A 142,311-nucleotide genomic window follows, 5' to 3' on the forward strand; every position below is an offset into this window, starting at 1 on the left:
AAATGGCCAAGAGAGCAGAGTGCGGAAGCGCGGTCTCTATGAAGGAAGCTGATGCGAGTTTGTAAACAACGCCTCAGACGACCTTCACTGCACCTCGAACGGAAAGCTGGCGGCAGTTAAAAGTGGCGACAAGCTTTCTCCTTCCTGTGGTACGTGTGTCTGCGAAGCTTTAAATACACAACAGCAACGATGGCTAGCTCATCGCAGCGTTTGACAAGATTGGATTCTGTGGTGCATGCGGACGAAAGGACAACTATGCCGGTAGAAAGTGGCATGCACTTTGCATAACGTAAGATGGTTCCACGATATCCACCTTCAGGTGTCTTTATCTTAACTGAAACGTGTTGACTGGATTCCTCGACATTTCTACCCGGTTTTTATGCATTTTGATGTCTATTAAACCCAGAAAAGAGCAGAGCTTAGTGAAAAGTGAAGAGAGAGTCCACTGGCTCTTCATTGTCGTGCTTAAGATTTGATTGCTTACTCCGCGCTTCTGTGCATGGCTACCGTGTTTTCTCAGCCCCGTAGCTTACAAAAGACGTACTTTGACAAAGGGACCGTTTCTACAGAGAGACACACACACGCTGCGTATCTAGCTTGGCGTTATACAGCCTTTACTGTTTGTGCAAGTTTGATATGACCAAGGATAATTAATGGAAGAAGCGTGTGCTCGCAGCATGTAGCGAAAACTGTCTGGTGCAGCAAGTTCTTTGTTAGCAAATGGTTTTTAACAAAGTAACAGGAATAAAAAAAATAAATTGGGCGTGATATTGCTATATATATATATATATATATATATATATATATATATATATATATATATATATATATATATATATATATATATATATATATATATATATATATATATATATATATATATATATATATATATATATATATATATATATATGTTAAGGAAAATGAGGGGCTCGTTTGACAAACTTATGAAGGGAGCCAACCTTGGTTTCGGTGACTGTTGGCTCCCTTCATAAGTATATATATATATATATATATATATATATATATATATATATATATATATATATATATATATATATATATATATATATATATATATATACATACACACTTAACTTTAACGTAGCTTTACAAACAAGGGGGATTACAAGTTGGAGAAGGCGAAGTTGAACTGTCCGTGTTCAGCATGCAGAGATCTCACTGTATCAGTTGAGGAACAACACCCAGGACTTCACCGCATGCATCGCCTGAGCAGTGAGAACGAGCTATACGCTAGTACCCTGACAGGGGAAGGACCCCTAGGTGAGCATAGGACGCCAAAGCTACGGAGGCGCGATAGGTGTCTGTGCTATTGGGTTGAAGGCTGGCCGAGGAGTGTACATGCACTGTACATACAGGGTGCTGTATATTCTCTCTCCAGTTTCCACGGAGAACCACAGGTCTGTTATCCAGGCTGAGTTCGCTTGATTCGCATCGCGTTCTTATGCGTTTACAGATTGTGGACAGTGACATAGTTTGAATGCTGTCAAATGTTAGTAACTGCCTAGGAAACATGGTTTACGTACGCTTCTAAACATCACATATATAGTTAGGTCCTTCACCTGCACTGGTAAAGGAAAAGAAGTGTTGACATGACTGTGAAAAAGAAACGAAAACGGTATGGTACACCACGTTTAAATTTTTATGGGCGAGATCTGCCCCATCTTTTTTTGGCAGGCTAGAAACATTCGCTTTGTATAAAAACGTAAATTTGGCGTATCGTTTCTGCCTTTCTCTTTACCCGGCTAAGGTTACCAGAAGTGTACTGTCATTCGGGCAATCACAAGCATGTGTTATCTTAAGCTGTAACAGTGGCCCTTCAGTCTCTGATGTGACCTTCTGAGACCGCTCGCTTGGTTAAATGTGAACGTCTGGTAAGTGCGAGCGATTTATGCGATTTGACACCGCTAGAGAGTATATAAAAAGATGAATACTTTTTGACACACCATGCCCTTGCTGATGACGGTTGTGGTTAGCGCGTGGCGAGCGGTAAGCACTACGTATCAACAACGCGAACTCAGAGCTCTTATGGCGTGGACGACGGAGTCAAAGTTACAGCTATGTGAAGACGGTTTTGAATACTGTGACACGAAAAACGCGGTCCTACCTGGACTGAGGTAATGCAGAGAGGTGTTATATCGGCGATGATATCTCGCTCGCTGCCCCGTGATTTGAGGCAATACCTGTGCGGCTTGTCCGCAGTAAGCGGTAGCCTGATTCCGCTTTAGTGCACTGCAATAGCTCGAGCTTACCCGATAATCCGAGTAGAGCCGTTTCGGCTAAGTGCGCTTTCCGGCAGGCCCGGTGCTGTTGTTTGTACTCTGTCAATCACGTAAGCTCGGCTCTCTCGTCGTTTTGGCTTAATGATGAAAACTGAAGACGGATAATACTATGCACAACTTTCGCTGCCGGTGCCGGGACACGTTTTTAAACGTCATGCAATTCCACGACGAAGTTGCAGCCACCTCAACTTGCTCAAAAGATATCGTATTTTCCTGACTATATTCCGCATCCGGTGTATAGTCCGCAGGGACGAATTTCGGCTGAATATAAGGTTTTTAGATTGTCAGCTGATGTGTCAGAGAATTCGCCCCGGATTTTCTTCGGATTTTTATGGGAAGCAGAGGACACATCCGTGCACGCTTCTGTCGCCATAAAACTCTTTCTTCCCTGCTCGGTTAGTCTTTGCTGCATGCTCACGCTCCATTACATTAAGCTCGAATGCTGCCGCCGGAAGGCTCCTCATCTTTTCGTAGGCATCGCAACCGTTCTTCAAGAAGGACCGCGACGCCTGTGAGGTTATTCATCGAAGGCCTTCGCTTCTGTGCACAAATCCAAGCACTGAAAAGCAGCCATTCTAAGTACTTCCAGCAGCATTTGCTTGCATATCGGAGCTGATTTTGCTTTGTGACTTAGCACGGCAAAAAGTCGCAGCCGCAGTCGGGTTCGGTTTCTTTTTTTTTGTTTCATCAGCCATGCTAGCCTTCTTCGGATATGACAAACGGTCTTTAAAAAAATTAAATCATGTATAGGGCGCACCCATAGATAGTCGGCACAATGTGAAATATTAGCTTTTAAACATTATAGTCCGTGGACTATAGTCCGGAAAAGCCATGGTAATTGTAATCTCTGAACAACTGACTAGTAAACAGAGCAAATATATTTCTATGGTATACTTCTATAGTTGTGTTGCTTCGGGTATGTCAAATGAAACAAGCTTTTGCTTGGAGTGAGCGTGCACCGCGTGCCTTTTGGTTGCTTTAACTCTGGATAGTAACTGACTTTAGCATGCAGCCTTGCCGCAGTGCGTTGCAGATGTCAAAAAGACCAGTTAGGCTACCCTTCGTCTTTATTTTTTCCTTTCGCGTTGTAACACATGCGTCCGAACCGAAATTCTTGTGTTTTTATGGGGTACTCCCTTGAAGTCGAGAATATGCTAACTGCGTAAAGGTATCTGGCGTTGCAAAAGAGTGGCTCAAGCACCGTTGGCGGCGTTGCATTTCCTCGTGCGAGAGAAATGCCTGCGCACTGTGTACCAGCGGACTTCCGCGGACCCCTTGGTTGAATTTAGTTGGGTTCCAGTCAGAACGCCCCCGCTTGCAATATAACCGCTCACCCCGCTCCCCCCGCTCCCCCCTCTTCTTTTTTTACGCAGCAAAAGCTGAGGCGTTGAGTTTTTCAGGCTGTACATGCATACTCCCTGTACGACGTATGGACTCCACGGTCTGCCATTTGTGCCATAGATTATTACTATAAGTCTTCTGTCTGTCCCCAAAGCGTGCTCTCTTGAACGGGAGAAGTTTGTCACTGCGCTGCTGGCCCATCGAGAGAATAGCCCGTGGGAAGTGGGTCACATTTGACGGCAAACACACATCTGCTTGCCAGGATTTGCTTTTCAGGCAGTACGGGGCCTGACTATGGTCTATGGATAGGTCAATTAGTGGTCAGCTCGTGTATATACTCGCACCCACGCCACTTCTACCGTAATCGTTGCTCATAAATAAACTCCTCTCTCTCTCTCTCCACCTCTCCCCCCCCCCCCCCCCCGCCCCATCCCCGTTCCTCAACTTCAGCGCCATGTAGCAGGATAGAGCAAAATGCTTCATGCAACTCTGCCTGCCTTTCCTTCCATGAATTCGCACTCGCTCTCTAAAAATATGTTCTACAAAAGCTGCAACCAGCTGGGTTTATTTCGCGCCCTCAGCTAAAGCGTGCGTCATAGACCACAGTGTTTTCTTTGGCACGCCAGAATCCATTAACATAAATCAAACGTGTTGGCAGGAACGAGCAGAATAAACTCACGCTAGCTTTGCCTGTTATCGCGAACTTACAATGCATTTTTGGTCAGAAAGCAAAACCTGCATGCAAGAAGCCCGAAATGTCCTCCACTGGAGAACATAACGCTTCGGGGAGTGAGGAATGTGCGTGTCAGGTGGCTGTTATTGTCGCTATATAGGGGCCCGGACTGGGCTGTGGTTAGATACTGAAACGCCTGGTCCGGCGGCCAACGTCCTTACCCCGTCCGTGCTAACGGTGGAGTGAAAAATTCAGCTCGTGCAGTGCTTTAGTCTGTGCTAAGCGGTAGGATGCGGATGCGCGTGACCCCCTGTCATCGTCCACAGTTTTTTTCTGTCGCAATAGCTACATTACGGTAGCATTTCGAGCCTTCACCGTGGCGGCGCCGTCACGCTGTCACGTGGTTGGTCACGTGACCAAGTTGCACCCGGCCAGCTGTAGCTATCGCGTCACTCTGTGTTTAACCAGAGCGAAACCAACGCCAATTTTTTCGCTGTCACACCTCAAGCTTCATCGTCAGACACCAGTGGCATACAGAACAGGTAAGCGCAGTGTTACACAAACTGGGCGTTGTAAAAAATTCAAGCCGAGCGGAAACAACGCTTGAAGTGAGCGTTATCGTTAGCAGATACTTAGGCAGACAGAAGAAGAAATCCCTGTCAAAAGACGTCTTTGAGAGTTAACGTGCCCTGCCTACTACATGAACCGCTACCTATCAGAGCATCGCTGCGTTCACTGGGTCAGGCGATGTATTGGAGAGAAAAAAACACGACCTTCAAAATTCGTGCGCGGTTACGAAGCATGTAAAAATGTCGAAGAAAATAAAAAAGACGCTGTGCTGTTCTTGTCTTGGAGAGCGCGCAAGGCGCAGCTCCCCGGCCGGCAGCACCATTTCTTGATTCCCCGAGAAGCGTCGCCACACTCTGGATCCTCGTGGCCCCAGTACGACACGCTCGCAGTCCTCGGAGGCGCATCACACGCGGCGCGTCTCGCCCACAGTCTCAGACGCGGCAGTCGTTGTTGGAGGTGAGCTCCGTGTCATTGCTGAGTCCGCTGATGTCGCGCTTCACGTGGTTCCTGGCGGGCTGGTCAGCCGGTGGCGACGGCCGCAGGCTGTGCTCCCGGCTCACCCGGGCGCCGCGCGTGTACTCGTGGGTGAAGCCAGCCATGAGGCCGCCCAGCATAGGGCCCGCCCAGTAGACCTGCGAGACCACGTCGGCTGAGTGGGCGCCAAGGCCGCTGCAGCCATGCTCTGCACAGCGAGTGACGCATGCACAAAGAAACGCATTACGACGCTCTAGAGGTGGCTGTAACAGCGGCAGAACAGGCTGCTGCTGCGATTTATGGGAAAAAGGGATCATGCATCACAACAAGGAGTACCGGGGCTCTTCTCTGGGCGGATCAACACCGGTGCCAAGAAACCCGTCATTGTGGCGAGGAGCGCCGGCATCACTGCAGCACGTGAGAACCGAATGAGTTTCTATAACTGGGGGCGTCCACTCACCTCCGGCAGTGTGAAAAACCACAACTATGATCCTTACGGGGCTGACGCCCACGTTCTTAATACGCTGATACGCTTTGCAGCGCAAAAAACACCGCATTAAACAGCCCTTCACTTTGTACCCAACCACACCTCTTTGAAATGGTACAGTGTTTGCTCAAATAGCGCGAAGAATCCTTCTGACAACGCGACAGTTGCTGCGCTGTTTTCACTGGCACCGTATGACACGCGCAGCAAAAGGCAGGCGACCCGCGTTCGAACGGAAACCCTCGAAAGCTACGCCGAGCAGCCACAGGATGTATCGGCGCTTCGCGACCAGTGCGTACTGCGATGAGTGCGCCAAGCCAGGCCGATCTTTGATTGAAGTACTTGACTGAAGCGCAGAAACATCGTCACTGGCCTTGGCGCCGTCTGCACATGTTCGCTGGCAGGACCGGCTCATCCCGCATGTTCTGTACGTCGTAGTCACTACATTTGAAACCGTTTTCGCGGCGCTCGGGCGATCGTAAAGCGCCAACTCGATGGACACTTCCTACGCGTACGCACGGAGCGCCTACGCACACGGGCGTACGCGGGATTCGGTCTGCGCATGAGCAAGGCGCGATGCTCGAACAGGCTCGAGGGCAGCGCAGATATCTGCGGTACATGTCGGATATCGGCGCCTGCGCTCTGGCGCTTGCGCTCGCGTCGGAAGCGGGGTGGTGTTTACAACAATCGGAGGACCGCGGGGCTTTCGGAGACTCTTTTATTCATGGCTTGAAGCTCGTTCAGGTTCCCCCAGCTTTTCTTCACGGTTTAAGTGGTTTAAATTTCCCTCCCGGGCTCTTTTCTTCACGGCTTGACATTCTTTCAGTCGGCTCGAGAAAGGGAGCGAGCCAGCACCAGGAGCATGGAGACGCATGCCGCTTATCGTCGCCCGTCGCGGCGCTGGGCGCACAGGCGTTACGCGCGTATGCTTAGGGAGTGTTTATCGAGCTGCCGCTTCAGAATCGCCGTGCGTTCAAGAGCGCTTTTGAAGTTAGCGAAAATTAACTTTGCGAGAGCCGAGTTTGCTAAGTGAAGTGGGCTTTACTTAATGATCCATTGCCCAATGTTCTAACGACGCTTCTGTCATAAAAAGGCAAATGGTATATGCGTGTGTTTTTTGTGTGTTGGCGTGTGCGTGTGTGCGTGTGTGCATGTGTGTGTGCGTGAGCGCGCGCGCGCGTACCAACATTTTGAACTCATAACTATGACCTTTCTGCGACATCGAGACATCGAGATAGGTGTATTGAGCTGGACTGAGGCATGGTTATTCTTTTACCGCAAACGTACAGTGTTACTAAATAAAGAGATTTAATTAGTGCAGCGGAGACGTACTACCCCGGACGTATACCTGACTACCGGACGCAGGCTGCACAGGCGCAGTGGCCTCCCCTGCCCTTGCCACTGGGCGTGCGTTGGAGGCATCTGGTAATTCGCTATACGGCTGCGCTAGTACGTCTAGGCTGCACCAAGTCTCTCCGATGAGAGAATATACGGTGGCGAATTCTTTTACGCAGTAAGACGCACAAAGCAGCCCGAGCTCACATCAACCATCGACAAAATCGTGGTTGCTCCTAAATGTAAAATAAGGAAGTAGGAAAACGGAAAGGAAAGTGGGAGAAATAATAACACAGAGGTAAAGAGCAAGGCGACGCCCTGCGCCAAACCATGTTCCAGGGAAGCAGCTGAAAAAGGTAAGACAGATAGACGCGTACAAGACGCAGCGGGGATAGATTGTATCCAATAAGGTAGGATGGGGGTGGGGGCTGGGGTGCATTGAGGAGAGGCTCGATTTCAAGCCAGGGCCACACAGGGCGACGGTGGCTTCTTTTGCGCTCCGGATAGCCCCAAAGTTGTCGCTCGCACGTTCCCCAAGGGCTCTGTGTCTTCCTTCCTGCGCGCGCGAGCGCGAGCCGTGCTTTGTCCCGCGGGGGTCGGCGCTGATTGGACGGGCCGGAGTCGGACGACTCCCAGGGACGCGAACGCCATTAGCGGGGCCTGCCTCCGGCCCCTGCGGCCTTTGTTCGCGGTGGGACGTCGCCGGTGCGGCCTGCAGTCACTTGTGACCCCGGTCGCAGCGCCTACACGCCGCCGGCCTAATCGGCGAAAGCGGCCGGCCATTTGGCAGAGAACGACGAAATGAAAAGTTTCAAAGGAAAAAAAAATAAACCTCTCGTTAATTCCCTTTTCTCGACAGACGCGCAGAGAGACAGAAAAAAAACGGCGATGGTCCTCTTTTTTAAACATCAAACAAAGAGTGTTTTCGCTTCTGTTTCTGAGGGCAATGATTTTTGGCCACTTGGGCTTGGGCGCAAAAATGCCAATAAAAAAAGCAAAATTATAAAGAGACGCAGTATTGTCGCTTTCCTGTAAATGCATTTTAAATATATACAAGATGTTTAACCTCCTTTCTGCCTTTTTTGCTGCCACTTAAAGCCCTCAGTAGCCTACCTTGCCTCCTCAAACACAAGCAATTTGCACTTCACTGAATCCGCGGATATTTATTTTCCTACACGGCTTTCAATTATGCCGTCGACGAATAATTTTTTGAACCTACAGTCGTAAAAGAATAAACATCTTGATAGAGGGATGGGGAAGCTAGCCCGGAACTTCCAACAGCGATTTATTATCATGGTTAGCCGAATATTTATTTTTTGTTCACTCCTTGCTCTTCAGCATCGCAAGTAAAATAAAAAAAAGGATAATAGAAAAGGAAAGATAAGCTGCCTTGCGGTCTTCATCGAACGGTCGTGGTTAGTTGGTCGTAAATCACAGGCCCCTGCTGCCTCTGCTCTTCTCTTTTCGTTCGAATGACCACAACGTCGATTAATGACTTATAAACGACTCTCCGTGCGGCGTGTACCGATATTTGACTCCGCCGCTTCTTTTCCGCGGCCGGGCGCCCGCATTGTTGGCGCAGCTCTCCCTCCCTCCCTTCTCTTCCTCTCACCTAATTTTCCCCCCAGATCTTGCGTTTAGTACCACGGGCCTGTTTTCTTTTTTTGGCCAGTGAAATTGCGACAGTGCAGGCTACGCAGCCGAGTGACGTCACAGGCAGCCCACGTCCGGGGCGTGAAGCGTGCACCAAGCATCGTTGGCATGGCAACAGCGCTGACGCTCCCGCAGGGCTTTCGAACGCCAACAGAGCTGTTCGATTAAACGCGGAAAGGAGAGACACGCAACTGGCCGGCTGGAACGGAGCCGAGCTCGCCCTCGGAAAAGAAAAGCAAGAGCTGTCCCACAAGTGTGGCCACGCGCAGGAGGGCGAGGGAAGGTAGGCACATCTCTCGCCCCAAGAAGCGGGAGCACCGTGGAAAAAGGTAGCAGCGGGGCCACAGACGGTGGCATATGTACCGCGCAGCAGCAACGGCGAGCAGCGAGCAAGGGCGTCCTAACAAGCTGCCAAGAGAAAACAGCGGCCCGTGATCTCATCCCTGGGCAGTCCTCGAACAATGGGCTTGTTTCGGAGAGCCGGGCCCGCTTTGTCTCGCTCGTTGTTCCGCCGGGACGGGGAGGAGTGCGCGCGGCAATAGACGGGCCCATTTGCCGCTATTCCACGGGTGGCTTCTCCTCGCTCAGCGCAGCAAAGCAGCAGAGCACGCTTGTCAGGGGCTAGTGTGGCTCCTTTCTCCGCGCCGTACAGACGGAGGGAGCCTCGCTCGCCTCCCTTTCCCCGCGATTACTTTTTCTCCCGGAGAAGGAAGAACAAGGCCCCGATCATTGTCTCTTAGCCGTGCAGAAAAAGCACAGAGGGAGGAATTCGTGCGAATGAAGACAACGTTTTTTTTTATTATTCTTGAATATGAGTGCTGCTAAGGAGGCAAGCGGTACGCATTTGGTACCTGAGGATAAAAATAGTGACATTTCATTCTCACTATCATTCCTAGTTTCATTTAGCTCTCAGTCTTTTTCTCAGGGGAGATATGAAGAAATTAATTTCACGTTTTCATATTTCCTAGGGGAACTTTTACAGGAACTTTTCCCTCAAACAATGGGGGAGAAGGAGGGGAGAGAGAGAGAGAGGCAGTCGTTCAGAAGGGGTGCCTAGTTGTGGTGCAAGGCGTCTTTCTTTGTTGTCCGCCTTTATTGAACGGACAGTACTTTGCGCGTTTACGGTTTCTGTCTAGATGACCTGCATTGTTTTTGTTAGCAAGGACGATTGATTTCGGAATCAGTTCAAAATTATTCGGCAGGCTGCTGCTGTCCGGCTAAGCTCGCGCTTGCCACTACCGTTGGAACATTGCAATTTACCGCCTCTTGTGTAAAGATGCCCTGCGAAACTTTTTTTTTTTGCTCCAAGCGGTTCCTCATGCGGACCGATACCAATAAAGAAGGATGAAAAGATTGTCAGAAATCTTATTTCACTGTTTAATTGATGAAACTGGTCGCTATCGGTCACTATTACGCCTTGCGCACGCGTAGCGGAAGACTGCATTCCTTAGTTTTGCAGCCTCCTTGCTGCAGCTGCGCTTTTTGGCGGCATTTTTGCTGCAAAGATGAGGCGTACAGGCGCCGCGGGCAAGGCAGGTGCGAACACAGCGTTGCTCCTAAATCCCTGCTTGCAATTCTTTGGGTAAGCTCAAAAAGGCCCTCTGCTCTCCCCTCACTCTTTGCTTTCCTTGTTTTTTTTTTTGGCGTACTGTTGGTAAATTTGTTGTTTTTTTCTCCCGTCCAAGTATGTGAGGCTAACAGATTCGACTGACATAGCTAACAAATTTAATGCCTGCTTTTCCCAAGCTGATGATAAGTCGCTCTAGCATTCCCCATATTAGCTGCCACAGACTCCACTTATTTTATTTTTACCCTGTGGACCCTAATCAGATCATTGATGTCATAACTAGGCTCAGAACAACTGGGCCTGCATTAGATGGCATTCTTCTTTCGATTGTGAAAATAACATCTTCATTTATACACCTTTCATTCGCACTTATTATTAATTTGATGTTTTCGTCTGCCACCAATCGTGACAACCTGAAAAGTGGCAAGATCGCCCCAGTATTTAAGAGGGGTGATTCACAAGATATATCAAATTAGAGACCTATTTGCATACTACCATTTTCTAGCAAAGTAGCTGAAACGTTTTTGGTAACTTGTCTAACACGCTATATAACAAATTCAACTTGTTGTCTCCGCATTAGTACGGATTTCGTTCAGGCTACTTAACCGAATTAGCACTACTGTGTTTCACAGATCAAATTGAACACGTTTTAGATAATGGACTTATTGTGTATATATTTATAGACTTTAATAAGGCATTTGATACAATTAATAATGACTTTCTTGTTCTCAAACTTGACTCTTTTGGTATACGCGGTCCGGCATTATCTCTCATTTGCAGCTATTTATCTAACAGAAATCAGGTAGTTGATATTAACTGTACTCTCTTACAACTAAACTTGTAACCAGGGGTGCACCACAAAGTTCAATCCTACGGCCCCTATTATTTTTTTTATTTACATTAATGTACTAACTAACTGTCTTTGTTTTTACATGGCGTTGTTAGCCGCCGCGGTGGCAGAGTGGTTATGGCGCTCGGCTGCTGACCCGAAAGACGCGGGTTCAGTCCCGGCCGCAGCGGTCGAATTTCGATGGGGGCGAAATTCTAGACGACCGTGTACTTTGCGATGTCAGTGCACGTTAAAGAGCCCCAGGTGGTCGAAATTCCCGGAGGCCTTCACTACGGCGTTTCGCATAGCCTTAGTCGCTTTGGGAGGTTAAACCCCATAAACCATAAACCAAACCATTGTGTTGTTGTACGCAGACGACACATCAATATATACTAAAAAACGATGCCTAGACACATTAATCAATCACCTAAATTTGAATTTAATGAATTTATCTGCTTAATTCTCGCGCGCAGTCACCTTCGTATTATTAATCCTACAAAGACCAAATGCATGCGATTTCACAGCCCTCAACGAATAACTGACAGAAAGGGGGCGTTTGAATCGCGAATGAAATTAAAACTCTGTCTTACTTTCCACAACACACAATGATAACTCTCTAGAACGCGTAAATTCACTGTCAACTACAGCACTGTCTTTCATTATGGGGTAATACTTACGCTAATAACCTTCAACATCTCCAACAGTTAAAAATTCAAGCACTAAAACTCATTACCTTTAACCACTTCAGTACAAATGCTGTACCGCCACCGCGGTGGCTCAGTGGTTATGTCGCTCGGCTCCTGACCCGAAAGATGCAGGTTCCATCCCGGCAGCGGCGGTCGCATTTCGATGGAGGCTTTCGCCTCCATCTTGAGACCCGTGTACTTTGCGATGTCAGTGCACGTTAAAGAACCCCAGGTGGTAGAAATTTCCGGAGCCCTTCACTACGGCACCCCTGTAGTTTGAGTCGCTTTGGGATGTTAAACCTCCATAAAGCATAAACCAAACAAAATGCGGCACCTATCTTTATTGATTTGTGCATACTACCACTACGGTACATTTTCCAGCAAACGTTATCACTAATAATTTTTAAGGTCATAAGAAATTGAATTATTTTCACTTCATGAGCGCCACTTCTTTAGTTAATTACAACAATACAAGTTTCGCTGCTAATGCAAACATTCTTTTGCCTAAGATTAAAACCAATTACGGGAAATTTTCAGCGACGTTTATGTGTGTGACATTCTGGAATCAGTTGCCCAATGAAATGAATCATGAGGAACATCTACAGTATTAAAAAAAATTGAACAATATATGCTAATTCCACTAGCCTAGTGACATGTGACATTATACATTTTTTCGTAGCGATAGCTACATTACGGTAGCATTTCGAGCCTTCAGCGTGGCGGCGCCGCCACGCTGTCACGTGGTGCATAGCAGTTGCCGGCGGCGCGGCGCCGTGGCTGATCACGTGGTTCGTCACGTAGTTGGTCACGTGACCAAGCTCCACTCAGCCAGCTGTAGCTATCGCGTCACTCCAGGTTTAACCAGAGCTAAACCACAGCCAATTTTTCTATTCTAATCCGATTCCTGTTCTGTAATTAATTGCATTTGATGTTGTGTACTGCATTTTTCCTGTTCTAACACAAACCCTGTATTTTTACTGTTCCCATTGTTACTGTATTTGTTCAAACACATATTTTGCATCGGTATTCATAGTTATTAACTTCAGAACAATGATCCTGTTATTGCTTTTAATCAGGGTCGCCGTGTTTTGATTATTCGCGTACTTTATATGTTTGACAAATTGTTGTTGCTTCGTTTTATGCATAGTCTGTTTAGGTGGTCCCCCTGACTGTTCTGTAATCTTGGTACCTCCTCCTGTATTTTTCGAATAAATAAATTGAGACTGAAATAGCCGGAGCAGAAAGCAACGCCCGGACCATTATTCGTGTCCTTTATTATTTGGTTTGACACCTATAAAACTTAGAGGCACTGTTTTTTGGATTCATTTGCCGAGCACAGAGGAAAAGAAGTAGAATCCGGACGCCCAAGCAGTCGCCATGGCAGGGGCTAGTTGGTATCTCATATTAATTGAAAACTGCGCTTGAAGATACACGGCATTACAAACGCAGACCTTGAAAAACGAGCACCGAGACGGTGTGCAGAGACGTACGCTGGGCTCCGTATCGGTGTTTGTGGTCGTGCCGTGCGCCTTTTGAGCACAGTTTCAGTAAAGGCGGAAACTGACGCAATGGTTTGACACTATCGGCCTGAAAAGAGTGTTTATGGAGCACAGTATTAAATACATTGCGAGTGCGCTCAGAGACATCGCCAAGTCCTACGCTGTGTAGCGAAGAATGCAGCCGCACATGCCTGGTTTCAGTCTCAGGACACCTTTAAGGCCAGTGGAGCGCGGCCACTCCGTCTTTGGGCCACTTGACGCTCCGCAGAAGCTGTTCAGCAATTGTTCTTTGATCTTGACATCACTGTGTCTCTTGCGCTATCCCGCGGCCTGGCTCTCACAATGCGTACCGTGTTTCGCTGCCCTTCGATCGCATAGCTGAGGAGCCGACAGTTTTTTTTTTAATTTTGTGTTTACAAACAATTTTCTTCCGTAGACCTGCCCAACACGTCCACGCTCCCAAGAGTAGCCGCCAACTTGCGCAGCGGGTATTCCAAGCAACGTGAGCCACATCATTTTTTTTGTATTGCGAACAAAAGCTGTCTGTTGTACCGTAACGTCTGTTTTCTGCTTCTGCTGAAGGCCGCATTGTGCTTGCTTTTCGAAAAACAAAATAAAACAAAAAAGAACTGCCGCTCTAGGCCATTCTTTTTATCAAATGAATGATAAATAGTCCATACAAAATTGTGCCAAGAAAGCTTCGTCTTCGTCTTGAAAGCCACACACCCGCAGCTCTGCACCAAACTGCCCGCGCACCTAGGGACAAGCGTCAGGCCGTGACGTCAAAGAGATGCGCCGGCGCTGGCGTCAGCAGCGACTTTCGTTGTCTAGGCAAAAAGGGGGACCTTCCGCATTGGGTGCGGCACGCTTGCTTGTTTTTGGGCACAATTCACGGCGTGTCGACAAATTTTGGCGCGGTTGGTTGACCCGAAATGCAGAAGAAAGGAAGCGGCATAAGTTTCTACGAGTTCATTGCAGTCAGAGAGGCGCGAAAGCGACGGGAAGGGGCCAAGGAGCAAGACAAGTTCGGCAAAGAATCGGCTTTGCGGCTAATTATTACCGCCGAGCTCGTGGGTTATTACGCCGAGCTCGGTTCGCCCCTGGAGTTATTATATTGCGTTTCTGCATTCAAATCTATTAAGCTGGTTCGTGTCTCTGACTTCGCATCGTTGCTGTTTGGTCGCATGGCAAACAGTGCAAAAATCAAGTAACGCCTGCAACTCGTTCTCATTCTATCGCACTCTCAGCATGAATTTAGGCGTAATATTCCGTGTGCTTGTGGTCGCAAGTTGAACGCAGGGGGCCATTTTCAAATGCTGACCACCCGGATATCGCCCCGAGCAACACTTCGCGCAAAAAAAAAGGACAAAAAGTTGCCGCCAGTCGCCTTCAGCGTTCACACCGTGCCGCGCTTGAATCAGCACCGGACTCGGGTTGTAGCACGCACAACGGTTTTTTCTGTTTTCTTTTTCGCGAATTTCAACAAGTGTGTCGTTTTAACACAGTACAACGACGCTATAGGATCTCGACAAAGTCGCGTAGTGTAATTTTCCAAATTATTTGCATTTTCACATTGTAGGTCGATAAGACCCCGTCGAACAAAGCGAATTCTACGCCAAAAGCCACTCCGATCAAGCAGAATGCGCACACATAAATAAATTCTAAAATAAGAAGCAAAATTTTATAGCTTAGCAGAGTGAGCGTAAACTTCGTTTGGAGCTCGAGGAAAACGTCCGTGCATGCGCTCGTGAAGCTCTGAGATCGCATTTGCCTTATTCAAAGCAGCTGTAGTGTTCATTAATTTCCAAGGTCTCCGGAGTGATGCGGCTCGGTGATAATAGATAGGAAACACATTACAAGGTTCGTCGAGTGAGAAAGCTGATTCGCCTCGTGCATCACGTCGTCCTATCTTGCACTAGCAATCGGATATGCTTTATCGGCCCATAGGTTGGGAAGTATGGACGACTAGTTCCTCCCCATACCTCGCGCTATCACCCGCCGTAACGCTGCGCTGTTAATTGTCGCCAACTAGGAGCGGAGAAGCACCCGAATCAGCGCTCCGCCTACTAATTCCTTCTGGCGAACAGACTGAAAAAGTGAAGAACTACTCTCTGAGCACCAAAATGTATGCTTCTAACCACAAGTGACTCGCACGCTTTGAAATATTCACATACGCGAGTTGGTTTCGAAGGCACCGTCGCTTGACGCAGTGTAGGCGTGCGCTGCGTTTTGCCTACACCCCGTGTCGCTGCCGACTGCAGAGCCACCTTTGTTTACAAACATGACTTGTCTATAAGAACACGGCAAGGACATGGGGGGCTAAATGGACCTGCGCGCGTCTGCCGACGGCTGCAGTGTAAAAGCGGCGCCCGACGTCCTTGCGAAAACCTCCCGCGGCCCCGGTGCTCCGCGCATGTCATCTGTTTCGCCTTTCGACGTGGCACGCCACGTGATCGTCCGCACAGCTGCAACACAGGGCCACACTACGCAGTAACTGGGCTCCCTGCCCTTTATGCCCTGGATTACTTGAAGGCAGAGCATTTTCTCGCGCAGTCCCCGAGTTTTGTGAGCTTCTCGATAGGGACAGAGGGCAGATAAGACCGGATGGAAAGACCTAGTCTCTGAAGGCGATACGGACAGCCTCAATGCCATCCACGTAAAACGTTGTGTATATTTCAGTAAAAAAACACACTATGACGATGCAAAATCAGTGTTTATACAGTAAAACGAGCTCTTGGGCGAGTTGGTTACTTGTCTTAGGCATAGTAGCAGCGCAAAAAAAACACACACACAAGAGGAGAATAGACACCGAGAGTCACGCACAGACGCTGCAGAGAGACACGCAGCAGCGTCTGTGCGTGTCTCTCGGTGTCTCTTCTTCTCTTGTGTGTGTGTTTTTGCGCTGCTACTATGCTTAAGACTGTTTCTACAGTCTGCACCGGAAAGTTTTTTTTTTCCTTGCTGAGAGCTACACTGGAGCGTATCCTGAATTATATGCACGTAATGGGCTGCAGTGTTGTGTCAACTGTTTCTCTGTTGTTGTTGCTTTTTACCATGGACGCTCTCTTGGGAATAAATAGGTCTCAACGGAACGCACGCACATTCGCAATTCTTGCGGCTACTAAAAAAAAAAGAAATCATTTACCAAAAGTGGCGTGTGCTGAACTAGCTGGCACAATGTGCGAAAGCGCTTGGCACTCATTCAGGCGCATCTATAGTATTTCACAAATCACGGAAAGTCGAAGGCAGTTCGAGGCAGAAGGAAAAGTATGCAGAACAAAGCGGAGCGTGACATTTGTCTGTCGCTGCTGTTTCGTGTAAGTCATAATATCAAGTCTGGTACCTTGGCAGGTGTACATGCACATTCTGCGTTAGGGCGTTTATTTTTCTGTACAAGCTAGATCGGCTGCGAAAAAAAAAACAACTAAGAAAGCATGTATCAATATCCTTATTCACAAACTGCGTCGTTGAGCGCAGCAGTTCAGGTGCTTTGTAATTGTTCTACAACTGGCTTTTGGGAAGCAAAAACAGTGGAAATCAGGGATGCTCGCACTGTTTACGATGTTCGCTAACTTTCAGGCTATAGATAACAAAACGGCGTGTGAGACGCACAGGGCGCTATAACCCACCCGCAATTTGTCCGCTTCTACTGCACTGAGAAGATGCGTTTTTCTTTGCATCTTGCATTGTTTTCGTTTTCTTTTATCATAACCAGGACGGTAGAGGAAGGGGACTTGGCACCATGGTTTTAAGGACGCGCAGATTGCACAATGAACGTATGGTTGATAGACAAGGTAACGCTGCTGGTCTGCCAATTTTAATCTGCTGCCAATGTATGCTTTGGGAGCTGGGTGCCACACATTTATCACGGCGCCGATACTGAGAGCTTTAAAAGCGACATTAAAGAACGCATTATTACAGAGAGAAACTGCCTGGCGTTTTGGGGCAGAATTTTGGGAAACTTAGCATTCTGGATGCATCCGAATCTAACATGAATGCATTCCGAAGAGGAAAACTGTATGTTCCAGCGTAGCATGATTTCAGCCTTCAAGCCGTCGTTTGTCCTATTGTCGGCGAACCTTGGTCGCCGCTGTTTGTGAAACGTCTCCAATGCATTCAGCGGGCACCACAGTTATTTAAACACCGCTAGAACTAGCCATACGTTATTAAATTCAGCCGTTAATTTCATTGCATCACGGAATAATGTTATGCAACTCGGGTCTCAGTGGTCCACCTAATGAAAGGTCACTGCAAAACAATAGCAGGAAAAAGACACGCACGAATACGGACGCTAAACAAGTTGTCTCCATACGTTTAACACCTATGGTTTTGCGCGGATTGCATGGAGTGACACGTGATCTCCACGAATGCAACACCTGTAGTACAGACTACAAATTATTACTAGTCACACGTCTCAGCATCAAGGTAGGCTCACATATTATACTATTGTGTAAGCGCAGAGCACTCCTCTCGATAAGTTATTCCTTTCGTGCTAACAACTACTCAGTCACCCCAGAGCATACCGTCTCAATAGCACTGAAAACCAGGGAAAAGACAAAGTTCTCTTTTGTGCGGTCGGCTTTTCGATCCAAATGCAGCACGTGTACTGCCATGGATAAATGATGTCCTAAATTACGCAATAACTTGAGCACGATAACTTTAGGATTTTTCTGAACATTTTTTTTTCTCGCGCAAGCTAAAATGAACACGAATTAAGAAACGGACACAACACCGCCGACGTTGTTTCCGTTTTCTTTTTTGTGTTCGTCATAGCTTACGGTAAAAATGTTTTGTAGCTAATAATACCTCGTCCGTCCAACAGCAAGTTCTCAAAAATTTTATTCGGCACTGAGATCTCCTGGTACAGTGATGAAAGTTCGCTGGTGAAAAGCTGTCATTTGAGGTCGTATAAGCAAAAACAAAAAGGATTCATTATGCTTAACCCCGCGCGTGCAGAATTGTTCTTACCCTCGCGTTCGCGTCTACATTGCCGCATCGGCTTTCATCTGTGGACCCCCGTGAGTGCAAAGTGCGAGGCCACGGGAAGGCGTGTTTCTGGCGTGACCGCCCTTGGCCAGAGGTGGCATTTACAGGACACTGTCTGCAGCACAATGATGAACGGGGGACGGCAGGGTCCCCGTGTGAAGGGCACGTACCCAATGGTGGCTCCATGTGTTCGTGATGAGCGCGGGCCCCAGAGAGCGCGCCGGGTTGAGGCCAGCTCCCGTGAAGCGGTACTGCGTCAGGGAAAGAAAACTGCGTGGCTGTTTTGGCCCGCCACCTCACCAACACGGGGTAGCAGGGAATCGAACCCATGCCAAGCAGGCTACACTCCATCACAACGTCTTTTTTTATTTTTATTCACTAGGGCTGAAGCTACGAGTGCGAGGTTACAGCTTCCAGACGTGTGCGATGCGCTCGTGAGTGCGTTAGAATAGTTCAGTTGTCGAAGCTGCTGTAACCTCCCGGTCATCGCTTCTGCTTCACCCAGAAATTGAAATTAGGGGGGGGGGGTCTCAATTTCTATGAGGCGGCGGGGGAAAGAGGGGTAGAAGAGAAGCAGTAGTCATTTTTTAAATTTTTAGTAGTTTGTATTTAGGTAGTCATTTTCCATAGCAACGTTTCACTCCAACACTCAGGACAAATATTGCGAACAATTACCTCGCTTTGCGCACAAGGTCTAAAGCCGTATTTATGAACAGACAATAACTAAAGAACAAGGACTACATAAAATGTGTAGAGAAACTACGCGGCATTCACACTACTAGCAATAAAGCTTGTAAAAAAAACCAGTTCATTACCACTCGCGTAACGCAGACGTGGAAAACGCTGTAAAACGTGTGGAAGTTCGTGTGGAGGTCATCGTTTCTTCCGCCACGAGCCAGCTATGGTCGATGTTTTCCTTCGCGTACATGCCCTTCTTCCTCCTCGTCGTGAGTAAAGAAGAAAGAAAAGTTACGAATTAAGTGGATGCGTTCAGAAAAAGTAAGGGCAAATCACTGGCTTCACTCTACTGATAGAAGCAATGAGATGGAGCTATCATTTCTGGCCACCGCCGCAACGTATTGTTGAACTTTATTTATTGGTCGAGGCTCCTTCTGTGGCACTATTTCTGGGCCAGTTTAAGCCGATCGCACGAAAAGAGTGTAAGCTCGCACTTTTATACTGCGGTTATGCTGGAGACGATGCAAGCGCAACACAACGGCATGCGGACCTGCATGGCTGCGTTTACCGAAACCGTCGCCTCGCACTCGAAGCTTCTACTATAGTGCCACGCAGTGTTGCCCCCAAAACAGTTTCACAGTGCTGCGACATGCTTACTAGTGCGAGAAGCACAAAGGACAAGGAAAAGCAACTCGTGGAACACAGCTTAGAGAACTCACGAATAAATGAAAATTCGGTCGTTCTGTTCTGCGAGTTCCTTTTCGCTGCCCCTTTTGTTTCTTTCGCGCTAATAACCATGTCGCAGCTGTTCACCGAGCACCAACTATCCCGACTTTCGTCTTTAATAGTTGCAATGTGGTTGTTTTCTGTTCTATATCTTTTAAATAGCCATGGCACAATGATTTAATACCTATTACAGTACTGGTTGCGAAAGACAACATAAATATTTGTGCGCTGTTCTGTTTTCTTGAATGAATTGGAAAACTCGATAGCACTTTAAACAACCGGTGTACTAGGAACACTTACGGAATAATCGCGAGAAATCGGGAGAATGAGGCGAAAACCGCAAACTACTGATTTAGCTGTTCTTTTTGTTCTACTCTTGAGCTATGTTGAGTAGCTTGGCTAATGAAACATAGTTTCGTAGTATACTTATCGAATCACAATCTTACATGAACTGTCTTGCAGGGAAGCAACTGTGGCGACATGTCACGGTTGTCACCGCGGCGTCCTTCACCCCGTGCTGTGCTTGTTATCCGTCTCTTTGTACACGCATATTGCAACGCATATCGGCTGGGGGTCCTCACCATGTCTTAAGATACGCAGCCACCTTGTAGCTGCATCATTCGTTTCAGAAAAGTTTATAATAATAGCGAGTGACCATTTGTCTCGTGGATTTACTTCTAGAGACCTCTTTAAGAACGCGGGCCCCATATGCTGCGTTTCGTCTTGAGTCGTGCTCAAGGCATTGAAAAGAAGATGCCAATTTGTTCTGTTTAAAGTTAGGCACTGATGCATCAATATCGGCGCCGCCAGAGCACAGAAGCGAAGCCAAGGTGAACGGCATGATGATGATGGATTTTTATGGCGCAAGGGCGTCTATGGCCAAAGAGCGCCATGGCACAAGGTATTTTTCGATTACTCAAGGTGGGGTTAAAGACCCATTTTCCAAGCATTTCAGCCCTTACTAGCCGAGCAACAGGCCAGGGGAAAGCTTGTACCCATTGTATCACCGGTGGCTACCCGGCGGCACTGGGGATCGAACCCCGCACCTCCCGCATGCGAGGCGGATGCTCAACCACTCGGCCACCGCTGCGGTAGTATATAGTGCACGGCATGCATATAAGAGTGTAAGATATGACTGCGCCGATGCGCTACCGTGGCGAATACATTGTTGTTGTCGTAGTCCAGGTGTCCAATAACACTTACGGACACTGCTGTCGGCCGAGAATCGGGACGCGTGTAGAGGGTAGGAAACCATGGTTCGGAGCTTGAGGCGCAATGCACGCCTCCATATCTCCACTGGTTCGCGCGTTGCTGCTGTTGTACTTTAGTGAACCGTTTCGTTTGCTTTTCGCTCCGCTTTCGAAGAGTGATCTTTTATATGCGAGATTGTCACGACGGTCTCTACGTGTATGCGCCGCAGTTCACCAAGGGGCATTTGTGACGCTCCTTTTATCGTCTCGTACTGTAGCCAAAGCTCTGCGTTTGTAACGACGATGAAAAAATAGATACAGCCGAAGAGGTGCCGGTGCAACGCACGCTGATGCAGAGGCTGGGTTATTGACGTGTCCCATCAGCCCCCATGCTACGCAGCAACCTTTGACACCTACGCAGCAACCATTGACACCGCTTCCTTTTTCTGGACAATTGGAAGTGTCGAAAGCCAGGCGATCTCGTGCCTTTGCGTGGGCAGGATGGGCCGTGGACGGTGCAGTTCGGTCGACAATTGTGTTTCCTTTTTTTTTCTTCTGTCCCTCCTTCAGACTGACCGCAAATAGATTCCAGTAGGACCGGCAGGGCCGGAGAAGTTTATATATATATACTCCCACGGGCCACAAGGAGCCGGCGCTGTCCAGATGCTGCCGTCGATTCTGGCCGCAATTCGTTCCCGACCAGCGACAGCCGTCGGCCGCCCCCTGACAGCTTCCCATTGAGAGGCGATAGACGTCGCGGCCGCCGCCGCCGGTTTCCGCGAAAGGTCCTCCCGCACGCGCCCCGTTTCGACACCGCCGAAGCGGACATTTCCGCCTCTCGTGGGGGTGATAAATGGCCGGCGGGCCTATACCGTCCGCACACGCGCCCGACAGGATAATGGGCGTGCGACGCAGCGCACGTATATATAACGCACAGGCGCGCGGAGCCGCGATGGCCGCAACGGAGCTCACTGCGCTGTGGACTCCGTGGGGTGGAATGCACGCTGCATGCTGAGCGCGCACCATGGCACAGTGGGCGCAGTCTAGCCTCGCACATTCCGTAAGTTAAGAACGGTCAAGCTAAGCAATACGGGACTCTATTATAAAAACGAGAACGGAAAAGCGAAAATTTTTTGAGAGCTGGAATAGAGCGCCGCCGGCCGCATGGTGTCTCTGTTTTTGTCCTCGTCTTTTAGCGTCACACTCTTGGCTTTCGCTTTATTCCCGGGCGACAACAGTACGAGGTTAACCTTTGAACGACTCCTCGCGTATGGGAGGAAATGTTTGCAAGCCGAGTGCTTTTTCAGTTCTCGGCAAATTCATGGTTTTCGCAAAGGGTGCGGGTGAAGTCCGTCTGTATTTCACAGCCGAGCTTCCAGGTGCAGAGATGGGCATCCTCAGAGAGGGCAAGCCCTCATGAGGGCGTCCTCACCCTCATCTCATGAGGATTTCACTCGGTGAGGTGAGGGTGAGAGAGGATGGGCACAAAAAAATTCGTGAGCACGAGGGTGAGGGAGGAAAGACATGGTGAGGTGAGGGCGAGGGAGGGAACACATGATGAGGTGAGGGTGAGGGAGGGCAAGATGTACTGTCTGAGGGCGAGGATGGTGGTCCGAACTATACCCCTGGCTAACGTTTTTTGTCTGCGCAGCACGTTATGAATTCCCGTTCTAAAGCACTAGTTCTTGGGTTCCCGGGGAAGACGTAGTTTCTGCAGACTGGAGGTACACGAGGTGAACACGAAAGGCGGGGAGTCGAATGCCTTCTCCGTCGCCGCGGTGTACTACAGCGCGGACAATGCTATGCCGAAAAAAAAGCGCTCTTCTAACTCAAAAAGCCTACTCTTTAAAATTGTGTAAAGTCTTAGATGAAACACCCTGTATAGTGCGCTAACAAGGGGGCACTTGTCGGGCCTTGCGGGTGGCCGCCAGTCCAACAGGAACCGTGGTACCGTAGTCAGCATTTTTATTAACAGCCCCGGCTATGCCAGATGATCTGAGCGGGGAGTAAAACATGTAGAAATTATGCCTCGTAAGGCTGTTGAATTCTAAGTTTTAAGCCTTGTTTCCCGGAACGAAGCCCGATTTCAGTTTAGTGAGTTTTCAAAGAACTGGCTGCGGCGCAAAAAATGCTTCTACGAAATTCCACTGTCAAATCAAAGCGTGTTGGCGGCGTTGCTGTGGAATTTGTCCATTCACACTGTGAGTAGTTCAGTACAGTCATATCATCCGTCTATTTTCGCTGGAATTGCAGTATAGGAAAGTGGTGCCACAATGTGTTGAGCAAGGGTGACCACTGTAGCCTTACCATGAAAATAAAGCAGCACCTTAATCACCTTGGTCTGAATCATTGCTCGCTCCGCCTTGCATTGTACGGTGTGCTAAAAAAAGAAAAAGTTGCACTGCTCTCTAAATAAGAGGAGCATCTCTTGGGTTATTTCTCTCGCTGGTAAGGGCTGTAGCCACGTAATCGCGCGCCTGATTATATGAACCAAATTTCTTGCAGGCATTGTAGAAAATTGACACTCAGGGTTTGGATGATGCGTAGACGGGGAAGCAAAAAAATCACGGGCGTTTTAGCTTGGGATTAACTACGAATTATCGTGCTCTGGCACCATTAGCCCCTGGTTTGCATGGTTTATCCTCACTTTCTATGCTTTTGCTTGACCTGAACGGGCTTACATAGGTTGATATGTCATATGATGTAAGTTTGCGTGATATTGCATCATTTTGGACTTGTACTGCGGTAGAATTGGTCAGTCCCTACATTCACAGATCCCTGCGAGTCCTGATTCCGCTCCCGGCGCAGAGGTGCAACAGTTAAGCTATGGGCCACTGCCCTGTGATAGCAGTTGCTGCCATCGGTGGGGCTTGTGATACCCACATTGTTCCTGAGTAACTTCTCGCGACTAATCACTAATTGAACTGCCACGGTGGGCAGTTTGCTCACAATCCGGCACGGCTTGTAATGACCTCACAACGTCACGTGACCAAGGTGGCCTACGTACTATATGCAGGCTTCGGACAGACAGACAACCGCTTTTCGGCAGAGTGGAAGCGCTAGGGCACTAAAATAGCAACCACAGGATTTGTTCATTCAAGACTCGTGGAGTTAGTTATTACCATTATTCAGCCCAATTGCTGCATTTAACGACCCATTTGGTTTTGAAGTGGCCTGAATAAAGTTTTACTTTAAGCGACAGCGTAAGAGCCTCTCTACAGCGGAAAGCCGACATCACACTGGGAAAATGCACTAAAGAAATAAATAAACGTCATAGCTGGGGGAGTGGGATGCTAAACCGCGGCAGCGCTAAAAAATCAGTTCCGCTGGCCGCTGCTTCAGACCACTACGCCGTCGCCACAGCTTCTCTTTAGTATGATATTTATAAGGTTGAAAATATATTCTGTTTACATTAACTAAACTATTTACAAAGCTTTTAGGATACGCCACGAAACACACCGCAAATAAGAGAGCAAAAGACCACTAGACGCGAGGTAAGGCTGAGAAAATCACCAAGAGGGAGTGCCACTCCTGTTTAAAGTAAGTTGGTTCATACACTTCCCTTAATTGAATAATCAGTTGGGAGAAATGTTAACATTCTGCCTGAACAAACTCCCAAAATCTCAAGCTGTGCTTGCGATGCCGTGTCTTTGTCACGTACCCGCGTTCACGCGCGTTAAACTGCCAGTCTCTCATGCTGTAGTTTGAAAGTGTCGTCTTCATCCCATTTCATCAGCGCGCGTGGAAGCGTCGTCAGACGAACATGCCATTGTTGCCGGGAAGACGTTGTTCGATCTACTGTCGTCTCAGCTCTGTTTATTTACCTAATTTTGCCCAATTAACCTAGTTTTATTTGAATATTCGAGGACGGCAGCATCTTCAAGGCGGTACTGTCCCTATGGGAAGAGTACGGCTATTTCGACGCCGGCAAGCCTAAAGGGACCACGCTAATCAAAGGAGGCTAGCTCGGAAGAGGCGGCCATAGCTTCCCAGGCTGTGGAGCGACCAGAACATGGACTCGACCACCCGTCCAGCGAGACCTCATCGCTTAGTGGGGCTGAGTCAACGATCGTGGACGGTGACGAGTCAGTGGCCGATATGGCTGACGTGGACAACGAGGGCTTCAAGTTGGTGAGTCATCGCAAGCAACGAATGGTAGGGATCCCGGTAATGGTTGAGCCTACAGAAAAAGGGGTTGATTTAAGAGAGAAGAATCCCATCTTACTTTTCGCGGCCATTCAATCACTGCTGGAATCAGCTCCGATTCGTAGTCGGTTCACCATGCACGGGGCTCTTCAGCTGGATGTCTCGACGGAAGAGCAGGTTGACAAGCTCCTGCAGAGCTCTCAGATTTTTGGCATCAAAGTTAGCGTGCGGTTGCCCCATTCCTATATGAAGAACACCTGTGTTGTTAACGGTGTACCAAAGTGGCATTCAGAACGCGACCTACTTGATTATCTGAAACCACAAGGTGTGCTGCACGTAAAACGACTTGTGCGTCGTGTGGAGTCTCCAGGAAAAGAATTGGCTGCGAAACCTACGAACTCTATCGTGTTGACATTCGCTCCCAACTCAGAGCGCCCCGAAAAAATTGATCTGGGATTCACAAAACACGCAGTTGCAGATTTCACTGAAGCTCCTCCACGGTGTTTTAGATGCCAACGGTTTGGGCACGTGGCCAAAGTTTGCACAAAGGATCGACGCTGTAAGCGGTGCGGAGGCGACCACGACTTTAAAACCTGCAGGGCAGATTTTGCTTGCGCCAATTGCGGTGGCGATCATCCAGCGAGTTTCGGAGGCTGCCCTTTCCGTGTGAGCGCTCTGCACCGTCGCATATCCTTTATTGCTGATCCAAAAACCCAACCGACTGAGACGCCTGTACCAGGATTAGACGAGTTCCCAGTGTTGGAGTCTGATGTTGTTGCGTTACCCAACAATGTCCCTAAGAGACCTGAGTCCAGCAAGACGCCAAGGTCCAGTGCGCGCGAGTCGGCTGTTCGACCTCCAGCAAAAAGTGTCCATGTTCCTGAGCGGCCGGATCACAGCCAGACTCCATGGCAAGGGCGACCCTCATATGCACAAGTGACAAAAAAACGAGCTACTGCGGCCAATAGTATGTCCCCGTCGGCATCTTTTGTCGATGTTTTAAGTGAGTGCGTTGCGCAAAATAAGGAGCTCAAAAATAAAAGTATGTCTGACCTTCTTCATGTTTTGTTTGGGCCCCTGCGTTCACATGTTCCAGCGATGGCGCCTGGTAACCTCAAGAACTTCCTACAGCTGGTGCTTTCTTTTGAGTCTCTAATTACTATCTTCGCAGCGAATTTCCTTGGGATCTAATATGAATGGGGTTAAACCTCGTGGATGTCATATGCACCGAAAAGTGCCGTTTATATTGCAGTGAAACTGCGCTGGGATTTTAAGTCGGTTAGCCGAACTAAAACTGTTCTTGAAAGATACTTGTGTTCCAGTATTGGCCCTGTCAGAAGCTGGCCTGCCAAGCGGGAGATGTTCGACTGGATATGTCGCCCATAAAAACTGCAGCATGAAGTCATTTCCTGCAGGAAGTGCTGCGCTTTACATAAGAAGAAAAATTCCACATGTTTCTCTAAGCGTTGCCGATCTTTGCACGGATGTCATTGAGGTAGCGGCTGTGAGAATACAGCTCGGCTCTCGAACACTTTCTATTGCATCCGTGTACGTGTCTCCGCGGAAGAAGGTAGCATTGGATTTGTTTCGTTTCTACAGCAGCTCTGCGACCGCTGCTCAGCACCTCGAATCATCTGCGGTGATTTCAACGCCCATCATGCCGTTTGGGGTGACAGGAACACGGATTCCCGTGGACGAAAACTCGTAAAGGTTATTGACAGTTTGGACCTGTGTGTTGACAATGACGGAAGACCCACTTTTTTCCGGCCTCCAGACTCAGCGACAGCTATAGACCTGACACTGCATTCACTTGACGTCCGCGTGAGTTGGTCAACAGCGCTTGACCGCATGGGAAGTACCGCATGGGAAGTGACCACTATCCCATTTTTGTGTTTGCTGCCGACTTTCGTATGCATGGTACTAAAATTAGCAATGTGGTCAACTGGAACAAGTACAGAGAGAACCTAGAACGTGTTTCTGGTGATGTTGTTGACAAAATGATTTCTAGTAAGCTAGCAGCAACTACGGCGGTCAAGTTACCTGATCATTTTCCGGCCCCGGATTTAAAACTCAGGAACCTTTGCGCAGCGAGAAGAAGGGTGGAGCGCCAACTCGTGCGGAAGAAGGAAGACAGGCAACTGAAGACGATCTTCAATAGGCTGAATTCTGCTATTAGACGGCACACAAACAAGCTGTACAGGTCGCAACGGGCCTCATTCTTCGCTAGTTTGTGTTCTCACCGATGACGAGCATATGGCGAGTTATTGGCAGCCTTGCTGGAGACTCTCGCCCTTCGAAGCCTTTTGAAGCTCTTGTAATACGCAAGGGAAAACCTATTGTGTGCTTGGCAGAGGAATTTGCAGACGCACTCGTACGCCTCGTACGCGCTAATTCTGGAATATATATATATATATATATATATATATATATATATATATATATATATATATATATATATATATATATATATATATATATATATATATATATATATATATATATATATATACATATACATCACCTGCTTCCTCCACGTCTATCATGGACGTCCCGTTCACGCTTCGGGAGCTTCAGACTGCGCTCAGTGGCCTGCGGCGCCGGTGTGCACCAGGTCCCGACGGCATCACCAATAAAATGCTGAATAATCTGCCCTTGCAACTCAGGAAGCAGTTCCTTAACTTCATCAATCGAGTATGGGAGACTGGCGACGTTCCTTCGTCATGGAAGGTGGCACATGTAGTTCCAGTACTGAAGCGTGGCAAAGACATGACAGACCTTGCCTTGTATCGCCCTGTGTCATTGGCCTCCTGTGTAGCTAAGTTGATGGAGAAGCTGGTAAATGATCGCTTATCGTGGTGGCTTGAGGACAGCAAGGCACTGCCAACATGTATGGCAGGATTCCGTCGAGGTCTTAGTGCCCAAGATAGCGTCTTAGACTTGGTGAGTCACATTGAACACCAGAGAGCTTTCGGCCTTTCCACCTTAGCCATTTTTCTTGACGTTGCGAAAGCTTAAGACAACGTGCTTCAACAGCTTCAGAGCTCAATTCTAAACAGTTTGCAAGGCACGGGCATACAGGGTCTTATGTTAAGATTCATTTACAAGTTTATAAGTGATCGCGCGGTTCGTGTACGGTTAGGGAGTACGTTAAGCACCGAAAGGGTTCTATCACGAGTTGTGCCTCAAGGAAGTGTTCTTTCCCCCACGCTCTTTAACGTCGTAATGGCTGGCCTTCCAGATTCGTTGAAAAAAAATTGCAAGCAAGTGCGTACATCAATATATGCTGACGACATCTGTATTTGGATTACTGGCTACTAACACAAGCGATTAGCCCTGATAGCTCGACAGGCTCTACTTTCGGCACAGGCTTACCTTCAAGGTGTGGGATTGTGTCTGTCAGTGGAAAAACCCGGCATTGTTCTGTTTCCAGGTGTAGGAAGACGTCAAGCGCGGTTGAAGATAGACTTCGGACACTCTTGCATTCATCAATTCAACCACACGCGTTTCCTGGGCGTCACTATTGACTCCCGTCTACAGTGGCGAAAAGCTGTTGACGCGATTCTTTCATCTGTATCTTCGCGTATCAATGTGATTCGTAGAATTGCACATTAGCAATGGGGAAACCATCCTTCTTCAATGGTCAAACTTCATGAAGCGCTGGTGGTTAGTCGCATGATGTATCAATTACCTTTAATTTCCCCATCGGCATCACAACTTGAACGTCTCGAAGTTGTCCACAGAAAGGGCCTAAGAAGAGCGATTGGAGTTCCTCAGGCGGCTGCGAATAAGGCAGTACTTCATGAGTCTCTATCGAAACCTCTTAGCCTTATCGCTTCTCAGAGACTACTAATGCATCTTGACCGCCTAGGAGAGACGGTAGCTGGGCGATCCCTTCTCCAGCGGCTCTGCAAGAGATATGAGTCGAAGGCTTACTTGGCACTCAATACTCTTAGTTCTTTAGGCCTTAATGTCCGAAGGCAAAGGAAACGGTTGAAACCCCCTGGTTTTTTCCGACCCTCGACTGTAAGGTCACAATTCCCCATGTGAGCGCAAAGCGCAGCTTTCCTTTGGCAGCAACGCGTTCGCTTGTACTTGAACACTTGGAAACAGAGTATGCCCGCCATCTTCAAATTTTCACGGATGGTTCTGTGGACAAGGTCAAACAAGCTAGCGCAGCGGCTTTTTACATTCCTTCTTTGGACTGTAAGTGGCCCGTACGCTTTACTGCTGTCGTATCCTCCACAACGGCTGAAAGTGTTGCTATTGAGGCGGCTTTACGCATGTTAGGGTCTTGTCCGGCTCAACCTGTTGTCATCCTAACTAATTCAAAATCTGCCCTTCAGAGGTTACAGCGCGGATTCCCTACTGACGCCTTGTCTATAAGCTCTCTGCGCTTGGTGCACAATCTGCACAGCAGAGGCTTTACTATACATTTCCAATGGGTGCCCTCTCACATAGGAGTCAACGGTAATGAGGTGGCAGACAGTCTCGCCCATAAAGCTCTCTCAAGGGTTTCATCAAAAAAAGTACCTCAAGATGGAAAAAGTCTCTGCAGGAAAACGGTGCTCGATCACTTCAGTACCCTGTGCAGTGCGTCTCACAAGCCATGTGTGACCAAGGGACTGAGAAGATCTCAGACGACCCTACTACATCGAATTCGCATGGCCTCTGCTCGCACTCCTGCATGGATGCATAAGACCGGCATAGCATCGTCTCCGCTCTGCTCTTTATGTGGTGTGTGCGGGGATATCGAACATTATATTATGTACTGCCCAGAGTACAACGCGGAAAGGTATGTGATGTTCGCTTCCTTCAAGAAGACAGGAACCCGTCACAGTACAGTTCAGGACATTGTCTACCCGGGTGGAAACCAGACATGCAGAAGCGAGGCTGCAAGCCTTATTTTAACATTTCTACAGGACACGGATCTTGTTTCTAAATGGTGACAGCAGGAACTGACTATGGCCTACTGTGATTGAATGTGTGCGTAGATGGTGTCATCCGGAGTGGACTACGTTATACTGTAAGTGAATGTGCGTATGGATTGTGGCACTACAATGGCCTATGTTCTATTGTGACTGAATATGTGCATAGATGGTGACTTCTGGAGTGGACTGTGATGTGGACTGATGGTGTGCATAGATGGTGACTGCAGGAGAGAATGTGTGCTATATTATAAGTGACTGTGCGCATAGCGGGGTAGATGCGACAGGCTTTAGGACATTATTAACATAGAAGGGACGCTATGGTGGAGCAATTGCCGGCAGAATAAGCAAGGCTAACCCCACCTGTAGCATTCAACACCTCAACTCAACTCACTCGAGCGTGCCGCAAACCGTGCGAAATGGCGGGAGGTTAGGAGCAGTGAAATTTAGAAGACCCAGTGCTACCGCAATGTCATCGTGTAAGGGTAATTAAGCGACCTAAAAACTTTCCTTGTTGTGAGTCTACTATTCTGTATTTAGCACTTATTGTAATTGTCTTGGTAAACGCTACTGCATTGTTTTCTAAATATTCTTGGCGTACATTACTTTCTGTACACAGACACAACAACGCGCTGTCTCATTTGAGCAGTGCATATAGATAACAATGAAATTTTACAAGTTCAGGGCACATGTATGCATGCAGTGCGTTCCAGTAGTAAATACAGAGTGATATTTTGGGGCTCAACTCGTAACTATCTCGGTTTTGTCTACGTATTAGCTCAAACAACACTACAAACACGTACAGGTGAGATGGAAAGAAATGCGAACAGAGCGGGGACTAGGCGCTCCACTGTTCGCATTTCTTTTCATCGCGGTTTTACTTCGGTGGCAGGAAGAAGACGCTAGAGTCGTCCGTCAGTCATTCTAAGAGGACTCTGACATATCGTTTTCGTGCCACCCAGGTAAAAGCGCGGTCAAAAGAAATTCAAACAGTGGAGCGCCTAGGCTCCGCTCTGTTCGCATTTCTTTCCATCGCGATAGTACACGCACAACAATATAAGCATGTAGGCTTTCCGTCCAGTAGTGCCTTGAGGGCTTGTCTTATATGTTTGCTACTTAGTAATAACGCAAGAAGTCGCTGACATAAAAAATAACTCGAAATTTAAAACGACTGATAGTGACGAACTGCCGATGATGTGAGTGCAAGAGAGGGCAAGCAAATTTTTGGAAATAAGGATGATGGTTAGAGAGGACCATGGACTCAAAATTGACGGTGAGTGATGAAAAGTAAAAATGAGGGCATTTGCCCACCTCTGCTTAGCGCACACGGCCACAGAACAGCACGGAGTGATACACCTCTCTTTAAATATTTATTTTTGCGGGCTACATCCGCACTTTGTCGAAGAAGCAGACAAGCGTGTGCTTTACTGTAAACCCCAAAGACGCCGTCATACCAGCAGTTTTGTACGGAATATCTTAGTACTCAGCGCTAAAAAGTCTGCTGATTTAGCTAACATATTTAGGTGGCGCGTCCTTGAAATCCACAACGAAGGATCGGGCACTGCAATCAGAATCGCTGCCTCAAGGAGCTGCCCTAAACTGCTAATTGAAGTAAACAGTAATGTAAAATGTAAATACAAACAAGTGCATATTTTCTCCAGCTTTTGTTTTTACTTGCTGGGCCGAGTGGCCCGACGCTGCCCTGCTGGCTGTGCTTTTATTTCTCGCCGCTGTATACGGCGATGCTACACCGGCTATCCTTTCCCTCACGGCGCGGTTGAGGTGTGCATTGAGAAGTGAGAGAGTTACTGTGCCATTTACTTTCCTCAAAAACAGCTTTTTTTATCTCTTATGCTGCCCCGATAGAGCATCCTTTTGGTAGGGTGGCGACACTGATCGTTCGATCGGGAGGCGCCATACTGAATCACAAGGATTACGCCAATTCCAATAATGAAGACTCTTCTAAATTTAATCGGAAATAATATTTTCATGTCTGGAAGAAGTACTGGACGCTTTGGTGAGTAAAAAAAATTGGAGGATGCTTAAGCTTCGCCTTTAAGAGCAGGATACGACAGCGTGTAGCAGCATTGCCAAGGAATCCACGGAAACGCCATTGTCCTTCGGTGCCAGCCCTTGTCCGGATAATTTAAAGAAAGGAAACATATCTCGGTGGACACCCTAACCGCGCCGTAAGGCAACGAAAATGAAAATAAAATTTTCTATGGAAAGGAAAGGACGCATGTCTCACATACCTCGGTGGACACCCGAACCGGACCGTAAGGAAAGGAAATTGAAATGAAAATTGGTTTTAAGGAGCGGAAATGATGTCTGTCTCACAATTCTGGCTGGACACCCGTACCGCGCCGTAAGGGAAGGAAAATTCATTCCCTTACGGCGCGGTCCAGGTGTCCACTGAGACGCGCCATTTTTCGCTTACGGCCAAAGACGCCGACGACACCGGCTTTTCTGCGACACGAGCTCCTTAACGCTGTCGCGTTAAAAGTTGGAGAGGATACTTAAGCTCCGCGTTAAGGGTATGACGCTATAGCTTAGTGGGTTAGGCTTTCCATCCTGACCAGTTTGGCACCTTTGAACGCATTTTTCATTTCTTAAAATTGTTTTAGTTAATTAATCGATGAATTGCACACACTAAATTTTCTTAATTAGCCTCATCAAGCATTGGCTTTTCATTTTGACCATATTGATACCTTTGAAATACCTTTTTTTAATTTTGCCATTTTTATTTCCTTAATTAATCAAGAAATTACAATAATTTTATTAACTCGTCATCGCCTATCAAACCACAAATTACCATGCTACGATTTTTTTACGCAGCACCTGATTATTTCCGACACGCTGTGCCGACTATTACTAATACTAAGCCGACGGCTTTTCGACCGGACGAGCTGTATACGCTATCGCGTAATGCGCGACAATGCTGTTAGGCTCACAGCCTCGAGGGTGTAGGGGAGTGCAAGGCACGGCGAAAGGAGAGACATAGGAAAGCGAAGTGAAATTCTACATTGTTGAGTTGAAAGCACCGAAACGACACTAAGTTCCCAAGCCGAGACATGCATCTGTCGCTTCGGAAGTTACTCATATATATAAAATTACTTATCTTTCCCATGTGGTACCCATGTGGAAAGACAGAGCGAGGAAAGGTGAATGCAGCCGCAATCACCTCCATTATTCTTAGAAATACGAGGCATTGTGCTTTCGACCCTAAGATGTGGCGTTTCTGCTCTCGTCGCAAGGTAAAGGGGATGAGCACGCGGGCAGTGTGCCTCTTCAGTTTTATATATTAAGTCGCTGATATATTGGCAGAGCATGGTTGGTAATAGGGACAGCGTAGAGGGAATGCGCGTACGGGGTAAACGGAGTCTCATACATCGAGAACAATACGGTCATGCCACTCCTTCCAGCGACTGCATTGCAAGGAAATTACATCATTGAAATGTTCTTGCGGTATCGTTCAGTCTGTGTATATATAGTTATAGCATTTACCACCTAAGAGTGTAGCACTTTATCAGCAAATGGATATTGGTCAGAGTGTAAAGAGAATTTATTCCAGATCATGAAACAATAGGAGACGCTGTGAAACGATGATGACAGGTTGTTGATGTAGCACAGAGTACACAAAAACATAGACACAGTTTCAAGACATTGCACACAATGTGCAGGATTAAGGTCTGCTTCAGTACTGCTGGTCCTGTGAGGTTTGTAAGACGGCAATGTTTGTCCTCCGGCTACTGAAATCCCACAACACTGGCCTAGCATAGAACTTGTGTCAGTTTGCCTTCTTAACGAAACGAAGGACGATGGACATTATTACTAATGAAAGAATCCAGTTGCATATCCCCAATAGCACAAAGTTTGTGAGATGTGGGCAGAGCTTATCATGTAATATGGGCCTGCCAGAAAAATTCGCAAATAAAGAGAGTAAATCAACCAACGAGAGAAGGCTGGGAGCCGACCTTGTCCGGCTGCTTGGACCTGGAGTCCCAGAGGGCTCTGGTTCAAAGAGTGCGGGCAGCGGCTACCGCTGGCCGTGGTACGTGGCCGTGTTGAGAGAGAGATGTGGGCTGCGTGCATTACCGCTGACAACGTTGTGGAAGACACGCGGCACTGCAGCAATAGGCCGCAGCATTTATTGGGTGACCAAGCTCTCGCGATCAATCATTAATTTAACTGCCACTTTCCAAAGTGGCAGGATGGGCGCACTGCCTATCCAGTGTGCGGAACGCACTCAGCGTTAGAGACGCCAAGCCTTGTCTAGCCGTGTTACATCACAACTTTCCGCCGCCTATGCAGTCCCTCGTGCGGCCAGGAAACAACCGATCGCTCGGTCTCCTGCAGGTGGTTTGGCAGTAGTTGTGAGCCTTCGGCCGCTTGGCAGCAGAGGTGGGCAAATGCCCTCATTTTTACTTTTCCTCCCTCAGCCTCACTTTTGAATCCATGGCTCTCCCTCACCCTCGCCCTCATTTTGATAAGTTATCCGGCCCTCCCTCGCCCTCACCCTCACATCGTCGGCCCTCTCTCACCCTCACACTCACTAACGGTCATTTTAAAATTCGAGTTATATTCTTTAGTCTGCAACTTGTGGCGATATTACTCAGCAATAAACATACAAGACAAGCCTTCAAGGCTCTATTGAACCAGAGGCTTGATGCTTGTACTGTTGTCTGTGTGCGGGTACGTGTGTGTGAGCTGTTTGATCTAATACGTGAGACAAAACCAAAACCAAGACAGTTACGAGTTTGGCCCTAAGACATCACTCTGCCTTTACTTATGCCACGCACGGCATGCATACATGTGCCCTGCACTTATAACATTTAATTGTTGTCCATATTTATTTTGCTTATACTGCAATCCCCACTGGTGAGTTTAGAAGGATGGGATACAGATAAGTAAACACGACGTAATAACGCAGTCAATAAACACATGAACAAAGTAGAATATCGTAGCTTGAAATTGTAAGAAAATAAGCATGCACAACAGATTTTAAACAATACTGGAAATAAATGTCGACATAGATGATTTCGAAACGTGGTCATTGGTTAAGAGTTTCCCTTCAATTACTGTTCGTGGAAAGAATGCTTTAAACGGTTATTACGCATGGTAAATGGCCTTACTGTGTGTCTTTGCCTAGTGGCGTAACCAGATGAAAATATAAATTATTCTCGTAAGATCTGCTTTATATGGCCGTTAATAAATTCAAAAGACCAATTCTAGTCGTGACACACGGTTTCTTTGCGTTGATGGGGGCAAGTTCGCTTTGGTTAACAGTTCTGTCACTTACGTACGTCCAAATCTATTTTAAATGAAGCGAGCTGCTTTCCTTGGCACCAATTCTATCTTATTAGTGTAAGTTTTAGTGAAAGTGTCCCACATAACGCATGCATACTCTGGTATCGGCAGAATTATGTTTTTGTAAGTGAGCAGTCGGACAGAAGGAGTAGGAAGTCTCGAAGCTCCCTTCAGAAATTACAACTTGCGCTTAACATTAGCCATTATGTAGTCAATGTGCTTAGTCCAAGTGAAGTCATTAGTGATCAAGAGTCCAAGATACGTATAATGTATCTCGAGAAAAACTCGAGAAAAGTTTAGATAGGATGAATGTTTAGGTTTCTTATGTAAAGCGGCGTCTGCAGTAGTGAGCAGTACAGCTTTGTGGTCCGATAATCTATCTACTATCCGGCTAGTTGTTTTGACAGTAATTGATCCGCTAACAAAAAAGAGGTCGAACATTTATTGAGAATTTCCCTGAAATATGATATTTTCTTCTACAATCTGTAATAGGCCGAAGCCAAAAGCAATGCCCAACATAGCTTCACCATGGGGGCCGTGCTTTTTAACTGAAATAATTGACCAGTCTACTGCAGACAAATTAATATATCCTGAAAGTATAATACGATTATTAGGTTTAACATTCGTGCACAAATATTGTTTCACTTCCTATAACACGGCAATGGTAGAGTTGGGGGCCTGCAGATTGTTGCAATAATATATCTAACGTTTCCATAGTGCGTTGTGCAAAAAATGCACTCTACATTGGGTACATCAGTCATTGGTAAAATTCACAGGGGTGATTTAAACCGAATGCTGACATCTCCACCTCTACCATCACGATCCTTTCAGTACGAACTGTAGCCAGTGGTAACTAACTCACTGTCAAACAATCTATTGTTAAGCCAAGTTTCTGTCAAAACCGCTATTTCAGGGTCGTGAAAAAGCAGGAGGGCCTCCAACTCAGTTGTCTTGCTATGACACTTCTTCAATTAGCATTTAGTATTTTCAGGGTCTGAAGACTCTTAGTCCGGAGACAGTTTTATTTCTTTCTAAGCCTAAAGTGAAGAGCTCTTGTTTCATCCCAACCATACAGTACGCGATTAACGCTTAGCTTATCATAGATTAGGTTTAAAGCTTGGCGCCCTCTTCCCCCTCTTTTTCAGAGCTTTTCCACTGCTTTCGTATTTCCCTAACTTCTTTATAAAAGACATCAGCTAATGATTTTGAGATTTTTTGGTGTTTGGATTTTGAGCTGATTTTGGTGTTTTTGAGTTATTAGTATGATCGTAATGTTGAAATTTTTTCACAGAAGTCGAGGATTTCAAAACGACTGGGCGCACCTTATTTATTTCTTTTTTACCAACCCTGTGGCATCTTTCGACACCACTCACTGTTAAACCTTGTTCTAGGAAAAAACACCATCAATTACTTCCTTTGCCAGTTCCTTGGTAGTCTCCTCGCTAAACTCTTTCATTCCGTGAATTCTCAGGTTATTTCTCCTGCCTCTGCTTTCTAAATCGTCTAGCCGGTTTCTAACTGTACTAAGCTGCTCCTGAAGTTCCGATATTGCCGATTTCATGTCTTTTTACCTCCGTGGCTACGACATTTAGGCCCGACAGCTGTTTATCAGTGCCATCAATTCGCTGAGTTAAACCGGAGAGTTTATTCTCAGTTATGTTTTGAGACTCCTGCAGACCCCCCTTGTTGAATTAGCCTTTCTCTGGCCTTCTAGTAATTCCGATCGCATTTGCTTTTCAATCGGGCCAGGATTTTTTTCAACACCGCCACAAGACAACAGATCTTTTGATAATGCGATGACGCAAGAAAGGAAACGCTGAACACACACAGTGGGCAGGTCAGCAGCCCTAGAAAGCGATCGTCACTCCTGCAGCAATGTGCAGATTTGGAATCACCAGCCTGGATGGCAAAGCAAAAGCAAAAGCTTATCATGCTGCTTCGTTTGCTGCTGCCATGCTCACTGTGCTAAAATGGACTGCTAGAATCAGTCAGCTCGTTGTTGTGCATGTGTACAAAAACTAATGTACGTTAAGAGTATTTAGAAAACAATTCAGTAGCGTTTACCACGATAATTACAATGAGTGCTAGGCACAGAATAGACTCAGAACGAGGAAATTTTGTAGGTCGCTTATTTACCATAACCCGATGACACTGTGATTGCACTGGGTCTTTTCAATTTCTCTGTTTCTCATCTGCCGCCATTTCGTGCGGTTTGCTCCATGTTCGTCTGATGATGCTTCCACGCGCACGGACGGAAAATGGTGAAGACCACGCTTTCAAACTACAGCGTGAGAGACCATGACACTTTCAACAACAACTCTTGTGAACGCGGCTACGTGACGAAGACGACAACATTGCAAGCACAGCACGAGTGCTTGGCAGTTCGTACAGGCACGATGTTAGGATTTCTCCCAACTGATTGTTCTAATTAGGGAAGTGTATGAACCGACCGGCTTAAAACCGGAGTGGAAATCCTTCTTGGTGATGCGCCTCGCGTCTACTGCTCTGTTGCTGTCTTTTTGCGACGTGTTTCGTGGCGTATCCTAAAAGCTTTGTAAATAATTTAGTTAATGTAGGTAGAATATATTTTCAATCTTATAATTGGCATACTTAAAGAAAAGCCGTGGCGACGGCGTAACTGATTTTTTAGGGCCACCGCGAGTTCGGATCCCGCTCCGCCAGTTTAATTTTTTTTTATTTCTTTAGTGTCTTCCCCCGGTGCGGTGTCGGCTTTCCGCTGCAGTGAGTCCCTTATGCGGTCACTTAAAATAAAACGTTATTGAGGCCACTTGAAAATCAAACGGCTCACTAAAATGCAGCATTTGGGCTGAATAATAGTAATCACTGACTCCTCGAGTCTGGAGTGGAAGATTCCTGTGGTTGCAATTTTAGTGCTCTATTGCTTCCAATCCGCTGAAAAGGGGTTGTCTGTCTGTCCGAAGCCTGCTTCTAGCACGTGGGCCACCTTGGTCACGTGACTTTGTGACGTCATCACAAGCTGCCCATCGGATTGTGAGCAAACTGCCCACCGTGGCAGTTCAGTTCAATGATCAGTCGCGACAGATTCCTCAGGAACAACACAGGTCTCACAAGCCCCACCGCTGGCAGCAGCTGCCATAGCAGGGCAGTGGCGCGTAGCTTAACTGCTGCACCTCTGCGCCTGGAGCGGAGTCAGGACACTCAGGTATCGGTGAATGTAAAGAATGAACAATTCTTCCGCAGTACAAGTCTAAAATGATGCAATAACACGCAAACTTACATCATATGACATATCCACCAAAGTAAGCAAGTTCAGGCCAAGCAACGGCATAGAAAGTGAGGATAAACCATGCGAAATAGGACTAACGGTGCTAGCGCACGATAATTCATGGTTAACCCCAAGCGAAACCGCCCGTGATTTTTTTGCTTGCACAATACGCCTTACTCAAACACTGAGGGTCAATTACCTACCATGTCTCCTAGACATTTGGTTCATAAAATCAGGCGCTTGATTACGCGGTCACAGGTCTTACCAGGGACAGAATTAAACCTAGAGATGTTGATGTTATTTGCAAAGCTGTACAACTTTTTCTCTTTAGCACATCGTACAATGCAAGGTGGAGCGAGCGATGATTCAGACCAAGGTTTTTAAGGTGCTGCTTTATTTTTATGGTAAGACTACAGTACAATGGTCGCCCTTGCCCACCACATTGAGGCACCGCTTTCTCATCCCTCAGTTCCAGAGAAAACAGACTACAGAAAGAAGATATGAATGTACTGAACTACTCACAGCATGAATAAGAAAATTCGACACCAACGCCGCCGACAGGCTTTGATTTGACAGTAGAATTTCGCAAAAGCATTTTTTTTTTGCGCTGCGGCCAATTCTGTGCAACCTCACTGAGCTGAAATCTGACTTCGTTCCGGCAAAGAAAGCCTAGAACTTGGGAATTCAACAGTCTTACTATAGTAGAATTTCTACGTGTTTTACTCGACACTCTGACCATCCGACAGATTGGGGGCTGATAATGAAAAAGTTGACTGCGGTACCGTGGTTCCCGTAGGACTGGCAGTCACCCCCACGGCCCTGTCAGTGGCCCCTTGTTAGCGCAATATACAGAGTGTTTCACCGAATACTTAATGCAACTTAAAAAAAAAGGTTTCTGAGTTAGAAGAGCGCTTTTTTCTGCGGTGTAGTACATCACGACGACGGAGAAGGTGTGCTGCACCCGCGTTTCGTGTTCACCTCGTGTACCTCCAGAGTGCAGAAACTACGTCTTCCCCGGGATCTTGACCCTAATAAGTTGCGCTTTGAAATGAGAATTCATAACAGACGGCACAGGCAAAAGCGTTAGCCCGGAGTACGGTTTGGGCCGCCACCCTCGCCCTCGAATAGTGAATTCTGCCCTCCCTCACCTCATGATGTCTTCCCTCCATCGCCCTCGCCCCTACATGTCTTTCCTCCCTCACCCTCGTCCTCACGTATTTTCATCCGCCCATCCTCCCTCACCTTCACCTCACCGAATGAAATCCTCACGAGGTGAGTTTGAGGACGCCGTCGTGAGGACGCCCCTCTCTGTCCAGGTGTATACGGGCTGTTTGTAGGCGCTTCCAGATTTTCATATACTGCCTCTCTGAAACTGTCTTTGGGCTGGGGACGAGATAGCACGGAAACCACGCACTCTTTGAGCTTAAAGGGACCCTGAGGAGAACTCTATCAAATTTTTTTTTTGTTAGCAAAATCTGATAGTTCGGCATTTCATGGCTTTGTTGCCGCTTGTCCGGGAGCGAACCGGGAGCTTGTTTGGGAGCTTGTTTGGGGCCAACGGATTGTGATTCCTTGAACGGCGCAGTTGCACAGTGCAGCAGGCGGCGTCGAGGTCTGCCACGGTTGCAAGGGCCAAGTTATTTGTTTATTTTTCTGCCACAAAAAAAAAACGGATGGGTGCTCAAGGGCGGTCGCGTTTAAAGTTGGCGGCTTGAAACTAAAGCCGACGCATGACGCTTCAACGGCTTCCGCTAGGTCCAACGGGTCCATTGGATCGTCCGGGCTCTCTCCCACTTGCATGTACCTTCAGATATGTACTGTGAATGGATTAAATTAGCTGAGAGCTCGAAAAGAACAGCTCCGCCCAACTTCCGAAGCTATTGAATTACGTCACAACGCGCACTTCGCCGCGGAGCCGAATCAGTCTGGCCGGGCCGACGGCGGCTGGCGCATTCGGCGCGAAATGGAGACATCCCCCGAGTCTCCGCCAGTGCAGTCAGAGTACGCCGAAGCCGCCGAACGCGTCGGCGGTCAAGCGCAGTTGGAGTATAAGGGTCTCGCTTTGGCGGATGTGACATCGCCGTGCAGTGCGCGCGCGCGCGTTACGTCGGAGCCTAAACGCACCTTAACAGAGCCTGCGCTTAACCGCTAACCAACGTATTCGGTGGCTGCATCTATGGGAGCCACTGAAACCCCCCGCCCACTCACTGAATAAAAAAGGTCCTGTGTCGACGCTCAGAATCGAACCAGGGCCTTTGGCGTTTGAGGCGGAGACGCTACCACTCCGCCACGACGGCTCAAGATTTAACCATGAATAAAGGCGCATATAGAGAATGCACTCTTCCGATGCAGAAGTCTCCGCGCTTTCGGTACGTATATCCTGGCCTAACAGAGCTAGGCCATCAGCAATTTTTCTGAACTGCCTTGTACCTTGTCTCCCGTCCCTAATAAACGATTTCCGTTAAGTAGTTTGAAGTTGACTGGCACAGCCGGGAATGTTTCGCCGGGCAAGCGTGCGAATACACAAGTGCTGCCTTGTACAATCACCGACCATCGTGCCATCATAGTTTTTCATCGACCGTGGCGATCATCTGACCAGCCTTAAAAGGCTCCTTCAAAGTTTAACTAGCACTTGAAGCGGCACTTGGAGTTCCTCTGCTGTTCGGCGCTTGTATGTCGAGGTGCGTCAAAAACAAAACCACGGGGCACGCAAAGCTCATAGACGCGAAGCGCCATTAAAAATCGAAACTCTTCTGACCGCCTGTGGCGCCGCCAAGCATCAGTTTTCTTTGCTTCCAGCATTCACGTTGTCTTTTGTCTGCCTTCCTTGTGTGATGAAAGTGCATTATCGGTTTTAAAACAAAGCTTACTTCAATATTTAACCGCGCAACCTTCCTTTGTCAGCCTGAGAGATTCGCGGCCCCATGTAGGAAGGAAATTTCCTCCAAGGTGGAGCCTCTTGTCCCATGACGTCGCCACGGTTGTACTTGCGAGATTGGCCTGTGGCGGCGATACCTGTATTTTGTTTCTAGCTTTTTTCTACCTTACAAGAGCTTTGTTTTCAGTAAGAGCGGCGTTTTTGTTATCGGGAGCTGGTATTCTATCGGTACAAGCCAACTTCAATTTCTCCTCAGTGTCCCTTTAACTCACGCGCTCGTCGGGAACATAGTCGGCACGCAGTGAAGCAGAGTTCAGAGTTGCTGTGCATAAATAAGGGGACATCTCTCGCGTATGCTAATGGCTAATCTTTATTGCAACTAAGCTGAACTAACTGCAAAATGCTCTTTACTGAATTCGCCTTGAAATTCACCTGTCCCGACGCATACGTTTTCGTGCTAGTGAACCACATCGATCTCTCCTGACCTGCTTTCTCAACGATAATAAATTCGAAGTGCGCAAAATGAACGGAGCACAGCGCAGAGTTGGCTTCCAAGGATAGCAGTTTGATAGATATGGCGCTCTATTAATGTAGCGCCTCGCAGATATGAAGACCCAGAAACAGCCCCGCCACGACGTATTCATTATCGGCGATATTGCAAGCAGGCGCCGTGTTGTCAGGCAGGACTTTCAGTGACAACGCGTGGGGGCCAAATCAAATGTTCACAATGGGGTGGCCGTCTACTGCAGCCCTGTTGAAAAACGCTTCTGTGCCGCACTCGGAAGGGTGCGCTAGACGGTGAAGTTTATGAAAGTTGAGAAAGTGGTGCACATGGAACGCATAACGTAATACGCATATGGTTTCCGGCTGACGAAAGACTGTCAGTTTGAAGTAGGTCAGGGCAGCTTGTCAGCAGCTGTTGTGATTCGCAAACATGGAAATGCGATATTATCTGTGGGCACGTTAAAAAGCTGTACACTATGCACATAAAGCCCCGAAAAGAAACGCTAGCTTCGGCCTTGCACATGCTGGAAGCGGATCTTTTGCCGTCGTCTCTTTGCGCTGTTTTCGTGTAAGAAGCGGTATCAACCAGCTCAGTTGTCTCTTATATTTCAGTTGGAAGAGGGTTAGTACAGGTTCCATCAGTACTAGCGCTTTTCTGTCTCGAAGTTAGGCTCCTGACCCAAGAGAAGCTGCTCGCTGAGCGCGGGCCATTTGTCAAGCGATGCATGAGACGCTACCGGTTCAGTGTGACACGCGCCAACAATTATACTAATTGTGCCAGTGTGCCAGAAGCAACAAACAAACAAAAACAAACGCAGTGACCCTTAACCAACGGCGTGGATAGACGCCCGGTAAAGGAAGTAATTGTTAATGCTTCTGGAAAAAAAATGTATGTCCGTTTTTCTGTCTTCATTTAGGGCATCAGATGCAGCTCATGAATAAAAAAAAAGACACGGTGTTATTGTTAGTTTGCTTTCTCAGCTCGTTCTTGTTTGTGCACAGCTCGAACGCGTAGACACTCAATCCTCACTACTTAGTGCTTGCGAACAATATACAGCTTGATGTCACATTTACCGAAGGAAACATAGAACATTCATTGGTCTTCATGTTGCGTGAATCAATTCATGGTTTATGCATTTAAAGACTGGTTTCGGCTGTCAGGGACGCACAGTACAAGCCAAGGTGACTCGGTATCATTCTCTGCTTCCAGTCCGACCCTAGGCGTTTTTCAGAGCGTATCTTAACGTCAGCCCGCGAGAGAATTCGTGCGGCAGTCAGCGCACTCTGCAGCTTTGACAGCGAGTTGCCTTTGCGCACGCGGTTGCACGTTGAACAGGCCCCCGTCTGTTGCCCATCGTTTCCCGTTTCTAAAGTCGTCAGACGCGCTGCGCTGGGCAACTGGAGCGCGTCGTCCGCGAGACTCACCGCGAACAGCGCCGCGGCCGCGTAGGCGACTCCCAGGGGCCCCGAGGCCGCGCGGTCGGCAGCCAGGGCGCTCAGGGCCACCAGCACGGTGCCCAGGAACTCGACGCCGAACGCCTGGCTGGCGTGCAGGCCCTGCGCCAGCTGCTGTGGTGGCTGCTGCGCGGGCCGCTGGTCGCGTGGCGCCAGGCCGTAGAGCGCCGCGGCGCCCAGGCAGGCGCCCGAGCACTGGGCAGCCACGCACAGCAACGCCCGCACCACGCTCAGCCGGCGGCCGACGAGCCGCGACAGCGTCACCGCCGGGTTCAGGTCTCCGGCGAGGCAGTGTGCGAGCGCCGCCGCGCTGGCGCCCATGGCCACGCTGCACTGCAGGGGCGCACTGTCGACGGGCTGGCCACCCCGACGCGGCTGCAGTGGCACCGTGAACACGGTGAACAGCAGGCTGCCCAGCAGCTCGACGAACACGCGCCGCCACAGGGGCCCGCTGGCCAACTCGCGCCGGCACGGTGGGGGCTCCTCGGGCAGCGAGTCCATGAGGCGCCGCATGCGCCGCAGCGGCGAGCACGGGGCGCTGGCCATGGCCGCCGCCGGCTGCCGCAATCGATGCGCGGCGCGGCCTTTTATAGGGGCCCCGACTCCGGGCTGCGAGCTTGGCTTCGGACGGCGCAGTGAGCGCGCATTTGGAACTGCCTCCTTGCGTGTCCACTTCGCGCGGACAGCAAATCACATAAGAGCGACCCTCATGCTCGTGAAGTTTAACATCCCGAATATGTGCATGGGCTATAAGAGTGGAGGGCTCCGGGTTAATTTGACCACCTGGGGTTCTTTAACGTGCGCTGACATCGGCACCGCACGCCGGCGCTCCTGTATTAATTTAGGTTGTCGTTTGACAAAAAAAAAAAGTGACTGTCGATTTGCGTTGTTAGGCCAAATGCGAATTATTTGCGCTAGCAGTTTTGTTTTCACTTCGGTTCCGGCATTCAGATCCAGTGTTCACGGATGGAAGTTGTTCGGATAGTGATAATGGGTTGATGTCCATATATGGGGAATTGAGTAATACAGCGCGAATTGAAAAAGGGACGAAGGAAGACACACAAGCACGAGCTCAATAGATTGCTCAATGAATTACCAACTGCCTCAGTTTTACGCGGAATTGGTCATCCTCTACATTCATGGATCCCTGGGAGCACTGCTGCGATTGGGCAGATTTCAAAAGGAGCCACAACTCAAGCCAAAAGTAGCGATGCCAATAAACCTTAGCGCTAAATTTGCATCTAAATAGAACAGAAGAGATATTGTGAATACAACCTTTATTAATGAACAATAAATAACGGAATTTTGAATCAACACAAGAAACAGAATGAAGAGCACAAGTTCACCCTTTTGCTTGGTATCCAAGCCACAGAAAGGTTGCAGATAAACAAATAAATTATTAAAAGTTCAGTGCACGTGCACATAGCTTATCCACAATAGATAGTGTTAGTCCAATGTTTAGAGGAAGCCCCGAAGGTAGAGCAGATTTGCAGTAAGAGAGTAATTACTCATTCAAATCCACCCAAGTGCTGCAAAACGGCTACAATGAAAGGCCATAGAGCTTTCACAGACACTTTCTTTGGAAGAAAAATTCGCTCTGGTCCGGGGTTGGAACCCGGGACCACCTCTTGTCCTGGCCAGCTGTTCTATCAACAGCGCTAACCAGGATGGCTGGCAGATGGTGAAGTGAGAATTAATTGATCAACAACTCGAAGTGGAAGCGTTGTTGGTCCAGTTTTTAGCGGAATCCCACAAAGTGGAGTGGATTTACAATAAGGAAGTAATTACTCATGAGAACTTCTTGTTGGGCTAGTTGGTAATTGATCATTGTACTTAAAAGGCGCCAAAACCAAACCCACACAGCACGAGTGTCTGTCCCGTTCTCTTCTCTCGTGCGTGTGTGTGTCTGGTTTTGGCGCCTTTAAAGTACAATGAAGTAATTGTTCAATACCTTCCAACCGGAAACAGGCAACGGCTACCTTAGCATCCATCCAGGTTTCTTGTCCTTTCTTCATTTTATCTCGGAACGTACGTTTTGCACTCTTTTTTATTGCGACAGTGTGCCTGATGGCATAAATTATAATTAACAAATATAGGCACACATTGGACTCTCGAAGGAAGTCCAGTAGTGCGTTTTGTACTTGCGTGCTTTCCCTTGGCAGGCGCCGGTCTCGGCACGCTGAAGTCGTAAAACAGGAGCTCTGTCTCCTTGCAATGCAGAAGCGACTTCTCGCTGGTATTTCGCTTCTAGTGTTCCAGCGTTACGTAGTGGTACGCCATCCACATGGCTGCACCCATAGCTGCACTTTCGCACATGGCTTCGTAGGTGCCTCGATGCTCAGCATTCCCGCCGGCGGGAAGGATGCGCGCGCGCATCGGCCACCATGACAGCAAAGCTAGGAAACAATCGGTAGCATTTGTGCTTGCTTTATATTGGCTATGCACTTATTAAAAAAAAAGAAATGGTTAGTAAATGCGCCAAAATAAAAATTCGAAGTAGCCAGAAAGTACCCAGGTAGCCAACGTGAAATTTTCATCGCCAGGCGGGGTCGTAAAGCAGCCAATTTGTCGCAAAGTAGCCACCAACGGCAACCCTGCCGGGGAGTCTTCCTACCACTCCTGGCGCAGTGGTGCAGCGGTCAAGTTAAGATGCGCCACAGCCCTTCTATGACAGGTGCTGCCATCGGTGGCACTTTTAGCGATGAGAGAAGCGGCACCGTGGTTGCCTAAAGGCGAGGAAGCGTCTTGCGTGTCTCGCGGGCTTCCATTAATCGACGCATTAGCTTACAGGCGTGAGTGTTGTCAGCAGAAATCTACGCAGGTGGCAGGAATCGTTTGATGCAGATGAAGTATGCATGGTTGCAGTATCGGGCGCTGCACTAGTGAGCAGAAAATAATACTGATGATACACTGCCCACAGCAAGAGGAGAGAGCATGCCGGCGTGCCCTCACTATATATGCACTTACTCGGCCAGCGGCGTGTAAATTGGCAGTGCGTACAACATCGAAGGGGAAGATGGCAGACGGCGTTCTATGCCTAGTTGCCTTGTGTCGTACACACGTGGTAGTAGTGCGGCTCTGCAGATTCCAGGCTATGGACTATAGACCCCGGGCTGCCGCGCTATAGCGGTACGTGCCATATCGAAGCGCATCAAAACTGCGGCGCGGTGGTTTGTGAGAATACGCAGAGTGTGAGCAAGGCCGTACTGGATGGCCCCAGAATAACGGAGGTTTTTTTAGATACCTGTACGGTAAATACGCTATCTTCTGCAACTGCGACCGCACAGCAGTAGTGGCTAGGCAAGCACGACAACGGCTATAGGAACGGAATTGCGTTACCGTATTGGTCGTATCAGCCATACGCCCGTCCTAAAACTCTCTAACTTCAACCGCATGGGCTTCATTAATGCGCACCGACAACATGAGATGTGTTATCGTATTTCGCCCAAATCTAAATGCGGCGAGATTCGACCCGAAAGCTTGGTATCAGCAGTCTGGCGCCAAAGCAAACACCATGGAAAGGGAAAAGAAAAAAAGTAACAGAAAGGAATGACCATCCCACACGGCGAAGCAAGCAGAGCGAGCTGAGGACGCACAATATGAAGACTCAAAAGAAGAAAAAAAACACGAAGCGCATTTTAGGGTTGCACCACTATTTCTCAGGGGAGAGGACATGATAGTAAAAGTTATTGGAAAGTGGTCACTAGATTTACTTGAGTTCTCTGTTGGCCATGTAGATACCCCAACTCCACGAGCTGCTAACATTAAATCGATGGCTCATCGAGAAGCTCCTCGCATAAAGGTTAACGTTCCGTACTTGCAACAGCGCACGGCATTCACAGACATCCATGATCGGAGAAGCTGGCCGCAGGAGTCTAAGCAGCCACCCCAGACACTGTGGTGCGAATAGAAGACCCCTGCGCGAACAATACCGCTTTCGCCGCTCAGTAAGCTATCCAAACAGTCAGTCTTGTGCACGCATATAGGGAAGTAGACATTTGCAATAGTTATTTTGGCACGCTGTGGAAGGGAGATATCGACTGCCAACAGTCCACTGTCAGGAAGCATAATTTCCTGTGAGATAAAGGCCCGGTGACATATTTTTGTAGAGATCACAGTTACTAATCCGCCGCCCCTGCCGTTAATATCTGTTCTGAAAACGCGAAATTTTTTCATTGAAAATGATTTAAGAGGAGATAGCGACGTTTCTTGCAAAAACACTGATATTATTATTGACTGATGAAAGAGGCAGCAACATCCTCTTTCATCGCATCAGCCTGGGAAAAATCTTTCAGTGGTCATTTCTTGGTTTTTACTTGCGGAATAACTGACTTTGAGGGTGAAGAAGGAGCTCGACGCTTATGGGAAGGGCACCGCCTTTCGGCGTCCGTGGTACAGATATCTGCGGGAGAGACACAGCCAGGAGCTCTGATGGCAGGCGGCAGCTGGGATGCATAAGTAGGCGACATGGAGTGGCTAGTACTAGCAGTAAAATCTGGGACAGATGAAGACGCCGCAGCCGGAGCAGATGAATGAGAAGACACAGATTGGCCTGCAACAAGTTGCGAAAAAAACCTCGGTAAAACTACACAGCATTCGCTCGACCACCGCAGAAAGAGCCTGGTCTACTCTGGAAACTATCGAAGCAGTCAAACTGGACCCAAGGTCACCAAAGAAGAACGCACACGGCTGGCGTATGAATTATTCTTCCGGTCAAGAAGAGCGTACGCATCTGCTCTCGGGCATCGCTTCGCTTGGATTATCTTTAACAGGTTCTGTTCATCAGCTCGTTTTGAGCAGGTGGCATCACCAGCCGAGTGGCTGCAGTTGCAGAGACAACACTGGGCCTGATCAGAGACGCAGCTGTCAGCCGAATGACCTTCTCCAAAAACATGGCAGCGGAGAGCCTATTTGCACGCTTTGCCACTTTGACCGAACCGCCAGCAGTTGCTGCATTGTAGAGGCTGCAGAGGGTCCACGCGGTACACTATCGGCCAGACCTTGAATTCGGGAGGACAGGAGGAGCCAGAAAAGGCTATGACTGATTCTGTCGCTACAAGCAAACCATTCAGTTCTCTGTACTGCACCGGTAGACTGAAAGAACCCCCAACACCTGCATCTTGAAATTATTCCCGTATTTCCTGCGGCAGGATGCTGGGTCGACACCACGCACATTACCCTCGTTGCATGCGAGCTGTTCCGGACCGAAGGCTTACATCAGCAGTGATTCGAAAATTTTGCACTGAAGCAAGTCTGTGACACAAGCAATGTCAGAGGACTTGCAGACAGTGCTTCGACGGCCAAACGGTTGCACCTCAGAGATCTGTAGTGTTTGGTTAGAGACCTTAGTTAGTTCCTGCTGAACAACTTTCGAACCTTTCGTTTTAATCATGCCCCCACCGGGCAGCACGAGAGCCGCAGAGGTGACGTCGATTCCATTTTTCTGAAAAGAGTGTAGCGGCAAGCTTTGGGCTGGCAAGCTGGCAAACCAGGCTGCCGGCCCTCCACCCGGGGAGGTCACCGACATAGCGGAGCCAAACGCGCCCTCAAATGCGCATTAACCGCGCCTACACACTTAACCTAAGACCTGGCCGAAGCCCCGACGTAGAGCGGCTTCACCACTGGTGAGCACGCAGGCACTACCAAGACACCACAGTTGATCCCTCAGCCAAGCACCAGCACAGCACAGTGTGTGAACCTATGCCTTCAGTAAATATTTTTGTGACGAGCTGGTGACCAAACACAGATTCCTCTGTATATGTGAGGCTGACCTTAATCAAAGGAGTAGTGTTTGGGTTGTGACAACGTGCTTACACCAGATCAGGAATTCAACTCGGGGGAAAGTACCTAACTGTCCAGTCGTTCAAGGGATGATTCGCAGTGGAGCTGAAACCAGTTATAATAAACGGTAATTGTCCTTTAACCGCTTACAAGAATGATTCGTCGCAATTAAGACACAAATATTGCACAGCGCACAATTCCCTAATGTGTGTCAACTCATGTATCTAATTTTCATAAGCATTTCCCTTGATGTGATGCAAAAAAAAAAATAGCGTAAGCAGAAGGTCACACTTTTCGAAGTGAGCAACTCATATGCTACACATGAAATTATGGTTAATTGCAGTTCTGATGATGTGACAAGCAACCAATCTCTGTTATTTGACTACATGACTCAAGAAGTAAATTAATCTCTGCAAAGTATCTCTGCAATAATAAAGAAGTAATTACTCATTGCGTCCGCCTGAGCGTAGACATATGGCTACAAAGGAAAGCTACATACAGCGTTCTCAGAAGCTTCGCAGTTCAAGGAAAATTATCCTGTTTCAGGGATCGAACCCACAGGACCACTCAAGAGCAGACATTTGTTTGCCTTATTACGCATGCACCCATTCTAGCATGGTTCAAATTTATAGAGATCTTGTAAAAATCTATAGATTTATAAAGATCTTGAAGCTGCTTGTCTTTGGCTTTATAGGGTTTAACTTCCCAAAGCGACTGAGGCTCTGAGGGACGTCGTAGTGGAAGGCTCCAGCTAATTTCGACCACCTGGGGTTCTTTAACGTCCACTGACATCGCACAGTACACGGGCCTCTAGAATTTCGCCTCCATCGAAATTCGACCACCGCGGGCGGGATCGAACCCGCGTCTTTCGGGCTAGCAGCCGAGCGCCATAACCACTGTGTCATAGCGGCGGCTTGAAGCTGCTTGTGGAGCAATTCAAGTTAAAAATAGGGAGTAATTTTGACGCAAGTACGCCTAACGAGAACTGGCGTACAAAAAGTAATAACAAAGAACCTGCAAAGCAAATAAGCAGTTAGCAACCATTTGACCTTCCTTGAAACAGCATTGTCATCATTTGCTTCTCACCGCGAAGAAAGTAGCAGAGAATGTGTTATATAGGCAAGGCTGCAGCATTGTTTTATTCAATAACGGTGTAGGCTAATAAACGTAAGTCAATCAAGACTGTGGAAGGCATTTGTCTTAGTGAATAAAATTCCGTACTCTTGGAGTGACAGCATGCAGCAGGGTCACACAGACTACGCATGCTCCTTTTTACGTTTTTCAAAGGAAGATGAAGTCACTCATGATAGAACTCCCTATGCTTTTACGTGCAGTCCAGATTATGTTATGTCTGATGGCACTATGGGCTTACAGACAGTGGCCAAGTCAAACATAGGTGTCTTCAAGTAATTACTACAATTTCCAAATAAACACACATGAAGATGAGACTAAAGGCAAGCATAGCTTGATAAAACCTGGGTACTCAGAGATATTGACAACATGGCCACGCTAATATGACAACATGTCCACGCTAACGCAACATGGCCACGCTAACATGGCCATGCGCTCTTTCCGTCTTCTTGGCCTTTTCCTGTGTTTGTCTCTTTTAAATGCGCAACGTGGTTCTTCAAAGCTAAGATATGCCGGCAAGTGCATAGCAGCGATAGATTAGAAACATCCCAAGATCCCGGTTGTTTATAATATACTTCTATGCTTGTAATAAGGTGTAAAATAACAGGAAAAAAAGGTGTATGCCGTAAAATGAAGACAATATGGAAAAAAAATCTACCTGCTTGTTTGAATGTGCATAATTCTAACTACTAATCAAATAATTTGTTACATGCTAGTCAGAAACATGTATTTGGCCTTTTAGATGGATCATTCCGCTTAACTGTTTTGTTACGTTAAAGTTTTCAGCATCTCGATGTAAGAGTGATTGCCATAATTTCTCCTTTCTAGGTGGCCTTTTGCTGTCATTCTGTAACCAGTTTTTCAAACCTTTCCAACCAACTTTACTGTGAATGTCTGCGATGCAGACATACAGCATGCCTGAGTTTCAACAACTAGCCTGCTGTGCAATAAGCACGTTTCACGAACTGTTCTTTGTTGTGCTAATCAAATATGCAGCGTAATCTAATTGTTAGAGAGTTGCACAGCATTTATGTTGTGTCGTGGCATTTGCACGCTTGCTTGAAAATAAAGAAGCTGCAGATGCCCCTATTGTGCTTCTTGAGCACTCATAGCAGGCTTTTTTTTTTAATTGAGCAAATATGCCCTTCGTAATATATGCTGCTCTGGCGCCTGTGGTCGGGGCCTCCTGAACATGGCAGACTCCTCTTCCGATCTGCCCACTATGCCCCGCTCCCGCTGCAGAAGCGACGGCAGACCACTTCTGGCTAACTTACCCCGGACTTCGGACGGCACACAAGCTCCACCTCGGCAGCCAGGACCACCACCCCAGCCGACCACCAGAAACAAGAATCCGGACGTATGGTCCCCAACACCGGCCCTTGTTGGGGCCCATACGTCCAAACGGGCATTTATAGCCGACACAGACATGCATATGCGCATATCCATTTTTTCAGATCATTAATTCATTGCAGGTTCACTGAGGGCTTCTTGAAAGGAATGTATGATACGACATACTCAAGAGACTATGGAAAATTGAATGCGGCCAGTGTCGCGATAAGTACGTCCCTCTTACTTTGCTCGTGCAGTTTATACACTATCGCGAAGGCCTCGAACCACTCAAGATAGATAGCCATGTTACCTGCCGAGGGGCATAATTCCGACAGGCCCCCGATGAATGGTTGGTTGCCGGGGGACGGGGCTGCTACTTCGGCGCTGTTCATGATGCCTGCCACTGTTTGATGCTCGAGTCGTCGTCGGCAGGTTCGTGGCTTCCTAGTCGCCGTTGTTAAAGAGACGACTGCTGGGTGAACGGGTTTATTGTTAACGGTTTGCTGCTCAACCAACATAAGAAGAACACGCTTCGTCCCTGTTTGTTTATACTTTCTATATGTACCCGTGTGTTGGCGCTCAAGCGTAAGGTGCCAGGCACCCTACTCAAGTGCACATGAGAGCGGCCCTGCTGGTGCACATGAGAGCGGCCCGCAACAGTGAGTAGTGAGAGAAGACTCACTCAGCCACTGCGGCGGGTGAGAACGCCCTTAGCTTGAGTTGTCGCAAGAGGACGCAGCGTTCTCTGTGCAGCAGGGCGAGCAGTGTGGGAAAGCCACGCTTAAAAGAAGGCGTTGACTTTAGACTGTAACAAAACCGCTTGTAGACATTTTCGTGTAAGGCAGTAGGTTTAGAACGGGCAGCGTGAATTCTAAAGGCTATTTGTCACGTATAGCTCCGCCACAACGTAGCCTTCTGTATACCAAGTGGCCAGGAAGCTTTAAAAGCCAGTTGCAATAGCTCGTCGAAGGTACAAACGTGTTTGTTTATTATCGTACCTCAGTGCTGATTATTAGGTATTACATGAGGGGTAATTGCCGCGAGACTCTACAATGCTCGGGCATGCTTCAAGCTAGGCGGGTGTGACGAAGTGCTCCGTCTTCTCCCCGTCCTCTAAGGAAAGCGGCGGCCTCCTAGCGCGGCAGCTTCCTCTCCATTTGGCCCAGCATGTGTACCAGGCCTGCGACCATGGAGGCGCTCAGGTCCAGATCCCCGCTCTGGATGCCGGACACGGTGTCGGCCTCCGAGTGGCGCATGTCGTCGTGGAAGTACCAGGCCGTGTTGAAGCCGGCTACGGGGACGCCCGCCTCGCGCCAGAGGCGCAGCTCAGGCGCGCCGCCGCCGCGTGTCAGCCCGTTGGCGTCGATGGCCTCGAACTCCTTGAGCATCTCGCGCACGATGCAGACGGTGTCGTTGTTGCGCACGTTGGACAGCGCCAGGCCCGTGGGGGCGAAGGCCGCTAGGTCCAGCTCCAGCGCCATGGTGGTGTTGCCGCTGTCGGCCGCGTAGCGCCGGAAGAACTCGGTGGCGCCCTCCATGCCCTGCTCGCGCGCCGTCCACACAACGAAGCGCACGGTGCGCTTGGGCTGCAGCCCGAGCCGCTTGAGCACCGACAGGGCGCGCCACACGATGAACACCGCGGCGGCGTTGTCCGCCGCGCCCTGGCCGATGTCCCAGCTGTCGATGTGCGCGCCGACCAGCACGTACTGCGAGCGCGACAGCAGCAGCACACTGATGGATTCCAAGCGGTATACCACTAGTAACAAGAGACAGAGTGATGATCACTAGCCAAAACTAGCCCCAGTCGACACTGCAGCGACACAGCTTGTAGAAACTAGAGACTCTCTGTCTCCTCCCTCTTCTTTTTAAAAGAGTGGTATAGCCAGCTGCGCAGAGGTCTTTCCCCGGGATAGGCGGAGTAAGCGTTGTAACATGTCGCAGCCGGAATCGTGCGCACACTGGGCGAAGGAAATCATGATGCCATACGGTGTACATGTGCCCCAGGGTGTGGGCCCTCATTAATGCTACATCAGTGATGACATAGCCCTCGTAGGCCTGGCAACGTGAGCATTTAAAAGGGCTGTCACTTCTTCACTTTAAGGGGAGGGCTACATGTCTGGCGGGTTATTTTTTTCGCGACACAATTGAAAAGGCCCGCGGCAGGTACTCGCAATGGCGGTCACTGCTTACTCGCTGCGGGGGGTCGAAATTGGTAACCAGGGCGCAATAGCTTTACTCGTGTTGGCAGCTGATGGCTCTCTGATTCCTGATTCGTTCACGTGGTTTTTTAGCGCTGTCTGGTCCTGAGGGTGTGCTGGCTATTCATCAGAGTATAAATATATTTCGTTGGCTCGTGACACAAGTAAACGTTTCACGCCGGTCGACATGCACCGCTTAGCCTCTGCCCTAATGTCCTGATCCAACATTTCGTTCGCTACTTGGCTTTTTCGCCCAGTACAGAAAATGTAGGTGAGGCCAATCTCTTCGTGATGTTTGTTCTCAATGTTTTTCCACACCGAAAACCTTCGACCGCTTACCACCAGGATACAAGAGCGCACTTCAAAAGAGGCCCCCTAGCCAAAGGCGCCAACCGACTTCATGGCCCGCAGTTAATCCCTTAGCGCCTTCCAGACCCCTGCGATGTTACGCTATGAGGCGCAAGAGAATTAAGCGTGACGTCATGACAATCGGTCGGGCCGCCGCGATGGCTCAGTGGTCATGGCGTTCGGCTGTTCGATCCCGGCCGCGGCGATCGAATTTCGATGGAGGCGAAATTCTAGAGGCCCGTGTACTGTGCGATGCCAGTACACGTTAAAGAACTCCAGGTGGTCGAAATTTATAGAGCCGTTCATTACGGCGTCTCACGTAGCCTGAGCAACTTTGGGACGTTAAACCCCAATAAACCAAACCAAACCATGACAATCCGTCGGCGCCATTGGCTGGAGGGCCCCCTTTGAAGAGTTTCTGCCGCTTCTTTATTGAGTTGTATCCGACTATATACACCTATAGACATATATCTGGTTCGCGAAACGATTGACACAGTGATGGCGCTACGCATGACCGCCACTGAATAAACACAGATTATTAGACCATGAACGATTGGATGGACACGTGGCTGAGGGGAAGTGTACGCTGTATCTTGGTCCAGGTAGGTGCCTCGAGTTCGAATTCGCTGGCACAAGATGGCCGGAATCCAGCTGCCCCTCCCTCCAATCTTTCTAGTTGAGCACGCACCGCCAAGACCCCGCCCCATTACAAAAAACTGCCTTGAGCCCCACCTGAAAAAAAAAAATTTATGGGCTACGTGGCTGCACACAAGCATGTTTTTTTCTTTCCTAAGGCCCAGCCAGTGCTAGAGCAAAAACATAGACATTATTTAACAAAACTTGCTGCTGGACTATTTGGGAAAGATAGTGTTGAAGCATGCTGGTGCATATAAAGACGAGATACACAGAAATGATAAGACAGAAAGGGTACGGCGCCAACAGATGACTGTTAACTTAGGACTTAGCAAAACGAACATTAAACGGACCCTGAAATGATTTCGATTGCCATATTCTAATGTGACACATCTGTAGAGGTGGCCTTTGTGAGTATTTTGAGTCAAATTTAAAAGTTTTGTGTGGACCTCATGTTTATGAATAATTTTTTTTTTAATGCGGCTTGCTGCCGATTAAGGCGGCTACTCACCACGCGTTCCTAGCCGCCCCTCCTCCCTCTGACGTAAAGCGAGGAATCCTGGCGAGCCTTCTCATTGGCCGCGCCCAAGTAGGGGGGGGGGGGAGAACGGGGTGCGCGGACCTGTCCTGTTCTTTTATTTTATTTTTTTCTGGCGAGTCGGCAAGCATGACTTGAGGGGAGAGAATAGGAGCATTATTTTTAATTGCGGCTGCGGATATCCTGGATGTTAAAGCGTAACTGAAGAGATTTTAGAATTCGATTAGCTTAAAGGGGTGGCACGCTTGAAAAGATCAGATAAAGCATGCGAGGCCTTTTGTGCTAGCGTTTAAAAAGGCGTAATCTCTGAATACAGCTGCGGTAGTACAGGCTTCTCCGCAGAACACAGTGCCGGGTAAAGAGCCTGGTGATGAAGTCATCTAGAGCGACGATACAATTCCAACGCAGAAACATCGCCTCAGAGGAGGAAAACCAATGCCACCGAAGGTAAATGCCGCAAAGCGTTCTATAGCAGCATCGGGCGACGCATGGCAGTATGTGGGCGAGGGCGGCACAAATCTGAAACGTCACATTTACGTAATCATCTAGTTTCTCTGCACTTTTTTTGTGCTATGAGGAGAAGCCTGAATATCGTCATGGCTTTAATCGGCGATTACGTAATCACTTTAAATGCACAACAACTTGACATGCCTAACCTACAAGCTTCACACATGCGAAACCTTCAATCCTGACGAATTATCAATAATGCGTTAGAGCTTCCCTTTAATGATTCTAACTTATTTGACATTTTTGCGGAGCGAAATACCGATCGCTTGTGCACTTTTCTTAACCTTAGTAAATATCTTTCCATGGCCCTCGATCAGACAGCGCAAAACGCACGTGGTGTTCTCTTCGTTTTGTCCTGTCTGATCGAGGGCTACTTTTCTTCACGATACACCAACTCGGCCAAACAGCTACCCTCGCCACGGACCCTAATTGTCTCGTCTTGTCTTGATCATTTCCGTGTCCGTGGAGCTGATTTTTGGGCCAGTTGGTTGCAGGTTGTGGCGCAGCTCGATAAGACAAATACGTCAGAAAGACACCAACACAGCCCTGCTGTTATCGTTGCCTTTTCTCCTTCGCACTTCATTGTCTTTTTGCGCCATAGCTTCTCGCCACTGTGTCTGTCGTCGTCAGCATCGCTTTTATCATATCCGCGCTGCAGGCAGCAACGACGATATTGCTCGCTGCCAGGTAGCCAGTTCTCAAAGCAAAATTCTCGCGCCTTGGACCCCTCCGCTGTCTTCTGGACACAGCGCGAAAATACAACGAACAAACAAAGAATGCCAGACGACACCGTCCAAAAACACGAGCTCTTTTGTCGTCTAGCGTCTCGCTTTGCCCGTTGTTTTTTTGCGCTGCGTGAGCATGAACACGTATCAACTCGCCCACAGTTCTCTTCTCGACGTCCTCTGAGCGGTCGCGTTCGAATGCTGAGCCAGATTATCTAGCAAAAAGGTTGAGGTCACCTCCTTGGGGTACTTGCTGCCCTTCCACTCGACGAGAATGTTTCTCGAAACGACTTGTTGCGGCTCGCCAGGGTCCATGCGCATGTGGACGACCACCTCCTGCCCTGCAACCAAACGACACCTTTAAAGCAGGGCACGCACCACAACGTAGGAAAATAGGAGGGACAACTCTCGCACCAAACAATGATTGGTGTCACAGCAGACCGCGTCCGCGAAAGCTGAAACGCTCGGAGACCTGTCATATTGGTAGGAAAGAAATTGTGAAAAGACACGGATCATGCTCATCAACTTTTTTGTGGAGGATTTTTAGTTTTCAGACATGACCGAAATAGGGTTCTAAAAGAAGCCTTTGTTCCACAATGCGATGAAGCTTTACCCTGGAAAAGCCGCATGAGTTGCCTGTATGCACCGTTCACATCAGAAAGGGAAAAAGAATAAGCTTTTACTGACTTCGAGAATTAGGCGGGATCAGGAACTGTGGTGACATTTTATCTCTCCGTGTGCGGGCTGTACATTCTCATGCCGGACCACTGTGCAATTTTTCCTGCACTGCCAACTTTCGGCGGCCGATCAGATGCAGCTGAACCCTCGGGTAACGTCCAGTAATTTCAGCTCCTAAATAAATTCTGAGGTTTTATCTTCCACTCTGTGGTGGCCGCCGCTACTGCAGTGACTAAAGGGGAGACGGAGCTGACCTTTCGCTATTTTCGCTTCGTTGCACAACGTTGGGGCTAAATGCCGGCTGCGATACGTGTGTTCTTCCTTGTAGTTCATGTGCGCGGCCGTCCACTCTAAAGTTTGAACACGGGAGCTCGTGATCAAGTTATACCCCAGCTTCGTAGAGCGTTACATGAGAGTGATATCCTCATGATTTCACACGCGCAAAAAGAGGGGAACCATGGCAGGTACCCATGCTGCGGTGCACTTGCTGGCTAGTTTGCAAGTCTCTGCCACCTGGCGGGCTCCCGTTCACATTAACGGTGAATGACTCTGTGCGTAGATACTGTGTTTCAAGGGCACACCTGTAAATCGCGCGTTATAAAGACTGTACACCTACTTTGAAATCCCGGCAATATAAACGACTTTGCGACTCCTGTGTTACAACTCAGCTGAGGCGCTGACCTACCATGAGCGCCAAATAAAACGCGAACAGGACGACTGAAACGAGACACACGAAAAGAAAAATCGTAGCGGCTGGAAGCAAACACAGGAAGGAACAATTAACATCTCCGCGTTCTGCTCTTCGAGCTATTCAAGTGGAAGTCAACTGCTCTCGTATTCAGTGTCCTTCGACTTTAAGTGTCTTGAAGGACATCCCCCGACAAAGATATCCTTTTCTTTTCACATTAAAATTAATCTTGTTCGCGTTTCATATGATCCTTATGGTACTTTAAACATGCAAGCAAAGCAATTGTCATCGTTGCATGAACTGCGACTGCATAGGGTGACTTTCGTCCGCTTCCGTTCCGCTCGTACCACCCGCAACAAAGAAGACAACTTAGCACCGTTTTGAATTGACTTAGCCGAACGAGACACTAGGCGTCAGCCCAGTCAAGCGCTTCAGCGCCGGCGCCTATTGCTCTCTCTGCGGGGCCTTTGAAAAGTGCACAGAACACAACTCCCCTCGTGCGACCACAGTTTTCTGATTAGCCAAGCGTAATCTGCAGCAGCGAGGCGGCGCTCAAAAATCAGCATTTGGGGCAATCTTATCCTCGAGGCATCGTCGAAATTACACTTCGTTTTCTCCAAATTGTCGTTGATTGGCTACAGGCACCGCGAGATTCATCAAAACTCGGACCGGTTGTCTCTAACGCCAACCGTCTACAAAGACTAATCGCTATTTCAGTGCTGCAGCTTAAGACCGCCCTGTCGCTTTTGGGCCGCAGCAAAGAGAAGCATAGCGGGGCAAATAAAAGTGCATACTTCGGTCGACCATGCGCGCAAGCAGGTCGGCATCTTGCTTGGTGAGCACAGCGGCGGCGATGCGCGGTGCGTCTTTCTCGTAGCCGGTGAGTCCCGCGAAGAGCGCGGTTCCGGTTAGCGGCTCGGGGGCGCGGAACAGCGCCCCCAGAGCCCCCAGCCGCGCAGCTTTCGAAGTCCCCTTCAGCAAGTAGCTGGCGTAGCTGCCGTGGCCCTTCCACTCCGGCATGTACAGCACGATGTGGCCGCTCACCTGCGGGACGACAGCCGCGGGCTCTGGTGTATCTCGTTACAAGGCACTGTCAAACAAGCTACTACTTGCAGCACCAACTCGGCGCAGGTAAGTTTTTGTACCGATCCAATGCGCACCCTCGCGGTGCGTGCGGGCAAGCTCCTCTAGCATTCAGCTTTGCCCTGTGGCAGTCATCGATGCGCGAGCATAAAACCGGCTGGGCTTGAATTGGGTACGGTTGGCAGGTGGTGGCGTACGTGTTCGATTGCGCCTCGTGAAATTGATGTTGCGTGTACAGTCAATTGTTCCTGCGTGCTACGACAACGTAAGCGGCTAAAAGCCACCAAGTAATCTGTTTCGGCAATCACTGCTTGTTTGATTAACGTCGCATTTCCTACCAGTGATCAGAGTGAATTTAAAACGCGGTTTAGCGCAGTTCTTTTTGCCCCTTACTTTCACAAGCGCGAAGTTATACGGAGCCGGAAGTGTGTGACAACTGAATTGCCGTGGAGGAACTGATGAGACATTTTCAAAAAACATGCGATAAGCGTTCAACGTTCAAAGACATATAATTCTGAATCTCCTCCGGCAGGAATTTGTGGAGGCAGAGTAATCGGGAATCTAAATTTACCTTTCGCACCTTTGCTTCTCTCGAGAACACTGAAAGCTAGGCGCATTTCCACCGGCCCCACCCAGTGAGACGTCATCTGTGACGTAAACATGCCGTCGCTTGATTTTCTGATTTACCTAGAGACGCAGCTACTTCTATACTCCTTGCGCGCGTGATTGGCGAGCCTGGCGATGTTCGTGACAATACGATCTGACGACTTTGTGAGTTCATTTACCCTGATCAGAAAGTGTCGCAGTGCCCCGTTAACGGCGGGGTGAAAGGTGACGACGCCAACCCCCCTGGACAACACAAGAAAGAAAAATACAGCACATGCGCACAACATGTTGTCTTTTTCTTTCTTGTGTCCACATGCATACACTGTCCGCATTCTTGCTAACCGTGGCGGCAGTCATTATCAGGTAAGACCTTGTTATAACCAGCCATTAACTCGGTGGACCAAATACAAGGCGCACTAATATGGCTATCAGATCACATGTTTTTAACCAGCATCATGATGGCCGCTATTATGCATGGAACTGAAACTGGCAGGCAACATTCTTGTGTCACTTTTAAGGCCAGGGTGCTTAGAACCGGCAGGACACCGGTGGTCTCGGGCGCGCGGTCTTACTGAATTCATTTGTCACTCGCCGATCGCTTAACTGGCGCCGGCTTGCCACGCGTCGTTCCTGATTTCGGGGCGCCCTGCCGTGTATGCGAGAGGCCAAAGCTTTGCAGACACGAGGAGCAGAGACGCATTTTAGGAAAAGCAATTTCGAAAATGATTAAATTTGCTGCAAAGTTAGTTGTTACTAAGTAATTCATTACATTCCGAAATTACCGCGAAGAGTAATTAAGTTACTGTGACTTCACTGCAGTAATGCAATTACTGCCACGTCTGCTATCGAGGGTATTTATGTCGTATGTAAGCTAACCTTGAAGGTGTTCACCAGCCCCACCCTCGACTGTAGCGGCGGACTCAGGAACGTCCTGCTACGCCTCAAGTGCCATGTAGAACGTGACTGAAAGGTCACGGAGCTGTGCGAGTGCGAGAGCCCTCTTATACTTCCTATGGCATCACGAGTGCCAAGACTGAGTGTATATGTGTGTGTATATATATATATATATATATATATATATATATATATATATATATATATATATATATATATATATATATATATATATATATATATATATATATATATATATATATATATATATATATATACTTATGAAGGAAGCCAACAGTCACCGAAACCAAGGTGCACAGGGGAATTTTTTTTTGTATGTAGTGCTGATGAGTGGGATAATAATACTTCGATTAATCTATCGCGTAAAGAAAATTGCTTATATAAAGCAGCAGAAAAAACAAACCATGCCGCCGGTGGGATCCGAACCCACGACCTCCATATATATATATATATATATATATATATATATAGAAGGATAAACGTATTTGGTTGCTAGAGGCAAAAATTCAAAGTTGAAAACGCTTCATTTAGCCATATATTTATTTTGAGTCGACGTTTCGGACAGAGCCTACACAGGCTCTATATATATATACATATATATATATATATATATATATATATATATATATATATATATATATATATATATATATATATATATATATATATATATATATATATATATAAAATATCAGGGAGTGAAGATTGGATGGATCCAGTACAACATAAACGCAACAGAGTGGGCACACGGTGGAAAAAGTAACAATCTTTATTCTGACGTTTCGATTGTTACTTTTTCCACCGTGTGAACACTCTCAAGGTTAGCTTACAAGCAAAAAATATAAATACCCACGAAAGCAGCAGATTAGACAGCCGTCGCCGTAGCTCAGTTGGTAAGAGCACCGGACGCGATATTCGGAGGTCGTGGGTTCGGATCCCACCGGCGGCATGGTTGTTTTTTCTGCTGCTTTATAACTAATTTTCTTTAAGCGATAGATTAATCTTAGTATCATTATCCCACTGATTAGCACCACACATTGAAAAAAAAAATTAAACATTCCCTTATGCACCTTGGTTTCGGTGACTGTTGGCTCCCTTCATAAGTATATATATATATATATATATATATATATATATATATATATATATATATATATATATATATTACATATTCAGAGGTCGTGGTTTCGGATCCCACCGGCAGCACAGTTGTTTTTTCTGCTGCTTTATAAGTAATTTTCTTTAAGCGATAGATTAATCTATGAATTATTATCCCACTGATCCGCACAACACATTAAAAAAAATCAAACATTCCCCTATGCACCTTGGCTTCGGTGACTGTTGGCTCCCTTCATATATATATATATATATATATATATATATATATATATATATATATATATATATATATATATATATATATATATATATATATATATATGTGTGTGTGTGTGTGTGTGTGTGTGTGTGTGTGTGTGTGTGTGGAGCCAACAGTCATATATATATATATATATATATATATATATATATTGTAGGGGTGTGTTTATTCGGTGAACCCAGATGATTCCAGCCGCTCAGGGGAGACTCGCAGCGAAGCGTCAGGCGTGGCGAAAGAGCAAGGCAGCGAACAACTTCTTCGTCCTTGAGAGCGGCAGCACGCGACGCATGTCAGTGGTTATATCGATGAAGATTACCACACTACAGTTTCCCCCCCGGGCAGAGAAGGAGCCATCCTGGCGACTCATGGTGCCGAAAGGACAGACGGATCGTAGTAGGGCTTGATTCGGTCCACATGAACTATTTCGCGTCCACGGCGACGCAAGTCCGCAGATGGCGTAACGGGCTCAACTACGTAGTTCACAGGAGATGTTTTTTGAAGCACTCGGTATGGACCGTGATACCGAGCAAGAAGCTTCTTTGACAGGCCGGCGGTTGTGGCAGGAACCCAGAGCCACACCAGGGAGTTGGGCGTATATGAAGGCGCCTCACCAGTGTCACGATGGTGTTTTTGTTGCCATTGATTTTCCTTTGTGAGCGAACGAGCGAGCTGACGGCATTCTTCTGCATACTGGGCGGCGTCCGAGAGTGGCGTCGATTCAGAAACATCAGGGCGGTAGGGAAAAAGCGCGTCCATTGTGCAGGTTGGCTCGCGCCCGTAAAGAAGAAAAAAAGGAGAGAATCCAGTGGTGGTCTGTATCGCAGTGTTGTACGCGTAGGTTACGAAGGGAAGAACGTGGTCCCAGTTGGAATGAGCGTCGTTGACGTACATGGCCAGCATGTCACTCAGAGTACGGTTGAAGCGTTCTGTCAGGCCATTCGTCTGAGGGTGGTAAGAAGTAGCGGTGCGATGAATGATGCGACATTCTTTCAGTAGGGCCTCGAGAGCGTCGCTCAAGAAAACGCGTCCGCGGTCACTGAGCAGTTCCTTCGGAGTCCCGTGGCGAAGAATCAAGTTGTTGAGAATGAACAAAGCAACGTCTCTTGCAGAGGCAGAGGGTAACGGTGATGTTTCAGTGTAGCGAGTCAGATGGTCTACTGCCACAATAATCCACCGAGTTCCAGCAGGAGTAGTCGGAAGAGGGCCATAGAGATCTATGCCAACGCGGTCAAACGGACGAGCAGGGCAGGGTAACGGCTGCAACGAAACAGAGGACTTCTGAGGAGTTTTTCGGCGTTGACAAGATTCGCAAGCGCGCACGAAATGTCTTACGAAGCGGTACATTCCACGCCAGTAAAATCGCAGACGTAGGCGTGTGTAGGTTTTCAATACGCCACCGTGAGCACATTGTGGGTCACCATGGTACGCAGCACAAATGTCGGCGCGGAGATGACGCGGGATGACTAGAAGCCACTTCCGTCCATCAAGCAAATAATTGCGGCGATAGAGAAGACCGTCACGAATGGAGAAGTGGTGTGCTTGGCGGACGAGCGCTTTGGAGGAATGACCGGGAGTAGGACTTGAGAGAAAATTCAAAAGTGCATTGATCCAGGGGTCATTCCGCTGCTCGGTAGCCATGTCGATAGTTGTAAGAGTCGACATATCGTAGGCACAGACGTGGTCAGACGAATTATCTCTAGGCAATGGCGAGCGGGAAAGAGCATCCGCGTCCGTATGCTTCAGCCCTGATCGATAAATGACATGAATGTCAAACTCCTGGAGACGAAGAGCCCAGCGAGCAAGGCGACCGGATGGGTCTTTCAGAGAGGCAAGCCAGCACAAAGCGTGGTGATCGGTCACAACGTAAAACGGTCGACCATACACATAAGGACGAAATTTTCCGATAGCCCAAATAATGGCCAAACATTCCCTTTCTGTGACTGAATAATTAGATTCTGCCTTTGTCAATGTTCGGCTGGCGTATGCCACAACATACTCGCTGTAACCAGGCTTACGTTGGGTAAGGACGGCACCAAGCCCAATACCGCTGGCATCAGTGTGGATCTCCGTAGGCGCAGCCGGATCAAAGTGGCGTAGAATGGGCGGCGAAACCAAAAGGCGGCGTAAAGTGTCAAAGGCTTTATCGCAGGCTGGAGTCCAGGCGGAAAGGTCGGAGCTGCCGGCAAGGAGCTGGGTCAGAGGAGCGATGATAGAGGCGAAGTTCAAGATGAAACGTCGAAAGTAGGAGCAGAGGCCGATAAAGCTCCGAAGCTGCTTCAGGGAGGTTGGCTTCGGGAACTCTGCAACTGCGCGAAGTTTGGTGGGGTCGGGAAGAATGCCGTCCTTAGAAACTACGTGGCCTAAAATTGTGAGTTTTCGAGCGGCAAAGTGGCACTTCTTCAAATTCAACTGAAGCCCAGCGCCGGCGAGACACGTGAGGACATCCTTTAGGCGGAGAAGGTGAGAAGAAAAGTCGGCAGAAAAAACTACGATGTCGTCCAGATAACAAAGACAGGTCTGCCACTTGAGTCCACGAAGAACAGTGTCCATCAGGCGCTCGAAAGTAGCCGGGGCATTGCAGAGGCCAAAGGGCATAACGTTGAACTCGTATAATCCATCCGGTGTTATAAAGGCAGTTTTCGAGCGGTCATTATCAGCCATCGGTACCTGCCAGTAGCCGGAGCGCAAATCCAAAGAGGAGAAATACTCGGCTCCCTGTAAACAGTCCAAGGCGTCGTCGATTCGCGGCAAAGGATAGACATCTTTGCGCGTGATTTTGTTAAGCCTACGGTAATCGACGCAAAACCGGATGGAACCATCTTTCTTGGTGACCAAAACAACCGGAGAAGCCCATGGACTGTTAGATGGCTGTATGACGCCCCGGCGAAGCATGTCGTCCACGTTGTCAGCAATGACTTGGCGCTCAGAGGCCGACACGCGATAAGGACGCTGGCGTAAAGGTGCGTTTGTACCAGTGTCGATTGCGTGCGTAACGACAGACGTGCGACCCAGAGCAGTGTGAGGAAGGTCGAAGGCAGAAGTGAAGTTCTGTAGAAGAGCAGCGAGTTGATCGCGTTGTGCGGGTGGGAGATCTGCGTCAATAGCTTGTTGAAGAACATCGGGTGGTGTCGAAGCGGTCGCTGTATCGCAAGAGCTGAGCACATTAACGTCTAATGAAGTAGGCGTTGCAGGAAGAGTATTTACAAGCGCGGGATCAAGTTCTTCAATACGACCGAGACACTCGCCGCGTAGCAGGACGGACGGGCACGAAAATGGATTTGAGACGTACATTGCACTAAGGCCATCTTCGATCTTGAGGACCGCAAATGGAAGCAGGAGGCAGGGATGGCGTGAAGCGGCGTCGGAAGGTGTGAAGAAGACAGTCGAACTAATAACGCTTTCACAGGAGAGTGGAACGAGGGCAGCAGAAAATGGAGGAATGTCTGTGTCACTGGCGACGAGGAGTTTTGCAGGCCGGGTAGGGACGTCACACAAGACGGTATCACAAAGAGGTAAAAAGGAAACTTCCGCGCGGGCGCAGTCAATAACGGCATGATGAGTGGAAAGGAAATCGTAGCCCAGGATGATGTCGTGTGAGCAGCGAGACAGTACAATAAACTCGATGGTGTATAAGACGTCTTCGATGAGAACACGGGCCGTGCACGCCGCTGAGGGATGAATGCGCTGTGATGAGGCGGTGCGAAGCGAAAAGTCGGAAAGTGCGGTGGTCACCTTACGAAGACGACGGCAAAGAGCTTCACTGATGACTGATACGGCAGCGCCCGTGTCGACTAGAGCGAGTACTGCGACGCCGTCGACAAACACTTGAATTACGTTAGTGGGAGAACACCGAGGACTTGAAGAGTTCGAACCAAGCGCAGTTCTTGCCCCGGGAACTGCGACTGTTAGTTTCCCTCAACGGTGCCGGTAGAACGTCGGAGTGGGGACGGGGAACGGCGACGAGGGGAAGGTGATCGGCGAGCTGTGTACGTTTGATTGTCACGAGATACAAATTCGGAACTGGGCGGATTTCGCGGCGAGGGCTGGTCTGTATTGTAGGAGTAGTTCCATAGTTCAGGTCGAGAAGGTGGAAGGCGTTGGCGGCAAAGGCGTGCGACATGGCCCGGCAGCCCGCAAGAGTAGCAGATTGGTCGGTTGTCCGCGGTACGCCAAGGGTTCGTAGGGCGTTGGCGTACCCTTGGAATAGGGACATGGAATGCAGACCCAGGCAAAGGCGAAGGAAGGTTGGAAGGAGCGGCCTGGTAGGAAAGAGATGCTGATGGCATGAGCGGCCTGGCCGCAACTTGGGCGTAAGTCAGTGGTGCCGTTACTTGCGCTGGCACGGGGCTGGGCGGCAGCACAGGGCTGGGCGGGAGCATGGAGCTGGGAGGAAGAACGTCAGCGATGTGATCTTGAACGGCACGCCGTATGGTAGGGGCCAAAGACGGAGCCATGTCAGGAACAAGGCGGCCACTATCCTGTAACTGAGGGACCAGCGATAGCTGGCGGGCGACCTCTTCTCGAACGAAGGCTTTGATTTGCTGAAGTAAAGGGCTGTCCTCTGATGGGGTAGAACCGCCCAGCGCAAGTGTAGAGATGGCGTCGTCTCTAACACCGGACCGCCGGGTAGAAGCGCGCTTCTTACGAAGCACGTCGTAGCTCTGGCAAAGCTTGATCACGTCACTCACCGTGGCAGGATTTTTTACCCAGAGCATTTGGCACGCGTCGTCAGAGATGCCTTTCATGATGTTCTCGATCTTATCCGCTTCAGTCATTAGCGGATCGACACGCTTGCATAGGTCCACGATGTCCTCTATATAACTAGTGAACGACTCATCGACTTGCTGAGTGCGCTCACGCAAGCGTTGTTCTGCCCGGAGCTTGCGAACTGCAGGGCGGCCGAACACTTCTGCAAAATTCTTTTTAAATGCAGACCAAGATGGCAGGTCTGCCTCATGGTTGCGAAACCAGAGGTTCGCCACGTCAGTCAGATAAAAGATTACATTGCTTAGCTTGATAGCGTCGTCCCATCTGTTGTAGCTACTGACGCGCTCATATGCCGCCAACCAATCGTCGACGTCCTGGTCGGCTGTGCCACTGAAGAAGCACGGATCACGCTGCCGTAGAGCTCCAGAACACAGCACGGTGGTTGGGAGGGGCGACGATGTCGTGGCAGTGTCATCCGGCATGCTGGAAGCAGAGGGTAACGTGCGGCTTCTTAGTTCCAGGGTGGACGGGAACGTACCCAGCAGCACCTGCACCAATTGTAGGGGTGTGTTTATTCGGTGAACCCAGATGATTCCAGCCGCTCAGGGGAGACTCGCAGCGAAGCGTCAGGCGTGGCGAAAGAGCAAGGCAGCGAACAACTTCTTCGTCCTTGAGAGCGGCAGCACGCGACGCATGTCAGTGGTTATATCGATGAAGATTACCACACTACAATATATATATATATATATATATATATATATATATATATATATATATATATATATATATATATATATATATATATATATATATATATATATATATATATAATGTTTCAGGGAAGCCGCCCACTGATTTTAAAAATAGGGTTTTTGAGTGAAAGATGTAAGAGCAATTTTTTGCAGCATAGGAATATCAGTGCTGCGGACGTCTAAAAAGTGGCGAATCATGTTAACTAGTAAAGTGAATAAGTAACTAAATTTTAATAGTTAACTTTATAACTATTACCGATAGGCACCTGACTGCAATTAGAGATTTGCAGCCGGCCGTTAGTAATAACTGTGTAAGTTATTAGAATTTCGGAAACGCGATTACCCATTCCGCTGTGGCTCAACTAATTTGGGCCATTTCACGCGCTATTCATAAAGCGCTTGCGGTAGGGTGCAAGGCGACGTCCACCAAATCGCGACACTCCGTGGCGCAAGTATCACGTGACATTCTCTGCCCCGCCCGCGCTGGAGCGGCGAAGTGGCGAGGAGCGGGGAGCACTGCAGCACGGGCGGGGCTGAGATTGTCGCGTGCTACGTCTATGCCTATGCCTAAAAAAGCGCTCGTCTAACTTTAAAAAAGCCTATTTTTACAAATTGTGCATTCTTAGGTGAAACTCCCTACATACAAGGTGTTTCACCTTAGACTTAATATAATTTTGAAAAATGGGCTTTTTAATTTAGAAGTGAGCTTTTGTTTTCGGCTAACATTGTCAGCGGTGTACTATATCAGAATGTAGCAATGAGGTGCTAACTGGCAGGCTGGTTAACTAATACTGAATAGTTAATCTTTTAACTATTACCGTTAGGCCCCTTAGTTATTGAGGGGCGTGTAGTCCACCGTAACTAATAAACATATCAGTTTTATAAATTGCGAAAGGCGTTCACCCTCGACGCTGTGGCCCAACAAATTTTGGCCTTTTCGACGAGTTACGTGCACTGAAGAGGTTGCTTTGCCTGCAAGCTTCTCGCAAGCGCATGTATTTTTGCGCGATGCAGGCAAAATTTGTCAGGCCACAGCGCCGAGGGTAACCGCATTTTCGAAATTCTAAAAAGTGATACGGATATTATACGCTTGTCGGATTCTAAAAGCTGTTCAGTTTCCCTTAAAAGATGCTTAAAACGCTTGTTGGAGCAGTGTCTGTCCTTCCATGCAAGCATTCCTGTCAGTGCCATAGACGATGGCCCCGCCCTTCTCTGCGCGCTTCAGCCAACCCTGTGTGGCACCGCGCCCTTACGCTGGCGCCCTTCATTTCGAGCTCGGCGAAGGACTTGACCACGTCGAGGGGCGCCGTGACGCCGCCGGGTGGTGTTCCGGACGACCCGCCGAGGCCCAGCACGCGCAGCGGGTGCTCCTCGGGGCGCACCAGGCGCGCCTCCTCGTGTTGTCGGCGCCATCGCACAGCCAATACGTCCTCGGTGTGCACGTCCTGGAAGTGGTCGAGCTTGAAGCGCTCCAAGAGGTTGTCGATGGACTTCTCCAACTGCACACTGCCCAGCATGCGGCTGCCAAACCGGTCTGCGAACTGCGACAGCTCGCGGTACGTGGTACCTGCGCAGCGGTTCCAAGTGCTCACGGGTTGCGTGCGAGGCCTAACCATGGCCGCCAGACACGCCATGAAACGCGGTGGCTCCGAGCTTCTCGCTCGGTGTCGTACCGGCCGCAACTGTGCAGCTCGCACTTTGTCCGCGTGATTGCGGGCACAGCGGGTTCATTGCTGGTGCCGAGCGCACAGCTGGGTGAACATTGTAGCAGGCTGAACACAGAAGTAGCCTGTGGCGGTTTTTAGGGCGTTGGCCACGAGACGACAAATTCCTTCGAGGGTACGCGGCCAATAACTGAACGAAGAAAGGGAAATGCCCCATGCATGATTATACAGGTTTGAGTTACTCGGGTGAGGGGTTCGAATTTCAATTATTTGGAAGAAGTTCCCATTTTCCGCCGACATTCGTACATGCATGTTGCATTGGCACGCAGCAGTGCGCAGTATGTGACGATGAATTGTGAGCTATACAAAGCAACTCTCTTCTTAAACAAACAAAATTCTCACTTCTGGTCTTGAAGTCAGTCATGAAACTATGCTTACAGCTATTCCTTCCCAAGCAGCAGGAGTCATCAATGCTCTCCTATAGTTTTGCCTTCGTTTAGGCTGCTAACGCGTCTATTTCCTGCGCGGCTAGCGCAAGTGCAATTATCTCTGCTAAATGCAAAGCAAGAAGTGCGCACGCTACCTTTCTCGGCCCCCGAGCGGAAGAGCGTGATGAGGTTCTGCACTTGCTCGCTGGCGTTGCGGATCTCCCGGAAAGGCTCGTCGGGCACGATGCACACGGCGTGAGTGCGCCGCGCAGCAGCCGCCAGGAGAGCTACGAGCAGCGGGAGGAAAGAGCGCGCCATGGGGGGAGGCTGCCTCTGCCTCCCGGCCGTCGCGGCGCGTCTCAGGTGTCCGCGGCGGCGCCTGCGCGCTGTCGCCGACCGACGTCTGTCACCGGGGCTCCTCTGGTTGCGGGCGCAAGATATTGATATCCCTTCGTGGTACAGGCCCATCCGGCTCCGAGCCACCGCCCGTACACGTGCACTGCTCTACCTGTACACGCGTAGTAGGCCTGTCGTCGGGATCGCCTTGTCTGCGCGCGCAGGAGACGTTTTGATGACTACGACGAACTCTTCAAGACAGTAACAGATCGCGTTCTTTTTTTATACGAAATGTCGAATTACTGGTTTGGTTATCTTTCGCAGTTTCCTCACACGTACTTTTGTAACGCAAAGAAACAGTGAATGTACGGAAGCACCGGTTCGGTTACTGCAGGAATCGTCGTCTTTTATTGAAGACGGGGACGGCAGTTGCAGCGGAAAAGTCTGTTGTCGTTCGAAGCCCGCCCGGTCGCAAAGCACGGGCTGACACGTCGCCATAACAGTAAAATAACAACGCAAGAGCGGGACCATATAAAACAAAGCCTGCTTCTCGTGACGAAGTAAATCGGTTCACGTGACGCCCCCGGTTCGAGAAAAAATCCGAGTTTATAGACGCTTTACAGTATTATGGGGGCTGCCATCTTTGATCACGTGACCACGCCGCCATTACGCATCTCCTGACTGCTCGGCGCGCTGCTCGTCGCGACGGCTGCTACGTCTGAAGGCTCGGTACCGACAGCCAGTGTTTCGGCTGATACGGTTGTCAAGGTGTGGAAAGACGGCACTAGGGTTTGGCCAAAGATTCGAAGGAGATGTCAGAACCCTAATGTGATCACTTGAGGCGTGAAAACGTGATAGGGCTTCATGTCGCGGAGATTCGCCCGTCTCCTCGCCTCTTCGAGCCAAGGGGTGGATCGCCTGAATGCTTGTCTTTGCATCTGCATAATGCTTTGCCGAATGTTTTTTTTTTTACTGTTATTATCTAAATCGGCAAGTTCTAATGCTCCTGCGGCAACGCAGGTCGTTGTCGTATTGTGTACATGCATGCAGACACCGCCCTAAAACGCTCACATGCACATCGTACGCATTTGTTTACAACCTCTTAACGGTGCTCAGGAAACCGAAAATATTTTCTACTCGTTTGTTCAACACAGAAAGGCGACAAAAATAAATAGACGCACAAATGTTAATTATCTTGGTAGCAGTACCGTACATCAAGCATCCTTCACGACCTGGCGTGCAGTTGTTTCGAAGGATTCTGCGATATGATTGTTATGATGCGCGCACATCAACGCGTTCATACTACACTAAGTTCACAATTATGTCCGCCTCACATAAAAGATTGAGGTAAGCTCCACTTCCGATATGCGGACATAAAAATGCTCGAGATGTCGTTGATGGCAAGTACTCAGCTTCGCTCTGAGCGCTGGCCTGCGGAGTCACCTTTAGTTACTGTCCCGCTTGGGCCGCAAGGAAGTGACAACCAGCACAGCAGCCGTAACGCAAATGCTTTATTCCGAATGTGGTACACGAAAACCGCGCTAATTGAAGCGAAGTTCAACAGTATAGCACCATGACGGCATGCAATACACGGACTTACAGTAAGCATTGTCCGCTAGCACGGCTGTGCTCTGCACAGTCTACAGTAGCGGTACGCAGGAGCTTAAGTCGTCCTTCTTTTCCGTTCCTAATTCGGCCTCGGGCGCTCCTGTTACTATAATGGCCGCACACCTTTACTTACGAGCAATGGGGTCTCGCTACACACGCAGACGCAACTGGACAGCAACTGAAAGCACGAAGTGACGGTTTCGGTGGCGGAACAGCTTGTTACTGCGGCTATGTTGTGCACCTACCCTCTGAGAATTTCCAAGACCGAAACTTTCCTTTCGATATTGGCTGTCTAGCGCTGGCGAACGTTTGTTGCGTTCGTCCGTTCGGAAAGGGTGCATGGTGAACGGGCGCGAACAGGGGCAGTACGTCCTTGTGCAGTTCAGTTCCGTGAAGCTCGCAAACGATGGCATCCAGCACGTTTAACTCTCTGTCGCAATTCTTGCAATCCACAACACAGCACGCATTTTTTCTGCCTTTCCACATCTTCTTAGAAAGAACACATTCGGCAGCCACCCGCGATATTTCCATTACTGCGTCGAGGCGTGCACGCTGGCGACTTGCAAGGCCCGTAATGGTGCCGTGTTCCGAGCACGCCTGTTGGCGCCAGCTGGACTCAGACTAAAGAACTGCGCGCTGTAAACGGTCTATACGCAAACGTGACGAGGCCCATGCAGCGGCAGAGCCGTGCGAATTGCAGACATACAGAGGGCAAAATGCTTGCCTAGAACACGTCCTGGGCATGTTTCGGGTTGAACACGCGATATCAAGCCATAGCATTTGGTTAAAAATTGTATGGGTGCAAGCATGTGCAGTTGAACTCATGGGATTTCATCATCATTTTTTGCCTTCCTGGTCGCAGCGGCCTTGGGAGCTCCGGAACACACAGTTCTGTCGTTCTAGACATGTGTTTTGCCCTCTGTAGATGAACAACATGCTGCAGCGTGAGCAACGGATTCCGCCTCCCGTCATAACCTGCGTGAAGATTCAGTCAGATTAGTCCCGCATAATTTGCTCTTACTGTGTGTTATGTCCGACATATGCAAACACGCTGTACATACTTTGATAAAGACGACGCCAAAACACGTTGACCCGGCTGTCGACTGTACGTTTATTCGCTGGTAAGGGGTACTCTTGGGCGGAAAAGCAGGTTACTACGCTTGCTACCCACCGTAAGCTTCTATCGGATGTCTTTCGCGTGTCGTCACAGGCGTCATGAAGGTGGAAAACACAAAGCTCCCACAGAGCATTCCTCAGCAAGCTGCAATAAGAGTTTTTACAAACGCGCTAATTATGGCTGTGTTCCTGGTCTCCTGCATGCTGGTCACTATGACTCCAGTAATGGCTGGATGATGTTTGATGATGTCTGATATCTGATATGATGGCTGTATGAATAGTTTTGCGCCTAAATGAGAAGGAGCACTACGGAATGACGGAATTTTCTCCTGAAGAGGCGCACACCTTTTACATGCTCCCCGCCAAGTTTCATCGATCCGCATATCCATGAACGTCCGTAAAATGGTGACCGACTCGCAAATCGGGTGTGATTTGTTTATTTTTTAAGGTATTATAATGGTGGTTGACATCTTCGTGGACATTAGAGAAACACTGAAAAGTTGTGCTCCACATTAAGCGACATTGCGAAGGTGGGTGGCTGCGTTGAAAAGTAGGCGATGGTCCATCGCTGATGGGTGCCGTTTCGTCCGTACGAACAGTGTGAACATGGAAGACAATTGACGTTTTAGCATACCGGAGACGTATACCGGTTTACCGGACCCCTTTTGCGCATGCGCAGTGGCATTGTTGAGATGCGGGGGAGCCACTGCGCGTGCGCAGGAGGGGTCCGGTAAACCGGTATACGTCTCCGGTATACGTCTCCAGCACGCTAAAAACGTCTAATGTAACTGGCGTCCCCGACCGAATCATGGAAGATGGTCGGTTGACCTATAGCGGTGGATAGTCCAACAATTAGGAATGACACGTAAACGTGTCCGCGAAGCAGTCCACTCTAGTTCCACACGAGCGATATTTCCACGAGTTGAATGCTGCGAAATACACAGATTAACCCGCTGTTCAAACTGCTTGCTTCGTATTTACGTTTTCTTACTAGGAGAAATTATGTAGGACGAAGCAGAATGGGCCAAACATGTAGTTGCGAAAAGAAAACACGTTGTTCTAGTACAGTGTGCGGATGTCTACTTACATCTCTCCGCTCACGGTGTCAATACGCAGCCCAAGAGTGAGCTTCGTGCGAAGAGAGGGACCCGCTGCCTGGTTCGAGCATCGAGCCGAAAGTGGTTAGGTCTGCTTCTGCCGCGCCCGCACTCTTTCGCCTCGAGAGAACTGAGAATATTGGCAGTGCAGGTATTACGCAGACAGCTACGGTACAGACACAAGCACTGTATTGTGCTTCCTTTGCTAATACTCACCTGGTGCCACCGCAACCCGGTAGCGGGCCGCAGCAGATGCGCGCGGACAAGGGTTGGCGTGCGTGTGAAAGGTGCACGGCGGGAAAACTGGCGCGAGCCGCTGCTGACTCGGGTCAGCGGCGGCTGTTGCTCGGTGAGTTTCGCCTGGGGCCCGCAGGTTCGGCAAGGGCGGGCCGCGAGGCTGTCGGCTCGTGATGCGAGTCTATGGGCACCAGCCAGACGAGGCATGCGAATGTCCATCGGCGGAGACCTCGCCCCGACGCGCACAAATGGCGCTGCTATCCGAATCTACATTTTTCATGCTCGCAATTTTCAGAATTACCGCCTTCACACCAGGACACATCGTTTTCTGATGGCATCTTTGCATCCCACAACCCGCCTGACTCGAGGGAGCCCAAATCTCGCGCTCGGAGTTGTGAACGCCTTCGTCCATATCTGATGAATGGACGAAATAACCCGAGAAAGGCGGAGCGCAGAAGGCGGTCACACCTGCCAATTAAGTGTGAAGCAGAGTATCTGATTACGCTTGCTAAGCAGGGTCGTTTCAATATTTCAACGCCTATAGAAAGCGTGATCTTTAAGCGAGAAGAAATATCACGTCTAGAATAAGCGTTTACTATGCGTGATTGTTTTAGAGTGCATAAGAAGCGTTCTAGAACAAGCGCGCACAACATAATCATCAGTTAAAATTACCAGTTACAATGATATTGCCGCTGAAAGACGCGTGTCAATGTGACACATTCAACATGGAATTTGTGTAGTTTTGTTAAGATTGTGGGGGCATTGTAAAATAATAACCGCAACAAAATTTGCGCAGCCGCGCGACACCACATTTTTTTCAGTAACCTGGGTTCCACAAATGTTAAGTTGCATGCATTATTACTCTTGATAATCTTGTAAAATAAAAAAAGTTTCTGAACGCTAGTCATACTGTTGTGTTCAAGGGGCGCGCCAAAGCCGCATCCAATCCGGCCGTGGTTGTTGAAATAATGGTTTCGTTGGGTGCAGATAAGCTACGTCGTTAACGCAACGAATAACCTTTTTTTCTTAGGGTAGCACTACTATTTTATTTTTGTTATTGTAATCCACGCTAATGTACTACAGTTTATGTGCAAGGGGAAAAAGCAGCAGTAAAGTTGAAGCTTAATAATAAGAAGAAACATATCGCGACATCGACATAACACACCAACACGACCAGTTTATTTCTTCGCCAACAGACCGATATGGTCGTCCGACTCCATGCGTTCGGATAATCCCAGAACTTAGTGTTATTTAGCTATGTCATTGTGTGAAGAACACAGTCTTAATTCATCAGCAGTAACAACATTAGTAATAGGTTTAGTAATAAACTAATAGGTTTAGCTGGAGAATGTTCCATTTATTCATCTTCTTATTTCAAAAATAAACTATACTACTAGATGACTTAAGAAGAAGCTTACACGTGGAATCTTGTTTCTGTCGCGTTCAAACACGCAGGCTTGTTGAATTAAATTAGGCAATTAAGAAAGAGCCGTGAACTCCAGGTTGTTTTGTATTTTTGCCCAATAACCTGTATACTTACGCGCTTCATGCAAAATAAAAGCACTGTCAGAGCTAACTGTTTCTCCGTTCTATGCTTTCCTGAAGTGTGAGCCTTATTTCTATTTATTTATTTATTTATTTCAATAGTATTGCCAGCTTTCGCAGAAGGCCTTAGGCAGGAATTAGCCCACATAGAAAAAAAAATGTCAGAAAATAATAGTTACTAGACACACAAAACATTTTGCAGACGGTTTAGCATGGTTAAGCGTTGAATTTCGTGCTGTAGCGCCTGTTACGGTGGGCACCTAAGGTCCTTACACGCTAAAGGAGTTTGATCTAAAGGCCTTTGCGATAACGACTTTTTACCACCTAAATCCCTTTACCCGGAAGACATTTACCATGAAGGCCGTCACCTTAAAGGCCTTTGCTGTAAGTTCTTTATCCTAAAAGCCTTTGATCTAAAGGCCTATCTTTACCTCAAAAGCCTTTACCCTGAGGGCGTTTATCTTGAAGGGCTTCTTCCCCTAAATGTACGTACGCCCTACCTAGGCCTTCACCCAGGTGAAGGCCTGACACACCTAGCAGGTTTCCCCAACCCGGTGGGCCGCCTTCCACAAAGCAGGTTTCAGGGATATACAGGTGCGGACAAAAGTAAACGCAGTACATTGTTGCCTTTAACGATTTTTATGCGCTGCCTAATTGAAACGGGCAGCCAGACTATGGGTAATGCTGGAAGTAGACACTAGTGCGCTTTCTCATGGACAAATAATGTTTCTTTATGTCCTATAGGGAAAGCCTGATTGCAGTCAAAACGCAATAGCGTGCTCCGTTTACGTATGTACGCGCCAGTACCTACGTACTGGCGCGTACATAAAACGGGTTCAAACCAGATATTCCTGCCCATTTCGGATCACGCCACCTTTTCGCACCAAAACTGAAAATCCAAATGCCAAATATTGAGGGGGGGGGGGCGGCTAGCCGCCAGATTTCGGGGCTGGGATAAGTGGCACATTTTGGCCCAGGGTAGGCCGACAGCTGAATTTTGACTGTGGGCCAACCCCCAGATTTCGGAAATGCGCCATTTGCCAAATTAACTATTAGATTTAACGGTAGGCCAGGTGGGAAATTCTGAGGGTGGTCCAACTGCCAAATTTCAGAGATGGGCCAGCACCGAAATTTTGAGGGCCGGGCCAAGTGGCAAGTTTTGAGGGTGGGTCAAGTGGAAAATGTTTTGGAGTTGGGCCAAATGGCAGAATTTGGAAGTGGGACTACTGCCAAATTTTGGAGGAGGCCAACTGACAAATTTTTGGGGTGGGCCATCTGCCAATTTATGAGGTGAGCAAGGTGCGAAATGGCGCGGTGGCAAGTTTTCTGGAGGTGGGCCAACGTGCAAAATTTGGGGGTCCTTCAGAACTTCAAATTTGGCGGTGCTCTCTGGTTCCTGTGGGTTCGCGTGACCGTGATGACGTCATCTCCAAAATGACGAATCAGGTAATTTCATTACGGAGAAGACGGGCGATTAATCTGGAAGACGAAAACATAAATGCTGTCAAATTGATATGTGCCTGTGTCCCTAGTATTCATGCATAGGTAATGGGCCGCTGACTCCGCTGCCATATTCGCCGAACCCAGCCTCGAGCTAACACCGCAGCGAGTGCAGGTGCAGGCTGTCAGTCAAGTTCAGGTAGGACCCGAACATCGGCTTCCGGCTCGGCAGTGAACACCTTTTTATTCTATCACGTCTCTACACACGGCAGGTTGAGAGAGCACACGCTTCCGCGTAGGACGCGGCAGATGCTCTCACGCATGCAAGCGATGCAGTTGAATGGCGGTGGAAGACATTTCCTCCGTATTCGTCAGCAATAACCACTCCGCCACAAGATGGCGGCGCATGTCACCCCCGCACAGCTTTTCGTGCACGAACGCTGGCTCTGCAGACGATCAGCAGTTGGTCGCGCGCTGCTGCTCCCGCACGGCCATACCCGTGCACCAGGAGGAAGAAAGCGGCCGCCGTCGCGCACTCACGCCCGCGGTAGCATGTCCCGCAAATCGGCGACCACGAAGGCGATGGCCGTCAAGAAAGCTGCGCACAGGTCCAAATCCCGTCTGCTGTACGCGCTCACAGTGTCGGCGGGGCTGTGGTGGTAGTGGAAGTAGCGCTCGTTGCGGTTCAGCAGCAAGGACACCGGCACGCCAAGCTCGGCCATCTTGGTGACGTCCGAGCCGCGGCCGCGGTCGGCCTCGAGCCGGGTCGCGCCGATGGGCGCCGTCAGCGCCAGCAGGTGGCGCAGGATGCACACGGTGGTATTACTGCCGCCGCCCGTGGTGAGGCCGACGGGCGCGAACGTTCCCTGGTCGGACTCGATGGCGAGCGACACGGCGTCCATCTCGCGCCGGTGCTGGCGCACGAACTCGGCGCCGCCCCACAGGCCGTTCTCCTCGGCCGTCCACAGCACCAGGCGTAGCGTGCGCCGCGGCCGCAAGTGCATGCGGCGCAGCTGCGCCATCGCCGCCAGGCCGATGAACACGCCGCCCGCGTCGTCCACCACGCCCTGGCCCACGTCCCAGCTGTCCGTGTGCGCGCCCACGATCACGTACTGCACGACACGCGCCTTCCGCTGAGCCAAGTTGCCCAGGCGTTGTGCACTACGACCGCAAGGCTGGGCCGCATTCTGCAGCGCGACGCCTGGACTCGAAGCCTCGATGGTGACGCAATACGCAATCGCACCAAATATGAGCTACACAAGCTGTAGTCGGAACCAGAGGTGGGCAAATGCCCCCATTTTTACTTTTCCTCCCTCACCCTCACTTGTGAATCCATGGTCCTCCCTCACCCTAGCCCTAATTTTGAAAAGTTATCCGGCCCTCATTCGCCCTCATCTTCACTTCGAAAAATTTGCTCGCCCTCCCTCGCCCTCACCCTCGTATCGTCGGTCCTCCCTCACCCTCACTAACAGTCATTTTAAAATTCGAGTGATATTTTCTAGTCTGCAACTTCTGGCGATATTACTGAGTAACAAACATACAAGACAAGCCCTCAAGGCTATATTGGACAAGAGGCTAGATGCTCATACTCTTGTGTGTGTGCGGGTATGTGTGTGTGAGCTGTTTGAGCTAACACATGAGAGAAAACAGAGACAGTTACGAGTTGAGCCCCAGGATATCACTCTGCCTTTACTTCTAGTACACACTGCATGCATACATGTACCCTGCTCTTATAACATTTCATTGTTATCTATATTTATGTTGCGTATACTGCAATCCCCACTGGGGATTTTAGCAGGGTGGGATGCAGATATGTGAACACAACGTAACAATTAACACAACTAATGAACAAAAGAACAAAGTAGAATAACGTAGCTTGAAATTCTTGGAAAATAAGCATACACAAGAGATTTTTAAACAAATCTGGAAATAAATCTTGACATAGAAGATTTTGAAACGCGATCATTGGTTAGGAGAATCCGTTCAATTACTGTTCGTGAAAAGAAATAATACTTAGAACAGTTATTACGCGTGGTAAATGACGTTACTGTGCGGCTATGTCTGTGCCTAGTGGCGTAACCAGATGACAAAGAAAGTATTCTCGTGAAATGTCTTATAGTGGCCGTTAATAAATTGAAAAAGAAATTTTAGTCGTGACACATGGTTTCTTTGCGTTAATGGGGGCAAGTCCGCTTTAGTTAAGAGTTCTGTTACTGACGTACGTCCAAATCTATTATAAATGAAACCAGCTACTTTTCGTTGCACAATTTCTATCTTATTACTGTAAGTCTTAGTGAAAGTGTCCCAAATAACGCATGCATAGTCTAGTATCGGCAGAATTACGCTTTTGTATGCGAGAAGTCGGACACAAGGAGTAGAAAGTCTCAAAGCTGTCCTCAGAAAGAAAAACTTGCGATTAACATTAGCCATTATGAAGTCAATGAGCTTAGTCCCAGTGAAGTCATTAGTGATCAAGAGTCCGAGATACTTATAATGTATTCCGAGAAAAACTCGAGATAAGTATCGATAAAATGAATATCTAGGTTTCTTATCTAAAGCGGCGTCTGCAGTAGTGAGCAGTACAGATTTATGGTTCAATATTCCATCTACTATCTGGCTATTTGTTTTGGCAGTAATTGATCCGCTAACAGAGAAGAGGTCGAGCATTGATTGAGAATTGCCCTGAAATATGGTATTTTCTTCTACGATTTGCAATAAGTCGAAGGCAAAAGTAATGTCCAACATAGCTGCACCTTTGGGTTCATGCTTTTTTACTGAAAAATTTGACCAGTCTACTTCAGGCAAATTAAAATATCCTGACAGTATAATACGATTATCGGGTTCGACATTCGTGCACAAATATTGTTTCAGTTTCTATACTACGGCAATGGTAGAGTTGGGGGGCCTGTACAATGCTCCAATAATATATCTAACGTTTCCATAATGCGTTGTGCAAAAAAAAAAATGCACTCTGCATTGGGTACATCAGACATTGATAAAAATCGCAGGGATGATTTAAACCGAATGCTGACATCTCCACATCTACCATCACGATCCTTTCGCTACGAACTGTAGCCAGTGGTAACGAACTCCCTGTCAAACACTGTATTGTTAAGGCAAGTTTCTGTCAAAACCGCTATTTCAGTGCCATGCAAAAGCAGAAGGGCCTACAACTCAGTTGTCTTGTTTATGACACTTCTGCAATTCCCTGCAAGTGTCAATTCCCTACCATGCTTGCTAGAAATTTGGTTCATAAAATCAGGCGCGCAATTACGCGGTCACAGGTCTTACCAGGGACAGAATTAAGCCAAGAGATGTTGGCGTTATTTGGAGAGCAGTACATTTTTTTTTCTTTTTTAGCACATCGTGCATTGCCAGGTGGAGCGAGCGATGATTCAGACCAAGGTGGTTAAGGTGCTGCTTTATTTTCATGGTAAGACTACAGTGGTCGCCCTTGCCCACCACATTGCGGCACCGCTTTCCTATACCGCAGTTCCAGAGAAAATAGAATATAGGAAGAAGATATGATTGTACTGAACTACTCGTAGCGTGAATAAAAAATTCGACACCAACGCCGCCGACAGGCTTTGATTTGACAGTGGAATTTCGCAAAAGCATTTTTTTTTTTTTTGCGCTGCAGCAAATTCTGTAAAACCTCACTGAGCTGATATCTGACTTCGTTCCGGCAAAGAAAGCCTAGAACTTGGGAATTCAACAGCCTTACTAGGTATAATTTCTACGTGTTTTACTCTATACACACTGATCATCCGACAGACTAGGGGCTGATAATGAAAATGTTGACAGCGGTACCGCGGTTCCCGCTAGACTGGCGGCCACCCGCACGGCGCGGCCAGTGGCCCCTTGTTAGCGCACTATACAGGATGTTTCACCGAATACTTTGCACAATTAAAAAAATGTTTTTGAGTTAGAAAAGCGCTTTTTTCGGCGGTGTAGTACATCACGGCGACGGAGAAGGTGTGCTGCACCCGCGTTTCGTTTTCGCCTGGTGTACCTCCAGAGTGCAGAAACTTCTTCCCTGGGATCTTCACCCTAAGAAGTAGCGCTTTAAAACGGGAATTCATAACCAGCGGCACAGACAAAAGCGTTAGTCCAGAGTACGGTTCGGGCCACCATCCTCGCCCTCAAACAGTGAATTCTGCCCTCCCTCACCCTCACCTCATCATGTCTTCCCTCCGTCACCCTTGTCATCGCGAATTTTCATGCGCCCATCTTCCCTCACCCTGACCTCACCGAGTGAAACCCTCATGAGATGAGGGTGAGGACACCCTCATGAGGGCTCGCCCTCGTGAGGATGCCCATCTCTGGTCGGAACCCACTTTACGAGGCCCAGCGCACCCACCGGGGCCTCAGCGGTGAAGGGTTCCCTTATGTGTGTCCGCCTCTTTAGTGTCGCCTGGGACACGTTCAAGTATGAACAGCGCTGTCCGTATGATGCTGTCAAGTAGTGCGACTTTTATTATTTCGCTATAACTTTAAGAAACGTAAAGTTTTCTGGATCGTATACGCTTGTGCTTTGGTTGCGTTATTAGAAGGGACGACCGTGGGACTTCTAGTCAGTTGTCAAACTAACGAATCAGGCAAGCAACTTTTCTCTTATTCAGAAAAGATAATCAACGAGCTTGAAGAAAAAATAAAACGCAAATTAAGGCCGAAGGTTCGCTCAAGCGAAAAAAATAGTGTGGTGAGATGATGCCTTGCAATAAAAAAGTTTGCCATACTTTGCACATCCGTATTATGCTGTATAACCTGCGGTAACAGCAATGAGCAATGTCTCGAAGGCCATCAACGTGCATTAAAGGTTGTATAACTGCAGAGGTTACATAAGAATTAAGAAACAATTTTGATGATACTGAGGAAAAAGCGAGAGCAGAGGCGACCGCGGGCTTCAGGACGACGACCGTAACTTTTAGCGGTCACCCTGCTCTAGTGCAGTTGCGAGCACCGTTCACAACCCTGCATGCACGAACACGCATTCTCGTGCGGCGCAGAAACTATGACGACGCTTTGTGTGTGTGTGTTTTTTGTACGTTTGTTTGTGCATTGTTCGTGCGTTTGAACGAGCGCGCGCGAAGCGAGTCCATCACTCCCGTGTGGGCTGGCGCATGCAGCCATGGCCAGACTCAAGCGGCGGCGCTCGCTTTGAGCAGAGAGAGAGGGAAACTTATTTCTCGGCTCGTGTAGTACGAGCCTACTCTTTGAGCAGCGACTAGTAGCGAGCTGAAGCTGGTAAAGGGCTGAGAAGGTGACGTGACATCTGCGCCACGGAGTGATGCGCAGTGATGGGTGCTATCGCGCGCGCAAAGGAAGTGTGCGGCGGCCGAAATCTGACAAGCCACAGCGGCGAAGGCAATCGCGTTTTCTAAATTCTAATAAGTGATATGGCTGTTGCTAACGCCTGGTTACAAATTTCCAATTGCAAGTAATTAAGCGCCTATCTGAAATAGTTGAAAAGTTAATTATTACAAATTAGTTAACCAGTTCACTAGTTAACGTGATTCACCTGTTTTTTGATGTCCACCAGAACTGGTATTACGACGCCGTAGAAGTCATACCCATAGTCCAAAAAGCCTGTTGAAAAAAAATTCTGGTTCACCTTTCCTGAAACAGCCTGTATAGTTCCTTACACTGCACTATGTCAGGTTGTAGGAACGTTTACCTGTACTGCAGTTTCTTAGAAAACAAAAACCTGCAAGTGCACCTTCTCAGTAACAAGGTTACCTGATCCGGAAATTCTGAGCCCGTGATGTCGGCGACGATGTTTCTGGACACACCGTCCGTGTGATTGTTGTTCATCTCCAGGTGCACAACCACTTTGGAGCCTGTTGAATTATGGGAAAAAAAGAATGATTCAAATGGAACGGCATGCTCATTGCATGTGTGCACCCTTCGTCAAAAATACATGACCCAAAGGGTTTGCTTGTAACCCGTTTTAGGGGACGCTGTGGCACACCCGGAAGTTGTAAGCTTCGGAGCGTAGGACCGATGCCAAACGAGCCATGCTGCATAGCCTGGAATGGACACTGCATTTTTGACAAAGGCTGCACACGTTTGTAGAAACGGTTTCATGGGGCCCAGCAAAGTTTGTCGTGGCTAAGTTTGTTTTGTCGCTTAACTGGAGCCGCTTAACTAAAGACAACGCGCCAGCCAGACAGTCACGAACTATTCTCATTATAGAGGACAACCTGGAAGTTCGCGTCCCGCTTGCACAAGGTCAAGTGTGTTGAATTTCAGCTGAACTCGAAAATTCTATGAGCAGCAGCAACAACAGTAAAAGTACGAACTTCTCATATTGTAATAACGCCAACTGGCGTGATTGTTTAATGTCTCATGAGAAAGACGAAATTACATCAGCGACATCGGTTGCAGCAAGAATACAGAGTCCAGCGCGAGAAAAAAAATCACTGGCTAAACTAGGCTGTAGCTTACTTGAGATATCGGTGAGAGCCGTCATGTTTTAGCTAAGCCTTGTCTAGCCAGTAATTTTTTCTCTTCAAATTTCCTCCCCTTTCTTTTTGTCTTCTATCTCTCGACCGCCGCGGTGGCTCAGTGATTATAGTGCTCGGCTGCTGACCCGAAATACGCGGGTTGGAACCCGCCCGCGGCGGTCGAATTTCGATGGAGGCGAAATTCTTGAAGCCCGTGCACTGTGCGATGTCAGTGCACGTGAAAGAACCCAAAATGGTCGAAATTCCCGGAGCCCTCCACTACGACGTCCCTCGTAGCCTCAGTCGCACGTTCAACCACACAGAACCGATCTCCTTTTCTTGTTCTCTCTCTTGGCTTACCTGTCTTGCCTAGCTAAGATCCGCTTGGATTCATGCGAAAAACTACAGCGTGTTTCAGCTTCACGATGGCTCAGAGTGGGCTCCCAATAACGGCTCTCACCGTGAAAAAAAAAAGAACTGTTGGGGGGGGGGGGGGGGGTTCTGAAGGCCAGTTTTACGGCAGCCTTTCGCCCAGAGGTTGTACACGCATCAAAGACAAAACACATGCATTTGCTTTGAAATGGTGCATACAAACATATTTTAAACGGAGACAACAGCAGCAGCACCAAGTGCTTCTTTCTACATATAGTATAGCAGGCAGCATAGATATGCGGCTGCAGAGCATCGATATCATTTATTTTCATTACCCTCTTTCGCTAACTCGATTACCTGAGTGCTTAACCCTAAATCTCTTAACTTGGCCGCCGCGCTAGCTGCGCCTGTTTGAGAGAAACTCACCCCGTTCCACGAGCCGCGTCAGGAAGTCGGCGTCTTCGATGGTGACGGCAGCAGCCGGCACCTTGGGCTCACCGGGCGTGTAGGCCAGCATGCCGGTGTGCAGCGTGTAGAGGGATGCCGGTGCCGCAGAGCGCACCAGGGTCGCCACGGCGCCGTACCTGCGCAGCGTCCGCGCGTGTCGTGGTCGCGCCGACGTAGACGCTTTCGCGGGACCTCCGAGTTTTTTAGTCGACAAGACAGGTGCACTATACGCATAGCTTGCACATGCATGCATATCGATATACCAAAGGCGCTTGCACTTGTCGATCAGGATCGGGAGGATGTATACAATTCGTGCGCCGACGTGGGCAAAATTATGACCGGTATATTTCGATATGACGGAAGCTCGTAATATTAGGCATGGTGAGTCCCATTATGTGTCTCAGGTAAATAGTGCTCAGGATAAAAGACGGCCGTGTCAGCTGATCGGCCCCGGCGGCGTCTTGCCAAGCGAATGGGAGGGGCGCGCTTACCTGGCTGCCCGGGATGGTCCCTTACTCCGGTACGGGACGTACTGCCAGTAGTCGGTCCACTCCGGATTGAAGAGCACGATGGTGCCGTTCACCTGGACGCAGCAACCACGCAACAGAGGAGCGTCACACCTGCGGCCGCGTGGTGCTCTCCATGGGCTGTCTTGAATTTTGAACCATATATCTGCTCCAGAAAATAGCTTTCCATGCATGCTGCAGCAGGCAACAGGCGTTTGCGCAGAAAGCGCTCGATTATAAGGTTGTCGGGGTGATGCACGCAAAACACGTGCCTTCCGAATGCGAGAAGATCTCACTCGGAAAACTTTCTGCATATAAGGATTGCAGAAATGAGCAGATATCAGTCTGCTCTGCGAATTAAAACCGCCTCTGTTGATTACTGAATACGGCAAAAAAAAAATTGCAGCTCCTTCTCAAAATCGATGAAGCGCATTATAGGGAATGAATGACCTCAGCCTTTGTACACGAATGCGAGTTGATGAATAGAAAGCCGGAAACAATTGTGGGGGACGGCTTGGAGGGATAATAATAATTGGTTTTGGGGGAAAGGAAATGACGCAGTATCTGTCTCATATATCTTTGGGCACCTGAACCACGCCGTAAGGGAAGGGATAAAGGAGGGAGTGAAAGAAGAAAGGAAGAAGAGGTGCCGTAGTGGAGGCCTCCGGAATAATTTCGACCACCTGGGGATCTTTAACGTGCACTGACATCGCACAGCACACGGGCGCCTTAGCGTTTTTCCTCCATAAAAACGCAGCTGCCGCGGTCGGGTTCGAACCCGGGAACTCCGGAGCAGTAGTCGAGCGCCCTAACCACTGAGCTACAGCGGCGGGGCTGCTTGGAGTGATCGAATAAAAATTCAGGGTGGGTGTGAAACTGCCCTCACGATAGGGCAATCAAGGAGGTACACAACGCAACAATGCATTGTCGGGTAAATAAATATAGGAAATTCGAATACGCGAACTCCTACGCGAGGAAAAAGACGCGCAACAAGAACTCACCGGTTTTTGCGCGTCCCGTGCTCGTGTTTTTTTTAAATTTTTTTTCCGCTGGTATGCCGCAGTTCTTGTTCCGCAAAGTCAAACATCGAAGCGGCAACCACAAACACGTGAGCAGAAAGTATTTCATAAAAGTGCAATGGCCAGTGCGATGGGTCCACACAAATCGTCGCCACGATGAAGAACTGACAAACCTATGGACGCATGCGTAACGATTGTCGAACAAAAAGAGCGGCCCCGATTAAGCAAATAACAACGGGCTCTGCGCAAATGAAACCTGCTGCATGTCGCAGTTACTTTGTAACCCATGTTTCTTTTGCATAGTGCCCAGTTAATTAGTTAATATCGACCAATTATTAAAGGGACACTGAGGGCATCCAATTATTGTTCTCAGTAAAAAAAAATGATTCTGTGGATCTTTCTGGCTACGTTGACATTTGCCTGGTAGCAAAAAACGGATTTATCGCCGAGAAAATCAAATTTGAAAATATTCCCGCAAGTTAATTCAAACTCCTGACGTCCTTACTGAACAGGATGGGTTGCCACTTTTGTGAAGTGAATGGCAGTATAGCCTCCGAGATCCGCGACGCAAAATGTGTGTCAATGACCGCATTTTACTTGCGAAATCGACCGGAGATGGCGACACCTGTATTACGCTATATTTAGTATTTTCTAGCTTATAACGGCTCCGTTTTCGGTTAGCGTGTTTTCTGTGATTCGAACGCGGTGCCCTATCGATACAGGAAAACTTCTATTTGTGTTCAGTGTCCATTTATAATTGGTTTTAGTTATGAAAAATGAGCTAGTGTGTTACAGGAGGTTACAGGAAATGCGCAAATGAAATGTTTTTAATAGCTGCGTTTCCCCACACTCCCCCCTTTCGGTTACGGTCAAGCAGATCGTCGACGAAATTTTGTAATTGTGAAACGCCCATGTTAAAGCAGCCATTTCAGCGGAGTCAAATACTCGTCACTTTCACCTCCTCTACATTTAGCGTGAGAAAGCGCTTGGTGTCGCCTTCTTCTTGTTTAAGTGCGAGACGACTCTAGAGCAGTTCGTATTTCGCTTTATCGGGCAACTGACAAAGGTTTTCTTTTTTTACAGGCTTAACAAAGGCGCATGGCGAGAGCAAGAGTCTCACCTGGTCGCGGCGCGCGTCGAGCTCGTCAAAGGAGCGCACCACCAGCACCGGAGCCTCGAGGCCCCCAGGCGGCGTGGCCACCGATCCCCCGAGGCCCAGCACCGCCAACGGCACGCGGCGGGGCTCCACCAGCGTGGCCCGCTCTTTGCCGCGGAGCCACACCGGCGTGGCCACGGGCTCCGTCTCCACGCGGTCCACGCCGGCGGCCCGGAGCGCCGACACGAGGTGATCGATGGCCGCCTCGAGGCTGTCCGTGCCCACGAGGCGGTGGCCGAACCGGTCGGCGAAGTCGGCCAGCGCCCGGTACGTGGTGCCGGACTGCGGACCCGCGTCGAAGGCCGACAGGATGCGTCGCACCACGGGTCCGTAGCCGTCGATCTCTGCGGCGAGTTCTGGGGACAGCTCGCACCTCTCGGCCGGCAGTCCGCTCCTCGACAGCAGCGCCGAGAAGAGCAAGGGCAGCAAGGGGTTCACCATGGCTGTCTATAAGAGGCCCCGTCGTGCGCACGAGTCAGCGAGCGGCGGCTCTCTCGGCTGACCGCGCTAGGGACGGCCATCGGCTTGCACCCTTCCGATAAGCGCAGCCGCAGTTGCCGCGATACTCGATCCAGGAGTTCTTATCTGAAACGTCTTCGTCCCGGTAGTGTCTGCTGCAACGTTGCGGGGGCGACGTGCCAAGCAGCGCAGTCGGAGTGGCCGGCGTGGGCTCATGGGAGTAGCGCGCTGTGGGTGCCTGCGGACGCACTGACTCCCCGAGTTGCGGGGAATCATTTGCGCAAGCCGCACACGCTGGTGAAGCGGCTAAGTAAAAAAAAAACGATAAAAAGAGAGAGACGCAAGAAAAACCGTTGCCATAAAATGGGCAACAGCAGTGCGGGAAAGAGCACAAGGAAACGCTTACGCTGGTGAAAAAAGATTCAACGAGCTTAGCATGCCAGAAGCCCTGTCTTGTATGAAATGATATCTGATTACTTCGATGCGGGACGATAGGAGCAAAGAGCAAGGAACGCTTACTTTTCGCGGGAGCACTGTTTTCGCTGCTGGAATTTTTTACTCAGTAACACAAATCACACAATTTCGATGGTACTCTCTCACTCACTGTCTCTTTGTCGCTGTCGACCTCGTGATTATCGCTTTCTCACTGCTCATTGAACAGGCGATGAATTCAAGCTCTCCTTCTCCTACCCCTGCACCTGCACACTTGGGCTTCATTGCTGCCGGTCTCATTCCTACTGGTACGTACCACCGATGAGGGATGGCTGTTGACGATTTTCTCACGTCATGTGGCGAATACCCAAGCTGGGAGCTTGCCCAGGACTCGGGTGGCAAGCGATTGCTGATGAGCAAGTACACGCATTGAAAAAAGAATGAGTGAGAAAACACGCACATTTGAGAAGAGTCGGGTGGACATCAAAGAAAAAAAAAGGCAAATGCTGGAATCAGAAAAAAGGACAAGTACAAAAAGCTCCCAGATTCTCTGCCGTCACCTGGGGGAAGAACTGACAGTGACAACGGTATCGCAACCTTCACACGACCACAGCCTGAATCGCGCGAGAACAGATGACACGCTCTGGAATCCTTATACAGCCTGAAGCTTTCCGAACAGATGAACGCCAGAGTTCTCGGCTGTATCATACCACACTGTATACGACGCCGTCTACCCACGAGAAAGTGCACTATGCAGCAGTCGTTGTGAACGTTTCGCGCGGTAGCTGACGCAGTTCGATTATGAAGTTTTGTCACACGTCAAACGGTACGCACCCATGCCAGAGGAGCAGCTTCGTCGTCGTTATTGCTGTGATGCCGTTACATACCGACAAGGGGGACTGGCCACAAAAGGAAGAATTCAAACTCCTATACCGAGAAAATTACACGCAGACATATAAAAAAACTGCAAAAACAGCAGCTCTTTCATTAGAAAATGAATACAAAGAAAGCAAACATAACCGCAGCTTAGAACGACGCCGAAAAGGATGAGTGGAGAAAAGTACAAGTAAAAAGCGACAGCGTGATCAGCGACCCCAGCAGGGAATCCTCCCAGAGGAGGAAATGAACTTGTGGACAGCGGGGCGAACTGTCCCGTGGTCCAGCTGTGTAGCTGTAGTAAATTTGGGAAATTTTTCAGAAAAAGCCTTGAATTTTGGATAGGAATTTCATAGAAGAGTTTTCATAAGGGGACGAATCGACGACAGGAAAGGAGGAAATGGTCGAACGTTTCAGGTTCGTGGCAGAAAGAACACGCGTGCCGTACGGGGCTGTTGGTGAACATTGAGATCTATGACGGTAGAAATTTAGAGAAGCAGTCCTGCATCTATAGCTGGTCTGTGCCACCTCGCATTGACGAGAAATGCAATGTCCCGAATTGCACCTGAATTTTAAATCTCGAAAGTCATCAGACGATATAGTAATGACGATTCAGAATGGTTCAGCAATAAAACCGCTTGAATTGGGCACCCGCTCATAGGGAAGACAAGGAAGCAACTGCAGAAAAGGCTGCGCTCCAGGAAGACGATGAGAGAATGTCTCCTCTCTCGTTCATGTGGATTCTGCTGAGGCCGGGAACCCACACATGCCTGACGTGACGAACATTACAAGGCAAAATGGCAAAAAAAAAGAGAAAACGCAAATTTGCCCGGATTGGAGGTGTCATGGCTGTGCAAACTGAAAGGTCATCAGTCATAATAATGACCTTACACTGCTGAGCACATAACTTTCTGATGGCCAGAATGTTTTGATCATCGTTTTCGTCTTTGCTTTCTCTCTGTGTGTCTAAACAGACCATTTCTTCGTCCTCTGCTATACTCCCTTCCTGTGTTTTGTGAGTCCCGATTTCAAGCACAGATAATTTTTCGCATATGAGGCTCCATCGCGTTGCTTTACTTTTTGCAATCTTAGCACATCTTAAAAGTCATTGTCAACGACAGACATTCCGGTTACTTCACTTCGTTCAACAATCACGATTTTCAGTGTTTTGGGCTTTTTCTACGCGTCATGATCCGAGAACGCCCCCGACCAGTTGGTGATGATAAGCTGAAATAGAGACAGCACGCGAATGCGAACAGATGACGTCAGATTTTGGTTTCTTTATATACTCCGCTGGCTTCCTGAAATCTATCTCTTCCGTAGGATTCCAGCAACCTCGGATTAAAGGTCTCAAATCCTCCATTAACGAAGCTAATAAGCATTACAAGCTTATAAGCGGCCGAGAGAATATAGCGAGTATTGCACGCGTTAATTATAGAGCAAAAGCTGTTAAAAGCCCGTTCTCTGTTTGGCGTTGTTAAAGTAGTAGTAGTAGTAGTAGTAGTAGTAGTAGTAGTAGTAGTAGTAGTAGTAGAAGAAGAAGAAGAAGTAGTAGTAGTAGTAGTAGTAGTAATAGAAGAAGAAGAAGTAGTAGTAGTAGTAGTAGTAGTAGTAGTAGCAGTAGTAGTACACTGTAAACAAGAATCAACACAAATGGGAGTTTAAATGGTTGGCGTCACCTTTATACTCCATATGCGGAAATATTTATTCCATCAATATAGAGTAAAATGTGTTAAAATGACGTATTTTACTCCCTGCACTCAATAATGGGGCATTAAAGAGAACTCTCCTCCTTATAACTCCTATTTCTAAATGGAGTTTCTTGGTCCCAATGCGCCCCAAGTCCGCAGTGGAGTAAAAAAAAAAACAAACGCCATTTTGCGCCATCCGTCCCGCCACCTAGCGTCTCGTCTGGTTCTGGTCAGTCATCTCATAATGCCGGTGAGTGACGACCCCTTGGTCACCATCGTCGCTGGATCTCTGCTCACTTCTGCCCCTTCACGGGCGCCGATACAAGGTATCGGCTTGTCGTCGTTTTCAGCTACAGCATGCTACATAATTGAACTGCTCTTGTGAAGCTTCCAGTGCTCTAACCATACCTGACCTTCCTTTGTTAGTGTCGCCACTCCTTTAGAGTACCCTCTTAGGCCTAATTCTCATAGCTTTTTTTAGTGTGGTTCTCACGGTGTGTTGCAGCAGCTTATAGTGCGTTGCATAAACGTGGAGCTGTGATACCACATTGTTTCAACGCTGAACTCTTGATCGTGTTGATGAGGCTACATTTTTCCTCAGTCCTATTCAAATGCCAAGCCTTAAAGACGTGAATATTAAAGCAAACACTGCCATACCAAATTAACTTCAGGGGTGTTCTCATTTTCAATTTGTTTTGCTCTGGTTTTTAATCAAATATAGCGTGGTGCACGCCCATGAAAACTACTCAGAGACCCCTTTTCAGTTTGGAACTATTGATTCCAATGTTGCATCGCTTTACCTACGATCATAACCAGCCAAACGTACAGCAAAAGCAGGCTAAAACCAAACGACTCCTGCGGCCTCCGCCTACGACGCTGCTGGGCTTGCAGACGGCGAAAAGAACGCGTGACGCGGGGTGCCATTAGGGCAGCTCAGTTTCCCAAGTTGAGTTGCCGGCGGCCCCCGCAGCTACTGGCCATTTCCACCGCTGGCACTGGTGTAAGAATGAGCCTAAATGAGGACAAATAAACATAGCGCCATTTTTGGGCTCCATTTCTGTGGGTAGCAAAAATTTTACTCCCTTGTACTTCTAAATACCACCCTGTAAATGGGAGTAAATAAAGTACTCAATTTATATGGAGTAAACAAAACCTCATCTTCGGTGTGCGCTAGAGGACAAGCTATTTACGCCCATTGGGGCGTTTTTTTTTTGTTAACAGTGTAGTAGTAGTAGTAGTAGTAGTAGTAGTAGTAGTAGTAGAGAGCGGAGGAAAGCGTAACCGGAAGCTGTGTACCTCGGCGCAACTGGATAGTTGTTGCCACGGAACCACCCGGAGGGGTTCATTGTGGAGGAGGGTGTGGGAAAAATGAATGCTCTAGATAACTATACATGCATGCACATCGATAGCTCCCAAATTCTTTACCTCATAAATCGCAAAACAAAAATAGCTCAGCAACTGTCGCTGAATCTCGGGTTTCACAGCGGTAACCGTCCTGTTATTTTTTTTCCGATAAAAGTGTCCGCTAACCAGAAAACCTTGGCGCCGAAATGTTTGCCTTTGAGGTTTGGATCTGCCATCACGTGCTGTCTCACCGTGGTGTCTGGCGGGCTTGATTCGCCGGCGAACACTGGCAATACTATGCAGAAACGAACGCGAGCGCGTTAGTACACCCTCCGCTGCACGAGCACCGTGGTAAAGCGTAACGAACTTCTTTCGTATCAGAGCTGAAGGCTGCGTTGTGGTGGTCGTTAGTCGTTTCATGTTTTACATGTCACACTTAGAGCTGCAGCTTCTATGGCGGCTCCCTTATTTTCTCAACTCATACGATAAGTTTTTGCGTGACTCAAATGGGTATTAGAACTAAGAATATGTTCGGTGAGCGAACAGAACCCTCATTTCTCACTTGAGACCTCGCGGTAGGCTTCAGGGTATATAACTGTGGTTCCTACTGTAGCACATTTGTATTCCTTGCTTTGTACTTTTCAACTCACAAGCTTGACTGAAGCTTGATTTTGCGTCTCTTTGCCTCAGACTATATACTGTCGGCAGGAAAAGTAAATGGACCCCGGAAGCGGATTCAAAATGTTTAATTTTTTGAAATACGCCGTAGCAGTAATTATCGACAGATGCTAGGCAGCGTATATAGACGGCTCTTGTCACGCTCTTCTTTTCTAGCTTGATGGGTTAAGCTGTATGGTAATCAAAATTTTACGTTGGTTTCATGGTCCATTTACGTTTTCTGTCTACAGTACGGGTGCCCAGAAATTAAAATGGAGCACGTGTCTGAGGAATAATTGGGCTGCTTCGCCTGCACCGCTGATAAGACCGACATCAAAAGTGTGTAGTAATGGTTAGCCGGATGTACCTCGTGCGCCCATGCTGCATACATGCGCATACCCTGCTGGAGCTCGCCGCGATTCGGTTTTCTCCACCCTGTAGTGCCCCGGCATTATTTTGGGGGCACTTGTACATGGCGTGCATGCCTGAGAGAACACAAAAAAATGCAAAGTGCACTTAAGACTGCCAACGTTGTGTGAAGGCGAAAGCGTAAGTGTGACATCGTGAGCGTTCGAACTCGACGCAGGTTGCTCACTGAGAAATGAAACAAATACGCGCCTCCGAACGTCGATTCCACAAACGCTGAATCCACAGAGGTCCGACTGAAACACTCGGTTCGAATACTTGTCGTGGGCTAGCCTCCAACCTAAGAAACGTATGTAATATGCAATGGGAAATCGTATGACACCGCCCGTAACGGTGAACGATTAACGGCTGCATCATAATTTTCCTGCGAAAATTGGTTTTTGAGGAAAGGAAAATGCGCAGTAACTGTCTCACATCTCAGTGGACACCTCAACCGCGCCTTCAGGGAAGATGTAAAGTCTGGGAAGTCATACAGTTGAAGGTGCATATGTCGCCGGTTCGAATCCCTGTCGCAAGCTTGCCTCCAACTTGAGCAGCACATGTAAGCCATATGCAAAGGAAATTCGTACGACATCTCCCGGAACGCTGCACGACTAATTATTGCTCACAATTTTGGTACTAATGTAGTCGGCTAAACTGGCGCCACATTGAGGTCAGCCAGTGGAGGGTATATATACGTTATATGACGAGCGAACAGACATATGGTTCTCTGAAATTGCGGCGCTTGGCTTGGTGTGAGCGTCCTACCCCTGCTTGATGACGTCACTCTATTTTTCTTCCCATCGCTGGGATTTTCTGTGCAATCTGCGAGTACACACACACGCCGCCGGCTTTTCTCGTAATGGGGCCAGTAAAGCTTTCGCCTTAACAAAGCGTGCAGTTTGAGGAAGAAGCATTGCTAATATTATTTTCTTGTTCGACAAAAATATGATCGATGATGTGTAAGGCGTGCCAGTAGATGTCTCAGTAGCACCGCTGTCAAGTGGTAGATTTCGAATTTCGCCCTCTTTCTTTTAATGCCGATAAAATTATCTACGTAACGGTTCCTTGTTGCACACATTTCAACCGATTGCTTTTCCAGGTAATCGGCAATTTCTGTATTGACACTTTATTTCCCCGAAGCCAATGTTTACATCGTCAGTTAGTCAGTCTTAATAATTAACTAACATTACAGAACGATAAAAGTACTTCAGACAAGGCCACCCGACTCTCAACAGTACTGAGTTGGTTTGACTTGCTTAGGCCCACTCCATTAAAGAAAAAAAACGATTAAATTTTGCTGGCACACCTGATATGATGTACTCCTTCATATACAAGAACGTGTGTTCGTGTACCAGATGCATTTTGCTTTAAGGGTGCTTATATGAAGTGTCCTCGTATGAAGGGGTGCCACCTTGAGGCTGCTTGCTCAGTCCATTTTACTAAGCCGGTCTCACCTTTTGCTGCATTAGCTAAACTTTGGCTGCCGTAAAGCGGCCAACATTGGCAGCGTCTTCAGTTTCATTCGATTCAACCCCTCAGACAGCCATGTCGTGTGGGTCAACCATGGCCCGCGTGAACAAGGAACGAATCAGTGGCGGGTTTTATTGCTGCACCCGTCGTCGAGTCTACGGGCGCGGAAGGCGCTCGCTCAGGTCAGCGAAGACGTAGGCGGTCGCCGCCCAGAAGGCCGTGCACAGGTCCAGGTTCGTCGGGTCCTCCACGGTCATGGAGTCGCCGTCCGTGTGGTGGAAGTAGAAGTACTCCTTGTTTTCCGTGTCCAACGAGGCGCCCGGCACGCCGGCGTCTACCCAGGGCTGGATGTCGGGCCCGTCAGCGCCCAGCGTCAGCCGCGTGGCGTTGATGGCTTCGAAGAGGCGCATCACCTGGGCCGCCATGCAGCGCGCGCGGGGGTCGGCGGCGGCCAGCCGGAGGCCCAGCGGCCGGAACGTGCCCAGGTCCGACTCCATCACCAGGCTGAGCCGGCCGCGGTCGTGTACGCCGTGGCGCTCGTAGTATGCGCGGCCGCCCCACACGCCTTCCTCCTCACCCGTCCAGAGCAGGGCCCGCAGAGTGCGCCGCGGCCGCAGCCCCAGCCGACGAAGCAGCGCCAGAGCACGCCACGAGATGAAGGCGCCGCCGCCGTCGTCCATGGCGCCCTGGCCCACATCCCACGAGTCCAGGTGGCCGCTCACGAGCACCAACTGCGCGCGCCCGGATTTCGCCCGCCTCAGCTCAGGCGCCGAGCATGCTCTTCCCGTCATTCGCTTAGCATCGGGTGGAAGTGTGGCAGAAACCAGAAGACCGGCTGCCTCTTCGGATTTCGTGTGGCGGTTTTAGGGGCAGCTACGTTCAAACTAGCGAGCCAGCAAGACGCTCGTGAAGGAAAAGCAGGGGAATAAAAGCGAGCCTCCCGTGTCAGCGACCGCGGGGCGGGATCATCTAGCTTGCCACTGACGCTCGAGTACACGCCAAAAGCAGCTACGGTAATGTGGCGTTAGCTAGCTTGACCCATTGGAGAGCGTTAAAACAATGTTATGTAAAAAGGGATTCCCTGTCGAATTCTTCTTAAAACTCGAAAGACACCGGAGGTAAAGGTTTCACTATTCGAGTACCACTCGACTGTTCGACTCGACTACTTACGGAGCAGGCAGCTGACTGCAAGAAGCCAAAAAATTTAAGCATTTCCAACTTTCTTGGATATCACTTTTAATTGTGAGGCATCTGTGGAATACTGTAAGATACTGTTATGAACATGTTGGTGGGAATGGTCTAACTTTCCGATGCGTAGCAGAATATTGCTTTCATCCACAACTTCCCGCTGGAAAAATGCGCTGGCCCAGAATAGATCTGGTCATGGTGCGCATATTTGCATATCAGGCCAACAGTACGAGATCACTCCGGTGAATCTTCGGCCGCTGCGTTCCGCTGAGCAAGAGGTTCTGGGCCACTCTCAACAGCAATAATGTGCTTGACATGCAGGCAGTGCAAGCTAGTAGGGCGCACAATAGCGAATAGCATTTTTGCCGTACCGTTAACTGCAGCTGCTGCTCTCCGGCTGCACTAGGTATTGTCCTCTGTTGGGCAAGATGAATCGGTGGTGCCGAAAAGCTCGCCAGACAAGACGGAACAGTTGGCACAAGGCTGAACACCCTTTACATCGCGTCACGCTGCAGACTGGTAAAGCTAAAAAGCAAGCTCTGCTATGCTGGCACCTCTTCTGCCTTATTTCGACCAAAGGGAGAAGCTTCGCAATTCAAACAGGCTGCACCCGTCCTCACCTCCGTCCCCTTTGGTGGAGCTTTCCCTTTCCGGTTCGTTTGCGTAAGAACGAATTTGCGTATTCGATCCGGAGGAGTGCTTCGTCTCAGCGCTGAAAGCATACGGATGTTCGCCAAACAATGGCATACAGCATGTGCACAAGGCCGGCTTTCTTTCAATGCACGCTTCGTTTGCGATGACACGTCGACAGTTACGGCGTGTCAACCCACCTGTCCCCTCCACCAAAAAAGTTGCAAATAAATGAATGCAATAAATAAATAAATAAAGGTGGGTGGGGAGTGGAGCATAGTTTAATAATGAAATTTAATTCGTTTACGGCAGCTCTTCCTTCCTTTCTGCTTTCACTCCCTCCTTTATCCCTTCCCTTACGGCGCGGTTCAGGTGTCCAACGATATATGAGACAGATACTGCGCCATTTCCTTTCCCCCAAAACCAATTATTATTATTAATTCGTTTTCTCGGTCCTCTATATTAACCTCAAGGCAGATAGTGCGAATTCAAGATTGAAGAGGACTACACTACATAAACTGCGCAAAAATACGGCGTCTTTCCGAGCTTGACTGTCAGTTCGTAGGGGTTTAAATTAAAAAAAAAAGGATGCAGTTTTGTCAGCCAGAGCTAACACCTGGGCTTAGAGCTCGCAGTGGAGAGCTGCGAATTCATTTCTACGACCAATTGGGGTTCGTGCATCAAAATCTTAGTGCACGAATAACCGCCGTGGTCGGGAAATGAAACCAGCGCCGCGTGCTCCGCTGCAGGACGCTCTAATTATACTTTGACGCCACGGCGTGCACTTCGGTAGATACATTTTATCAGCTTTTCTCACCCCTTTCGATCAAAGCTTCTCAAAAGTGCGGTTCATACTATAAGGTCTGCGTGAGAGGATTACTGGCTACTGCGTATACATGAGCCGAGTTTTCGTCTGGGCATGTGACGGGGTTCTTCGTGTACATGCCATAGAGGATCTTCGTATGCATGTAGCTTTGGATAAAAGCTCTTTCAGTTGGTCGCAGTTTTCTGAATCTCTTCGTTCTCTTTGATACACTTATACTGATGCTGAAGCATGCCATCACTGTGGCTACTTATATGTATCCCATTTCGCATTCCTAAGGCAAGTTATCTCGTCGAAAAAGAGAAGGAATTCATATCCTTTCAGGATGTAGGGCTGAAAATCTGACATGTGAAATCACATCCACAAAAACTTTAATCTTGGTTGCAACCTCATTCATATATGTATTATGTATATATCTAAAAAGAAACCATGAGCCATAGTACAAGGCGAAGCCTCCTCTCTCACTAAATGCAACGCTCGCGCAATGTCCACATCTGTTGACTGCCTGTCTGCAGCGTGCTTCTTCGATCGTCCGGTTTAGTTGGGGTACAACACGTGAAGTCTCACCTCCTCGGATTTGGTTGTGCCCCTCAGTTCAGCTATCGTATTCCGAGATGCGGCCAGGGGCAGGTTTTTGGCGTCCATTATTAAGTGCACGTACACCTCGATTCCTGAAGAGAAAAAAAGAAAGGAAGCGGCTACAGAAAGAGAAGAACACGGATCGACGCGACGTGTAGCGTGCAGCGTTCAGCGGGACCAAATTGCGAACGATCGAGTGTGCGGATCTGCCTGCGCAGGATATGAAAAAATTGGGGCAATTCAAAATAACAGGAAGATGATGCTCTGCTCGTTGTTGCTACTCCCGCAGATGCGGCACGTGCTGAGCATCCGAGTGAATCTACCGAGAGAAATAGCGGCATGCATGCCCCTCGTCGTCGCTAGTGCGTGCTGCTTCACCTCACAGGCAACGTGAACTTCGCTTGGCTTCAGTGCGCCTTTGATGCCCCGTCGATTGCATCGACCCCTTCTGAGTTCCTCGCGTCATGTCCTGCATAGTAATTACTGGAGGTAATTTGATTATAACGCCTAAACTTGCTCCTTTAAAACGTGCCAAAGCAGCGAATCGAGAACTATGCGCTTTCGTTGGTCGTCCAATTGGTATGGAACGTTTGCCAGCCGCACTAATGGCAGCCGACGTTCGTAACTCCGGTCTTACAACGAGTGTAGGTTGTCCTCATATGATCGGTCTTAGTTAGAGGAAAACAAACACGAAATTTAAAAGCTCTCCTAGAGTGCCCACAGCTGACAGATCGACCAGCGCGTGCATGAAATGGCGATGGCCACGGCAGCACGTGTATGCGCTCACCTCTGTTCTGCAACCTCCGCAGCAGCTGGGCGTCCTCGACGGTGATGGCGGCGCACGGTATGCGGGGCTCACCGTTCGGGTAGTTCATCCAGCCCGTGTGCGGACTGCCGATCGAGAAGGGCGTCACGGAGCGCACCAGCGCGGCCACGGCGCCCACACGCTCAGCCTCGGCGGCGCCGTTCTCACGGTACAGCACGGTGCGCGCGTAGCTGCTGAAGTCCTCGTCGAACACCACCACCTTGCCCCGGGCCTGCGGGCGGCAGCCGCCAAGGGTGAGCTCGCCCGCACTGGGGCGCCGATACGACGCATGCTTCCCGGCTCCAGGACCCCCCGAACCACAATAGCATTTTCAGGAGTGACTCAGTCAATCTTCAGAGGCGCAGAACGTAAAACGCGGAGTGAAGGCTGTCCCTACATTCGTGGGCCGGTCAAGGGTCATCAGCACAATCGTCACCACCATCAGCCCTGTTCCAGTGATCACCTAATGACCCTGTCCCGCACCAGCTGCGGCCACCTTAGCTCCGCTTTTCCCATCTGCCGCTCCCTACTACGGCCCCCTTCCCTTCGGCTACACTCTGCTACCGGGATATACCATCGGCTACCTGTTCTTCGCAAGGCATGCCCTGCCCAATTACGGATTACCTGTTGGTTTCAGCTAGGGTGGGTACAGTGCTTAAAGTCTGGCCACATAGAAGGAGGTCTCTAGAATTTCGAGCACAGGTGGAAAGGAATATTAAAGGGGGAGAAAGAGAGAGGCGCTGGCGGCGTGTTGCACGCATCGTTCGATACAGAGAAATTATGTTTAAAGATCATTGTTTGCTCAATTTAGGACAGACCTGGAACAAACGATCCCCACGTTTTGCCAGTGCGCTTGGTGTTGTTGTGCAGCCTCGAAGGTGATCAGCGGTCAGCTCTGAACTGACTCTTGGTGTGAGGGCAAGGGTTTCTCTTTTTCTTCCGGCCTTTCTGTTGTGTGCTGTCGACTTTTTATTTCTCTTCTTCTCGTGTTTCAGAAAACATGTTAATGATTCCTGCCAAAGATCACGGTGAAATTTTCGAAACGATAGAGAATAAATGTTCCGACCACCACTGAAAATTGTTGCTTGTTTCAGATTGATGCAGTCTCTATACGTTCTAGCGCGGCGGGGGGGAGGGGTCTTTGAGACCTTCCGAGACCCCTCCTGACTTTAAGTACTGGGAGTATACCATTATTTTGGTTGTTTATATATAGGAGGTTGTAGCGAAGTACTACACCAGGGTGGCCAAATCCTGTTCTGGTGAGGAAGTGCGTTGTCGGTTCTGGTCACCGAGATCAGGCCGTACCCCAGGCCTGGTTATCCAATTCCATCGACACGCGCAGTTTTTTTATAGTTAGTGCCGTAGTTATGTAGTGCTACAGCTATACTTATATAGCTGTAGTTTGTAGTTATTGCTATAGTTATACAGCCCACTCTCTTCTCTCTCTGCTCTAAACGTTGCCCCTAATATTTTTCTGTCCACACTGTGCGGTCAAGGGCCAACGTGGTGATAATATGCGGCAGCGAAGCGGCAGGCGACATACCCCAAACCGGGGTACGAGTGATATTCCACGTGAAGCTGGCATAATTGGAAGCCGTTTCAGTGGAAGCGGAGATTTCCCGCGCGAAACGAGGGGGAACTTTCAGCTCGTAACGCGGCTCAACATTTATTCAAATATGATCGCTGCCTCCAACGACAAATATTTAAAATCAACTCCACAGTACGACTAATTGCTCACCGCTCTCTCCCGGCCAGTTTGCGGCTCTTCCTTTCTTTGCGTTACTGCGTCATTTTGAGGTTAGATTCTACACAGTGTGAAAGCGAGCTCTGAGGCATATATCTTTCTTTCGGTCCGCAGTCGCAAAGCAGCAAAGATAGAACAAAGAGAAGGAAGGCGCTCGTATACCATTTTATTCTCTTGGTCCGCGTGTATTTGTTGCGCTAGCGCATGATCTCAAAGGATCTGAGATGCATACCATTGTATAAAAGACGTGTAAGCTCATGCGTTAAACGGCATGTAAGAGGTCATAATTTAGGAGAAGCTGTCTTGGCAATCTTAGATTGGATGCATGAAAACATTGGCACAAATTAGTCGTTTTATACGCGCCAATATATATATATATATATATATATATATATATATATATATATATATATATATATATATATATATATATATATGGCCGCCAATAAATCATCATCGACAGCACAAACTGCCCTGTCAGTCACGCTCGGGAGTAAGAAAAGCTTATATGTCAGTTTTTTTTCCGCAAATTGCGCAATCATTTCCGAACACATGAGCCGGAGACATGACATCAGTTACACTTGGTTACTTCAGAAAACACATTTCCGGCCTGCAATACTGACGCATTCCTAGAAGCCGAGTAGTACTGTGCGAGCGGCAGCGGTCGTAGGCGTGAAATTTGCCTAAGATGGTGCTCTGCAAGCAATCATGATTTGGCATTGGAACGAGGGCCCAAATGCTGAGTCCAGCACGTGTCGCGGCATGATCTAAAACAGCGCGACCCTGTGACGACGCGTCGAGGCTCCGCGGGGGGCGCTCGTGGCGTTAAAATGCGTTTCAAAGCGGGTCCATTGGGAGGCGAGCTTTCCGGACAGGCGCATAGCTGACCTCGTATGATAGCCTGGCCATCTGCAGTGCCCTCCTCCAGAACGGAATCAATATTCAAGTTTTACGTTTTATTTATTTTTAGAACCACATAAAACGTACAGATGCATGCATATTAGTATAGTGATACAGAGAGATGTCCCATGATAAAGCACTGCAAGGGGCCCTCTTCCGATCTCGACGCAGTGGTCCCTCACTCTCTTCTGCGCGGCAGCTCGCAATTCTTTTTTTCTTTGATAATCGTAAAGAGGAAAATACAGTCACAAAATCCAGCGTCACAAACGAGAAGAGGGCTACCGGTGCCTTCTCGCTTGTGCTTGTGTTGTTTGCGCTCGTCTCACAGTACTGATCGCTTGTTTCTAAAAAAAGCCGCGAGAGCCTACAGTTCTCTGCACGCCCTCTAAAAACGCGCCGACCTGACGCACACGTGAGCGCCGTCGCGGACCTTGCGATGTGGTGGCCGTGATTGTGTTTTGGGTGCGGCGAAAACGCGCCTCGTCTTACGTGGTCCCCGCCGTGCGCTCACCTTACGCGCTTGCTCCCACGGGTTCCCAAAGACACGTGGTGGGTTGCTACGCGCCCCTCTCAGGAAAACACCCTCCCTCTTCCGCGACAGCCTCGCCCGCGCCTCTCTCCAGCGGTCCAGCCGCGCCGATGATCGCCCCCATAGTTTTACGCGTCATGAAACAAAACAAATCCTCCGTTCAGCAGCACCGCGATCTGCATGGTCTGCAGTCCTGCCCGGCACACAGCGTATAATGGTGACGACGTCAGTGCCCCAACGGTGCACCACGCCGCACTTTTGAGCTCCAAGTGGACGGCGCTGCAAGCAGCACTTCGGCCAAGACGTCTCGGCTCGAGCATATATGGACGAATCTGCAAGGGGCTGAACGACAAGCGACTGAGAGCTTACCTCAGCGCGAATATGGCTACGCTGGAGCTGCAGGTCAACGCTCTCAAAAGTGATCGCTGATAACAGCTGAAATGCCTACTTTAAGTCGCCGAGGGCTTTGCGATAAATTTTGAGCAACCTTCTGGCGCCGAAACCGTCGGTTCTGGGAGAGGGCGAGGCTCTGCCGCTGCGCGCGGGTGGGGACAGAAACGCGTGCTATCGGCAGAAGTGCGCAGACTAACCCAAACCTATCAATTGGCAATCTTCGGTGGAGAAAGGCTCCGTGAGAGATTTGGCTTTGGTTCGAGATGAACTGAAATGCACACACGACTGTTTTAAAAAAAAGGTAAGCCCCTGACGTTTCAGAAAGCTCAAGCGAGCGTCGTCCTGCGGTGCGACAGCGAACAACGCATGCGCAGCCGCCGCTCATGGCCAATTAGAGACCACGAACGATTTTCATATTTTTCATGCCAAGCGGAAAACAAATGCAGTCCGAAGTCTAAGTTAGCATGAACGCATTACGAGTCGCCCAAGCATTACCCAAGGTAGCACCGAAAAACAAAACAATGTCACAAAACTGTTGTGTAAGTCGCAGAAACGTTGCATGTTTCATTGGAATGTTATGCTGATGCTAAAGAGCAAGAAATGACATCATATGCTGTATCGTAAACATTAATTTATGTTCAAATTAAACATTATGATAATGCTGTGCTATAAATGCTACTATTTGTTCAAATCATAAGTGTAAAGCAACATTACAAATATATTTCAAACTGCTTATTAACCATGCACCACTATCATTTATGGGACACGTACCTTCCTATAGCCGGCTGGCCAAAAAAGCTTGAGGCCACGGTATCCTTTCGAACGCGGGTGTAGGGGTTGTATATGTATTATAGCTGTTCTGTAGGGCTCAAGTGTCGCCCTCATTGTTCTTTACCTGTTCTTTGCGAAGTTTTGACTGAGCATGTGTGCTCTCCCACTAGCAAGTCTGGCCTTGGAGGTTTACTTATCATTTTAGCGAAAAATGCATACATGAAGTTAGGAAAATGTTATTCCAACGTTTATTTGTAACGTTTCGCACAAGCTAGAAAAAGAAAGGATATTAAGAACAATATAGTTATGTTTGACCAAAACAAAAAACGTACCAGTGTTGTAACATTTCTCTTCTACCTGGAATGTTGCGGGATGCACGTAAGTTCAAGACAGCTCTCAAAAGTGCCATCAATATGACCACATACAAAGAGTATGCGAGCGGCACATGTAAAAGGCCCAATATTGGGAATGTATTGGCAAAGGCCAGTCCTACAAAGGACCAGAGTAAAACCATCCTATTCCAATATTGGACCGATTATCTGTGCTGCTTGGGGATGAGCCCCTGCCTACAAACTATAGGGAATTCCCATACGCACGCTCAAACAAGAGAACAAATTTCTGTTTTTCATTATAGACAAAGCGAATGCCCCACAGACGTCGCCCATCACGGCCTGTCATTGCCGGAAGAACTGCGGCGCAGATGGAGCTTGACACAAAAACACTCATGTACATCATGTCGCTAGTCACTTTAAGCATGTTTTTCCCGCCAAGAAAACACAGTCGTCGGGACAGGCGAAGGCGTCGTTCGTCGCGAGAGGAAAGAGGAACAGCATGCCACTCTGAGTCCTTACTCGAAGAAGGCACGACTCTGGTGATTTAGCGCATCATGTTTGGAGGCGTTGTCAGTGCACGTTGAAGAACCCCAGGTGGTAGAAATTATCCGGAGCCCTCCACTACGGCGGCCCTTTATGGAATGGTTGTATGGAATCCTCACACTGTGTGTGTGTGTGTGTGTGTGTGTGTGTGTGTGTGTGTGTGTGTGTGTGTGTGTGTGTGTGTGTGTGTGTGTGTGTGTGTGTGTGTGTGTGTGTGTGTGTGTGTGTGTGCGTGCGTGCGCGCGTGCGTGCGTGTGTGTGTGTGTGTGTGTGTGTGTGCGTGCGTGTGTGTGTGTGTGTGTGTGTGTGTGTGTGTGTGTGTGTGTGTGTGTGTGTGTGTGTGTGTGTGTGTGTGTGTGTGTGTGTGTGTGTGTGTGTGTGTGTGTGTGTGTGTGAGAGAGAGAGAGAGAGAGAGAGAGAGAGAATACGCCCTGGCGCTCAAAGTTATGACTTTTTTGTGTGTGACGTGTACACACTCAATCCTGGAAAAAGGTGGAATTCTTCCTCGTGTGAATGCGTGAATATACCACAGAAATTGAGAGCGCGTGACTGCCCCAGGAAGTTACCCCCCGATTATAGCGCTCAAGCGATATCAACGTATTTTTTTTTGCGGGCCACACACGCGCCAGAGACTATCTCCATAGATCATTCCTTAGTATAGTAAGATAATATAGTGCGACAGCAGCTCTGAAGCACAGATTTCACAAAGGGCCAGCGCTTACACCAAGACCAACCTACATGGGACGAACTTGCACGACGAACTTTTCACGACAAGCGCAGGCGCGGCAGCACGCCGGCGTACCTTCGCCGGGATGCACCACACGCGACAAAAAAACAGCCGTTGCCGACATGGCGACGTGTTCTGAAGCGGGGCCTTTGCCCCCTTGCTTCGTAGTGAATTCATCATTTTGCTGCACTTTTCCAGGTGGCCACTGGCTGTATGTGGCTCATAGGACTTCCGCTTCGTCCTAGCAATAAATTTGACCTATTTTTTTTAAATTTCGTTTCACGTTGCGCCAGATCCTAGGCCTAAGAAGAGACGTTGGTTTGCTTATAAAAATGGCTCACTTTATAAAAATTATATGGTGCCACAATGAGTCGAATTATAGCCGCCTTTGCTACTATGAGCGGATGCGATATACAGTTTAGAGTAGTGAAAAATGCTTGCGTTTAGGGCGCTTAAACGTTTATACGCTATTCTAACGCTCCCTAGATCATTCACGATGCGCACCGCTTTCTTCGTCATGTGCACTCCGGCCGTCTAGGCGAGACAGAAGAGGCGTGCTGAGGTTGTAAGCAGTAGCGCGTCTGGTTGGTCCGCGCTGACGCCCGCATTCACCGCTTCCGTCAAGCGGCAGGCCGCCCGGAGAACATGTAAGCGGCAAACACCCCTCAATTGAAGAAGCCCTCTAGCCAATGGTGTCGACTGTTTGCAATGACGCTGCACTTAATTCCTTAGTGTGACATCGCAAGGGAATGGCATGTGCCTCCGTGAAATAGGATTAATCGTGACGTCATGAGAATCAGCCAACGCCATTGGCTGGAGAGCCTTCCCTGAGGTGTGTTTGCCTATAGCTACGCCTGATCGACGAGGAACGACTACTTGGCCGCCGAACGTCGTTCATTGTTCTTTCGTCGGAAAATCTTTCCATGTGGGTCGGCCAACGCATCCGGTTAGAGGTAAAAATGGAAGTCCGGCGGGCGTCCTCCAGTGGTCCGCTATTCGTCATCCGGATGTCCGGTGGACATTAAATAATGAAAACATACAGTGCTCAGCCAGCATTTACCAAGGTTGAAACAATCAGAAAATAGCCGCTGTCTGATGAAGCAGCAACCGCGGTACTATTACCGGGTAGAACTGAAAGCTCTTCCAGTATCGTTTTGCCTCTACATTGAACATGGAGGAGTGAAAGCGGAGCCACCTGTGCTCACGCACTTCGATCCAAGCTCTCGTGTGGCACGTCTGCGCATGGCATCTCAGCTGTCATTAGCTATGTTTTGCCCAGTGGTCGGGCTCGCCCAGTTGATTTCGCTTTGTGAGCTTCGTCATTTCGGGAAACATGCTCAAGCCAGCTCAACAAGGAAGCGTTCGCTCTTGATATGGAGGTGAAGCGTTTTCCCCACTAACTTCTACACGCTATACGCGTGTCATGGGGAATGCACGTATCTATGTCAGGGCAAATCCCTCGGGACCGCAAGAGAGCAGGAGCTGCGAGAGGCGAAAACGTGCATACACAGTGGGTGGCTGGAGAGAGGACGGGGGAGAAGCCGATGCTGATTCGACGATATCGGATAAGAGTACCGGGGGATACTGTTCTCACATTGAAACCGCCGCTGTATTAATTTGTGGAGAAGAGCACGAATAGGACGGCACTCTGTAAAGTAGTGTATGGACAAGCGCTAACTTGTACTGTCCAGTCCCGTCCTGTTCGCGCTGTCCACCATGCTGCCGCGCCGAGCGCACATTCTAGTGCTGTAAGCGATCTAACCTTTGAAACGTTTGAGTGAAGCTCCTGGAAGGACCTGACGACCAGCACGGGAGCAATGATGCCACCAGGAGGCGTGCCCACGCTGCCGCCTAGGCCCAGCATGTTGAGCCTCTGCATACGAGGCCGGACAATCCACGCTGACTCGTTTCCTCGCACCCAGTGAGGCACGGCCACGCGCTCCGTGTACACGCTGTCCAGCCCCTGGCGCCCCAGCAGCTCCACCATGTAGTCGATGGAGTTCTCCAGGTTCTGAGACCCCGAGATCCGAGCGCCGAATCGATCCACGAACTTGGCTAGCTCCTCGTAGGTGCGGTTCCGTTCGGGACCTTGAATCACGTAATCGACGATGCTCTGCACCACCGGTGCGTAGCTTCGTATCTCTGCGAGGAGTTCCGCGGACAATAGCTGCGTTCCATTGCAGGTGTACACCTCATCACCGGACGCCCAGGCCGCGACCAGCAGCAGAAGCGGGAGCAGGACAACGAGGCGTCCCATGGCGGCTTTGCGCACTGTGTGGCAGGCAGCTGCCGTTTTCCTGAGGCACACCTGCCAGCACCGATAGCGAGGCCACTAACCTGCTGGCTCGGAGCGCTGAACGGACAAATTGGTTATCTCTGAAGGCATCGAGACTGGCCTCAGCAAGCACAACTCGCGTTTCGAGAGATTAGCCCTCCGCACCGACCCTCTGCAGGCGCCGCGTTTTCTCAAAGTTCACGTTCAACGCGCGCGAAGTGAAATGGAAGCACATAACTGCAACGGTTAACCTTTCTGAATAGAGTGTAGTCTTTCTGCGACGACCAAAAGTGGTGGAAACTTCTAGAAGAAATTTCTTTACTCCCTCTAATTCGTCACCTTGACCATCCCTCTATATACGGATGCATTTCCTCCGAGTATAACGCAAGGACCTCGTATGACGTTTACACCGTTCCTTTAAAGCTACGGCACCCGTCGCAGACATTTCTGTGTTTCTCTCTTGAAAAGCATTTCATTTGTTCTCTTAATCTTGGCGCTGCGGCAGTTTTTGTGAATGTCCCTAATATTTTCTTAGCCATTTTTTCAGGCGGCCAAGACCCCTGACGACACTCAAACACAATAGTATTCCTTCAATATCAGTATTATAGGGCGTCGTATGCAGTGTTACCTTTAGAGCGTTACCACTAAGAGCGAAGGTTCCCGGAAAATTTGCTTTTTGAAGAAAGGAGCACCGCAATGAAGAAAGTGTGGAATTCGCTTCCTTCTAGCATTGCGGTTATCCCTGAAACATAATTTAAAACAGCTCTTTTGTCATACTTAGAATCTTGCAGCCAAAGAGTGATGTGCGTTTTTGTCTCTTTTTGGTTCAAAGTTTTTTTTTTCGTTTGCTTGGATGTGTGTGTCCGAAGATTGCCGAAGACCTTTTGGGGAATATGCAAGAGAAAATGAACTCATATCAGTACGAACAGTCAAGAGGAAATGAGCAACCGCTAAGACACGAAGAAATACGTAGCGAACCAACACAGGGACAGTTTGCACACACGTACAGAGTGCTGTACAGAGCCCTAGAGTCCCATCTTCCCTGCCTTTGCCGCGCTACGTATTTCTTCGCATCATGGCACCACCAAGCCCAGGTGCCTGCCCAATGAAGTCACTTTACGCACATAATGGAAAAAAGCTAAATTACGTTTTCAGGAATTAAAAGGAACATTATTTAAATTATAAAAACTTGGAAACCTTCTTAGTCATATTATGAATGAAGAAAATGTGATAGCATTTAGTCTAATGTTCTCTAATGTCTAATGAGTGCCTAATGCTCTTCTTTTGATTTTACTGCCAAAATTCCGGTTGGAACCGGTTCCATTGCCCCTTATGTGATATGCATTAGTCACATCTTGTAGAATTATCGCGTACCTTTCATTGGATTCTCCTGAGATATTATACTAAAATGACCCGTTAATCCGCCTTAATTCATTTTCTGGCGACTTCCAAGATTTTGGGGGTCCTTAGGAATTTTTTTTAGGCAGTAGGCCACTTCCAAATTTTGGGGGTCCATAGATTTTCAACTTTTGCGGTGCCCTATGGTTAGCCCACTGGTGATCACACGGTGTTGATAACGTCACAAATCTCTGAATCGCATTCATAGATCGCGGGGAGTCTTCATACACCTACTGGCGAAGTGGTGCTGCGGTTAAGCGTTGCGCCGCTGCTCCGGCAGGTGGCTATTTCAAACACCGCCACGAGTGGGGCTTGTAAGACCAAAGTTGCTCTTCCCGAGCTCCCGTAATGCTCATGCGCAGCGCCACGATGGGCAAGTGGAAAATTCATGGAATTTGCCAACGGTGGGCAGGTTGCCACCTTCCACAGTGGGAGGTTGTGATTACGTCACAAGGTCACGTGACCTCTCTCTACCAATCAGAGAATTTTGTGAGGAATTTCAAATTTCCCGGTGCCCTCAGAATGGCCGATTAGGGTCGCGTGATCCTGTGACGCCATCAGGTAATTTATTTACGGAGAAGCTGGAAACTGCATGCCGACAGCTTAAATGCTGTCGCATTAATAATGCGAAGCAAGCGCTGCCAGAGCGGCACAGTTGTTAAACGTGATATGTTCAGTAAGTTAGCTACCCAAGTAGGTTCAAAACAGGCCGGTATCGCTGCTTGCGAGCAATATGAACATTGAATCGATGTAACACACAACACTGTATACGCGTTGCCGCCGGAAACCCGACCTTGGGTCAAAGTGTGTGACTAAGGCAGGACAGAGAAGAAGAGTTCCTGTCTGCAGGCGCCTCAAGACGGGGCCTCGTCGTGCGGTGTCCCGGAATAGGGATACCGACCATGTAGCGGGGTCTTCTGACTCCCAAACTCTCGTTTTGAACATTAAAAGGTTTTTCACCACCACCACTATCTATGGGAGGTATGGCTGACTAGCGCCACCCTGGAGGGCTTCTAAAAGAGCTCATCCGGATCGTGACCGCGACGGCAAGCCACTGGTGCCCTGAACTAAAAGTCCCCACACACCAACCTCTCCTTTGCACGTCATATCTACCTATACATATAGGAAGTTGTCTGTGATACAAACTAATTTAGAAATCTACGTAAATACAGCAAAATTTATACTCCGTACCCTGACTGCTGCTCCTGGTGCGACGCAAGTTCTACACTTTCCACGTGTCGTGGGGGTGTGCGGACGAGCCTGAACCTTTCAAGACGACACATACGTATTACGAGCGATGGGAGGCTCAAATGACTATATAGTCCGATACAACTCAAGAACGAAGCGGCTTTTCCCCGTCAAAGGACCCCCTTCCAGCCAACGGCGTCGGCCGATTCTCATGAGACGGCTGGCGTGACAATGAAGTGAGCGGTGTGACAATGCACGGAGGGGACTAACCCCTTTCATCTCCCGCTCCCTGCATTGTCACGCTAGCACGGTCATGAGAATTGGCCGACGCCATTGGCTGGAATGGGGGTCCTTTGACGGGGAAAAGCCGCTTCGTACTTGAGTTGTATCTGACTGTAGCGTATCCTTGAAAGATCAGCTAAAACTCATCGACCAAGGTCATGAAGCAGCTCGGCTCATTGGAGTTCTGGAATAAGGATCTCACCCATCTGATCATCAGGCAATTCTCAAGATCAGTTTCTCAATAAAGTTTACTCTCTCTCTATCTCTATGGGAAGTTTCGCAACTGATAAGATTAAGAAAGTCTGGTTCCTTCATGGTTTGCAAAAATACTTTTCCCTAAGGGCAGCGCCGCAGTGACAGCACTGACATGCGAAATCTTGCAAGGACATACGGATATGCCCAGGTATTGAGGAGAAACTTCCGCGGATATCTTTCACGTATCCTTTTGGCCACACTTTCTGTATCCAAGGGTCCGTAGGAAGTTCCTGAGAATTTTCATAAGTTTTAACAAAGACATAATGGTTATTGGTTTAATAACGGTAAATTTCCCTGCGGATGTTTGCGGGTCCAATAGAAAAAAACTTGCTCTGTCCACATAAAAACACATTCACAAAGCCTGACATTTTCCCCGATTTAGGCGTGAAGGAAGAAATGACCACAGCTGATTACAATGCTGTAGTTGCTTGGCCAAGTGCTAAAAATTTTACGGGTAAAATCTGCATAGCATCACACGCTGTCACCAAGAACGAGCCTAACAAGCGTATGCGAAACACAGGTCAGGCTACACAAACGCTACAAACCTGAAGTCATGCAGCACCAACATATTGAGCATACATCCATGGAACGAAGAATTTCCAAGTGCTTATATACTCCAAATCTAGGGCAGCCCTTTTGGAGCCAGTGGCTCTTGCGCGTTAAGCAATATTATTTCATTCAGTTATGAATCTATAGATGATGACAAAACAAGAAATGAAAATGAGCGGATCACGCTTGCAGATATCTTCTATTAGAAAAAAAAAACATGAGTCGATTTTGCCATCTTTGCCGCTAGCAATCTGTGATCGTAATTAGACGTAATTCTAGTAAACGTACGTAATATATCATCTGAACGGGATATCCACCGGATAACGTGTCAGGACATCTAAGATAAGGACTTGCCACGGACATCATTCGCAAACACTCAAAGGTTTTGGGATACTTGGCTATATGATTCGAATATCCCTGGTATCTGGTGTTGTCACTGGGGCGGTGGTAGAGGACGAAACAACGCGGCACGACGCAAGACTGGCAAGACTCAGCGTAACGGATAAATTGCTGGGTTCTCGCATTACGCAGCGTAGCGTAAACGTTTGACAGTTTTTTTTTTTATAATTTCGACCACCTAGGAATCTTTAACACGCCCTGACATCGCGCAGCACACTGGCTCCTTTTTCGTTTCGTCTCCATCGAAACGCATGGGGGCGAAACACAAAAGGCGCCCGTGTCTTGCGCTGATGTCATCATCCTCATCAGCCTGATTACGTCCACTGCAGGACAAAGGCCTCCCCCATGCCTCTCCAATTAACCCTGTCCTGTGCCAGCTGCGGCCACCTCATCCCGCAAACTTATACATCTCATCCGCCCACCTTACTTTCTGCCGCCCCCTGCTACGCCTTACGATCTCTTAATATCCGGTCCGTTACCCTTATAATCATCGGTTATCTAACCCCCCCCCCCCCCCGCGCCAGGAAAATGCAGATACACGAAAATCTTTTTTAGGTCAATCTAAACAGGCAATTCATAAAATTAAGGTTAATGATGAAATAATTGAAGACGTTTCCAGTATTGCCGAACACTTCAATGATTATTTTTGGAGTGTGTTTTCTGACCTGGATGAATTTGAACATCATAACAATGATAGGTCTTTTGTACATGACATTGTGATTTCCAGGCAAGGTGTTTTGGATATGCTCTTAAAAATTGATGTCAGGAAATCTGCCGGGCCGGATAATATACCAAATGCTTTTTTACGAAGGTATGCGGAACAGATATGCGTTTTTTTAACTGACTTTTTCAAATTATCATTACAATTAGGAGAAATACCATCTGACTGGCGTACCGCAAGAGTTGTTCTAATTCATAAAAAGGGTGACCATCTTACAGTATCGAATTATCGTCCCATTTCTATAACGACCACTTGCAGCAAATTATTAGAGCACATTGTCGCAGGCTTTATTCGTCAGTTTTTGACAGACCATAATGTCCTCTCTCCATTTCAACATGGGTTTCGAAAGGGACTGTCGACAACAACTCAACTTGTGTCAGTTGTTCATGAAATCTCTCAGGTGCTTGACACGTCCGGGCAAGTCGATATGCTTTTTTTTGATTTTAGTAAAGCATTCGATAAGGTTCCCCATGGAAAATTACTCCACAAACTAGAGCTCATTGGTCTTCCTACAAATATTATAACATGGATCCAGGCCTACCTCCGCCATAGACAGCAATTTGTTGAAATAAACAAATGTACTTCCAATATCCGTCAGGTAACTTCTGGTGTACCGCAAGGCAGCGTATTAGGACCACTTTTATTTTTGATCTATATTAATGATATAGTCGACGTAATTCCTGATGATGTCCATGTTAATTTATTTGCGGATGACTGTGTCATTTTTAGAAAAATTGTTTCCAGGAACGACAGCAATTACTTACAGGAATCAGTTAATGCTATCCGTGATTGGTGTGAACTTTGGTGCATGGAAATCAATGTAAACAAAACAGTTTTGCTGCGAGTCACACGGAAAAAAGAACCTAGTGTATTTTCTTATGTACTTAACAACACAATAATATCTGAGGTTGAAAAATACAAGTATTTGGGTCTCACATTCAACAGTAAACTCTCTTGGTCAAACCATATTTCCATTACATGTTCAGCAGCATTGCGCAAATTGTGGTTCTTGAAAAGGAAACTTAGAAATGCACCTGCAAATACCAAAATGTTAGCATACAACACATTTGTCCGTTCCAAACTGGAGTATGCAGCAGTTGTATGGGATCCTCATACTAAAAAGAATATAATGAATTTAGAGCGTGTTCAAAGGAAGGCTATCAGATTCATCTTTAGTAAATATAAAAGAGAGGATTCTCCGTCTTTAATAATGCTTGCAAATAAAATCAGTACGCTGGAAAACAGGCGGAAGATAAGTCGTCTCCAATTTTTACATAACATTATAAATGGAAAAAGCGCACTTCAGCTGCCTCATTGCGTAAAACCTCTAAGTTCACGCCAGACAAGACACAGACATAACCTTTCACTTACGCCAATATTTTCTAAAACAAAATCCCATATGAATAGTTTCTTTCCGCGTACTATACATGAATGGAATTCTATACCTGTCGATGTATTGCAGTCACAAAACTTTGCAGAAGAGCTGGAAAAACATCTTTCTTCCATAAACTAACTGAAACAAAACCAGTGTTCACAATCTGTTATGTTTTCCTAACTCCTTCACTTTGTGATGCCTTTTTTTTTCCCCCAGAAACAGTTCTGTTGTTCTGAGTAAAAATTGCCCGCCTGTTTGTTATTTCACATGTGCCACTCTTCATGTTTTGTTCGTTACTGTGCTGGTGCCAGAGCGTATTCATTGAGTAGCACTGCTACACCCAGCATTATTTTTCGTTAGTGTTTATTGTTGTTTTGCATCGTCACACTTTTTACTGTATTGCCCCTCCTGCTAGGGCCAGTTTATTGGCCTGCAGTATCAATAAATAAATAAATAAATAAATAAATAAATAAATAAATAAATAAATAAATAAATAAATCTGGGTGTTATTGCTGTACTTGCCCGTAGAAACACCAATATTATGTCGAGACTATCGTCTTCGTTTGCCACATTTTCATCTTTTTATTCTTCCAAGCGTACCTGGGCAACATCGATATTGCCATATTACACGGGTTTAATTTATTCTTAGTTATGCGAAGCATAACCTTCATGATATCATCATATTCATTTCAACCACTTGTGATGTATACCTTCCTTGTTCGACCTATGTCGTTTCGATCAAGGTAAGACTAAAAGTAAGACGAATGCCTGAAATACTATTGCTGAAAAAGAAATATATTAATTGAATTAGCCATTCAGCCACTTAGCTTCCACACTACCTTTTTGCCCTCATAGTTGACGCTTAGCGTCTCTTTTCTAAGTAAATTAATTGCCGAAAACCATAGTTCATTCATTCATTCATTCATTCATTCATTCATTCATTCATTCATTCATTCATTCATTCATTCATTCATTAATCCTTATTGATATGGTCGACCTGGTGCCTAGAAAAAATAGCATTACGAAAAATAGAAAAATGTGAAACCGCGAGTTTTTACAAACTATGGAAAGGAAACCAGAAGTTATTATGTACCTGATATTTTTAATGAACTTAGTGAAACACTATAAAATGATGAAATAATTGAGAAAGTGGTGTAGTAATTTTTTTTTCTCGAGTGGGGAAATTAGCGTTTTTTTTTCCTTTTGTGTGCAAGTTATTTTCTTGGAAAATGCATACTTTTATTATCCCTATGGAAATCTGTTTCAAGTGCTGCCTAGTCTACTAACAATCACTCTGTGTTTAGAATGACGAGAATACTTTATGTACAATTTTAACAATTTAGTGGGAATAAACATTGATTTGATTTGGTTTGATATCTCGCAAGTCAAGAGGGCGCTAGTTAAATAATACTTCGTGGCACATGGGGGCCTTACTCCTCTGTCCACGAGTAGTGTAAACAGGCAAATTTTATGGTGGCGGTAATGGACGTCGCATTGTAGGCTGCATTGGCTGCATCGTAGCACTCGCCAACATCGAAGACGACTCTCTCCGTGTAGACGTGTGCTACTTCATTACTGAAAAACAGATAATTAAGGGAAGCAAACCTTAAATTATAATCCGGGTGCATCAAATGCTGCAATAGCCATCAGGTTGACTGCTGCGCGTTGAGCAAAGTGTACGTTCACAATGAGTTTTGGAGGCAGCACGTCGCAAGAAACAATTCCGAAGTTCAAGTCATTCGTTTCCGAGAACGAACTTGAAGAAAGGCGCAAGAAAAGGCAAGAAGAGTGGGAAAAAGTCCGAAAACAAGATGATCCTGTTGGTATGTGGCCTGTGCTTCCAGTGCGCCCTACGTTGCCGGCTTTTTCGCTCCCATTTTCGTGACTCGGGGAGAAAAATTTGCTTGCCCATATCTGTGCCGTTACGAGTTACTGAAGGAAAGTTATCAGGCCACCATGTTGATATTCAAGGACAGTCTAAACTGTGTTTTGCGCACATCTGAACTCTGGTCGCACGCATGCTCATTTGATCTATTTTATTAATGTTTTCTGCTAGCGCCTAGCAAACAGGACCGCGAACTTTGTTGCACGTCGTTGCAATCGGTTGTCCATAATTAAAATTTACGAGCGGAAAGACACGAACATTTATGTTTACATCAACGGACGCTAAATGCTAATGTAGTACTAAAGCACGGGTGATGAGTGCTGAGGAAACGATGTCAGGGAGCCTGGAAAGGTCGTTCTCTTAACTGAACACTGCTCGAGCAGCGTGAACATGTGTGGAAATGCTGTTTGACTTCTCTCAACAGAGGCACCAGAAGAAGAGTATGATCCCCGATCTTTGTTTGAAAGACTGGAAGAGCAGCGACTAAAGAAGCAGGCAGACTATGAAGAGGCGCACAAGCTCAGTAGGTTTCGTTTTATGTTTAAAAGATGAGGTTTAGTTCTTTGGATTATGCTTGCTGCCACTCATATGCTGGCTCTCCTGAATTATTCCAGAGAACATGATTCGTGGCCTGGATGATGATGAGGTCACATTCCTTGAGTATGTTGACATGCGGAAGCAAGAAATTGTATCACAACGAATGAAAGAAGACATGCAAGAGATTGAGGAATACAGGATATCCTTTATATTGTGCAGTCACTGATTCTATGTTTCAGGTTTGTCACGAATAACAGCAGTGCACACCAGTGCTCATGTAGTGCTGAAAAGTGATATTACTGGAGATTCTTAGCACTCTGGTGCTTGCTATTGGCAAGAACATTTTTATTTGTATTTATATTGCAAAAAGCAGAAAACACGAATTTTGGCTCAATGGAAACTTGCATGCAGATTATATAAATTCACTTATTACATGCCATGATCTTATGTCTAAGTTCTGGACCAGGTCTGTAGTTTGAATTAATAAATGCTGAAAAGACCTTGTTTTAAATCGCGAAATTTCATATTTAGATATATCTGTCAGGCTGTGTCTTGTTTACTTCAGCTAGCCTGCATGCTAATGTGGGACTTTTTTCAAAATAGTGTGAGTAAAAAGCACAATGCATTTATAGCATAGCTTATTTGAACGCTAGTCAGTGTACCAGCAACATTCAGGGATAGTAGGGATAACAAATCAGAGGTAGATAGGGCTGCGGAAGAAAAAGAAAATATGTATATAAAGTGCTTCCTGTTTGAAAACAATCTGGAAAGTACAGGCACTTTCACACTTAGTGGGAAACTGGGAGTGTGTGGCCGCCTCGCTTTGAGAAGCGCTGCCACCAAGAGATGGCGAGGATAAGGGGCAATAGGCGCATGCGTGGAAAGAGCAGCGGGCCGTGCTTATTGTGCATATGCGCCTTTGCTGCCGATTTTTAGCAACTGTTGGCAGCAGCGTTTCATGAAGTGCAGCAGCCGCGCGCTCCCATTTTCTTAAGCGTGAAACAGCCTTCACATATGCTGTGGTGCATATGGCGAGCTTCGTGTGATTAGTTTTATAGAACCTACTTTTATGATGATATTCAGCAGCATGCATTTCATTGTCTCGTATTAATTTTGGGTAGTCTTTCTAAATGAATAATGGACTGAAAAGTGCATTTTTATGCACAAAACAAAACCTTAAATGTATATGGGTTCACTGTTGCTTGCAACTTCCTTTACTATTGTTTAGTATTTTGTAAGATCATTTTTAAGTGCTTTTTTTTTCTTTGGTATTGTTGTCTGGGTTTAAAAAATTGTACTGTATAATTGTCTTCAATATAAGGAGTGCCAGAAATGCCTCTGCTATATTGCAGCACCAGTGTCTTGTCTCTACTAATTGCTTGATATTCTTTAGCTATTAAAGTTGTACTTAGAACCAGTGCGAAGAAACGTGGACAACACGAAGAAACAACACACACGAGCACTCACTCAACTGAATTTTTATTTTGAAGGAAAGAATAGAAGACATGAGAGGGCGGTTAACAGGGCTGCTGCAGCGATAATCGGCAATCAGTATGGTTGCATCACGAAATTTCAAAAACAGGAACGAATGAAGTAAGCGATAAAAGACGGTGTAAAGAACTGCAAAAAGGTGGTCAGGTGACAGTAACATAGAACAAAAGCAATGAAAAATTACCCAAAATGGGGGAGAATGCGTTAAAACCATGAGGGACACAGAGGGGAATATAAAGTGAATACATAAAAAATGAAAAACGTAAAAGCTTTAAAAAGGTACCCAAAAAGGGGGGATTAAAAGCGTTAAAATCTTATAAGACGCTGCGGAGGATAAAACGAGATAAAGGCACTACCAACAAGGGATCATTGAATCATTTAGCTGTAAGTGGCACAAAAGAAACCTTAAGTGTTCATCACCCGCCGGAAACCCGAGGGTGTAGGGTGACACTCTCTGACCAATATGTCCCCTGTGATTCAGGAATAATTTACTCTGTCCCAGTGTCATGCGGAAAGAGGTATATCGGTCAAACGGGAAGGTGCATCAATATCTGTCTCCAAGAACATCAAAACAACGTAAAAAGTATAGCCATTTCTGGGCACCTGGCTAAGCACTGTAAGAAGTGAAAAATCACAGAAAACAGCCGTGAAAGTATCTGCACCCCTGACTTTAATCGTTGCACCACTATCGGCCGAGGACGAGATAGGTTGACGAGGGAAATCGTCGAAGCCCTTTAAATTCATCATGCTGGTGAACAATGCGTGAGCACTGCATCCCTCTCCTTGTTGGAAAAATAGATGAATTTTCTGGGTGGCTTGATGAACACTTAAGGTTTCTTTTGTGCCGCTTACAGCTAAATGAATCAATGATCGATCCTTTGTTGGTAGTGCCTTCATCTTGTTTTATCCTCCACAGTGTCTTATAGGATTTTAACGCTTTTAATTCCCCCCTTTTTGGGTACGTTTTTAAAGCTTTTACGTTTTTCATTTTTTATGTATTCACTTGTATATTCCCCTCTGTGCCCCTTATGGTTTTAACGCATTCTCCCCCCTTTTGGGTAATTTTTCATTGGTTTTGTTTTTTGTTACTGTCACCTGACCACTTTTTTGCGGCTCTTTACAACGTCTTTTATCGCTTACTTCATTCGTTCCTGTTTTTGAAATTTTGTGACACGACCACACTGGTTACCGATTATCGCTGCAGCAGCCGTGTTAACCACCCTCTCATGTGTTGTATTTAAGCATCTTTCCTTCAAAATAAAAATTAAGCTGTGAGTCAGCGCTCTTGTGTGTCGTTTTTTCGTGTTGTCCGCGTTTCTTCGCGCTGTTTCTAAGTACAATGCATTACCAAATAGCCCGGAACCTTGCTCTTCTAAGCTATTAAAGACTTGCCTAACGTGATATTATGATACAAGCAGAGTAAGCCACCTTTTGTAATACGTTCTCAGGAGCAAGGGTCAATACCACTTGGTGGGAGATTCGATCAGGCAAGGTTAGTAAATACAGGGTTGACCTTGGTTCGAATGGCTTCATGTGCAGTTAATTCCATTCACTTTCTGCTCTTATATCACTGAAAGATGTATTGCCTTAGCCTTGCCCAAGGTTTGTCATGGAAATGAAAGAATAAATAGACTCCTTTCTTCATTGATGTGATAACTGTTGATTACCTGTGGCGATGAACTAATCAACTGGCATAGTGGGAGTTGAGATTTAAGTGCTAAGCAATCAGTATGTTTCTTTTTTGCCCCTTGTTACAGAAAATTGTCTAGTGTTTGCTTTTCTCTTACGTGGCTCTTATTTCTAATGCAAAACTTTAATTCGCTTGCAACAACGTTTTCACAAGCAAGCATACATTTGCTATGCTCATGCTTGCATGTATCACAATTCAGCACCCATCATGACCCTCTCCCCTTCTTTTCCTCATCCAGTACAGAGTAGCAGGGCAGAGAATCATTGCTTCGACCAGCCTCTCTGTATTTCTTTCTTAATACAAGTCTCCCTCTCTAGCACCTGAGTTTCTGCTCTAGCCTAGCTGCACATAGGGAGGTGGACGAGGCACTTCCACAAGCATTGTCCATTAAACATCAGTTGAAAGCCAGCAACCTTTTGTTTGTCTTACCTTCACCTTCGTCCCTGTGTACAACGCTGTTCCACATGACAAAATTTTGGTCTAGCCAGCCCTGTCGTCCACTTTAACACTTCCGCAGTTTTGTCTTCAAGAAGTCACAGTTAAAATGAATGTCATGCATTGCGCTCGACCCCCTTTTAGAGTGAGCTCTGTTCACTTTGAATGAGAGTCTGATCAATTCTGTGCTAGGGTGAAAGTTGCACTTGTTAAATTTTTCACTGGCAGTATACAAAAAGTATGTGATTAATGTGAACAGTTTGATTAATGCACAGTAATTAGTACTAAATCTTGGAGTGCTACAATCATTATAATTTCATGTCACTGAGCAGCTGACAGCATTGTACTAGTGTTGTATTGTGCAAGCAAAGGAAAGTACAAGTGAGCAAAAGTGCGTGCAGGTGTTTCTCCTACCTGGCAAGAGCAGTGGTGATTTGCTGGAGGCCTTGTATGTTGAATGCAATTAGGACACAGTCTGTGACAGTCTGTTCAGCGACATTAAGGTTGTGAAGGGTTCCGGCATTGAGCAGATGCTCCCCTATGTGACGAAAGGCTAGCTGTTGCTGAAAAGATTAGAACCCATGATGACTGAGCAGTGAATATGAATTCTGTATGGGGTTTCTGCAAATATTGAGTGCCTCTTTATGAACTCCTAATTTACACAAGCCATTTCTGGTTTACTAGTACTTGTATGCCCTTTCATATTTGGTATTTCGAGCACCCTGTTAAACTGGAGGTCTGATAGGCAAGCTGATTTTTGAGGTTCTGTCATGTTGGTATTGCAGGGAAAATGCTGTCTGTGCACCGGGCAGCATGTAAAAAATTTATTTGTAATGAAACTGCATTTGCCTCAAAGATTATTGAAATACTCTTGCATAGTATTTGCATCATACCTATCATGGTTATAAAAGCTTGGTGCATTTAGTATATAACCACTGCTAATTAAGTTCAGGCTCAATGGATCATGCAGGTTTTTGTTGTGTATGCTGAATACTTTGGTTAACCTTTCCTTGTGCATAATGTTCAATGAAGTGCCTGAAAAGATGCCTTGACTCGACACACAAAGCTGTTGCCACGTTGTCTGAAGAAGCCTTGGAAGCTAAGAGGTTAGAGCTGAAGAAAAGTACTGGAGCTGTTCCTGCTTCCGGTCAAGGAAAGAAAAGCCAGCTGTCCTTGCTGTCAGGTGCTGTAAAGCGCAAGTGTGGAGACACTCCAAGCGATGCTGAAAAGAAACAGTGTACCAACAGTTCAGGTAAGTACCATGTCTATTTACAGCTGGTGGGGCTTTCCTATCTGCTTTTTTTTGCTTTTTTTTTGCCCATCTTGATTACATGAACCTGCGTTGCCTCTGCATGCAGGAATTTAGGCTCGTTGTGATAAAAGAGCATTGCTTTAAATATGCAGCTACGTAGTGCAGCCTGATTTTATTTGCACGTGTCTTCAACAGTTGTATTGTATTGTTATATTTGGAGCAGTTATATTTTATTATTATTAATAGCATTTATCACACCAAACTACTTGATTTTGTGGCAAGAAAGAAGCAGGTTCTCGCTTAATTATGCTGTTATTATGGCCGTATAAAAGTACTCTTCTCACTGGATTTTTTTTGGGTAGTACTGCTTTGTTGCATTTTGTACCGATTTCACTATTGTGCTTGCCTGCTCATATTGTGCACTGTGCAGGCAGGTACTCTGTGAATGAGGTAGCCTTTGTACTGCTATCTTTTTGGATCCAGTATGAGCATCATCATATCAAGTTTGTGAAGTGTTCTTGTCAGGTTTTTTTGAAAATGATTAAAAATGGTCCAGGGAAATGCTACAGCCGTACAGTTGTTGACGTGCTTTGCCTAATTCTATAGGTTACAGCTAAAGCTTCAGCAGCATGACAGCATGGCATTGAAATACTTTCATTGCAATTTCACTAAGAGCTATACAACCAGCAGTTCATGCAGTCAAGGTGTATATATCACACAGATGTTGTGATGGAGCCAGGAAAACCTTTTCTTCTTTTTGCCAAGATGGATTTATTGACAGAAATGGCGTATCTCGTGTGGAACTGCAACACAGACTCGCATGCTGAGTGAACATGTGGCCTAGTCACTCAGCATGTGACTGTGTGAAAATCATACATCTCTAAGCTGTAATTAAAGCACTTTACAGTGCTGTGCTCAGTTGGCTATAAAGAGAGAAGGATGCTGAGAACAGACCTTGCTGGGATTGCTCAAAGAAAAGTACCTTTTTTTTTTTAAATTTATTCTGCAGGCCGTTGTAGGAAAAAAGAAAAGAAAATAGGTTGCAATGTTTACTGAATGCTAAAAGGAGCTTTAGACCACTGTGGTTTGCCAAAAGAGCTCTAAAATGGGTAAAGACATTTACGGCAGGAATATATGAATAGCATCATATGTATTAAATAAGAAGTCGGATTTTAGCTGTATAGTTCTTGATGCTAATGCTGAAATAAACATCAAAGAGTACTTTAGAAGCTGTTTCCTTGTGCGTAAAAAAAAATTATGCATTGCCTATTTGCCTACACTTTTGCGGAGTTCCTCGTGCAAATTAATAGCTGCAAGATCTGAAGTGCATTTGATGGAATGAAAACTGAATCTTCCACAGTAAAATATGTGTCCCGGATAGTGTGGAGGAGGTCTGTGGCCTGTTTGCATTTACATGCTGTTATGATGCTGACATATTCTGCATGTGATAGACTTCTTGCTTTTTTAAAGATTTTCCCATTGCTATGCATGTATTATGCTGTAAGAAGCTTTCCAACTCAGTGATTTTATAATTTTATGTAGTAACTTCGGTGTTAAATTAGTCGTAAATATTGTGCTTCATGCAAAAATGAGTGCTCTGGAAGCTTGATTCAGTTGAAAAACTGAGCATTAACTTGAGAGTGTTGTAAATTTGTTGTGAGACTGAATGAATGCTTGACTAAGGTGTGAATAGTGTGCATCTTGATATTATGCCTGAAGTGAAAGTCCAGCTTTCGGATAGCAATTTCAGCTGATACTGATTGGCTGTAGCCTTACTGGCTCAAAATAATGCAGATGCTCTGTCAAGGAAAATTAACTCATAGGGATACCATACCTCTGTGTTGTGGTTGTACCAGCATGTGCATTTGTAGAACTTGTGCACAGATTCGCGGACAGACTTGAATGCTTTATTTGTTTATATGGGAGCAAGCCTCGTTAGGTCTCATTTTGCAGATGTTCCTGCATTTTGCTTCTGACTTTGCATGGCAAATTATTTTTTTAGGGTACTATTGTGTAATGAACTGCTTTTAATTTATCTCAGTTAGAGACATTGTTGACTGCATGATGGCAAAATACTATAGTAGCCCTGAGTCCTTATGGAGCTCAATAATTCAAAGGGCAGCTGAACCACTTTTTGATAATTTCGCAATATTTAAGGACTGAAAGCTATATAGGCTTTAGGTAAGGATGCCAAATTTTTACGCACTGGCATTTAAAATAATGATGTAAGGGACGGTCAAAGCTCAGGCCTCTCCTCCTAGCATCGGAGAATTGCTGAGAAGCTTGGTGGTGATGTCACAGATGGTAAGATTTTTTTCCATTCCCTTCGCATACACCCTGCCGGGCATCATCGGACACCTCTAAATGCTTCGTGGGCATTGCTTTCAGTGGCGTTGATGTTTTTCCTTCAGAACAAATGTCTCTGTGTTGGAAATGTATTGGCACCTTAGATAATGTCATCATGCACCCCCCACCCTGCGCTGCGTGCTGTGGAGAAGCCTGAAAGCTGTTGTGGTTTTGATTGTTGATTGCGTCACCATTTCAAATGCTAGCTAAAAAGGCCTTTGCATACTTTAGGCTTGGTAATATATTTTCTCACGTCAGAGCAAGGAGAGCTGCTTTTTCTATGTGTATGTGTAATGTGGTCATGGTCTCTTCAAGCTGCACTTAGCAAGTTGCCGCCACTATTTCATTCTGTATAGTATTTCTCACTTCAGTTTTTTTCTATGTGTATGTGTAATGTGGTCATGGTCTCTTCAAGCTGCACTTAGCAAGTTGCCGCCACTATTTCATTCTGTATAGTATTTCTCACTTCAGTTTAATTTATTTTTTTACACACGGCACCGCATCTGGTGGCACATCGGAGATGTGCTGCCTGACTTGTAAACATGACCTGTAACTAGCATAGTCCTGTCTCTGTAATTAGACGCCTTTAGCATACTGTGTGCTATGTTACCGTTGGCGTTACCGGAGTACCGGGATCCTGCCCACTGTCAGTGAGCACGCGCTGATTGGTCCCGATGCAGGAGGCGTGCGTGCAACTGTCGGGTACGCGGCGCCATCTGGCACCGCCAAGGCGATCTGTGCATGCACATTGGCGGTGGGCGGGCTCCCTGTACTCCGATAACTTTAACGATAACACGACACACGGTATGCTAAAGATGTCTATTTGCTTACTATATAGCAGGATCCACAGATTTAAAAAGAATAGTTAGAACTAAAGCTATTTATGCAAGTACCAATGATGATTGATTTGGAAATGCAGAAGTGCATAGTACATTTTATATACAACTAGGCTCCTGCATTGGGACCATGAGGAGTAAAGGAAATAAAAATTTAGATTTTTCATTGTCTTGTGTTAGCATTCTAGACCATGAGAGGGAAATGGCTAATAGAATAGGTATGAGGTAGAGCATAATTGGGAGGTACTGTCACATCATGAGGAGCAGCTTACCGGTATCCCTCTTATATAATAGTTTCTTGCCATTACTCACTTATGAGACAGACTTGGAGGCTTATGAAAAGGCTTGAAATTAAATTTGGCAGTGAATGCAATGTAGCAATGTATTGAAAGGAAAATACCGTAATTTCTGGCACACAACCTGTGGATTATATATATGCTTAAAGTATATTATTTTGGGTTTTGCAGATTATTAGGATGGTCTATACAGCATTTTATTTTATTTTTTCAATATCACTTAATATAGCATGAACTCCCAACATGATTCTGTGTACCATGCACTAGGTGCATACTATGTTCTGGGTGCGGCTTATGCACCAGATGTGACCAATCTAGTGAATAAAAATTTTTTCTTAGCCAAAATTGTGTCCTGCAGTTTGTATGCCAGGTGCCAACTGTACACCAGAAATTACGGTACATACAGGTAATGTCAAGAGACAGGAAGAGAGCAGAGTGAGTCAAGGTATGAACACAGGTTAATGGTATCTATCCTATTTTAAATTGAGAAAAGGAAATGGACATGGTCAGGCCATGTAATGAAAAGAAGGGATAACTGATGGTCCCTTAAGACCATGCAGTGGATTCCAAGACAAAGTAAACATAGCAACGTGTTGCTGAGAGTTGGGCGGCCAGAGGAGATTAGGAAGTTTGCAAGAATAGGGTGGTCGCAGCCACGAGACAGGTTTAATTGAAGTCCAGTGGAACAGGACTTTCTTCTGCAGTGGACATAGCTGAGCTGCCGATGATAACATGTTTGCATTGCATGATGCACATTTGCATTGCAGTTTTGCTTTTTCTTTTTTTATCCAGCTGAGCAGCAAGACGACACCGTTTGTGAAGGTGATGAAGAACGGAGCCAGTCACCTGGTGAAGTGCGGGTGCAGGCTCCAGTGACTGCACTGCATTGCCTTGGTGTCCTTCCTGGCTTGGGTGTATACACAGACAGCAGTGACTCAGAGAACTCTTCATTTAGTGATGAAGCTGACTTGGAGCTCGACCTTGTAGGGCGCAGGCGTCCAGCGGCTATGCATCAGGCCGAGCGCTCCCCAAAACCTAACTAGGTTCTGCTTATTTCATTCCTTGTGCCACCAAATTGTGAGGTGCGAACTGAGCTTCGTGACATTGTGTGTAGCATGTGTTTTAAGCATCAGATCTGTGCTTCCACATGTGTAAACATGAATGCTGTCAATGTTTAAGGGTGCCATTATTCGTGATTTACTCCCAGCAGCACACTAGCAGCTGTTGTGTTACTTCAAATCACAAACAGAGAAAGAAGCAACCCGTTTTTGGGTGTTTATTGACAGGTTGTGCGAAGTTCATATAAAGTTGAGGGTGTGTTGTCGAAGCTGCTGTAATGCTGCTTGTAAGAGTATGCTGAAAGTGAAACAGTAAAAGTCACTGCATGACTGCCGCTAATACTGGCATGCACAGTTGACATTCCTTACTCAAGATTGTAACCCTGTTACTTAAATAGGGTAATTTTTGCAATAGTGTTTCTGCCTCATGCTTGCCTACACACATGAGCAATGTTGAGTCCCCTTGCAGAGGCTAGCAAGTTGTGTGAGGTTATATAATGTTGATTTGCTTTCATCACAAATATAGCACAACTCTCACGGAATGCACACTTGTTCTTTAGTTTTGCTTGTTGCACCGGCAATACAACTGACTATCCTTCATTTTCTTTTGTGTGTGTGTGTGTGTGCGTGCGTGCATGTGTTTGAGAGAGAGAGATGTTGGCTGTGAGAAAAGAATGTTGTGCATGCTTGTTGCTAATAATATTTTGTCTGATGCTGCCATCTAGAATGCATTTATAGGGACCCTAAGGAGATATTGACAGTCGTATTTCAATGCATTAAATCCAAAAAGGAGTTTGTTCTGGATATTTTAATCAAGCTTAACACCTCTGTATGAGCCTTCTAACTTGCTATTCTTTTTCGAAAATTGCAGCACTCACTCAGTGCCACCGTCTGCATATTTAGCTGCCTGCACCAATGAAGCATAAGTGGGTGACCATGTTATGTTCCAGTCTGGGAATTTTGCCTTTTTCATGGAATTTTAGGAGCAAAACTTGGCAAAAAAGGAATCTTTATCGAGTTTCAGGGAACATTCAGAACCCAAATTGCTGGAGGTTTCAAGTGTCTGTTGGGTAAAGGGGCCTGAACTTGGAATGTTTGGGTCTAACTGAGGACATTTTCTGTTATGGCATGGAACATTACTGTTTGTGACTGGCACCGCCTGGACTAGTTCTGCTAGTGGGTTTTCCGAAATGTCATCACCTATAATTCTTGTAATTTTTCAAACATAGCCAATTACTTAAGTTCTTAATTTTATAATGTTCTCGTAACATTTTGCTCTAATATAAAATTATATGCAGTCAAGCCCGCTTCTAACGGCCGCATTTATAATGAATGCCCACTTATTACAAGCGAGGGTAGTAGTTGCGTTCCTTTAACCCCTTTCTCTTCTTTGATGTCAACCCGAAGGGGAAAGGTAGAAGAAGGTGTTGGATGCCAACGTCTTGAGGTTCTAAACTTGCTCAGTCACATTACTCGAGGAACTTCAGGAAGTAAACTGTTTAATCACATATAAAATAGTTAAGGCAGAACGGAAGGACAACAAGGAGAACAACTATGTACATACTGTTTGATCCGCGGAGTGACCAGACGAAATCAACCCCCGGTCCCACCAAAACGTCTTCTTTTAATCCCTAAGTCCCTGCCCTCAGTGGGTACGACAAACAATTAGGTCGAAACACAAGCACTCATCCAACCAAGGACAGGGGAAAGGAATACACATTGAAAAGGAGACAGGAGAGAGTAAAACACGCCCAATCAAAGATTGGGGAGAGGGGAGAGGTTATTGTCACGAATACTAACAGTAATTCCCCTCTCGGATAACTCCATCCTTCCCCACGGGCCCACTACCTCCTCGTTTCCCACGGGGCGGCATGTTTACTCGCTCAAAGTGCATGCGAGGACAACACAGGTTGTCGAAGGCCGTCCCCGAGGGGCCAATTAAGGTGCCACCACTCCCCAATTCTTCTTGACGCCCGCACATGCACAGTAAGCGCCTGGCCGTCATCTGGCCATGGAGCTGATAAGCGCTCACAGTGAGCATGGGAACGCGTCTCCAAGCTTGCCTCCTGGCCACACACTGAACGACCGTCGCCCGGGACATTTCCTTGGGCAGCGTCACTACGGTAGGGATGAAAAAGGCGTCGCACGTCTCCATCGCTGCTTCTCAGAGCGGGACTGTGAACAATGGGGCCCAGCCAAGCTTGGTCGCCTGCGCACCCCGCACTCCCCTCCGGCGCCGTCCGCTTGGCTCGTTAGTTCCGTGTGGAGTCAAAAGAAAATGAAATTACAACGTACACACTCTTGTCCACACATCGGCGGCGTTCCGTACGTGTTTACGTGGGGCTCCGGATAAGCCCTAGCCAGCTGCGCACGACACGTCCCTACCAAGTGTGCTGCATAACATCTTGGAATTAAGCACACACAGAAAACCGAACAGACCAACGTGCCGCGGGCCCGGCGCCGAAGAAGCACCCCCTGCTTCTGCCGAAGCATGTGCGTTGCCAAAACCTCAGGGTACACCTCCATAAATGACAAAACTTCAGCCCCCGGGATCCCCCAACGCCTCTAGTTGGCAGCTACGAGTCGCAACATTGCATTAGCATTGGCGTTTTGCTCCCCCTTTTTGTGCTCGACCCGGATATCGAATCTCTGGAGAGCGAGTGCCCAGCGTGTTAGCTTGGCGCTGTACGGACTACTGAGAGTCAAGTATTTGAGCGGGTTATGGTCCGTTATGACCCGAATTTGTGCGTGACACAACCAGACTTCAAGTCGCCCTAGTGCCCAAATGATGGCATAAGCCTCCTTCTCGATAGTCGCCCAGCGGGTCTGAGCCGTGCTAAGCTTTTTGCTCAAAAAAGCGATAGGCTGCTCGCGGCCCTCGTCATCACACTGGGCAAGGTAGGCTCCCACCGCGTAGTCCGAAGCATCGGTCGCGAGCACGAACTCCCGGCTTAGGTCAGACGCATGAAGTGAGAATGCGCTCTTCAAGCAAACTTTCACCTCATCAAACGCTTTCTGCGCTTCGTCATCCCATGGGAGCCGCTGCGGTGTCCGCCTGTTAGTTAGGCTTGTCAGTGGGAGCATGACGTGGGAATAGTCGGGGACGTATTGTCGGTAATAGTTAGCTAAGCCCAGAAAGCTTCTGAGCTCCTTCTTTGTCTGGAGCCTCGGCATCTCGTCTATTGCCCTGACCTTTTCTGGATTAGCGCTGTGCTTCCCGGCCCAACCACATGGCCCAAAAATTCGACTTGTCTCGCGAAATGGCATTTGCCTGCCTTCACGGAGAACCCAGCGGCTGAGATCGAAGCGAGCACCACCCGAACGTGCCTCAAATGCTCCTCCCAGGTATCTGAATAAATTGCGAGGTCATCTATGTAGGCGCATGCGTATTCGCGGTGTGGTGCCAGTACCTGGTTTATGACCCTCTGAAATGTTGAACTCGCATTTCGAAGGTCAAAGGGCATGACCTTCCATGCGTACTGCCCCACCGGCGTGACGAATGCCGTGGGGGCTTGTGCCTGCTCGTCAAGGGATATTTGCCAATAGCCTCTCAGCTTGTCTGTTAGGCTGATGAAGTTGGCCTTTGCTACTCGGAACAGCAGCTCAGACGGTAGTCTCATCGGGAACATGTCCTGCTCAGTTATCGCGTTAACTTCCGATAATCGCAGCACAGGCGCAGCCCCCCATACTTTTTAGTGACGCAGACCACTGGGTGAGCATGAAGGCTCTCAACGGGATATATTAGTCCCCACTCCAGGAGCTCATCTATTTTCCTCTCCACTCCCTTCCGATAAGCCATCGGGACCTTGTACCCATGGCCACCTCATGGCTGAGCACCCTCCTTTAGCACGATTTTGTGCGCTCTTAGCGCGCATTTGTCGGGCCTACTGCTGAAAACCTGGTCATTTTCCTCGATCAGTGCCTCTAGTTCTCGGCGCTGCGCTTCGTTCAAATGTTCGAGAGCACCCAGCGGCAGCGCGTCGCCCTCGAATATCACCCCCCACTACATTCAAGCGTGCTTGATATGCTCTGAGCTTGTTTGCGTGGACAGTCCAACATGCGCCATTGTCGAGTTTGATCAGATAACTGTACGGGTGCGTCTTCCGCATTACCATCACAGGCCCTGTCCACTTGGACATCGACTTTCCCTCGCCGTCCCTTTCAAGCAACAACACCTGCTGCCCATCCGTGAAATGTTTATCGACAGTGCACAAGTTGTATTGTCCAGTGTACCTGTGTTGCGCTACCGTGCTGTTGTTCCCTGCGTTTGCGTTTGCCTCAACCAGCTTCTCGCGCAAAGCTGACAGGTACTCTGCCGCCGGCGTTGCCAAAGAATCTGGTACCGCTCAGTCTCCCGTCTAATGGATAGCGGTCCGGTCGGTATTCTGCCATACATTAAAGGGACACTGAGGAGAAATTGAAGTTGGCTTGTATCCATAGAGTACCAGCTCCTGATCACAAAAACGTCACTCTTCCTGAAAACAAAGCTCTTGTAATGTAGAAAATAGCAAGAACCAAAATACAGGTATCGCCGCCACAGGCCAATCTCGCAAGTACAAGCGTGATGACTTCCTAGGACAAGAGGCGCCACCATGGAGGAATTTTCCTTACTTCATGGATGTCACGAATCTCTGAGGCTTGCAAAGGAAGGTTGCGCACCGCACCGCTAGCCGCCAGAAATCACGGAGTCTCCGTTTACGTCACGTTTCACGTCACTCCGTTCTGTGTCGTCATAAGAGTTCTCGAGTTTGAATCGGAGCGGCGGGAAAAAATTTTTCAACTTCGAATCCAAATTTCTTTGAAATAAATGCATCTTTCACTCCCGGACAAGCATCAACAAAGCCATGAAATGGCGAACTATCAGATATTGCTAACAAAAAAAGTTTGATAGGGTTCTCCTCAGTGTCCCTTTAACTCAAACGGTGACTGCCCGGTCGTCTCATTAGGGACCTCCTGTAAGCCCAGAGCAAGAATGGCACAAGCCTATCCCAGTCACGCCCGTGCTCCTAAAAAATCTGAAAGAGCATGGACTTGAATGTTCTATTCCAGCGCTCGACCAGTCCGTTGCTTTGAGGGTGGTCAGGCCTGGAGAACCTCGGAGAGGTACCCAATTTCCTGAGAAGCTCTTGCGTAAGCTTTGCGATAAAATTTGTGCCCTGGTCACAGCACACTGTTTCAGGGACACCCAGGCATGCGAATATTTGCAAAAGAGCGTCGCACGTGCCCTTACCGGTCAGCGCTTTTAAACACACCACTTCAGGTCAACGCGTGTTCATTTCCACTACACAAAGTGCATAGCGGTGCCCTCGAGCTGACGGTGGCTCTATCAGTCCTATGCAATCGATGTTCACCACTTGGAATGCGGCCTCTGGTCTAGCGATCGGCACGATCGGCACTCGGTCTGCTGTGCGTGCAGGCGACTTCACTTGACACGAGTGGCATGAGCGGCAGTACTGCTTCACGTCGCGCGTGACCCCAGGCCAGAAGAACGAAGCCTTTATCCGCTGAAGCACTTTCCGCTCGCCAAGATGTCCTGCCCACACTGAGTCATGCGTCATTCAGTTGGGAGGACAAGCTGAGTACACGGATGCCCAGCAACAGACCCCTGGTGGAACAAAAGCTCGTCCCGGACCGTCATGCAGTGTGTTCCCTCTCTAGCCTGAGCCCACGCTTCCTGGAGTGATTCGTCTCCAATCTGCGTCTCGCGAAACCGTTGCCGCGTCGTCTGTGCCACCGCGGTTTCCCCTTCGCTGCAATCTCCTGCTACCGCGCCCGTTAGAACCTCGTCAACCCGCTTCTCCCTGTTCTTGCGTATGGACGCGATCGTTGAGAAGCCGCTCATAGTCTTCGGGAGTGATTAATGCGCTTATCCTAGTTATCAGCTCATCTGTGACTGCACACAGTATGCCCTGCTCCGACGGGTCAAATGACACCCGCGGTGCTCCCTGAGTTGCTACTAGGGGAATGTACGCTAGCTCCGCGACAACGTGCTTTCCGAAAGCACCAGTGAGTTTTATTGTGGACCCCGTGCATTCGTATCGTGGCACGAGCGATCTGCGGATGACCGTGATGTCGACCCCCGAGTCAATGCGCGCACTTACAGCATTTCCACTACTCAACAATGACACCTCTCTGGCGCTGACCTCCTCCGCGGGCTGCCTTCCTACCGAGCCGTGCACTGCCTCCCTGTCACGTAAGGGGACCGATATTCAGGCAATTACCGGTTTCTGGTCTGTGCATCTGCCCCCCATATCTGGGTTTCCCGTGGTTTGCCTTTTCGGGCGAAATCTTGCGATGTGTCCATGACCATGGCAATGGAAACACTGTCTCTGTCCCCGGGGCTGCGTGTTGTTTGGTCAGGACTGGGTTCCGTCTAGCTGTCTTACCTCGACTGCCTCGCTCATCAACATCGCCGCGCTCGCTGCTTTCCCGATCTTAGACCTTCGGCTTTCGTCGCAGCTTTCTGCCAGCTTGACAATCTCGCTAGGTTTTAGGAAGCCTGGCTTATCATTTAGAGCAACGTGCGCTCTCGCCTCTGCACTGAGGGCTTCCCTTAGTCGGTCCGCGACAGTTAGCAGTTTGAACTCCTCCAGCGAAGTTACTTGACATCTGTCTAAATAGTATTCCAGGTAGTTCTGCAGGCATACCGCAAACTGCTCCCACGTCTCCTTTGGGCCTTTGCTCGCAGATGAGTAAAGACGCTTGTATTCGGCGGCACTGAGCCTCAAGCCGTCCAGCACTTTAGCTTTCAGGAGTGCATACTCGCTCCTTTCGTCGGCGGACAACCGCGTGAGTAGCGTGTGTGCCCTCTCGCTTAGGTGTGGCAAAAATAGTCCAGCCCACCACTGGGTTGGAACTTCGTATGACCCCAACATGGCCTCTACGTCCTCGAACCACCCCGGCACCAGGGCTTCTTGAAGCGGTGTCGGCGTGAGGACGCCTTTCATAAGCTTAGCAAATTTCAACCTTCTGTCCTCGTCCACTCTCCCGCGCTCTCACCAAGCCCACTCGCTGTTGCGCTCTGCTTAAGATTCAGCCTTGTATTTTCCAAAGCCAGCCGCTCTTTTTCCACCGCTAGTTCAGCAATTCGTAATTGCACTTGCAACTCTGTCATTTGTTGCACCAGCGCACTAACTGTCAGAGGGTGCGTCGGACCCTCATTTGCCTGACTCGCGGCTGCCAACTCTCCGTTTCCTACCCCGTTCTCCATCTCTTTCCATTTAATAGTGTCACTCCTCAAAACCCAAGGCTTTCCCATAAGCACAAGCCCGACAGAAACAGAAAGGTACTCGCCTGGCTACCGAAGCGCCGCTTTACGAGGCTGCCAGTGCCCCAGCATGGAAGACTGGCCCGGAAGTTGGTCGCTGTGCCACACGGTCCCAGTTTAGAACTTGTCTCCTTGATCCGCGTCATCGTCGGGCTCCTCCTGGTCAGCAGCTCCCTCCTTGACTCTGGTCACCTGGTTCCTTCAGCTGCCCACTGACTTGAGCCTCCAGCGTCACATCAACCTTGAGCAGCTGTCACTCTTGAAGTCTTCTCCTCTGGACGTGCCATGCTTTGGCTTGTCCGCCGCCTTGTACTTCCGCCCTCCTTCAGTTGCTTCGAGTAGGAAGACGTCGCAATCCTGTTGACTGCGCCAGTTGTGTTCCTTTTACCCCTTTTTCTTCTTTGATGTCAACTCGAAGGGGAAAGGTAGAAGAAGGTGTTGGATGCCGACGTCTTGAGGTTCTAAACTTGCTCAGTCACATTACTCGAGGAACTTCAGGAAGTAAACTGTTTAATCACATATAAAATAGTTAAGACAGAACGGAAGGTACAACAAGGAGTATAGCTATGTACATACTGATTGATCCGCGGAGTGACCAGACGAAATCAACCCCCGGTCCCACCAAAACGTTTTCTTTTAATCCCCAAGTCCCTGCCTTCAGTGGGGACAACAAACAATTAGGTCGAAACACAAGCACTCATCCAACCAAGGACTGGGGAAAGGAAAACACATCCAATAAAACACAGGGGAAAGGAAAACGCATTGAAAAGGAGACAGAGGAGAGTAAAACACGCCCAATCAAAGATTGGGGAGAGGGGACAGGTCATTGTCACGAATACTAACTGTAATTCTCCTCTCGGATAACTCCATCCTCCCTCGCGGGCCCACTACCTCCTCGTTTCCCACGTGGTGGCATGTTTACTCGCTCAAAGAGCATGCGAGGACGACATAGATTGTCGAAGGCCGCCCCCGAGGGGCCAATTAAGGTGCCACCGCTCCCCAATTCTTCTTGATGCCCCCACATGCACAGTAAGCGCCTGGCCGTCATCTGGCCATGGAGCTGATAAGCGCTCACAGTGAGCATGGGAACGTGTCTCCAAGCTTGCCTCCTGGCCACGCACTGAACGACCGCCGCCCGGGACATTGCCTTGGGCAGCGTCACCACGGTAGGGATGAAAAAGGCGTTGCACGTCTTCATCGCTGCTTCTCAGAGCGGGGCTGTGAACAATGGGGCCCGGCCTAGCTGGGTCGCCTGCGCACCCCGCACTCCCCTCCAGCGCTGTCCGCTTTGCCCATTAGTTCCGTGTGGAGTCAAAAAAAAAAAATGAAATCACAACGCACCCACTCTTGTCCACACATTTTGCTTGGGGCTCCGGATGAGCCCAAGCCAGCCGCGTACGACAGTAGTGCTGCCGTCAAAATGCGCATTAGGGCAATGGGACTGCGTCTTAGATACAGTGCACAACTGTGGCGGTGTAACTCTGTTAGAAAGAACGAAGGTGCACCCTAAATGTGGTCCCGCAGTCAAAAAACTCGCGCATCCAGGAAGCACGGAGCTTGAAGAGCGCCTTTGAGCCCTCGTGACACCCACCCTTCAAATGAATGTGGGGACCTAGCAATGTAATAGAAAAGGCGAGACATTACCGACAAAACGGCACAGTTTTACCAAATGGTGCCATCAAAAACAAATGCCTTGGAAGGCGACACCTGCGCTGGTCACAAACTTTCTCTTTAACGTGCTTTTGTGCATGATGAATGACTGCGACCGACGGCTGTCCTTTGTCATCGGCAAGTCTGGCAAACTGAAGTTTTGGGAGGTACTCTTTCGTACGTCACAAGCAAAACACAAAGGCCAGCATAATTCATCACTTTTTGTTATTATTCGAGTAGCGTGCATAAGTTTCACAAGGGCGATGCATGATTTTCTCGTTGAGCGGCTTGTTGAGGTCAATTATGTAAAGCGAAAATAGGAGCTCCTGCTCAGGCTTGACAACCTTCTTACGCATGACATGTTGCCTTCTCTTACTGTGGTGACAATGCTCTTCTCGTCACCATATGAAAAGTGAAAGATTCAGCTGCCGGACATGAACGTCATTCATGCGCTCAAGATGTCCTAGCATCGGCGCTACTTGCAGCGCATGCTGATTGCAGTTGACACACCAGGTGGCGACGTTCCACTTTGGATATCTTTGTTCGACGCTGTGGACATGATTAAGGCCGTGTGAATGGGACTGATGACAGAGTGCATCGGAAATTGCTTCTGGAAATGCGTGGTTAATGGGCCTAGAAACGACTGAAGACGCTGTTGAACATCCACGTGGTTGGACACATGGAGATTTGTAACAACACATTGATGCACAGGTGGCTGGACATGATTTCGGCTGGGCTTACTTCGTGCGGAGGTGCGGATCATGATGCCAGCATTGCAAAGTGACAGAGTAAGGAAGGCATTGTGCGCGATGTTTGAGCACTCCCCAACTGCCAAGAATCTGATGACGAGGAGGCCGACCTATCACCGATTACAGTGAACGCTTTAACCGCGATTTGTTAAATCATGTTATTAAAGCAGCTTGTTGCTTGGCCTCTGCGCTCTGCAGAGCTTAGAAAGCACCATGATATGGTCTGCTTTGAAAGAGCCGATGCGCATAACAAACTTTGCTAAGTAACAAATGGCAGCTTCATCGGACTTCTCATTTCTGGCTGTAAAATGAAAAGTCCACATTCTACGAACCTCGGATACAGCGAACGCAATTCACGCGACCGTTAGGTTCATTACAAGTGGGCTCAGCTGTAGTACAGGCAAGTAGAAAAAAAGTGTATATCCGAAACGTGTATAACCACACGTTTGAAAAACCGTGTGGTTATTGCAAGTTTTTTTTTGCGCATTGAATCATTCTTGCTGTATTGCAGGTAGCAAAGCTGGTTCACTTGCATACCCAGGTGGACGCTGCTTTCTTGGGTGTCATGGAGTGGAGTGTAACAATAAAGCATGTGCTGTTTGGTTGCTAGTGCCCCAGAACTGTCACCCATTTTATTTTTGAAGATTCATATCCCCTCCCGGCATTGGCAGCATGCAGGAGGCTACATAGGCATGCCCAGTGTAGCACATGCTACAGTGTTGTGCCAACTTGAAAACTTGTTAGAGTTTTAGTTGGAAGAAGGCCATTAGCAGGGAGAAGGGTAATTTTTAATTGCATATATTTTCCTTAACAGTACACACGCAGGAGAAATTCTTGAAAAATTTAAGTAGTGGCCTCTGAGCTTAAATCATCCATTGCAATCTGACACAGCCACATACCATTTCAGGGGCCCTGAAACGTCTGTGTCATCTGTTTTCTGCATTTCTTGCTGTCACTTCTCATCTGCCATGCATCTCTTGGATCAGCCTGGCTTTTGTTTTATGACCAAATATGTACATGCACAATTCAGTGTACATGTAGCACTGGTCTGTGCGTGTGCCGAGTCTCGGGCATGGGCTGGCACTGTACCTTTCAGTGCATTACAAATAGCTAGGGGATAGGGAAGTCCTGCAAGGATGGAATGACGACATCAGAGGGAACTGTTTCGTGGCTGCTTTAATGCCATGAGAATATGCTTAAATGTGTGCATAGCAAATCGGCATTAGTTCTAATGTCATTTGGGATTGAGTGAACTGTTCATCATACTCCAAGTTACTATACCCCGTTTCATCCATAGCAGTCGATGCTGCTGAAGCTAACATGTCATATCGCATAGGCTATGCCAGCACCAAAAAAACAGTTCGTCATACAACCAAAGTGAACACAAGCATATTTCGTTGTGACAAACCATGAGAGTGCTGTGACTGGCATCTCCTGGACTTCGTTTTACCTCTGGCCACATTTTCGTCATGCGACTCATTGAGACTGAAAAGCAAGAATTGCATGTGGTGAAATGATACATGGCTGATAGGGTGAATTACTCTTTTCTCAATTTGCACCTAAAAAGTAGTTCATACTCAGTGAAAAACATAACCAGAGAGCCTGAACACTGAGCACCTCGCAGCTTCGACCAGGATTTTCAATGCTACCACTTCCGCAGCCTCCGTAGCATTACCTATGTATGAAACAAAGTATAGTCCTGTTATGTGAGCCAAGTACCTGCAGTCACTTGACCTAGTTTTGAATCAGCATATTGGTGGATGGAAAACTGAAAGTTAAGTAGCTTGGAGCCTTCCACACCCGTTTGCATTTTTTGGTTATTTTGCTTGTGCGAGTTTTAGTTAGGGACATTTTGCTATAATGTGGACAAGGCAATGGTATTTAACTGCTTCTGTGCCTTGGACAAGCTGGGTTCGTCCATGCATTTCTAGGAAAAATGGTTATATACAAGCTCAGCTCGATGAAAAGTTTAATATTCTTGCAATGCCGTGGACAAACTGATTTTGTCTGCGCATGCTCATATATCTTTTTTTTAGGGGCACCTGTCAATGATAAGACGAACAAATTTTCATCACGTTTACATTTGCCTTAACCCTTTATCTGATGTGATCTGTACCCACCGCGGTGGCTCAGTAGTTGGGGCACTTGACTACTGATCCGGAGTTCCCGGGTTCGAACCCGACCGCGGCGGCTGCGTTTTTATGGAGGAAAAATGCTAAGGCGCCCATGTGCTGTGCGATGTCAGTGTTAAAGATCCCCAGGTGGTCGAAATTGTTCCAGAGCCCTCCACTACAGCACCTCTTTCTTCTTTCACTCCCTCCTTTATCCCTTCCCTTGGCACTGTTCAGGTGTCCAAAGATATATGAGACAGATACTGCACCATTTCCTTTCCCCAAAAACCAATTATTATTATTATTATGTGATCTGTGTGCATCTCTCACATGCATACAAATGGTAAAATTGCTCTCAGAATGACTAGAGAAGGAATGGCGTTATTTTCAAACTGTTTCGACCATACGTTTTATAAAGTGTACATATTTGTATTGGTGACTTCATAAAAAGACGTCAAATGCGGTATGTGCTCATATGCAAGTCTTATCAACATAAGAAAACTCGCATTAGATTCTAAAATTGCTTCAAGAAGTATTATGAGGCAGTTGATTGACGGAAAAGGTGCTCAACAATTTTTCAAATTTTATTTTCCTGCCAAAATAGCCCATGTCGAACTGCACACCCTTGCTTGTAAAAACAAAAAAACATTACGGAGGTATATTGCCATGTAAAAACGTGCTGAATGAAAATGAAAACCGGTTTTTGAGAAAAGGAAATGTCACAGTAACTGTCTCGTGTCTCAGTAGACACCTGAACCACGCCCGCCCGTAAGGGATGGGATAAAGAGGTGCCATAGTGGAGGGCTCGAGAATAATTTCGACCACCTGGGGATCTTTTTAACGTGCACTGACGTGTATTTCTCCTCCATCGAAACTGTGCCACCGTGGCCTGCTGAATGGTTTGGTTGATGATTTGGTAATAATCGTCATGCAAAAGTATGGTACGTAAGTGCACCGTTGTCTCTCTGCTAGCACTTGAAGCAACTGGGACAACTGTGTCCCGCTGTTGTATAAAGCGTTACAGGGAGACTACTATAGTTTATCATTGAAGAAGCATTTCATTTTAGCTGCAGTGATACGCTTCTAGACAAAATTGCTAATGATCAGCTGGTATGTGCTGCTGCAGTTCTTCCTTGACATACCATTTTGAGAGTTGATGTTTTTGAGGAGTGCTTTTGAAAGGCGGTTTTGAGAGATAGCTTTCGCGCTGCTGTGCCAATGTGCTTTTTCTGCTCAGCTCATTGCACTTGCTGAAGTTGAGCCTCAAACAGCATGCAAATCTTGTGTGGCCTGGTTATGCCTGACAAGAACTGGGTTGGATGGGGCTCCAGCTGTGCCGCCAGTCCATTTGGCAAACATGGCCTAGGCAGTAAGAGCACAGGCATGTCTTCTGTATTGTCTATGATTGAGACTGCTGGTGGAATGCATATAATATGCCTTTCCTTTCCTCATACCCTCTTGAGACATAATGCTAAGTGCAACAAGGCTCTTTAATAGCTTTTAACGGTCTTGAAACTTCCCCAGAATTTGGTACAGAGACAAACCGAGGCACTACAGGAGGTTCCAGCAGTAAGCTGCCTTTCTGCCATGAAAGAACCCTTGCACATGGAGGGGAGATTGCTGTGTTGGGAATGTCATGAAGAAAGTGATGGTTCAATAAAGTCAAAAATAAAGTGAAATGCATTTAGGTTGTATATTTATTTTATTTTTCACTCAGACAAGCTGCAGTTTAGAGTAAAGCTGAGATTTGGGCGAGTTGGTAAGCATTCATGGCGGGTGAACAGTGTAACAAAGGCGGGACAAGTACTTGTCTTGCCTTTGTCCCACCTTTGCTGCGCTGTTCACCCACCATGACAGTCAATTTAGACACAAATTCTATGCTTTTGCATGTGTTCTATGGGATTGCTACTGCTTTTTTCCACAATGTCGCTCTTCCAGATACTACTGTAAAACTTGGTGCCCGAATTCTTTGCTCCATTTTAATGTTTTTGCTTGTGTCAAAGGGTACAGTGCCGGAAACCAGTTTAAAATATTGGCATATTCGTAAGTCTTTCCCTGTGATGACACTATCGAGGGCAGAACTCGCAGTTATGGCAGGAATATATATTTTAAATTGGCAAAGAAAGTCTGGTGAGAACCAATGGTTGCACCATGCTGTGGTAAGACTTCGCGGCTCTCCATGTAATCGGGCTCATTGCCTAGAGTGGACATGCTACAATTCATGAATAGGACTGAGCCCAATAAATAGGTTAGTTTTGGTGAAAGAAACTTCAGGCTTCTTAAAATTTTTTTTTCTTGCAACTAGTTGCCATTTATCATGTGGTTTTAACCCTGCTTTCTCATCATCTGTAATAATATTTTGTTGATAAGGCAGATTGCCCCAATGCTGAGTGTGGCACTCCCATTGGCAGCGTGCTAATGGCAAAAGATGGTTGCTGGTACCTGATAAATATCACTCAGATTTTATTGATAGTATTTTTAATAGCATATTGGTGCTCTCAACTATCATTTAAATAAAACCTATGCATCTTGGTTAATTTCACGCTCGTTATTGTCATTGTAGGATGCCTAGACAGTGCAGAAGTTGCGTGTCCGTGGTTTCGGGGTTTTCAAACACAGACTACATACAAGAGGGCAATATTCCCATATCGAAAAATTAGGTTTTACATAGTTATGGCGTGTTTCTCAGTGCCACAGTCTGGTAGACATATATTTGGACTAGGAGCTTTTGATCGCTGCAAAAATATATATAGTCGATTGAAGTCTGCAGTAAAAGACTGTAAAATTGAATGACGACAGTAAGCCGATGGAGCATTTTCCCATTATAGCTGTCACAGTGCTACGAAAAAGAGTAAGCTGTAATTGACCTGCTCTATACTCTCTGGGGTTCTCTGTGAAAAATGCTCGTGGCTTTCATTGTCAGCTGCATAATACTCAAACAATAATGCAACCCTCAGATGAGTACAATGTATGCTCTTTTCATGTGTAATCGCATTGGCATGCAATTTCTGCTCCCTTATAGGAATGCTGTGTCTGGTGAGCAGCAAGCTGCTGTTACCCAACAATTTTTTTGCACCGACATTGGTAAAGTTATGGGAGTCTTTTGTGGACCAAATTCCACTTCTGCTGCATTGTGCGCTTAGGTTACCAAAATGGCTTAAGGTTCAACTGCATGTGTCAAAACATGCTTATTCCTTAACTGTCTAACCTGCAACACCCTTCATTACACTTTTAAATCTGTTGTCTTTTGCATAAGAACCTATATCAAGATTTTGATGCTTTTCTGCTGGCCATTTAGCTTCTGTGCTAACACTATAGAAAAACAACTAGAAAACCAACACTTTGGTCATAGCACTCCTTGGCCACACTGTCCGTATGCCATTAAAACCAAACCACCAACTAATTCTCTGTGGCACTCTTAGCAAGTGACCTCTTCTCCATATACAAAGATGCCATAGGGGCAGCTGACAGGACAGCAGTTTCCTGTCCCCTTATAGACATTAGTGCTTCTAGTAGTGACCGCTGCAGTTGTATGAAACTTCAGGGGGAAGTTCATAACTAGTAAAAAAGTACACTGTCGAAAGGCCATGCTAGTCTGCCATATTAAAATTTCTGAGCGTAGAGGCACACAAAAACTGGTGACCCCTCTCTGCATGTGGGAAATTGTTAATGAGGCATATGCAAATATTTTCCAAAAACAGGGCGCTGCCACAAAGATATGTTTGGAGTAAATCTTTGGTTACTACTGTATGCCAAAACTTAGGGTGATGCATTGGAATCTGCAGGGGTTCCTTGTTCACAATGAAAAACTAGCCATTAAAGATGCCAGTGTATCTGTCAGTAATGTTTTGCATAAGTTGGGTGAATATGTCTGTTCTATTCAATATGTTGGGCATTGTCTGTTATCAAAGATTCCAGGTGGAGCCTTGTGGACAAATTCCTTTCGTCCCAGCCTATTTCAAGCCCTGTTTTTTGCAAGTGTTGTGCCACAGCAGTTTAGATCATGTTGTTGACATTATTGCAGTGCTGTTTGTCTCCTCCATAGCTTTCCTATCTTCCCAATGTAGGCAGGATCACAATCACAGCATGGCATCTTTGAATACTAGGGTACAATAATAGGGAACTTCGAATGAGGCATAGCATCTTTAATGTCGGCAAGATCCCCACACAATTGGCTAGTCATCACACTGGCAATGCACCTTGTGCTTTTCGAAGACCCATGTCAAGGCTTCACAAACGTCTGGGATGCAAGGCACTGCTGTGTTTCGGTCAAGGTGATGCTCAAGAATCTTGTGTGTGCCCTAGATTCAGATATTTCTCAAGCTTACTTCTCGACACACTTTTAATCCTTCTGGGCATCCATTTCGTTCCAAGTCACTCCAGATCGCGTTAAGTTCTTGCTTGAGGCTGTGGTCATCAGAAAATGTGCAAACTGCACGGTTCACACGAGACGTCCTAACTGAGCATTTGTGGGCTGGTAGATTCAGAGATTTTAAATCACGGTATCTTTAGGAGTGTTAGAGAGGAAATAGTGCTAAATTGCACCAAAGGGACAGGGGATATAAAAAGCAATCACCATACCATTGTCTTCTTTCCTCCTTTTCCCTTCTCTCTTTGTGCAATTTATTGCTATTCCCAGTTAAGGTGGAACACCAATTAGTTCCAATCCTTGCTCTTTTGACTTTAGGAATGGGTGGGCTTCGTGTCCATGCCAAAATTAGGCCAGTAGGAAGTGTGTTACGGGGGTGTCCAAAATAGAATACTGCAGTCTTCTTCCTCAGCAGTGAAGTGACGATGTCAAAAATTGACATTTGTGACTAGAGATTGTGACTATTTCAAAGTTGGTGACCCAAGATTTTACTGCTGTACTACTACCTGACCAGACGACGTTCCATCAAACCTTAGACAAAAGTGTATCTCTTGCACAGGTGTGGTACTGGTGGCAGTAACCAAAAAATTCAAATGGAGTGAGAAGCCCTTGACTGTAGGGAGAGGTGGGATAGTCAACCATTATTGCAAGCAGATTCATATGGTGCGTACATTGCTAGTTAGGGAGACCTTTCTGTTGAGAAGTGCGACCGAACACTGCTAAACATGCAAAATCCCACTGTGTGGTCAATTGCACCTAGAACAGTGGTGCATTCATTTCGCAGATTCAGAACAGAGTGAGGTGCAGCTTATTTCAATTAAAATATGCTTCTGCTTTGGGAGTGATTTTGGAACTGCCTAGTAATATGTTAATGTTTCTGATAATAGAGCCTTTACCCCAGGACATGAGTCTTGAGAAGAAAACAAGGCTAACGTTTCCTTTATTGTTTCTGTGCTTTGTCAGTGCACAGTAAAGAACCCCAGGTGGTCAACATTAATCCGGAGCACTCCACTGCAGCGTTTCAGACGGCCCACATACAAATTTGGGATGTTAAACACAATTTTTTGCATGCACTATGTACACAGCCAGTATCTAGCTGAGTGTGTGCTGTGAACAGAAAATTGGTTTGGCTTTATGGGTTTAGGGTTTTTAACATCCCAAAGCAACTCGGGCTATGAGGGACGCCGTAGTGAAGGGCTCCGGAAATTTCGACCACCTGGAGTTCTTTAACTTGCACTGACATCGCACAGCACACGGGCCTCTAGAATTTCGCCTCCATCGAAATTCGACCACCGTGGCCAGGATTGAACCCGTGTCTTCCGGGTCAGCAGCCAAGTGCCATAAGCACTTAGCCACCGTGGCAGCTGAGAAGATTGGTGGCATAAACATTTAATTCACGTCGCTTCTACCAAGTTCAAAGAATTTGCAGTGGTTGCAAGCCATATTGCTTGTGTACACAGCTGTGAAATTGTAATGGAACTTTGTAATGCACGATGAGAGACAACTTCCCGACTACGCAACATTTAATCAATCTGCACTAGTGTCCCGAGACAGTGCTTAGTGGTGGTGCTCAGCCTCTGGCTGTGGCTTGCCGTACTGCTTCTCCCAGTTTTCAATATACTCTTTCTTTCTCTGCTCTCTCCTTGCAAAGTACTCAGGGTACTGGGCCTTCTCTAGAGGATGCCAGAAGTCGAGAACCTTCAGAGGAAACAAAAACAACACTTTC

At 47.7% G+C, this 142,311-nt stretch overlaps 6 protein-coding genes and 1 long non-coding RNA gene across 7 annotated transcripts in view; 2 read left to right on the plus strand and 5 right to left on the minus strand.

Annotated features, from left to right (window-relative positions):
• Nucleotides 1–2,988: 2,988 nt before the first annotated feature.
• Nucleotides 2,989–44,010, minus strand: LOC144113818 (lens fiber major intrinsic protein-like). The gene is made up of 3 exons (XM_077647154.1): nucleotides 43,427–44,010; nucleotides 18,571–18,651; nucleotides 2,989–5,519 (listed from the first exon to the last, which is right to left on the minus strand). Exons 1-3 carry the CDS (start codon nucleotides 44,000–44,002, stop codon nucleotides 5,319–5,321), a joined length of 858 nt encoding a protein of 285 aa, XP_077503280.1. The 5' UTR covers nucleotides 44,003–44,010; the 3' UTR covers nucleotides 2,989–5,318.
• Nucleotides 44,011–52,663: 8,653 nt separating this feature from the next.
• On the minus strand, nucleotides 52,664–69,989 carry LOC144113819 (carboxypeptidase Q-like). The gene is made up of 5 exons (XM_077647155.1): nucleotides 69,701–69,989; nucleotides 68,707–69,020; nucleotides 58,807–59,056; nucleotides 56,884–56,987; nucleotides 52,664–53,403 (listed from the first exon to the last, which is right to left on the minus strand). Exons 1-5 carry the CDS (start codon nucleotides 69,861–69,863, stop codon nucleotides 52,831–52,833), a joined length of 1,404 nt encoding a protein of 467 aa, XP_077503281.1. The 5' UTR covers nucleotides 69,864–69,989; the 3' UTR covers nucleotides 52,664–52,830.
• A 7,158-nt stretch (nucleotides 69,990–77,147) lies between these two features.
• Nucleotides 77,148–87,635, minus strand: LOC144136353 (carboxypeptidase Q-like). The gene is made up of 5 exons (XM_077668613.1): nucleotides 86,835–87,635; nucleotides 84,681–84,772; nucleotides 84,169–84,326; nucleotides 82,664–82,764; nucleotides 77,148–78,036 (listed from the first exon to the last, which is right to left on the minus strand). The coding sequence occupies exons 1-5, from the start codon at nucleotides 87,309–87,311 to the stop codon at nucleotides 77,461–77,463; spliced, it is 1,404 nt and encodes a 467-aa protein (XP_077524739.1). The 5' UTR covers nucleotides 87,312–87,635; the 3' UTR covers nucleotides 77,148–77,460.
• A 6,677-nt stretch (nucleotides 87,636–94,312) lies between these two features.
• LOC144113820 (carboxypeptidase Q-like) lies at nucleotides 94,313–106,478 on the minus strand. Its single transcript, XM_077647157.1, has 4 exons — nucleotides 105,934–106,478; nucleotides 98,215–98,464; nucleotides 97,416–97,519; nucleotides 94,313–94,938 (listed from the first exon to the last, which is right to left on the minus strand). The coding sequence occupies exons 1-4, from the start codon at nucleotides 106,426–106,428 to the stop codon at nucleotides 94,363–94,365; spliced, it is 1,425 nt and encodes a 474-aa protein (XP_077503283.1). The 5' UTR covers nucleotides 106,429–106,478; the 3' UTR covers nucleotides 94,313–94,362.
• Nucleotides 106,479–114,063: 7,585 nt separating this feature from the next.
• LOC144113821 (PSME3-interacting protein) lies at nucleotides 114,064–124,559 on the plus strand. The gene is made up of 5 exons (XM_077647158.1): nucleotides 114,064–114,436; nucleotides 114,923–115,021; nucleotides 115,113–115,234; nucleotides 119,714–119,903; nucleotides 124,174–124,559. The coding sequence occupies exons 1-5, from the start codon at nucleotides 114,301–114,303 to the stop codon at nucleotides 124,422–124,424; spliced, it is 798 nt and encodes a 265-aa protein (XP_077503284.1). The 5' UTR covers nucleotides 114,064–114,300; the 3' UTR covers nucleotides 124,425–124,559.
• A 750-nt stretch (nucleotides 124,560–125,309) lies between these two features.
• On the plus strand, nucleotides 125,310–134,725 carry LOC144113822 (uncharacterized). The gene is made up of 2 exons (XR_013310876.1): nucleotides 125,310–125,365; nucleotides 134,617–134,725. It is a non-coding gene; the product is annotated as an uncharacterized LOC144113822 (long non-coding RNA).
• Nucleotides 134,726–142,090: 7,365 nt separating this feature from the next.
• ND-B22 (NADH dehydrogenase (ubiquinone) B22 subunit) overlaps nucleotides 142,091–142,311 on the minus strand; it is a 1,410-nt gene continuing 1,189 nt past the window's right edge. The window contains exon 4 of the mRNA XM_077647159.1: nucleotides 142,091–142,283. Within this exon, the coding sequence (XP_077503285.1) occupies nucleotides 142,143–142,283 (141 nt within the window). The 3' untranslated portion in view covers nucleotides 142,091–142,142. The remainder of the gene's footprint in view (nucleotides 142,284–142,311) is intronic.

The sequence above is a fragment of the Amblyomma americanum genome, chromosome 1, assembly GCF_052857255.1.
Source record: "Amblyomma americanum isolate KBUSLIRL-KWMA chromosome 1, ASM5285725v1, whole genome shotgun sequence".
Taxonomy (NCBI): domain Eukaryota; kingdom Metazoa; phylum Arthropoda; class Arachnida; order Ixodida; family Ixodidae; genus Amblyomma; species Amblyomma americanum.

What these genes read in the sequence shown, in the direction of transcription:
- LOC144113818 (XM_077647154.1), bottom strand. Translation starts at nt 44,002, where the DNA reads ATGGCCAGCGCCCCGTGCTCGCCGCTGCGGCGCATGCGGCGCCTCATG. An exon ending in CGGCCGCGGCGCTGTTCGCG is followed by an intron (nt 18,652 to 43,426) that starts GTGAGTCTCGCG and finishes TCCCTGACGCAG; the next exon opens with TACCGCTTCACGGGAGCTGG. An exon ending in ACACATGGAGCCACCATTGG is followed by an intron (nt 5,520 to 18,570) that starts GTACGTGCCCTT and finishes GTGGTCTCGCAG; the next exon opens with GTCTACTGGGCGGGCCCTAT.
- LOC144113819 (XM_077647155.1), bottom strand. Translation starts at nt 69,863, where the DNA reads ATGGCGCGCTCTTTCCTCCCGCTGCTCGTAGCTCTCCTGGCGGCTGCT. An exon ending in CCGCTCGGGGGCCGAGAAAG is followed by an intron (nt 69,021 to 69,700) that starts GTAGCGTGCGCA and finishes ACCGCTGCGCAG; the next exon opens with GTACCACGTACCGCGAGCTG. An exon ending in TGCGCGCATGGTCGACCGAA is followed by an intron (nt 56,988 to 58,806) that starts GTATGCACTTTT and finishes GTTTGGTTGCAG; the next exon opens with GGCAGGAGGTGGTCGTCCAC.
- LOC144136353 (XM_077668613.1), bottom strand. Translation starts at nt 87,311, where the DNA reads ATGGTGAACCCCTTGCTGCCCTTGCTCTTCTCGGCGCTGCTGTCGAGG. An exon ending in GGACCATCCCGGGCAGCCAG is followed by an intron (nt 84,327 to 84,680) that starts GTAAGCGCGCCC and finishes GACGCTGCGCAG; the next exon opens with GTACGGCGCCGTGGCGACCC. An exon ending in GACGCGGCTCGTGGAACGGG is followed by an intron (nt 82,765 to 84,168) that starts GTGAGTTTCTCT and finishes ATAATTCAACAG; the next exon opens with GCTCCAAAGTGGTTGTGCAC.
- LOC144113820 (XM_077647157.1), bottom strand. Translation starts at nt 106,428, where the DNA reads ATGGGACGCCTCGTTGTCCTGCTCCCGCTTCTGCTGCTGGTCGCGGCC. An exon ending in GCGGAGGTTGCAGAACAGAG is followed by an intron (nt 97,520 to 98,214) that starts GTGAGCGCATAC and finishes TTTTCTCTTCAG; the next exon opens with GAATCGAGGTGTACGTGCAC. An exon ending in GCACAACCAAATCCGAGGAG is followed by an intron (nt 94,939 to 97,415) that starts GTGAGACTTCAC and finishes GGGCGCGCGCAG; the next exon opens with TTGGTGCTCGTGAGCGGCCA.
- LOC144113821 (XM_077647158.1), top strand. Translation starts at nt 114,301, where the DNA reads ATGAGTTTTGGAGGCAGCACGTCGCAAGAAACAATTCCGAAGTTCAAG. An exon ending in TGAAGAGGCGCACAAGCTCA is followed by an intron (nt 115,022 to 115,112) that starts GTAGGTTTCGTT and finishes GAATTATTCCAG; the next exon opens with AGAACATGATTCGTGGCCTG. An exon ending in ACAGTGTACCAACAGTTCAG is followed by an intron (nt 119,904 to 124,173) that starts GTAAGTACCATG and finishes TTTTTTATCCAG; the next exon opens with CTGAGCAGCAAGACGACACC.